At 25.2% G+C, this 144179-nt stretch overlaps 6 protein-coding genes across 8 annotated transcripts; 2 read left to right on the top strand and 4 right to left on the bottom strand.

The window, feature by feature from the left end:
* The first annotated feature begins 12850 nt into the window (after window positions 1-12850).
* On the top strand, window positions 12851-21162 carry LOC145834506 (2-iminobutanoate/2-iminopropanoate deaminase-like). 2 transcript variants are annotated; one of them, XM_082941952.1, is made up of 6 exons: window positions 12851-12937; window positions 13241-13346; window positions 13883-13937; window positions 14679-14747; window positions 14903-15045; window positions 20730-21162. In XM_082941952.1, exons 1-5 carry the CDS (start codon window positions 12873-12875, stop codon window positions 15013-15015), a joined length of 408 nt encoding a protein of 135 aa, XP_082798078.1. In that variant the 5' UTR covers window positions 12851-12872; the 3' UTR covers window positions 15016-15045; window positions 20730-21162. The 2 variants fall into 2 exon arrangements, with proteins under 2 accessions (XP_082798078.1, XP_082798077.1); XM_082941951.1 differs by lacking the exon at window positions 20730-21162 and having other exon boundaries at window positions 14903-15121.
* A 5675-nt stretch (window positions 21163-26837) lies between these two features.
* On the top strand, window positions 26838-29602 carry LOC145834488 (2-iminobutanoate/2-iminopropanoate deaminase-like). The gene is made up of 5 exons (XM_082941926.1): window positions 26838-26924; window positions 27216-27321; window positions 27858-27912; window positions 28654-28722; window positions 28878-29602. Exons 1-5 carry the CDS (start codon window positions 26860-26862, stop codon window positions 28988-28990), a joined length of 408 nt encoding a protein of 135 aa, XP_082798052.1. The 5' UTR covers window positions 26838-26859; the 3' UTR covers window positions 28991-29602.
* Window positions 29603-54988: 25386 nt separating this feature from the next.
* LOC145834400 (uncharacterized) lies at window positions 54989-68905 on the bottom strand. 2 transcript variants are annotated; one of them, XR_014369785.1, is made up of 8 exons: window positions 68613-68905; window positions 67067-67225; window positions 66631-66840; window positions 65668-65829; window positions 64900-65097; window positions 60205-60366; window positions 59486-59661; window positions 58290-58420 (listed from the first exon to the last, which is right to left on the bottom strand). XR_014369785.1 is itself a non-coding variant. In XM_082941821.1 (7 exons), exons 2-7 carry the CDS (start codon window positions 58383-58385, stop codon window positions 55750-55752), a joined length of 1164 nt encoding a protein of 387 aa, XP_082797947.1. In that variant the 5' UTR covers window positions 58386-58420; window positions 59486-59624; the 3' UTR covers window positions 54989-55749. The 2 variants fall into 2 exon arrangements, 1 of the variants encoding a protein (XP_082797947.1); XM_082941821.1 differs by lacking the exons at window positions 60205-60366; window positions 64900-65097; window positions 65668-65829; ... (1 more) ...; window positions 67067-67225; window positions 68613-68905 and adding exons at window positions 54989-55990; window positions 56364-56478; window positions 56897-57088; window positions 57272-57496; window positions 57617-57843 and having other exon boundaries at window positions 58222-58420; window positions 59486-59624.
* Window positions 68906-75147: 6242 nt separating this feature from the next.
* LOC145834825 (cilia- and flagella-associated protein 53-like) lies at window positions 75148-89900 on the bottom strand. Its single transcript, XM_082942335.1, has 12 exons — window positions 89764-89900; window positions 86040-86162; window positions 83538-83647; window positions 83026-83199; window positions 82596-82695; window positions 81924-82033; window positions 80924-81094; window positions 79875-80067; window positions 79346-79511; window positions 76999-77101; window positions 75985-76135; window positions 75148-75487 (listed from the first exon to the last, which is right to left on the bottom strand). Exons 1-12 carry the CDS (start codon window positions 89848-89850, stop codon window positions 75371-75373), a joined length of 1605 nt encoding a protein of 534 aa, XP_082798461.1. The 5' UTR covers window positions 89851-89900; the 3' UTR covers window positions 75148-75370.
* An 8815-nt stretch (window positions 89901-98715) lies between these two features.
* Window positions 98716-117214, bottom strand: LOC145834533 (centromere/kinetochore protein zw10 homolog). The gene is made up of 17 exons (XM_082941978.1): window positions 117102-117214; window positions 114523-114657; window positions 113799-113978; window positions 111890-112037; window positions 111411-111542; window positions 110727-110899; window positions 110283-110489; window positions 109125-109191; window positions 108407-108522; window positions 106234-106358; window positions 105450-105533; window positions 104520-104588; window positions 103426-103586; window positions 100055-100185; window positions 99601-99768; window positions 99262-99416; window positions 98716-99066 (listed from the first exon to the last, which is right to left on the bottom strand). Exons 1-17 carry the CDS (start codon window positions 117186-117188, stop codon window positions 98943-98945), a joined length of 2262 nt encoding a protein of 753 aa, XP_082798104.1. The 5' UTR covers window positions 117189-117214; the 3' UTR covers window positions 98716-98942.
* Window positions 117215-119296: 2082 nt separating this feature from the next.
* On the bottom strand, window positions 119297-127495 carry LOC145833475 (uncharacterized). The gene is made up of 3 exons (XM_082940651.1): window positions 127343-127495; window positions 121478-122570; window positions 119297-119991 (listed from the first exon to the last, which is right to left on the bottom strand). Exons 1-3 carry the CDS (start codon window positions 127493-127495, stop codon window positions 119297-119299), a joined length of 1941 nt encoding a protein of 646 aa, XP_082796777.1.
* Between the last annotated feature and the right edge of the window lie 16684 nt (window positions 127496-144179).

The following is a 144179-nucleotide window of genomic DNA, read 5'->3' as shown; positions in this document are numbered from 1 at the left end:
ATACTTGAAATTAATGAGATATTATTTTGAAATATTGTTATAATTTGGTTATAACTAAATTTAATCATTCAATTAATTAAAAAGTCCGTAGTTAAAAATCAATAGCAGAAAAGAGTGCAAACTGTTATCTCAACTTGGAATATTTTACTAAAACGTAAAGTTAAGCACTTTAACTTAAAATAATTGTCAATGTCTAAATGAAAAAAAAAGTTAACTTTTATAAAATCAACTCACTGCACATCTACGTTGGACAGCAGTTTTTTACACGTCCATTTTTTATGAAGGTGAATATAGTAGGTTGTGTCATCAAGTAAGTTGTTACAGCATAAAAATGTTTATGGTGTAATTTGAGAAAGGATTGTTTTAACTGACTTAAACCAAAACATCATACCATAACAAAATGGTGTTTTTTCACCACAAAAATAAAAAGCCATTTTTAAAACCATTATCAGGGTCAAAGTTTACAGTTTTGTTTTGTGAAAACAATTCAAAAGAGGTTTTGCAAAAATTCTGTAATTATTACATTGGCTTTTCAGATTTCATATAAATTTTTAAAATGCCTAGCGGGCCGGATCACCTACTCGCGGGCCGGATTAATTTTGTCCGCGGGCCGGATTCCATTTAAACTTAAAAATGGTTTGGGGGCCGGTCGTTTTCACTCCGCGGGCCGGATCCGGCCCGCGGGCCGTACGTTGCCCACCCCTAACTTAGACTGTCTGAATTTGAATTGTTATGTAACCCTTTTCAAGGTAGTAAATAAGCATAATTTACACCAACAGTTTTATAAATTTTTAATTGATTGGATTCAGATCTTAAAATAAAATAAAAATCCGGCTTCAATATTTTCATCTAGTAGATCAATAATTTTTAGCTAAACTTATAATTGTAAAAATGTAAATTTGTTTAAAAGTTTTAGTACAAAAGTTGAAAAAAAAATTACTCACGTTTTCCTTGGTGTCGATGAAAAACAGTTGCTGAATAAGCTGATACTCCTTTAAAAAAACCCAAAGTAAAGAAAGCAAAAATAAATATATTTTTAAGCTTCATAGTTGTGTAGTTATCTGTAAAAATATAAGTTTGACTTCGAAAGAATTAAATAGTATTAAAAGATAAAATTATAAATTAATAACTTTTTTTACTTGACTTATAGTATAACTAATTTGTTTTTGTAATAAATTGCTAATCTCGATCTAAAATGTGTTTATTAGTGTAAAATTAATCAATTATAAATACACAAAAAATTTTAATACTAGAATATGGTTAATAATATTTAAATACTTTACATAGACTTTAGGCAATTTATTTTCACCGTTAGAAAAATGACTGTTACTAAAAGCTCATATAGTAAAGATCATCACCTTCAATATACTTTTTATTTAGCTATTAGCTTTATAAGCTTCTAGGATTTTATGTGTTTATAAAATCTATAAAAATTATAGCCATAAAAAACTTGTCTTGTTTTTAGTTTACGCAAGTTACTTATCAAAACAAATACCTATGATCAGAAAGTGTAAAAAAAAGATATTTAAAACATGCAATTAGACATTAAAAACTTGTTGACATTCATTAAAAACGGTATTTATCATATTGATTTTAAAAATAAATACAGTAAACTTTATGTAAGCACAGGTAAAATATAGGTTAGCAACAAAAAGAGCGTGCTCAACAATAAGATTAATGTAAAAGTATCGTCATATAAAAGTTTAAACTTTAAATATACATAATAATCTTATATAAAAACTTAGTTAAATGCAGTAAAGTGTGTTTTTAAAAGAGTTGTTCTAGATCATACAAAATGTTTATTGTATTTTTAATGCACATTAAGATATTTTGTAAAAAATTGTATTCTGTAAAACATTTTTTTTTGTTTTTTGTTTAGTATATAACACGCTTAAATCACTTTAAAACTATTGAAATGTTTAATTTTAATTATTTATGATATAATACAGTCTACATTTTTATTTTAGATACATTTAAATTACTCTTTAATGCTATAGATTTCAGTTTATAGAAAAAAGGTTTTTGGAAACCTTAAAAGGTAATATAAACTTGCATACTTTTCTTTAAAAATTTTCATTTTCTTGTATAGTTACGAACAGGCTTATAGCTAAAACAATTATACATTTTACTGTCTTTTATTCAGGGTTGCTACTCGTCTTTTTCAAAAAAATTTCCAGGTATTTAAAATTTCTTCTAAGTTTTTAAAAGTACACATTTTTGTGTCTATTTTTAGTTTAAAGTTTACCTATTAGGTAAAAAACTGTATTAAATAGTATAAAAACATTGAAAAAATACTGTAAAGCTACTTAAAATATGTTTTTTAATAAAAAAAGATTTTGGTTAATGACAAATTTTTTTCTATATGATTGATTTTTTAAGTTAAATTGAAATTTTACTACTAAATATGTGAAAATACTTAAAACTACAGGTTTTTCGAGGTTTTTTTGCCTAAATTGTCAAATTCCAGGTTTTTCCAGGATTCCAGGTAAAGTGGCAACCCTGTTATTTATTAGAGTTTTCTTAACTTTTTAAAGCTAGTTTGCAGTTTATGCTTGCTATGTTAATAACCAAAAGTATTTTTATGACGTTTTATGTTGCGAATAGTGTATAAAATATCAATACAGAAAACTATAGATAAACATAATTTTTTAAGTAAAAATAAGATATTTTAAAAGTATAGAATAAACTTTTATTAGTCTAATAAAAGTGTAATTATAAAAAAAAAAAAAAAAACAATAGAGAATTAGATAAACAAATTTTAGAAAATCTTAACTTTATGTCCGGGCTCAGCAGCTTTGTATGATTAATGGGCCAGATTTACTGAAACAAGCTCTTAGGTGGGGTCATTAGAATTTGAAACTCTTTTCAAGAAATAGGACTTGAATAAGAATTAAACATATATACAAAAAAGCCACTTTGTAGTTCAATAAATAGAAAGCAGGCACTGTTTACTCGGAAGCCAAAAAAAACATTAAAATAAACCTTACGGTTTTTATTGCATTAGTTGTAGTTTAGCTAATAAATGTTGCTTGGTAAGCCAAGTATTTTCCTCAGGCTGCAGTTTGCCGACCCCTGCTCTAAATCAAGATAATAATATAACAAAAAGCTCAACTACTAAAACTTTAGACTTAGCTTAAAACAATGGTTCATTTACACTAAATAAACTTAAACCTTACATTTTATAATACTTTTGATTAATTTAAACAACTTAAAAAAAACTAAGAATTTCTTTCAGACATTACTACTACTACTTTAAAGATTATACCTGAAATAATAACTAGTTTTTTTTTACTGAGTTTTTAAAGTTTTTCTGGATAAATTAACATTTTAATTTGCCCTAAAAAAACCTTGAATAAAAGTAAAGTATTTTTAAACACATACATAAAAAACTTTAAAACTATAATTTGTTTGAGATAATTTTATTTTCAAAAAGTTTAAACTTGTACTATAAAAATTTTCATACGTTGAAATAACAGTAAAAAATCCTGCTGAATTTTCCACCAAGGTGTTGCTACTTTGTTTGAAAATTGTTGCACTCAAGAGCACAAAACTTATAATTATCTAAACTTATCACGATAGCAGGGATTTTTTTCTTTAATAAAAGATAATTAGAAAAAAAAGATAAATAAATTTAAATATTTTTATTTTTATAGGATTTAATTTTTCGGAAACGAATAAAAAAATCTCAACTTCTAGAGGTTAATAAACAATATATAATACACAATGAACTTCGCCGCACGACCAACAACAACAGCATCCGAGACAACCTAAGACCGGTTTTGTCCTTTTTAGGACTCATCAGGCAGGCTTAGTCGCAAGAAACCGCTGTTGTGATCTTAATCAAGTGGGCTTAATTGCAAATTCACTGAAGTGACCGTTTGTGGGTAAAATCCGAAAAAGCCTGCCTCGTCAGTCCTAAAAAGGGCGAAACCGGTCGAAGGTTGTCTCAGATGCTGTTGTTGTTGGTCGTGCGGTGAAGTTCATTGTTTGTTATCGATTGCATAAAACATCTCAACTTCGTTGACGATGGCCTTTAAGTCTAAAATAATTGAAGCAGACTAAAATACACAGTCAAAAAAATATCAAATCATAATATAAACTATGTACTTACATTAATTGGAAGGAAGTACTAATAATTATTTAATGGTTACTAATCATCAAAAAATTTATCTAATATAAATAATTATATCACAATATTAATGAACATTAGGGCTAGCTAGTAATTTTATACTTCAAAGTTAGATAATTTTTTCTTTATGTTTGGAAAAAGTAGTTAAGCACTTTAATTTAAATAGTGTTATGTAATCTGTTGTGAATAAAAAGTAAAACAACTAACATTAATTATTGAATTAATAAATTGAACAACAGTAAAGGCAATAAAAGCCACAGGAGCTTGGTATAACATATAAATTATTTATTGAACGTTTATATTGATTAAATTTAAATTATAACAAAATTAGAGTTATAAATATATTATTCTATTAATTTTTTTTTAACTTACTTATTAAAGTGAGTTTATTATTAAGGATTTTTTTTTATAAGATATGACATTTTTCCATTAAATTTTTTGTTTCCAAAATGTTCAAATTTATCATGGCTTAACTGCAAATATATATAATTAAAAAAAAAGTATATATGCTCATTTAACTAAGTTTTACTATAAGGAAATATGAATTTTTCCCAATTTTTTAATTTTTTATTATATGACCTATGCAAGTTTTACATAAAAAATTCATAACATTAACAAAAAGTCCCTCAAAAAATGTAAACTATGCTATGAATTTATTTAAAACTTGCATAGGTCATATAATAAAAAAAAAATAATTAATTTAAAACTTAGTTTAATAAGTATATTGAATTTTTTTTTTAAATAATATATATTTGCATTAAAGCCATGATAAATTTAAACTTTTTTGGAAACAAGAAATTGAAAGTAATAAAAAATTCTTAGTAATAAACCTAGTTTAATAAGTAAGTTGAAAAAAATGAAAATTTTATTATATTTTTTAAAAAAAGCTAAAATAAGTAATAAATTTAAAAAAAATGGGGCCACTCAAATATTCAAACTGATGGTTTTTTTTTAATGAAAGGCAAAATAACGTTCTTTAGAATAAAAAGAGTTCCAAGTTAGCTTTAAAAATAAGGAAAATAGTTGGATCTAGAGTTTTTTTTTTTTAAGTTACAAAAAAAAGCTATTTGAGCCAAAGTAACCCTTGTCAAAATTGTTATCTTGATAGGATACTTATGATGATTTTAAAAAGTGTGAAATATAACTTTTTAGATCTATTATATATTAATGGTGTCACAACAAAAGTTGTATATAAGTTATTTAAACAAAAACCTTAAAGTTTTTTTTTTGTCAAAGTTACTGCCTGTATAGCAAAAAAAATTGAATAATATTGATGACCAAAATAATAACATGTTTCAATTTCAAAACATTCAATACAACACATTAGTTCAAAACTGCTTTCTAATAAGAATATATATTTTTTTGTAGAAATTATATTTAAAATAAGTACAAAACATAACTCTTTGTAAAATAAAAAAATCTACACAATGATTTATTTAATTTTACTGCCATTAAAGTTAAGAATGATCCACTTAACCTGAGATTTTAGCAATAAAATAAAAATCAAACCAATTTAATTCTGCTTATATCTAGTCAATGAGACTACCTAATATTAGCCTTAGTAAAAAAAATACAATCATTCTTAATCATGAGTTTAGTTTAAGAAATAGATCAAAAAATAACTTGACATTTATATGATGATTAGTTGAATTAAAAAAAAGATTGAAATTCTTGACAGTAGTTCGGTTTTTTTTTAGTTTCTATGCATTTTCTTTCATATTTTACAACCAGAAAAAGATAAGGACTAAAGACCTTAAGGAATATTTACTCTTGAGAACAACATTTATTTCTTAAATTGTATTAACTAGTTGTCTACTTTATAGGGCACAATGTATATAAATTAGTCTTAAAGTACTTGTGTCCAGATACTATTTTAGTTTAAATCAGTAGTATTCACAGTGTGTACATTAGTAAGCATAGAAATTAATATATGCACACAAAATTTAGTAAAACAGGAGTTATTTTTCAAATGACTTTTGTTTTGCCTTTAACAATTAGAAAAGTTCTTATAGTAAAAAATTATAGTTCTTAACAAACTTTTTTATATATTACAGGGTTGCCACTTTACCTGGAAACCTGGAAAAACCTGGAATTTGACAATTTAGACTAAAATAACTTGAAAAACCTGGAATTTGAGAAATTTTGAAAAAAAACCTGGAATTTTAATAATTTTAACATTTTCTGTTTTATAATTTTGATTTGACACAAAAAATCTATCATATAATTAAGATTTTTTGTCATCATCAAAAATTTTTTATATCAAAAAACACATTATAATAACTTTACAGTATCTTTTCAATATTTTTATACTATTTAACAAATTTTCTTAAATTGAAATTAACTTAAAACTAAAAATAGACCCAAAAATGTGTACTTTTAAAAACCTGGAAGAAATTTGGAAAACCTAGAAAAAAATTTTAAAAAATGAGTGGCAACCCTGATATTAAGACAATCTATAATTATTTGTTATAACTAAAAAGGATTGCTCAATTTACTATATTAAGACACTCAAGTTATAAAAAATAGTGTTTTCAAATAATTTATTAATTCTTTAAATTTAGTATCCACAGAATTTTTTTTCGAGTAATATCTATGCACAGCTTCTTTAAAGGTTAAAGAACACTGGTTTAAACAAGAACTTGTTAGAATATTAAATCTAAGGATTAAAAAGTGTTCCATTCAGCTTAGCGTGTTGTGTTATGAAAATGTAAATAATTATAAGTATTTAGTAATTTAATTGTACTTAAATGTAAACACATCTTTCTTTTTTAATTGTTTCCAGTTGTATTTTAAAATATAACAGTTTATCAACCTTAATTTATTCATTATAGAAGTTTATATACACATAATCAGAATCATCATGTTTAAAACTTTCAAAACAATCAAATAAAACAAAACAAAAAAATCTCATTATTCTCATTTCCAATTGCTTCGATTCTAATTTTGTAATATTATTTAGTTTATTTCCCTACTCATCCCCACTAACAGAATATTAAATTAATTTTATTAATTTTGTACAAATGCTTTTGTAAGTCTTGACTCAAGACTCTTGAGTTATCAATCAAATAAGTTTATATTTATTAATGTTTTTTAAAAATTTAACTGTGTTTGATGTTTGTTTATGTTTATTTTTTGTTGAATATAAATATTTTTATTTTTATTTTTCTTATTGTGTGTCCTGTTTAAGTGGCTCAGCTTTTGATGCCTGAGTTCAACATTGCACAATAAACAATATAATAAGAATAATAAAACATATGAAAATCACAATATATAATTATTCTCACATCTACAGTTTTGATTTTTGAAACAGAGTTGTTTTTTACAATTAATTGACACTTATTTTCTAAAACCTTAGATAATTTTTTGAGGCTTTTTTTTTTTTTAAGTTTTATGAAAGTAAAAAAGTTTATTTCATGGGCGTGTATAGTAGACTTTTTTCATTGGGGTTGCACAAACAATTTTATCTTCAGTATTAAAGTATTTTGTTTAATAAAATACTTTAAAGAACATCTTAGTTTTCTACTTTGTAATTTTCTAAAATATTCAAGTACATATAAATGTTTAAACTTTAAACAGTTTTTAAATACTATTAAAACAGAAATCTTAATATTTAATTCAGTTCTTCAACTTTTTATGAAAAAATATATTGGCCTAATTCCTGTTTTTATTGACAATTTGAAAATATTGCCTTACATTGTTAAGGGCATAGGGGGGGGGGGGGGGTAAACACCCTTTTTTGGTTTTTGAACTTATTTTATATAGTCTTTACTAAGCTACATAATGCTTTTTACAGATTTAAAAAATTCAAAATATTTTTTGAGATATAGCCGGTCAAAGTCGGAGGCAACAATAGATTCCTTATGGGAGGCTCAAACTAAAACGGCAAAAATAGACTATTACACTAAAAATATATCTTCTCCTACGTTTTTTGAGATAACTACCTCAAATTTTTAGAAAATGTTCCTTGATATGTTTAGAAAATTCTGTCGCAAAAAAAATTAAAAAAGTTAAAAGATAAATATTTTTTATAAAAAATAAACAAAAAAACAGTTTTTTTTAAGTTTTTTGTTATAAAATATTTTGTTATAGTTTTATTTTTTAATTTTTTTATAATTCCTTCCGACAGAATTTTCTAAATATATCAAGTAATATTTCCTGAAAAATAAGGTAGTTATCTCAAAAAATGTAGGAGAAGATAGATTTTTAGTGATTTCTAGTTATTTGCCGTTTTAGTTTGCGCCTCCAATAAGGATCCTATTGTTGCCTCCGACTTTGACCAGCTATATCTCAAAAATTATTTTGAATTTTTAAATTTTTTAAAAAGCATTATGTAGCTTAGTAAAGACTATATAAAATAAGATCAAAAACCAAAAAAGGGTGTTTACCCCCCTATGCCCTTAAGCTAACATGAGTAGCCAAGTATTTTATATATAATAAACTAAAAACGAATTACAAATAAAAGTTAGTAATCAACTTGTCTTAATCATCAAGGTTGCCACAAAGCCTGGAATTCTTAAAAAATCTGGAATTTAACAATTTTGGCTAATAAAAAACCTGGAATTTAAAATTAGAAAAAAACTTGAAATTAAAAAAAAAAATCTTTAAAAAACCTAGAATTTTAAGCAATTTTTACAAGATAAGTAATAAAATTTTGATTTGACACAGAAATTTATCAGAAAGATATTTTTATTAAAAAACACTATTAAAGTAGCTTTAGAGTATCTTTTCGATGTTGTTTTAACACAGTTTTAAACCTTAAACTCAACTTTAAACTAAAAGTAGACCCAAAAACCTGTGCTTTCAAAAACCTGGAAAAAGTTCAGAAAACCTGGAAGAAATTTAATAAAAACCAGTGGCAATCCTAAAGAATAAATTTACATGCTCAATGGAATGTAAATTGATTACATAATCAAGCGATTCAAATTAAAATAATTTAGCTAAAAATTAAGTTTGAATCAAAAACAATTGTTATTTTTGAAAACATATTATTAGCAGATATTAACAAATAATATTACAGTCTGATTTAAAAAATACTGTATAACTATGGTTTTCCTAATGTTTTAAAAATTAAAACAATATGTGATTTCGTCAAAATTTTCTTAAGTTAAAAATGAAATCCTCCGAGTTGTAAAATCAAACACAAATATTTTTTTAAACACTTTTGATAGGCTAATTTTTTAATAAAAACTTTCATTTTTCAAATTGAGCATTTTTTGTAAAATAATTTTTTATTTTACCAATACATTTTCTACAAAAAACCTTATAAAACTATGTCATTGTTTTTGAAGTAGTTATTTAAAGTGTATGAACTAAAAATTTCTTGACATCAGAAATAAAACATATAAATATGAACTTTTAGCAAAATTTTAATAAAACCATGTTCAATAGGTTTTTATTATTATTTTAAAAATCTTTTTGAAGTGTTGCACATTGAATAGGAAATCAGTTAAAGCACGCAACTGATTTATACGGTTAAAAACTTAATATGATAATTTTTATTCCCAAATAAACTTATTATCAATTTTGCAGCTAAATGATATGAATTATATTTTAAGCAACAGTGCTTATATTGCTGAACATCAACAAGAAAAAACTATGCTGCCTCTCTAGCACTTAAAAATAAAAAAAATTTAGATAAGGAAGGTAAAAAAGAAATTTGTCTACTGTCAATAAAATATATTTTTAATCTATTATAATTTTGTTTAAGTTTTATATAAAATTTCAAGATTAATCTAACATTAAGTGCTTTATCCAGAGTTGCCACGCACTCAAGATAACTCACGCTAGTTTGAAATTCTTGAAAACTAATACTAGTTTTAACCTTTTTTGAAAAACTCTGACAAGGTTGGACATTTTTTCTGTAAATTTTTTTTTTACTTAAAATTTTTTTTAATATATAACTATTCAGTTGTTCAGTTGTTATTTGATTTTTCAAATATTAAAACTAGAATAAAATTATTTATTGCTCATAATATTTTTCTCTTTAAATTTGCTAAAACCTAGTCTAATTCAGGCTAGTTTGATGTAACCTAGACTAGTTTTTAGTCATTAAAACTGGATTATTTTTTAAATGGTAAAACCCTTTTAATTGTATTAAACTGCATAAAAACAACAAAAAAATTTATTTATCAAATGCTATAAAATGATAGATATATATAATAGTAAAAAATATAAACATAAATATAGAATTTTTATTGACAACTGTTTCATGAAATGAGAGTACTGGTTGATATTTAAATAAACAAACGTTCTTTTAAGTTACTTTCAGTAAAATGTATTTTGAACAACTTAATTTAAGTGCAACCCTACTTTAATTTTTATAGTGTCATGTGTATATTAAACAAGCTTATTTTTTATTTAACAAAAGTATTTTAAGCATGGTAGCCGTTTAACCTGCATTTGAAAATTTGTGCAAAGACAACGTGGAAAACCTGTTACTAAAATAAAAATTAACAAGAAAACCTTAAATTTTTACATATTTACATGTAAAGTAAAGCAATGCATTTAGATTATATTAAAAAAACAAGAAATTTAGTTAAAAGTTTTGTTTTTAATCACATTTGAATACCATTATAAAAAATTTTCAGGAATATGAATACATTTTTACCTTAAGTTTAAATAAAACAAACAAACTGTTATCTTTAAAGAGCTATAATAAAATCAAAAAACCTAAAGGAATGTTTTAAAAAACCTGTGTTTGTATTAATTATAGTCTTACATTGTTAGATTGTATCAAAGTGTATACAATTACATAGTTTTATATATTTTTTTAAAATTAAAAGTAGACACATTTTTGTTTTTTTATTTTTTCAAAAACATTTTAATTTTATTCAAAGACCATAAATAACTACTAATTACTTTAAAGTTGTATAAAAAAAAGTTTGTTTAAAAATTTTTGGATAAAAGTATGAAAAATTTAGTTAAAGGAGTAGGATATTTTTAGGTAAAGTAGGATAGTGATAAAGATATAGTTAGAGTTAGTAAGCTAGAATGAAAATTTAATGTAATTAATTTGCCTTAATTAATAAATATAAAGCAAAAAGTCTTAAATTTCTTACAAAAACTATAACAATTTTTTTTGATTATATTATAAATGTAATATTTAATTAAAATTTACTTCAGGATTAGGCCATAGAATTGTTGAAATTACTAAGAAAATTCCTGTGGAAAAAATTAAAAATATGTAACAAGTATAGAAAGAAATGCTTAAAATCAAATATCTATCATAAAACCTTAACTGTTTTACCAAACACCTTATATTATGCTTGTAATTTTTTGCATGTTATATTATAATTATTTTGGCAGTTTATGACTTAGTCATCTGTTAACTAGCAACTTTTATGAAATTTTAGAACTAGTACAAGAAAATAAATTGCTTTTAAAGTTTACAAATAAGATATTTAGTCATCTTTTTCTGTAAGACTTAGGTATGTCTGTTTTTTGTTTATATTTTAAACAAAATGAGTACAGATTTAATTTAATTGCAATTAGCAAATAGAATTTGCATTTTGTACATAATTAAAAAAAAATTGTTTTATAAATGTTTTTTAAAAGGTTGACTTATTTTTAGATTTAATTATATAAGGTTGCCATATATTCAGGCTATCTCAAGATAATTTATTTTTGAACGTTTTATCTTATTTAAAGTCAAACATGCCAACTCAGGCTAGTTTGACTTTATAAGAAAAACCCAGACTTACTAAGGCCAATTAGGTGTTTTTGTATAACTCTGGTTACTTTTTTTTTCTAGATTATGAAATAGTTAAAGTTAAAAATATTTTTTTATTAGTTGTTATCTTATAATAAACTGTATTGTTTTTCTGAACTTCTTCTTAGTGATTTTTCTGCCACACATTGAAAACTTTTTTTAAATTTTCTTAGTGATTTAAAATAAATTTTAAGTAGACACCATTTTAAAAATAATGCAAAATCATATAATCAAAAAAATTACACATTAAATCATGATAAAACTTTTGTACACGGTAGATAATTTAATTTGAATATATGTGATTTTGTTACTTGTAAAGATGCATCCATATGAAAGTTATAAGTTACTATAAGTAGTTCAAAAAAAACTTATTATGTGTGTATTTAAAAAAAATTTTAACATCAAAGGTTATTTTAAGTATCTTAAATATATTATATACATACCGGGTTAAAGATACCGACATACGCTTTACAAAGTGTAAAAGTTTTTTGAGGCTTTTGAATAAACTCAAGCTAGTTTTATTTTTGTCTTTGTATAAAGTTTAAATTTACAGAAAATATTGAATTATAAAATCTTTGTACTAACTCTTGAGTTTTTTTTAATACATAACAAAAAACTCTTTTTTTTTTCGTTGATAAGTTTATGGGAAACTAACAAGTAAAAAACAATTTTTTAATTGAAGTTTTTTATAGATTGAAAAACTTTTAAAAATCTTAAAGTTCTAGTTGTAAAAGGCAAAATACTTAAGCTGTAAAATATCAAAGTCATTAAATCTATTGAAAATTTCAAAGTATATTTATTTGTTAAGTCTGTTGCATCCTATGAAAATTCCTAAATTTTCAGTTTGTTTTATAATAAATATTATAACTTTATTCAAAAGATTTATAAATAAAGCTCGAGAAATAGCATCTTTATCAAATATTTTTCATCTTTCTTATTTGGACAATATAATATTTAAGGTTTTTAGGCAATTAAGTATATCTTATTTTAAAGTATTTATTTTCATCTAAGGTTGTTAATAGTATACATTTTAAAATGAGTGGAGTAACAAGAAAAATAATCAAAACTACTTTAGCTCCTGGAGCAATTGCTACTTACAGGTTAAAACTAGTTTTAAAATTATTAAATGTAAAATTGAATGGTTTTAGTCAATGAAAAAAATAACATAGGTGTTACAAAATTAAAAAATACTTTTAACTGTTTTTAACGTCGACCAAAGTTTACATTAATCACTTTATATAAACTAGCAACATTTTGTACTATTTAAGTTTTTTAATTTATGATAGCTTTTAAAGTTTAAAATTTAATATATATATATATATATATATGTTAAAATAAGTTTAATATTTTAAAACTCAAACTGATGTACTTGTACCTAAACTATATCATATTTCTTTTTACAGTCAAGCAGTCAAAGTTGACAAAACAATGTATATATCTGGACAGTTGGGACTAGACGCAAAAACCATGGAGTTTGCTGGAGATGATGTAAAAACTCAAGCTCATATGGTAAATTAGAATTCGTTATATTTATAGTTTTACCTAACTTTTATGAAAATTTTAAGTTTTATAACTAGTTTAATTTGATGAAATATATGTTTTGTAAGCATAGAAGTGCATATAGAATTTTTAACTCTTTCATTTACCTGTATAAGTCAAGTAAATAAGTTATTTTAACGTTCAGTTCAAAATAAACAGCTTTTGCATGCTTAGTTGCAGTTACTATGTAATTGCTAGCTAGCTATCATAATGTATTTCTCGTTTATAGTAAAAGTTATTTGTTTTGAACTATGTATAGTTTAGCAGCTTCAGTTTTTAAATGATAATTTAAAAAATATCAAAAGTAAATTAAAAATCTCTTCAAATATTTTTAAGAATTTAAAACCTTTATCAATACATTTTACAGACTCTTAAGATTACTTTTTAAGTCTTCTAAACCATTAATTTTTCGCTGAATCAATACATTAGAAAACTTGTCTATGTGCTATTTTAATATGATAGTATATCAATTTATTACTTTATAATAATGATAAAAAACAATTAAGGCTCTTACTAATATTGGGCACATATTGAAGGAAGCTGGCATGGAATACAACAATGGTGAGCTTTTGTTTTACTTGTAATACGTAAATGCTTACAGAAAAGTAATGAGTAATTTTTTATCTAATTATTTATATACTGTAGAAATTCAAAATGTAGTATTTATAAGTATTTTATCCTAATTAAAACCTCAAAGAAACTTATCAAATAGATACCCAACTAGGATTTTTAAATGAACGTTTCGAGTATAATTACATTTAATAAAATAAAACTGTTGTGATTAATGTTATAAATTTGAATAAAAATCTATTTTTCAAGTAAATAAGCAGTTGTAAAAAATATTTTTCTATGAGAATTAACTATTTGTGTTTAGTTTTTTTTTTCAAAAGAATGAGTAGATTTAAGTTTGTATAAGTTTTTAATCTGTTTATTTAGGTATTTTATATTTCACTCATCACTTATTTTGCGCCAGATATGCTTTAAATAGTTAAATTCTTTTGATATCTTTGGTTACGATAAAATCGTAGGTTTGTAATATCTTTGAAGCATTACTTTAATTACAACTCACCATGTGTTTCAAAAAGTTATTTGTTTTTTATTTAGGTTATTTAAGCTAGTTTTAACTAACATTTAATTTAAGCTTAAATCTGATTATTTTATATCAACTTCAGAAAATAATTTGAATTTTTGATGATAGTAAAATTATAATTTTTGTATTAAAAAGATTATAAAGCGTTAATATACAAAAAATCACACTAAACATATTTGAAATTAACTGGATAATTTATTTATTATTTCTAGTTGTGAAAACCACTGTGCTGCTTGCTGACATCAATGATTTCGCTGCAGTCAACGAAGTCTACAAAACTTGTTAGTTTCTTTAAATAATTTTATCTAGTTTAACATCTAAACGATTTGAAACATTGAAATGTGTATGCATTTAATTAAAAAGCTGATAGTTGAAATATTAAGTTTAATCCAAACAAAAATGACATTAAAAATTTAAGCTGATATGTTTTATGCAGTTTTTAAAGAGCCTTACCCAGCTCGCGCTGCCTATGCCGTGGCTGCGCTGCCAAAACTTGCCCGAGTTGAAATCGAAGCGATTGCTGTCGAAAGTCCCATAACTGATGCCTAGTAATTTTCAATAGTGGCTCATCATTCATTAGTTTGTCTTTTATTTATGCTTACTAAATTGTGTTAGGTTTGTCTTTGTGCATTTGAACCAATAAAAATCGAAATCATCTAAAGCAGTAATGCTGACTTTTATTTAAAGTATTAAAACTTACTAATTCTTTCTTATAGTTTCAAAAATAAAACTAACAATGCAGTAGTTTGATGTAAAATACATTTTAACCTACAATTTATATAATTTGTCATTTATCTTTCTTTATTCTATGCTCGGATTTTTTAATTGTTTGTCTTTTCAAAGCATTTGGAAAAGGAAGCCTGTTTAATAACCTGTAACATGGTCTCAAGCTTATTGGTTTTTATATAGTTTAAAATAGCTTTTACTATATAATATGTTTTGGTTTTAAGAAAACAAATAGATTCTATTTGAATAAGATTTATTTAAGCACTGAAGAGGTCTTTGACCGAAACTTAGTTTGTAAAATAAATTTTTGAAAGAATAAATATAAAGCTTTTATTATTGTAAAAGCGTGACTAATACTTCATATCTTGGTTTCTCCGCTAAAGTTAAAAAATATGAAGTAACAAACCACTATGCCTACAATTCACATAGATAATTTAATTAGTGTTTTAAAAGCACATTCGTTATTTTACAACTACTTGTACACTTAACGTAGTACAAAAAGTCTAGTTTCCTGTATGAGAAATAAATCATATTAGGTTTAAGTTTAATTTGATGCATACAAAACGACATTTTAACTTTAAATTTATTTTTAACTCCACCAAGTTGCTGATTCTTACGAATCAAACAATATTAAATTAACTGTAGTTATACAGTTAATATTTTATTAAACAACACTAATCTTTCTGTAATAAAAAGTATCACGATTTGCGAGTATCACGTTTTATGAGTATGTTAAGAGTTTTTTTAATATTAAGAATTAAATTTTTTTCACTTGACAAATTAAAAATAATAGTTCAATTTTTATCAATCGTTTAATATGATATTAACGCATAAAATAGTCCTCTAATTTAAACCCAAGCTAAGGAATTCGTGCAAATCATGAATACTGATAAAGTTAATAAAGTCGCTTTTACTTTTCTAAATGTGCTATGACACTTACAGTTTTAGATTAAAAAAACACAATCAAGAACTCTTTATGTGTTTAAGATATGAAATATACTTTATTTGAAATAGTACATACATTCACAAGAGGTTTATGATAAAAAATTTAAATCTTGTTGACGATGGATATTTTCTTTGCTGTCTTTAATATTATAGACGTTATAAGAAGTATTATTGTCGGCATGGAAAAAACTGCTCCCATAACTGCCACTGTTTCTTTTTCAATTGTTTCTACTACGTTGTCAGGTTCTTGGTCTTAAAAATATTTGGTGGTGTTGTTTTGATATTTAAGATTCTTAAATTTACATTGTTATTAATCTTAAAGTTTTTTAATTTAAGCTATTTATTAAACTCTGGTTTAATGCTAAAAGCAAGCATTCTTTTTAGTAGCATCCTTGATACTAAACAAAAAACTTGTTATTAAAGTTGTAAATGAATGTTAGAAGTCGGCAAACTGCGGCCTTTTTCTACTCCTTAAGTTTGATTTTAGATCAAAAACGACATATAAAAGGCAAACAAGTTTAATTTAATGGTCAAATTTACCGGCTAAAGATTTTAACAAAAATATTTCATCAGGATGATTCATGTAAAGCATCAATTTTATTGGAGTAAAAAATAAAAACATAAATATGTATCAGCTTCAACTCTTTTGAAATAAATGCTGAAAGTTTTGATTTATTCTAATTTTTAACAACACTAATTGAAGAGATTCGTTTTGATTTTCGTTTATACTATCTTATATACTAAAAAAATTAAAATGTTTACCTTTGTTTACAACTTTCAGTGGTTTTGACGAGTAAGTTGCAAGTTTATTGCCATCCACTGACCTTTTTGACCTCTTTGAACTTATGCAAACCTTTAAAGCGTTAATAAGTTATGAATGAACTTGTTTTAATGGTTCCTTAGATAAACTTAGATTTATATTGTATTGAAATACATTAATATATCACTAGTTGAGATCTTATTATTTGTTTTCTTAAAACCAAAACATATAATACACTAATATAATAAAAATCATGCAATTTGAAACTTTTCAATATAATATCTTGATTAGAGTTGCCTTAACTTAAGCTTTTGTAAAGACTATGTGATCTTAAATTTAGATCGTCATGTAACAGATTTGACTAAGTGCAAAATAGTTTGGAACCGCTAGGTCTCAAGAATCCTAATTTTAGACCATTAGAAAAAAATATTGTTGAAAACAAATTAAATTTAGCTACAAAATTAGGGTCGAATAGATAAAAATGATTACCTTAAAAGTATAAAAAATTAAATACAAGTAAACCAAACATTATGCTTTGGAAAAATTTTGTTGTTTTTTATATATTTCTGAAATGCTCCTTGAAATGTTATTTAAAAAATTGTGTTACAAAGTCGCTTAACAATTTTTAAAAAAACCTCTCTTCGCGCATTAAAGTTTATTTCCCGGACAAGACGTTGAAAGGTATCCAAGTGGTGTGCGACTCGATAACCGAAAGGTTTTTTCGTGCACCAGGTCTTAGAATTAAACATTTTGAGCGCTTTTATTTGTCGAAACCTCTTGCATAAAAATATGACATTTCTAATTTACATTTAGAACTAGTTTACACAGCTAGAAAGCGAATTTTAGCTTGTTTGTTTTAATAGATAAAAATAATAAACTGTAAAAACTTGTTCATTTAAAAAACTTAGCCGGAAATTAAAGTACCAATAGATATGGGTGGGTGTCAGAACGCACAGCGACAAAATGACACGGTGCGTCACTTCGACACGGAGGGTCACTTTGGCACGGCGACAAAATGACACGGTGCGTCACTTTGGCACAGCGACAAAATGACACGGTGCGTCACCTTGGAACGGTGCGTCACTTTGGCACGGAGGGTTACTTTGGCACGGAGACAAAATGACACGGTGCGTCAGAATAGCATCGCGACAAAATGACACGGTGCGTCACTTTGGCACAGCGACAAAACGACACGGTGCGTCACTTTGGCACGGAGGGTCATTTTGGCACAGCGACAAAATGACATCGTGCGTCACTTAGGCACGGTGCGTCATTTTGGCATAGCGACAAAATGACACGGTGCTTCACCTTGGCACGGTGCGTCACTTTGGCACAGAGGGTCACTTTAGCACGGCGACAAAATGACACGGTGCGTCACTTTGGCACAGAGGGTCCCTTTGGCACGGCGACAAAATGACACGGTGCGTCACTTTGGCACAGAGGGTAACTTTGGCACAGCGACAAAACGACACGGTGCGTCACTTTGGCACCGAGGGTCACTTTGGCACGGCGACAAAATGACACGGTGCGTCACTTTGACACAGAGGGTCACTTTGGCACGGCGACAAAATGACACGGTGCGTCACTTTGGCACAGAGGGTCCCTTTGGCACGGCGACAAAATGACACGGTGCGTCACTTTGGCACAGAGGGTCACTTTGGCACAGCGACAAAACGACACGGTGCGTCACTTGGGAGCGGGTCAGAATGACACAGCGACAAAATGACACGGTCGTCAAATAGACACGGTGCGTCACTTTGGCACAGCGACAAAATGACACGATGCGTCACCTTGGCACGGTGCGTCAGTTTGGCACGGAAGGTCACTTTGACACGGCGACAAAATGACACAGTGCGTCACTTTGGCACAGCGACAAAATTAAAATATATTATAATAAAAAAAAAAATTAATTTAAGACTTAGTTTAATAAGTATATTGAATTTTTTTTTTTTAATAATATATATTTGCATTAAAGCCATGATAAATTTAAACTTTTTTGGAAACAAGAAATTGAAAGTAATAAAAAATTCTTAATAATAAACCTATTTTCGGAATAAGTAAGTTGAAAAAAATGAAAATATTATTATACTTTTAAAAAAAAGCTAAAATAAGTAATAAATTTTTAAAAAATGGGGCCACTCAAAAATTCAAACTGATGGTTTTTTTTTTTAATGAAAGGCAAAATAATGTTCTTTAGAATAAAAAGAGTTCCAAGTTAGCTTTAAAAATAAGGAAAATAGTCGGATCTAGAGTTTATTTTTTTTTAAGTTACAAAAAAAGCTATTTGAGCCAAAGTAACCCTTGTCAAAATTGTTATCTTGATAGGATACGTATGATGATTTTAAAAAGTGTGAAATATAACTTTTTAGTTAATCTATTATATATTAATGGTGTCACAACAAAAGTTGTATATAAGTTATTTAAACAAAAACCTTAAAGTTTTTTTTTGTCAAAGTTACTGCCTGTATAGCAAAAAAAAATTGAATAATATTGATGACCAAAATAATAACATGTTTCAATTTCAAAACATTCAATACAACACATTAGTTCAAAACTGCTTTCTAATAAGAATATATATTTTTTTTGTAGAAATTATATTTAAAATAAGTACAAAACATAACTCTAAGTAAAATAAAAAAATCTACACAATGATTTATTTAATTTTACTGCCATTAAAGTTAAGAATGATCCACTTAACCTCAGATTTTAGCAATAAAATAAAAATCAAACCAATTTAATTCTGCTTATATCTAGTCAATGAGACTACCTAATATTAGCCTTAGTAAAAAAAATACAATCATTCTTAATCATGAGTTTAGTTTAAGAAATAGATCAAAAAATAACTTGACATTTATATGATGATTAGTTGAATTAAAAAAAAGATTGAAATTCTTGACAGTAGTTCGGTTTTTTTTTAGTTTCTATGCATTTTCTTTCATATTTCACAACAAGAAGAAGATAAGGACTAAAGACCTTAAGGAATATTTACTCTTGAGAACAACATTTATTTCTTAAATTGTATTAACTAGTTGTCTACTTTATAGGGCACAATGTATATAAATTAGTCTTAAAGTACTTGTGTCCAGATACTATTTTAGTTTAAATCAGTAGTATTCACAGTGTGTACATTAGTAAGCATAGAAATTAATATATGCACACAAAATTTAGTAAAATAGGAGTTATTTTTCAAATGACTTTTGTTTTGCCTTTAACAATTAGAAAAGTTCTTATAGTAAAAAATTATAGTTCTTAACAAACGTTTTTATATATTACAGGGTTGCCACTTTACCTGGAAACCTGGAAAAACCTGGAATTTGACAATTTAGACTAAAATAACTTGAAAAACCTGGAATTTGAGAAATTTTGAAAAAAAACCTGGAATTTTAATAATTTTAACATTTTCAGTTTTATAATTTTGATTTGACACAAAAAATCTATCATATAATTAAGATTTTTTGTCATCATCAAAAATTTTTTATATAAAAAAACACATTATAATAACTTTACAGTATCTTTTCAATATTTTTATACTATTTAACAAATTTTCTTAAATTGAAATTAACTTAAAACTAAAAATAGACCCAAAAATGTGTACTTTTAAAAACCTGGAAGAAATTTGGAAAACCTAGAAAAAATTTTTTTTAAATGAGTGGCAACCCTGATATTAAGACAATCTATAATTATTTGTTATAACTAAAAAGGATTGCTCAATTTACTATATTAAGACACTCAAATTATAAAAAATAGTGTTTTCAAATAATTTATTAATTCTTTAAATTTAGTATCCACAGAATTTTTTTTCGAGTAATATCTATGCACAGCTTCTTTAAAGGTTAAAGAACACTGGTTTAAACAAGAACTTGTAGAAACTGGTGTAAACAAGAAATCTAAGGATTAAAAAGTGTTCCATTCAGCTTAGCGTGTTGTGTTATGAAAATGTAAATAATTATAAGTATTTAGTAATTTAATTGTACTTAAATGTAAACACATCTTTCTTTTTTAATTGTTTCCAGTTGTATTTTAAAATATAACAGTTTATCAACCTTAATTTATTCATTATAGAAGTTTATATACACATAATCAGAATCATCATGTTTAAAACTTTCAAAACAATCAAATAAAACAAAACAAAAAAATCTCATTATTCTCATTTCCAATTGCTTCGATTCTAATTTTGTAATATTATTTAGTTTATTTCCCTACTCATCCCCACTAACAGAATATTAAATTAATTTTATTAATTTTGTACAAATGCTTTTGTAAGTCTTGAGTTATCAATCAAATAAGTTTATATTTATTAATGTTTTTTTAAAAATTTAACTGTGTTTGGTGTTTGTTTATGTTTTTTTTTTGTTGAATATAAATATTTTTATTTTTATTTTTCTTATTGTGTGTCCTGTTTAAGTGGCTCAGCTTTTGATGCCTGAGTTCAACATTGCACAATAAACAATATAATAAGAATAATAAAACATATGAAAATCACAATATATAATTATTCTCACATCTACAGTTTTGATTTTTGAAACAGAGTTGTTTTTTACAATTAATTGACACTTATTTTCTAAAACCTTAGATAATTTTTTGAGGCTTTTTTTTTTTGTAAGTTTTATGAAAGTAAAAAAGTTTATTTCATGGGCGTGTATAGTAGACTTTTTTTATTGGGGTTGCACAATTTTTTCTTCAGTATTAAAGTATTTTGTTAAATAAAACACTTTAAAGAACATCTTAGTTTTCTACTTTGTAATTTTCTAAAATATTCAAGTACATATAAATGTTTAAATTTTAAAATTATTTAAATACTATTAAAACAGAAATCTTAATATTTAATTCAGTTCTTCAACTTTTTATGAAAAAATATATTGGCCTAATTCCTGTTTTTATTGACAATTTGAAAATATTGCCTTACATTGTTAAGGGCATAGGGGGGGGGGGGGGGGAGCGGGTAAACACCCTTTTTTGGTTTTTGATCTTATTTTATATAGTTTTTACTAAGCTACAAAATGCTTTTTACAGATTTAAAAAATTCAAAATAATTTTTGAGATATAGCCGGTCAAAGTCGGAGGCAACAATAGATTCCTTATGGGAGGCTCAAACTAAAACGGCAAAAATAGACTATTACACTAAAAATATATCTTCTCCTACGTTTTTTGAGATAACTACCTCAAATTTTTAGGAAATGTTCCTTGATATGTTTAGAAAATCCTGTCGGAAAAAAAAATAAAAAAATTAAAAGATAAATATTTTATATAAAAAATAAACAAAAAAAACAGTTTTTTTTAAGTTTTTTGTTATAAAATATTTTGTTATAGTTTTATTTTTTAATTTTTTTATAATTCCTTCCGACAGAATTTTCTAAATATATCAAGTAATATTTCCTGAAAATTTAAGGTAGTTATCTCAAAAAATGTAGGAGAAGATAGATTTTTAGTGATTTCTAGTTATTTGCCGTTTTAGTTTGCGCCTTCAATAAGGATCCTATTGTTGCCTCCGACTTTGACCAGCTATATCTCAAAAATTATTTTGAATTTTAAATTTTTTAAAAAGCATTATGTAGCTTAGTAAAGACTATATAAAATAAGATCAAAAACCAAAAAAGGGTGTTTACCCCCCTATGCCCTTAAGCTAACATGAGTAGCCAAGTATTTTATATATAATAAACTAAAAACGAATTACAAATAAAAGTTAGTAATCAACTTGTCTTAATCATCAAGGTTGCCACAAAGCCTGGAATTCTTAAAAAACCTGGAATTTAACAATTTTGGCTAATAAAAAACCTGGAATTTTAAAATTAGAAAAAAACTTGAAATTAAAAAAAAAAATCTTTAAAAAACCTAGAATTTTAAGCAATTTTTACAAGATAAGTAGTAAAATTTTGATTTGACACAGAAATTTATCAGAAAGATATTTTTATTAAAAAACACTGTTAAAGTAGCTTTAGAGTATCTTTTCGATGTTGTTTTAACACAGTTTTAAACCTTAAACTCAACTTTAAACTAAAAGTAGACCCAAAAACCTGTGCTTTCAAAAACCTGGAAAAAGTTCAGAAAACCTGGAAGAAATTTAACAAAAACCAGTGGCAATCCTAAAGAATAAATTTACATGCTCAATGGAATGTAAATTGATTACATAATCAAGCAGTTCGAATTAAAATAATTTAGCTAAAAATTAAGTTTGAATCAAAAACAATTGTTATTTTTGAAAACATATTATTAGCAGATATTAACAAATAATATTACAGTCTGATTTAAAAAATACTGTATAACTATGGTTATCTTAATGTTTAAAAAATTAAAACAATATGTGATTTCGTCAAAATTGTCTTAAGTTAAAAATGAAATCCTTCGAGTTGTAAAATCAAACACAAATATTTTTTAAACTTTTTTGATAGGCTAATTTTTTTATAAAAACTTTCATTTTTCAAATTGTGCATTTTTTGTAAAATAATTTTTTATTTTACCAATACATTTTCTACAAAAAACCTTATAAAACTATGTCATTGTTTTTGAAGTAGTTATTTAAAGTGTATGAACTAAAATTTTCTTGACATCAGAAATAAAACATAAAAATATGAACTTTTAGCAAAATTTTAATAAAACCATGTTCAATAGGTTTTTATTATTATTTTAAAAATGTTTTTGAAGTTTTGCACATTGAATAGGAAATCAGTTAAAGCACGCAACTGATTTATACGGTTAAAAACTTAATATGATAATGTTTATTCCCAAATAAACTTATTATCAATTTTGCAGCTAAATGATATGAATTATATTTTAAGCAACAGTGCTTATTTTGCTGAACATCAACAAGAAAAAACTTTGCTGCCTCTCTAGTACTAAAAAATAAAAAAATTTAGATAAGGAAGGTAAAAAAGAAATTCGTCTACTGTCAATAAAATATATTTTTAATCTATTATAATTTTGTTTAAGTTTTATATAAAATTTCAAGATTAATCTAACATTAAGTGCTTTATCCAGAGTTGCCACGCACTCAAGATAACTCACGCTAGTTTGAAATTCTTGAAAACTAATACTAGTTTTAACCTTTTTTGAAAAACTCTGACAAGGTTGGACATTTTTTCTGTAAAATTTTTTTTTACTTAAAACTTTTTTTAATGTATAACTATTCAGTTGTTCAGTTGTTATTTGATTTTTCAAATATTAAAACTAGAATAAAATTATTTATTGCTCATAATATTTTTCTCTTTAAATTTGCTAAAACTTAGTCTAATTCAGGCTAGTTTGATGTAACCTAGACTAGTTTTTAGTCATCAAAACTGGATTATTTTTTAAATGGTAAAACCCTTTTAATTGTATTAAACTGCATAAAAACAACAAAAAAATTTATTTTTCAAATGCTATAAAATGATAGATATATATAATAGTAAAAAATATAAACATAAATATAGAATTTTTATTGACAACTGTTTCATGAAATGAGAGTACTGGTTGATATTTAAATAAACAAACGTTCTTTTTTGTTACTTTCAGTAAAATGTATTTTGAACAACTTAATTTAAGTGCAACCCTACTTTAATTTTTATAGTGTCATGTGTATATTAAACAAGCTTATTTTTTATTTAACAAAAGTATTTTAAGCATGGTAGCCGTACCTGCATTTGAAAATTTGTGCAAAGACAACGTGGAAAACCTGTTACTAAAATAAAAATTAACAAGAAAACCTTAAATTTTTTACATATTTACATGTAAAGTAAAGCAATGCATTTAGATTATATTAAAAAAACAAGAAATTTAGTTAAAAGTTTTGTTTTTAATCACATTTGAAGTACCATTATAAAAATTTTTCAGGAATATGAATACATTTTTATCTTAAGTTTAAATAAAACAAACAAACTGTTATCTTTAAAGAGCTATAATAAAATCAAAAAACCTAAAAGAATGTTTTAAAAAACCTGTGTTTGTATTAATTATAGTCTTACATTGTTAGATTGTATCAAAGTGTATACAATTACATAGTTTTATATATTTTTTTAAAATTAAAAGTAGACACATTTTTGTTTTTTTATTTTTTCAAAAACATTTTAATTTTATTCAAAGACCATAACTAACTACTAATTACTTTAAAGTTGTATAAAAAAAAGTTTGTTTAAAAATTTTTGGATAAAATTATGAAAAATTTAGTTAAAGGAGTAGGATATTTTTAGGTAAAGTAGGATAGTGATAAAGATATAGTTAGAGTTAGTAAGCTAGAATAAAAATTTAATGTAATTAATTTGCCTTAATTAATAAATATAAAGCAAAAAGTCTTAAATTTCTTACAAAAACTATAACAATTTTTTTTGATTATATTATAAATGTAATATTTAATTAAAATTTACTTCAGGATTAGGCCATAGAATTGTTGAAATTACTAAGAAAATTCCTGTGGAAAAAATTAAAAATATGTAACAAGTATAGAAAGAAATGCTTAAAATCAAATATCTATCATAAAACCTTAACTGTTTTACCAAACACCTTATATTATGCTTGTAATTTTTTGCATGTTATATTATAATTATTTTGGCAGTTTATGACTTAGTCATCTGTTAACTAGCAACTTTTATGAAATTTTAGAATTAGTACAAGAAAATAAATTGCTTTTAAAGTTTACAAATAAGATATTTAGTCATCTTTTTCTGTAAGACTTAGGTATGTCTGTTTTTTGTTTATATTTTAAACAAAATGAGTACAGATTTAATTTAATTGGTATTAGCAAATAGAATTTGCATTTTGTACATAATTAAAAAAAAATTATTTTATAAATGTTTTTAATAAGGTTGACTTATTTTTAGATTTAATTATATAAGGTTGCCATACATTCAGGCTATCTCAAGATAATTTATTTTTGAACGTTTTATTTTATTTAAAGTCAAACATGCCAACTCAGGCTAGTTTGACTTTATAAGAAAAACCCAGACTTACTAAGGCCAATTAGGTGTTTTTGTATAACTCTTGTTACTTTTTTTTTCTAGATTATGAAATAGTTAAAGTTAAAAATATTTTTTTATTAGTTGTTATCTTATAATAAACTGTATTGTTTTTCTGAACTTCTTCTTATTGATTTTTCTGCCACACATTGAATACTTTTTTTAAATTTTCTTAGTGATTTAAAATAAATTTTAAGTATACACCATTTTAAAAATAATGCAAAATCATATAATCAAAAAAATTACACATTAAATCATGATAAAACTTTTGTACACGGTAGATAATTTAATTTGAATATATATGATTTTGTTACTTGTAAAGATGCATCCATATGAAAGTTATAAGTTACTATAAGTAGTTCAAAAAAAACTTATTATGTGTGTATTTAAAAAAAATTTTAATATCAAAGGTTATTTTAAGTATCTTAAATATATTATATACATACCAGGTTAAAGATACCGACATACGCTTTACAAAGTGTAAAAGTTTTTTGAGGCTTTTGAATAAACTCAAGCTAGTTTTATTTTTGTCTTTGTATAAAGTTTAAATTTACAGAAAATATTGAATTATAAAATCTTTGTACTAACTCTTGAGTTTTTTTTAATACATAACAAAAAACTCTTTTTTTTTCGTTTATAAGTTTATGGGAAACTAATAAGTAAAAAACAATTTTTTAATTGAAGTTTTTTATAGATTAAAAAACTTTTAAAAATCTTAAAGTTCTAGTTGTAAAAGGCAAAATACTTAAGCTGTAAAATATCAAAGTCATTAAATCTATTGAAAATTTCAAAGTATATTTATTTGTTAAGTCTGTTGCATCCTATGAAAATTCCTAAAATTTTCAGTTTGTTTTATAATAAATTTTATAACTTTATTCAAAAGATTTATAAATAAAGCTCGTGAAATAGCATCTTTATCAAATATTTTTAATCTTTCTTATTTGGACAATATAATATTTAAGGTTTTTAGGCAATTAAGTATATCTTATTTTAAAGTATTTATTTTCATCTAAGGTTGTTAATAGTAAACATTTTAAAATGAGTGGAGTAACAAGAAAAATAATCAAAACTACTTTAGCTCCTGGAGCAATTGCTACTTACAGGTTAAAACTAGTTTTAAAATTATTAAATGTAAAATTGAATGGTTTTAGTCAATGAAAAAAATAACATAGGTGTTACAAAATTAAAAAATACTTTTAACTGTTTTTAACGTCGACCAAAGTTTACATTAATCACTTTATATAAACTAGCAACATTTTGTACTATTTAAGTTTTTTAATTTATGTTAGCTTTTAAAGTTTAAAATTTAATATATATATGTTAAAATAAGTTTAATATTTTAAAACTCAAACTGATGTACTTGTACCTAAACTATATCATATTTCTTTTTACAGTCAAGCAGTCAAAGTTGACAAAACAATGTATATATCTGGACAGTTGGGACTAGACGCAAAAACCATGGAGTTTGCTGGAGATGATGTAAAAACTCAAGCTCATATGGTAAATTAGAATTCGTTATATTTATAGTTTTACCTAACTTTTATGAAAATTTTAAGTTTTATAACTAGTTTAATTTGATGAAATATATGTTTTGTAAGCATAGAAGTGCATATAAAATTTTTAACTCTTTCATTTACCTGTATAAGTCAAGTAAATAAGTTATTTTAACGTTCAGTTCAAAATAAACAGCTTTTTCATGCTTAGTTGCAGTTACTATGTAATTGCTAGCTAGCTATCATAATGTATTTCTCGTTTATAGTAAAAGTTATTTGTTTTGAACTATGTATAGTTTAGCAGCTTCAGTTTTTAAATGATCATTTAAAAAATATCAAAAGTAAATTAAAAATCTCTTCAAATATTTTTAAGAATTTAAAACCTTTATCAATACATTTTACAGACTCTTAAGATTACTTTTTAAGTCTTCTAAACCATTAATTTTTCGCTGAATCAATACATTAGAAAACTTGTCTATGTGCTATTTTAATATGATAGTATATCAATTTATTACTTTATAATAATGATAAAAAACAATTAAGGCTCTTACTAATATTGGGCACATATTGAAGGAAGCTGGCATGGAATACAACAATGGTGAGCTTTTGTTTTACTTGTAATACGTAAATGCTTACAGAAAAGTAATGAGTAATTTTTTATCTAATTAATTACATACTGTAGAAATTTAAAATGTAGTATTTATAAGTATTTTATCCTAATTAAAACCTCAAAGAAACTTATCAAATAAATACCCAACTAGGATTTTTAAATGAACGTTTCAAGTATAATTACATTTAATAAAATAAAACTGTTGTGATTAATGTTATAAATTTTAATAAAAATCTATTTTTCAAGTAAATAAGCAGTTGTAAAAAATATTTTTCTATGAGAATTAACTATTTGTGTTTAGTTTTTTTTTTCAAACAAATGAGTAGATTTAAGTTTGTATAAGTTTTTAATCTGTTTATTTAGGTATTTTTTATTTCACTAATCACTTATTTTGCGCCAGATATGCTTTAAATAGTTAAATTCTTTTGATATCTTTGGTTACGATAAAATCGTAGGTTTGTAATATCTTTGAAGCATTACTTTAATTACAACTCACCATGTGTTTCAAAAAGTTATTTGTTTTTTATTTAGGTTATTTAAGCTAGTTTGAACTAACATTTAATTTAAGATTAAATCTGATTATTTTATATCAACTTCAGAAAATAATTTGAATTTTTGATGATAGTAAAATTATAATTTTTGTATTAAAAAGATTATAAAGCGTTAATATACAAAAAATCACACTAAACATATTTGAAATTAACTGGATAATTTATTTATTATTTCTAGTTGTGAAAACCACTGTGCTGCTTGCTGACATCAATGATTTTGCTGCAGTCAACGAAGTCTACAAAACTTGTTAGTTTCTTTAAATAATTTTATCTAGTTCAACATCTAAACGATTTGAAACATTGAAATGTGTATGCATTTAATTAAAAAGCTGATAGTTGAAATATTAAGTTGAATCCAAACAAAAATAACATTAAAAATTTAAGCTGATATGTTTTATGCAGTTTTTAAAGAGCCTTACCCAGCCCGCGCTGCCTATGCCGTTGCTGCGCTGCCGAAACTTGCCCGAGTTGAAATCGAAGCGATTGCTGTCGAAAGCCCCATAACTGATGCCTAGTAATTTTCAATAGTGGCTCATCATTCATTAGTTTGTCTTTTGTTTATGCTTACTAAATTGTGTTAGGTTTGTCTTTGTGCATTTGAACCAATAAAAATCGAAATCATCTAAATCAGTAATGCTGACTTTTATTTAAAGTATTAAAACTTACAAATTCTTTCTTATAGTTTCTAAAATAAAACTAACAATGCAGTAGTTTAATGTAAAATACATTTTAACCTACAATTTATATAATTTGTCATTTATCTTTCTTTATTCTATGCTCGGATTTTTAAATTGTTTGTCTTTTCAAAGCATTTGGAAAAGGAAGCCTGTTTAATAACCTGTAGCATGGTCTCAAGCTTATTGGTTTTTATATAGTTTAAAATAGATTTTACTATTGTAAAAGCGTGACTAATACTGCATATCTTGGTTTCTCAGCTAAAGTTAAAAACTTTGAAGTAACAAACCACTAGGCCTACAATTCACATAGATAATTTAATTATTGTTTTGAAAGCACATTCGTTATTTTACAACTACTTGTACACTCAACGTAGTACAAAAAGTCTAGTTTCCTGTATGAGAAATAAATCATATTAGGTTTAAGTTTAATTTGATGCATACAAAAAGACATTTTAACTTTAAATTTTTTTTAACTTCACCAAGTCGCTGATTCTTACGAATCAAACAATATTAAATTAACTGTAGTTATATAAGATATATTTTGTTAAACTATACTAATCTTTCTGTAATAAAAAGTATCACGATTTGCGAATATCACGTTTTATTAGTATTTAACGAGTGTCTTTTTTAATATTAACAATTAAGTTTTATTCACTTGACAAATTATAAATAATAGTTCAATTTTTATCAATCGTTTAATATGATATTAACGCATAAAATAGTCCTCTAATTTAAACCCAAGCTAAGGAATTCGTGCAAATCATGAATACTGATAAAGTTAATAAAGTCGCTTTTACTTTTCTAAATGTGCTATGACACTTACGGTTTTAGATTAAGAAAAAACATAATCAAAAACTCTTGGTAAGTTTAAGATATGAAATATACTTTATTTGAAATTGTATATACATTCACAAAAAGTTTATGATAAAAAATTTAAATGTTGTTGACGATGGATGTTTTCTTTGCTGTCTTTAATATTATAGACGTTATAAGAAGTGTTATTGTCGGCATGGAAAAAACTGCTCCCATAACTGCCACTGTTTCTTTTTCAATTGTTTCTACTACGTTATCAGGTTCTTGGTCTTAAAAATATTTGGTGGTGTTGTTTTGATATTTAAGATTCATAAATTTACATTGTTATTAATCTTAAAGTTTTTAATTTTAAGCTGTTTATTAAACTCTGGTTTAATGCTATAAGCAAGCATTCTTTTTTAGTAGCATCCTTTATATTAAATAAAAAACTTGTTATTAAAGTTGTAAATGAATGTTAGAAGTCGGCAAACTGCGGCCTTTTTTCTACTCCTTAAGTTTAATTTTAGATCAAAAACGACATATAAAAGGCAAACAAGTTTAAGATATTAAAAAATATTTATTCTTAATTGTAACCTTAATTAAATAGTGAGTTGATAGTAGTGCTTATTTAAGAGGATTTCAATAAAGATCGGCGTCTTAAGAATTATTATTATTATTTAAATCTTAATTTAAAAATTAAGGTTGCCTGCAATGAATGTTTTTAAAATTCCTGCACGTGAAACTTTCTAAGTAAATTTTGTTGGTCAAATTTACCGGCTAAAAATTTTAACAAAAATTTTTCATCAGGATGATCCATGTAAAGCATCAATTTTATTGGAGTAAAAAATAAAATCATAAATATGTTTCAGCTTCAACTCTTTTGAAATAAATGCTTTATTTAAGAAGTTTAGATTTATTCTAATTTAAAACAACACTATTTGAAGAGATTCGTTTTGATTTTCGTTTATACTATCTTATATACTAAAAAAATAAAACATTTACCTTTGTTTACAACTTTCAGTGGTTTTGACGAGTAAGTTGCAAGTTTATTGCCATCCACTGACCTTTTTGACCTCTTTGAACTTATGCAAACCTTTAAAGCGTTAATAAGTTATGAATGAACTTGTTTTAATGGTTCCTTAGATAAACTTAGATTTATATTGTATTGAAATACATTAATATATCACTAGTTGAGATCTTATTATTTGTTTTCTTAAAACCAAAACATATAATACACTAATATAAGAAAAATCATGCAATTTGAAACTTTTCAATATAATATCTTGATTTGAGTTGCCTTAACTTAAGCTTTTGTAAAGACTATGTGATCTTAAATTTAGATCGTCATGTAACAGATTTGACTAAGTGCAAAATAGTTTGGAACCGCTAGGTCTCAAGAATCCTAATTTTAGACCATTAGAAAAAAATATTGTTGAAAACAAATTAAATTTAGCTACAAAATTAGGGTCGAATAGATAAAAATGATGACCTTAAAAGTATAAAAAATTAAATACAAGTAAATCAAACATTATGCTTTGAGAAAATTTTGTTGTTTTTTAATATTTTTATAAAATGCTCCTTGAAATGTTATTTAAAAAATTGTGTTACAAAGTCGCTTAACAATTTATAAAAAAACCTCTCTTCACGCATTAAAGTTTATTTCCCGGACAAGACGTTGAAAGGTATCCAAGTGGTGTGCGACTCGATAACCGAAAGGTTTTTTCGTGCACCAGGTCTTAGAATTAAACATTTTGAGCGCTTTTATTTGTCGAAACCTCTTGCATAAAAATATGACATTTCTAGTTTACATTTAGAACTAGTTTACACAGCTAGAAAGCGAATTTTAGCTTGTTTGTTTTAATAGCTAAAAATAATAAACTGTAAAAACTTGTTCATTTAAAAAACTTAGCCGGAAATTAAAGTACCAATAGATATAGTTAAGGTGTTATAGAAACATTTACTTGAGAAATTTCAATGATGGTATTATTAAGAACTGTTCGTTACTTGGATTCTTTTTTAACTTCTAATACGTTATCACTACGCAAACAAACTTAACAATAAGTTATCAACGGTTTTGTACTGTTTTTTAATATGTTTAAAAAAATAGAAATTAGTTGTTTTACTGAAAAATGTTTTGCAAGTTTGTAATGGGAACTTATTAAAAAATGGTGAGTTTCGATATTTACGTTGAAAATTTTCGTAAATTGTATTGCCTATGTTTTCACTCGACAATAGCAATATAGTTTACTACTTAAACATCGACACATTTGCAGACTTTAGTTTAGTTCACTGCTAAAGTAGTTACTTTTAAAATTGTATCCGTGGAGTACAACTCGATACCTGAAAGAATTTTTTGGTCTCTAATACCTTAGATCACACTTTTAAAGAGCATTTAATTTTGACGTTATATAAACAAAATGTTCTGAGCAAAAGAGCGGAATCACTTACAACGCATTTGTTTTAATGTATGTTTAAGTTAACTAAAACTTAAAAAATGTTTGCGTTTGTAAACTAGTGCTACTAACATACTAACAATGTTATTTTACAGAATTAGTTTAGTTATGTCTCAAACAAATAAATCGATTTCTTAAAGTTTCTGGTGGGAAACTTTTAAATAGGTTTTTGTTGCGAATAAGTCTCACCTTATCTTTGAATAAACTTACTAGAGGACATACTAAGTAAAAGTTATGATAGAGTTTATTTACGTATCAAAATAGTAGGTGAAAGGCAAGTGCTACAGCTTCAATTTACCTAGGTTAACAAAGTTTTTAAACCTAAAACTAGTTACAACAAACTAGTGAAAAGAATAATTTATCTCTTTTCTGAATAACAATTTAATAAACACGATTAAATAAAGTAATAAATTTCAAAAAAAAAAAGATATAGATAAATATGTTTATCTTAATTTTTAAAAGACTTCCTAAAATTTAAATATATCTTCTATTTTTAGTAAAGTAATTTTGAATTAGAAAAAAGTACAACATATTGTTGAACTTTGTTGAATGACAGTGTAACTTGCTAGTTACAAAATAGGACAAATTAAAAAAGCAAATGACATTTTAAAGTAATTTTAACTGTATATGTTTTGTTGAAAAGTTTTTTTTAACTTTTGCTTAATACATAACTTTAGTTTTTTTTTATAAAACAACCACCTTTGCACAGCGTGGAAAAAAAATTGAGTATAGCAAATTTTGAAACATATACAGTTATTACAAAGGAATCTCAACCGTTTTTAAAACCAACATCTAATAAAACAAACTAAAAGCTTCAACTGTTTTTTTTTATCTTTGAATACAAATGAAGGTCACACGAATTATTTTTTTTTTGTGTACATTATAAAATATAAAATTGTTAAACTGTTAACAAAATGATGATAAAAACGAAAAATAATTCTCATAAAAGAATTTTCAGACAATAAGTGAACTGTTTATAAAAAAAGTAAACATTAGCAACGATCCTTAAAGTACTTAAATTAGCTTTAAAGTTGAACTTTAAATATGCAATAATGTTTTAGTGTTTGAACACAATGTAGCATTAAATTTTTTCAAACTTAAAAACAACATGACAGCGACTCACATTTTGAGGTTGGTTGCAATTAGATGTAGCGCTGTCACAAACACAAACTTCAGCGTGACCATAAATTAAATTTGAGTTTGGGTCTGTCCAAAAAAAAGTTTTAAACCCACCTTTCACCTGTTGATTCTGAAATTGAATATTTATTTTAGCGATTTTCTTTGTAACCAAAATAGTAGTAAAATTAAAACATTTTTATAGACTGGTCGTTTTTAAAAGTTAGGTGTCGTTTGTCAAAATGAACTTAAATAGGTATAGGTATATAATTATATTTATAAAGAAAAGCATAAGATACCAACTTCCAGCTGAATTTATTCATAAAGTAACAGTTAAATTTACCACCTACAAAATATTTAGTTTTTTAATTAAATATAAAAGTTTTGAATATGATGAATAATCTAACCGTTTCAGAAAGTGTTAGTTGTTCTCCTAGCACATCAACAGATTGTTGTTGCCTTGAAATATATTGATCACATAAAGATGTATTTCTTAATAATAACTATTAGATTAATAAAGTATCTAAATTTTTACTGCTTTATTGATTAATTTATCTTCAATATAAAAATAAAGTTGCACATACTTATAGATTATTCGTTTTTACTTTTGGTATACAGATAAATATTTTTACAAAGTTCTTATGAAGTGTACATAAATTAAAATGAATACTCATATTAAGCTTTTGGTTAAGTTGGATCACATGGTCATCTTTAATATTCCATTAAAAACTTTTTATATATTTTAATAAAAAAATACTAAATAATTTTTTTGTAAATATAAAAAAACTTAGCTTTAATTGTTTGTGATTCTGTTTAAAAGTTATAGTGTTAAAATATAAAACTTCTTTTTAGATAAATAAAAATTAACTTTTAAAGTTCTCAAATATATGTGTTTTCTTAAATTTATAATTATGAAATTGTACGTATTAAATTATTTTAAATCTAACCAGTTCTTTACGATATAGACTTTGGCCCCAGAATCATCTATAGCACTCGAAGGAGACAGCCAGAAATTTTTTGTCTAAATTTATTTACGTTATTACCTTTAATTATTATTTTTTAACATATATATCTTTAAATGTCAATAGTATTGTTATTATCAATTGCAAGTGCGTACAAGCCTATATGTGTTTACTAATTTTGAAATAAACTTTTAACAAATGTTTCTTCAAAAACAACGACTTTGTTGAGCCTTTAAACAAAAGTTGTTTTATTACTAGAACTAGAGCAAACATGCTTAGATAAAAAAAAAGGTCATACTTTGTCAAGGGTGTGTTTGGTGTTTTGAATTTGTAGAGATGTTTATCTTATATCAGTTTTTCTTTTTTTTTACAAAACACAAGTTAAATAGTTTTTAGACATATATAATATTTTAATGCACTTTAAATTGCTAGTGCTTTGCTATCAGCTTATCAAAAATAGTTCAATAATGTTCTTTTATTTGTAACATGTTAAGTTTAAAAAAGTTATGGAAATATTAATAATTATAAATAGTTGCTTTGTTAATTTGACTTTAACAAATTGCTAAAGTTAAGTAAACTGGTAAAACATATTTTCTTTTTTATTTTACATTATTTATTAAAATAAAACGTTTTAAGATATAATAAACAGTATATTAACGAGCTAAATTAGACTTCGTATAGGTAGTGTTTCATATATCTTTACGATATTGCTTTCCCTTTTTTATTTTCTGTTGAAGATAACTTGAAACCACAATAGCGATTATCAGAATTAAAGATTTGATCATAAATATTCTTAATAATGCTACTAAAGTAAAAAAAATAAAAACTAATATTGTTGTTAGTTATATAAAAACATACTTAGTTTAATATTGACACTGGCTAACAAAAAAAAAAGTGTAATCTTAGATAGGACTAAATACTAAATTTTAGTTGGTTTTGTATAACAAGCAAATGTAGATGCTGCTTTATACTTAATCACTAAATTAAATATGATTTTTTATGTATACCTATACTAAATATATTGATAAAACAATCTAGTGATCTTAGATTTCATTATAAGAATCAAATATTCTAATAAAGTTTATAAATACTTAAAATACAACTATATGCCCATTTTTTATGTGAAACTTTATTAAAAATATAGCTTTTAAATAAAACTTGAAATATTTCGATAGGTTAAACTTTAACAAAAAAAAAAAAAATCACAGGAGAAAATTGATAACCTTAATAAGATTATAAACTTCAACTTAAAAAAACTAATACACTCTATTCCTAATGAACAAAGACTGAATAAACATAATTTTATAAAAAGTAGTTGATGGTAATTAAAAGTTTAGGAACAGTGAATCTTCTAGACTAGACTAAGATTCTAACATTTTAGTTAATAAGAAATAAAACGTTGTGTCTTTATTGTATGAGATATTTTTAAGCACAAAATTTTTGTGAACAACTTTCATGGAGTCTCAAATAATGCGAATTCTACATTTAAAAGTCTAGTCTGCTTACGTCGAAATACTTCAAAACTTTTTGATGTTGCTAACAATGAAAAATGGTTGGCTATTCTAAACTCTTAACTTAAACAACTTAAGCCAAAATAAGTGCTAGGTAAAATTATTAAGCTGTAACTTAAGTACATAAAAGATAAAATTAATAAGCGTTAAAAACAGATTAATACTTTTAAATACACAAATGTGGTGTTTTAGAGTTGTAGACGGACTAAAAAACTGTTGTAAAACTTAGTACTTAGCTACTTCAAAAAGTAAATTTTACAGGAAAGCTTTCATAGTTTCTTTGTCGTTACTCCATTTAAACAATTATATTATCTTCTACCTATAATTTTTTTAGATAAACCGTCAAAAGCTCCCGCAATTGATTTTTAGGAACATGCAAGAAAACTGAATCGAGGTGAGTAAGATAATTAGGTCAATTTTTTATCATACATTAAGTAGTGTAATTTTGTTTAATAAGTATGTGTATTGAATATTGATTACCTCTTATGTATTATATGTTTGTTTTTACTGTGTCTTTAGCACTTGGATTCTGAATCTAACTTTTTTTAGTGCACCTGTTGACTTTAAGTCGTTATGTTTTTAAACGAATTTTTATTAAAATACTTTTTTTAAAGCGACCAAGTTGTACCACAGCTTTTACGTTTTACTGGCTACGTTGTTCTCACTTATTTTTAATATCAGATTAATAGTAAGTTGTAGTATCTTAAACCAGTAGTTTTTTATACAAAAAAATTACTTGTTAAAATTTAGATATAAAAAACATTAAACCCTAAGTGTATTTACTTTCTCAATATAATAAAAAATATTATTTTTCTAGCAGTTATATTTATCAATATTCTATACTAACAATACTACAATTAAATTTTTAAGTCCTAAAATTAGTATGAGTTGTTTTTTATGTTATAGTACGACTTAATATGAAAATATTTTAGTTTAGATTAGGGTTGGGTAATAAAAGCCGGTGGTTTGGAGTTGACCAATAACTAGTGATGTACCGGACCCACAATTTCGGGTCCGGCCGGACCCGGATCCGGACTTTTTTTTCAAACTAGAATCCGGCCGGAACCGGATCCGGACTTTTTTTTCAAATTAGAATCCGGCCGGAACCGGACCCGGACTTTTTTTTCAAATAAGAGTCCGGCCGGAACCGGATCCGGACTTTTTTTTCAAATTAGAGTCCGGCCGGATCCGGATATCAGACAAAAATGGCAATATCCGGCCGGAACCGGACCCGGATAGTGAGTCTGGTACATCACTAGAATAAACTAGCCTGAGTCAGAATGAGGTTTTTAAAAACTGAAAAAAAGAACTTTAATATAATAATAAGTAGAACAGCTAGCCACAAGGTTTACAAATTTAGATGTTATTTACAATTTAATATCTGAAATCAAGTTCTTGAACAATATACACTAGAAAATTACAAAATATTGAAAACTGGATCAGCTCAAACTCATTCAAAATATAAAAGAAAACTAGCCTGAGTTTTTATAAAAAACTAAACTAGCCTGAGGCAGTCCAAGATTTTCTAAAATTCCCAAAAAATTTCAAACTAGCAGGGTTGCCACTGTTAAAGTCAATAAAACTAACTAGAGTGAGTATAAACAAGCCTGAGTCAGAATGAGGTTTTTAAAAACTGAAAAATTACTTTAATCTAATAATCAATAGAACAGCTAGCAAAGGTTGACAATTTGGTAGTAAAGTTGTGGACTGATTGTGGTACACTTAACTTATTAGTACTACCCAACATAATTAAATCCTACCTTATTTAATTAATATCTAACAAATACTAAATTCTAACTGAGACGATTTTCTATAATCAGACACGACAGTTTTGAGTGATGAATCTTTTATATAAAACACAACAAGAAATACTAGCATATACAAAATTATTAACTACTTTGTAACACTTTAAAAACTGGAAGCTATTTAAATCTATATCAAAAGACTTAAAACAAAAAACGAAAAATTAAATAAAACTTTTAGTAAACAAAAAACTGTAAAATTTTCAATAAACTATTAAACTATAAACCTTGATTAAATATTTAAACAATTAAACACCTGTTGAAATATTCACTTTTAAGACAAAACACTACTTACAATAAGCATTCACAAAAACGTTCAAGACATTTTGTTGCTTCAAGCTACACACCAAACTAACTAACTGCTTACATATAAACTGTCTGTCATGTTCTGATGTTTTGTTGCATCAGTATTTAGTTTGAAACATTTCGTCATATGATTCTCATTGGCTCTACATTCAACCGTATTAATTCTAAATGTTCTCTGAGCTCAACTTTAAACAATAAATAATGCAAGTATTCATTCCTAAGTTTTCATTTTACAACATATGTAAAGAGTTTCATTTCATCAAATGTTTATTTATAGTTTAAATGTAAACAAATGTAAATTAGTCACGTGTACAAAATGAGCCAATCACGGTAGGTGTTTAATTTTAACTGACGTAAATGACTCTTATTAATTTTCACAGGGTTTGTTTTTGAAAAAAAAACACTTTTCAGTATGCTCTTTTTTACTAACAGAGATCCGGCCGGACCCGGATCCGGACTTTTTTTTCAAATTAGAATCCGGCCGGAACCGGACCCGGACTTTTTTTTCAAATTAGAATCCGGCCGGAACCGGATCCGGACTTTTTTTTCAAATTAGAGTCCGGCCGGATCCGGATATCAGACAAAAATGGCAATATCCGGCCGGACCCGGACCCGGATAGTGAGTCCGGTACATCACTACCAATAACAAATCTTACGGCTTATTTTTTTAACTTAAAAAAATATTGTGATTAAGCATAATTTGACCTTGTTTATGACAAATATTATGAAAAAATAACATTTTTTTTAACGTTTTGACCCGCAAATAACTTCTTTGTTAAAATAGACCGCCCTACTAAAAACGTTATCAAACGTTACTATCTTAACAAATAGTTTACACAGTAATCGCTTTTATGAGCACTATGGCCGATGCAAATGAATTTTTTTTTCAATTGCTTTATTTTGTGTTAAACAAGAATAGTGCTTGAAATTAGTGAAATAGTATTTTGATTTTTATGTTATTTTTTCTTAATATTCTTAAACATATAATTCTACCCAAATGTATAACAGCTAACAAACTTTAGTAGAAATTAAAATTAAAACTACTAAATTGGGTCATTTGTCAGCAAAAAAATATCTATAGTTATAAAGGATAAATTTCATTAATTTACTAATACTTTAAAAACCTTTCTTTATAAAAGGTGATTTTAAAACTTAGATATTAGATTTAGATAATTAATAGTATTGAACTATGATCTTAACTTTTAATTACTTCTTATTTTACATCAAAACAAAATTACTTTTAGTGTGTACGAGGACGGAACTTTGTTTAAATTGAATTCTATAGATCTTTGGTCAACTAAGTTTGATTCTAACTCGCTGCCAAAATCGTCACGGCCATCGATCGTTGAATCGATCTCAAACTGACCACTTTGACTATCTACTTCTACGTTTTGAAGTCTATTGTGGGTTATTGTGTCGTTTTAAAAACTTAAAATTTCAAGTTTATTTCTAAGTTAATAACACTGCTCGCATGTTCAAGCTAGTTATAGTGGAAATAAAAAACAAAGATACTACTTTATGTAGAAGTTTTCATACACTATAAAAATCTTTGTCAAAGTTATAGTTTGTTATGGCTTAAAGTTAAGATTCTAAGTACATTTTTTTTAAATTAATTAATCACAAAAACTAGTTAAATGCTTTTCCAGTTTTAAAAACTAGGTATTATGCACTTAATAAGAAGGTTACTTGAGATATTGTGCTGAAGGTACTCAGGGAAAAATAATATAAATATATAACCCTTTTGAAGGTTTTACGAAGCCAGTTGAATTGTAATCCTCATTAAATTCACAGTTAACTTGAAAAACCACAGAGGGATCTTGGTTGTAAAGAATTCCTTGTGAAGCATACGATACTATATAAACTAAGAACGTTGCCCCGAAAAAATCATCTGAGAAAGACTGAAAGTGTTAAAACTCATAATTAAAAAAATAACTAGCTTGTTAAAACAAAAGTGTAATGTATCAAATTTTAAATAAATAAATATATCTATTACACTTTAAATGTTTATGCAGTAGCAGTAAAAAAAAAGTTTAAAAAAGTCGATTTCTATAAAAAAGACTATAATATCTTCTCAGTGAATAAGTTTCTAATTTTTAAAGCAGACGAAAACTTACTAAGTCAGACATACAAGCGTGTCCCGCTGAAGTTGTAAGGTCAAGTTCAATTTTATACGGAGGACTTTCCGGGTCACTTGTTGTACTTTGCAAATGACAATTGTCAGCAATTACACTATTTACACCGCTGTAGTCCTTAATTAAATGAGCTCCAATAGTTCTTTTATGTCCAATTGCATCTTCACTAACATCGTCCGCGTTTATCCTTTATTTTAAACATGGGTTATTTAGAACGATAATATCAAAGTAATTTGCTTACCCAGTGTTTAATACATCATTTAATTCTTTTAGCGTTTTCATTTAGTTGTACTTAAGTATGTAATTTCTAATTTAAGTTGCTTTTTTGTTTAACTAAACAACAAAAGTTTCCTTTAATGTTTTTATTCCTCTACAAATTTTACAAAAACAATATAGTTTACTAAAAAGCTGAAAGTACTCTCTAAATTAAAGTTCTGCTTGTTAAAGTAGCCTGTATCAAAAAAAAAACTGTTTTCAATCCTGAAGTAACTTTTTTCAAATTTGAAATGAAAGTCGAAAGACAGTAAATTCTACTAAATGTTTTTTCTTTGAACTCTTTCAAATTAAGCTTTTTGAATTTTTTATATTTATACTTTTATGAAGCTTAAGCTATCATAAAAATCAAACCTTAAAATTTAATAACTTATTTAAACATAGAATTAAACAGTCAGTATATAATTGTTTTTAAGTAATAACTTCACTTTCAGTTTGTTTTAACGATTTTTCAAATTGTTCAGTGATAATAAAAAAGCTTTAGTATTATATATATAAAAACATTATACCTGTTAGAAACTAAAGATATCTGCTTATAAAGCTAAATATTTTCTATTCAAAGTTAATAAGTTTTATTCTCTAAAGTTGCTAGTTAGATTTATTATTTAATCTAAAAGCTATCTACTAACAACTTAAAATTTTTAACTAACTGAATAGATAAAGCCGTTGGATCACATGATATTTGACTTGGGTCTAGAGGCAGAATAGTTGTATATTCTAAAAAAAATTGAAACTTAGTCAATATTAAAATATTTTTAATTATTTTTTGAAATATCAATCAAATGTCTGAATTTATCGTATAAAAAATGTTTTTCCTACATATTGGCTTCAAAAAATTAATATTTTTGCACTCTTAATAATAAACCTATTAAATGTATAAACCACAAAAATAATGAATTTAATGCTATTTATTGTCAAAAAACCAAGTAGTGTAGATCAAAGTGTATTTTTAATTTTGAACTAGTAAAACTATTAGTGAAAATTATAAGTTAACGTGATTATAGTGACACCAAAGTTCACATCTTTTCTTACATGAGCGGAACTTGTGAAAAACTAGATTTATTACAAAAAAAATTTTTTAGAACAAAAATTAACTTAAACCGATTTAAATAAAGTTAAAGTAACTTTACACTACATAAGTACACTACAAACGTTTTAACAATTGATCAAACATAATTGTCACTTCGAAAATAAGTTCACGTTCTATGGTAGACTAATTTAATAATACATACTATACTTATTTTCATCTAGATGAAATAAACTGTTGAGAGAAAAGTATTATACTTAGTAGCTATGCTTTCTAATAAATTTAAAAAAAATAACTAATTTTTTCTATGACTAGTTTTGTCTACTTTAGCGTTATAATTATTTTTTTTTTAAACTGGAAGCATTAAAAACTTCGTTAGGTTTTCATTATTATATTTATCACTTTCTCTGTGAATACAACTTTAATTAGATAACTATATATAAAAGTATAAGTAATGTATGTAATTTAGTTTACTAAATTGCTAACTTTTGAACAAATTTTAAAATGTTGGTTTTGATATTATAAACAGATTTCTCTTTCTTAGCTTACCAAGAAAAAGCGATAAAAAGAAACATGTTTTTAATTAAATAATCTTAAAAACTTTAATTTTCTTTAATAAACTAGTTAGTGAAAGAAATATTTAGATCCTATTATGCTTATTTCTAATTATTAAACTAGATTTTTTACTGAAAATAATATATATAAACTGAAAGTTGTACGCATAGTTAGAGTATGTCCCTTTCAATTTGTATTTAATTATACTTTTCAAGAACTTATCACTGCTTTTAATAAAATTGAAGATTTAATAATACTTTTTCAAACTTAAAATAAATCTTCAGTTTTAAAAGTTGAGTAAATAGCTAATTAATATGATACAGTACTATATTGTCCATTGAACGACAACTGAAAAACGTTCAAAAAGATTGGTCTAAGAACCTGAAGTATGAAAAAACCTTTCGGTTATCGAGTAAAAGCATTGTATTAAAAAATAATCTAATACAATGTTCTTAAACAACTCATATTTTCTTCAGCGTATATAAAGTTGTCTCAGTTAATAACATATCAAGAGTACTTTAATAATTTTTTTTGCTGTAAAAATTTCTTGTAAAAAACTTAAGCAAAACAAATACACAAGTTGTTTGTGGTGTAAATAATCTAACTAAAATAAATTTACAAATAAACTCAACACATCAATCAAATGTATAGTTTAGTAAACTTTTGTAATGAATATTTTTTTGAGTAAAAAATATTTTTTTCTAATATTGTTTCTAATTATTGTGTTTATAAGCATTAATTTTTTCATGGTATTTCCTTCTCCTTTTTAAATTGTTTAGTCTAAAACTGTTAAAAAAATTATCGAACACGCATTGTTATAATTTTTTTATGTTATTTAATGATATCTTTAACCTTAACAGTTTTCAAAAATAAAATTTAATAACAGAATCTCATTTTGTTTATAATTATAGTGACTAAATTGTACTAAACGTCAAAAACTTACCTCCAAAGCTAAATCTAAACAAAAGTAGAATATGAAAACAATATTTCATTTTTTACAAACAGTCTGGTTTTTGTAAACAAGTTTAAAATTTATGACTAAAAAATTGAAATTTTTTTATAATAAAAGCTATGTTTTATCTTAATAAGTCTTAAAATCAAAAATTTTTAAAGATTTTAAACAAATAAAACTTGCCATTTGAATTTTTTTAGTTTGAAATTTAACCGGAAGAAAACTGTTTACCGGATACACATAAATCATTTTCTATACACAAAACATAAGTAAATAAGTAAAACTATTTATAAAATGCACAATTATAGAGATCTAATTAGTTAGTAAAGCCTTATGGTTAAATAAAAAAAAAAATTATATCAATAGTTCTGAAAGAATTGAATAATCTTATTGAAGCAAAATAAGCTAGTACAAACAATAAAATATTTTATATAAGGTACTTTGTTTCAAAAAATTCCGTTATAAAACAAGGTTTCATTATTTTATAGATTTTTAGTTATAAATAAATTTAAATAAAAAAACAGACATCAAGGCTTAACTTAAACTTACAAACTTTATTTATAAATAATAACCACTAATAAAAAACTTAAAACTAGTTTAAAAAAGCTGCTTGGGAAAAAGATGAATAGAATAAGTAGAAAAAATACTTAGAAGAAAAATTTATCAAAGATTTACAAATTAAGTATGAAAAGATTGTAAAAGATTGATGAAAATATTAGCTATTGACTTGAAAATATTCCTTTTTAGTAAGTATACTTTAAACTAAATTGTAGTCTGTTATTTTGTATAAAAAAAAAGAGTTTTAACTTTTCACATAGCTATAAGCTATTTAGGTTAAAACTTAATAACAATAAAGCTTTGTAAATTTGAAAAACTTTAAAGCTATTTTAACAAATTTTAACAAACAGTTTTACAAATTAAGATAGACACGTATTTACAATCGGTGAAATAATTTAGTTATAACATTTAAACAAGTTTAATAATGAAGTTTCCTATAGTTAGGGTAAAACCAATATACATCATATTTTTTTTTTCAATGTAGAGATGATGCAATATTTACTTTTCACATTTTGCAGATTTTTGGGATATTTTTCTCCCTGATGTGGTGTAAAATCCTTTAATTGTTATGATTACTAGATTTTTTAATTTCCATACGTATTTGGATAGTTCAGTGCCGTTTTCACGGCGTCATCGTGACTACTGTACTATCTAGTTTTAAAAGTACCTTCTGTGCTGTAATTTTTTTGTTACTTTTGTTTTGTAGACTAAATTTTAATGAAGTATTTCTTCAAAAAGACATAAGCTTTGGAACGGCAATGACACATTAACTCTTTAGTTTTCGCTTTCTGTTTTTTTTGTGTTTTTTTTTTGAATTCCTTAAAAGGAAGCCTTTTGAGAAAATTTAAGAAACCCTGAATTAAACTGTATCCATGGAGTATGACTCGATAACCTAACCAGTTTATATTTTCGTACACCAGAAATTTATACCAAACTTTTTGAGCGCATTTTGTGTGGTTGAAAAAACAACAAAGATACTACATCATGCAAATTCTTACTAAGAAATAAGAATAAATTTAATTTACTGTCTTTTAGAATATTTAAGTAGTGCTAAAATTCTCATTTATTCATTATTTTTAACTTGAATACTTTTTATCATTTCTACTTTAAAACTGCTTTGTTTTTTGTTGTATATAACTTTTCAACGAGAATTTTTTTCATAGTAATCAACATTTATAGTAGTTAACCTTTATTATAGATTTATTGAATGAGAAAGAAAGATGCTCAAAGTATTCGGTTCTAGGACCAGTACACAAAGGACGTTTTGGTTATCTTTTAATACATTTATGATATTTATGTTCTAATTACTACAATATACACAACTAATTGTTTAAATTAACTTCTTTTGAATATATGTATTATTTAGAACTTTTTATTTGAAATGCAATTAAGTTCGCTTTTGCTACCCGTTAGTATGTTTTGTTAGCTAAAATAATTTTTACGCTAAAATGAACACAATGAATACTGCTAAGTATAATTTCTATCATATGGTTTCCTTAGTAGTGCAAAAATAGTAGCACATATTGTTATATTACTTTTTTAATCTAAGTAATTAATTTTCGGTATTCTTTATTTTCTTCGTAAACTATTCAAATTGAAAACAAAGTATTTCTATAAAAGTTTTGCATCTATCAGCGAAATATTAAACTTAAACTAAGTGAACAGTTTTAAATAAAGACCATTTAAGCATTAATTGGTAAACACTTAAACTCTAAAAAGCTGACATGATATGTTTAGTAAAAAAGAAATGTATAGACGCTAATTTATTATTTTTTGCTATATGTAATTAAAATTGTATCAGTTATATAGTACACTACTTTATTTTTTTATTTGTATAAAGCTTAAAAAAAGGTATGTATACACTTTTAAAAATTTAAATAAATTTTAAAATGATACAACTGTTTAAGTTTTTTAATGAACAATAAAATATAGTGGAGTCTAATTGTGACGATAGTTTTAAAATTTATTTTTCAATTCTTAGTTTATAATTTAAATGTTTAATATACTACTCTCTAGGTAGAAAAGGATTGAAAATCAGTAAGTTATTTAGTTTAGTTCAACTTTAAGGTATAAAACCTAATATAAATAAATCAACTTTAGTTTTGAATAAGATTAACACCTACTTTACAATAGCATATAATCGTGAATAACGACAAAATATAAAAATTAAATAGGTAATCTTTTTGTAAATACTTAAAATTTTAGAGCTTAATAACTTTTGCCGAAAACAAAAATAAAACGAGTTCGATGGAAAATAATAACAGTATTATGATAAGTATTTATGTAATATTTTCATCTTTTTCATACAAAATCTAAGAACTGTGCTACTTTTAGCAACATTCGTTTTTTTATTAAATGAAGTTAAACTGTTTTGTGATCGCTTTATGCTTACATTGTAATGCTTTTGTATTATCAAAATGTTAGACATGGATATAAACTATGCAAAACTGCGAATATTGCCTTTAAACTTAACAAAATATATTTTCTATACTTCTAATAACTTTTTAAAAGATTTTTTAAGTTAAGTGAGTTTTTATTTTTAAGTATAAAACTAAGCTTTAGTTTGTTTTAAGCAGCTATCTGTTTAAATAAAATTTAAAAACTTTCTTTATATAACTTTTTTTTGCTTACTTACTTTTAGTTTTTAACGTTTTTAAAAACTTATTACAATTTAATATTTCGGAGTTTATATTTTTGAGCAGGTGATAATCTACCACTTAGATTTTCTTTTTTGTAAAGTATTATATTAAGTTAAGCATCGTAATTTTGAATATTTTTTCGTTGCTTTTAAATTGTTTGTTTCTACTTTTAATTGCTTTTAAACAAGTGCACAGAAATAAACTAGTTGAAAGTAAAATAGTTTCTATTCACTGTAAAATTTATAAATTAATTTTAATTTAGAAAAAATTGTTTAATATTTTACAAATAAAAAAGACACCTCAAAGTATGCAAGACTGTTTAAATTTGGACAATTAAGAAAACTTCAACAAAAAAATTTATATATGTTTAAAAAAAAAATTGAATACTTTTTTAGATATAACTTATACCTACAAACCATTTTTTTTGAAATAAATTAAATACTGTTTAAGTTATGGCTTAAATTAGTTATAAAATATACTAGTTTTATAAAGTTTTTAAAATTGTCTTTTTGTAAATATACTTTCATTTTTATTATTATAATCAACGTTTAAAAGTTTTAATACTATTCTTTGAAAGTATTCATGAAGTACGAGAAAAGCTTAAAAATCATTAAATTTTTTTATTCAAACAAAACATGCTTGTGGGAAATGAGTAGTCAACAAAATTTTGAAAATAAAAATAAAAAAATCGGTAACGGAAATGTGTTTTCTGTCTATTTAGTTTGCACCAGTTATAAGATATATTCTTAATTCTTTAAGTTATATCACTAAAATTTATATCTTAATCACTAGAATGTAATAATGTATGTAAGAATGTAAGATGTTAAAATTAGAAAATTTTAAACTTAAAAGACCTCTTCTACTGTATAGATGTTATGTTACTACTAGCCTTTTATGAGTTCATACTTTGGTTTAACGAATATGTACCATCATTTTTTAAAATATAAATAACACGTTACAGTTTACACAATAAATAATTGAAAACAGATAGGTTAAGTGTACACTTTCCATTGGTATGGAAAACTATCTCTTATCTAACTTAAAAGATAGTGTAAAATATGCTAATCTTAAAACTCGTTTACAAACTTCATCTGATTCATGATAAATTTGATATTGTTCCAAACTTGACTCTTAGTAAGCTGAAATCAGACTCATCTGAGAACTTGATTACACAAATATTAAGTCAAACAATGATGAAAATCGAAATGATCTCGAGTACAAAACTCCTGAATATTTCTTTGGACATAAGAAAAAACAACAAAGGCTCAGATGTTTGGAGAGCAGGAATTTGTGTCTTTTACATTTGTTTCCTAAAGTTTCCTTGGAAAAAAGCTTCAATAAGAGACAAACAATATTCGACTTGGGTTTATCAAATATAAATTGTTTCGCAACGACAATAATGTTTATTCAGAACCATTAAAAAGCATGCTGTGTATAGATTTTAAAATGAGGTTTGAAATTAAAGAAATTATACGAGTCTCACTTAAACTTGAACCCAATCTCAGGGTAATAAGTGAGTTACAATTCGTATTAGGTTTAGAACTTATTTTTTTAACTAAAATTTGAAACTTATAAAATGACTACAATTTACAATTTCTAAAAGTTCATTAATACAAAATTTATCAGTAAATTACTGCTACTAAAATTTAAGTTACTAAACTTTATATAGGATCTAATACATTGAATATAAAAGATTTCTACATACAAAGAATAGATGATTTCTTAATGAATCTTAATAAAGTCTTGTCAGTTAGATTAACGTTATTAATGTAACTTAACCAACCTCTATGTTCTCGATTTTGTGTAAATAAATTAAAATTACTTATTGCTTAAGTTAAAATTAAAACAGACTTTAAATGTAATGGTATTTGATGTAAAACTAATAGCGTTTTTACTTCAAATGCTTTCTTTTGAAATAAAATCGAAGTTAAAAGAAAATACCTTAATTTTGAAGCGTACAAGCAAAATGCAGGTTAATCCTAGAAATGGTAAGTTTCTTGTTCAAGTATGTCACTTTTTTAATTAGCTAGCCTACAGTATACCATTAACCCAACTTAACAATATTGTTATCTCTACATATTTAAGTTTATAGAGAGAACTAAAATAAATTAAACATCTAAAATGTTAAAGTATTAGTACTATGATAAATTTTAACCGTCTTAGTTATACATTCAAGCTTACACTTTAAAAGATAGTCAATAATGTGTTGTTTCTTGTAAATCTGTTTAAAAACCTACAACTTAAATATCATATTCGCACTTTTAAAAGTTAAGTACTAAAAAGTTTTCATAATAACTAAGAACCAAATAACTATACTTTAAAATAAAAAACTAAAATGTTATTAGTTATTAACTTATATTAAAGTTAACTGCTTAGTATAAGGTGTTTATAGTAATGATTAACTTAAGGCTATTAGTATAATTGAAACATTAAAAAATTATACGACTTAAATTTTCTGTACATCAAAAAACTATGAAAAATTTTAAACTTAAAAAGATTAATGGAAAGACTAAAGTTATGCAATTGTTGTTCTAAATTTTTTGTTTTTTTTTTCTAGTTCAGGTCCAAAGCATGTCGTCAAAAAGTAACAAAGGCAGAATGTATTTCATACAATCCGACATCGATAAAATTCAATTTAATCCCGAAGATTTGAGATTTGTGCGAGGTCAAGTTATATTCAATCCTTTATTAGTTAATCAAAAACAATTCAGGCTGCCTGCTTACCTTAACTGTAGGTTTGTAAACAATAAAGATCTAATTACTGTTAAAGATAAAAAAATATGACAAAGTCGATGGGTACAAGTCAAAAAGCAAACATTTCCAAATGCTTTCTTTTTAAACAACTAAAACAACAAGAGAAAGATTGGGTGTTGAATATCATCATTATTGCTCAAAATTGGAAATGCACTCCGTGGTTGAACAGAACATTGCCACAAAGTGTCAAAAGAAGCAGAATATATCTGGCAGCAACAAAAAATTAGAATAAAATACATACGCTTCAATCGAAATTAATTATAAAGATTAGTATATTTCAGTGCAGGAGACTGGAAGCCAGGTTGGATACATACCACAGAGGTTTGTTGCTTCAGGAACTATTGCCTTCCCTCCAATAGACGATAAAAAGATTGGGACGGTAGGTTTTGTGCAGGCAATAGTCAATGACTCAGAAAGATTTAGAATAATTCAAAAATATCGCAACAGAAAAACAGACAACGTTAGCAGCCGTTTTGTGTTTAGTTATTGTTTATTCTTAAATTTATAATTAAAATAAACTTGACTTTTGTTGAAATACTTAATAATAAAGTCTTTCTACTGATAGGCTTTTTGAATAACAAATATTTTTTAATAAGAAGACAACTTGCTTAAGATCGTAAAACTTTGTAGACAATGTGTAGGGTCTCTGCAAAACAAATAAAGTTTGTTATATTTGTGATTCAGAAAGCCAGTCTTATCCGTGGTACTCTGACAAAAGAATTGTAGCATTAGAAGAAAAAACTGATCGGTACAACGTTTTACATGTTTCAGTAAGTAATATATTTATATTTAAAACAAATAAGACTTTATCAACCTTTTTACAAAACTAGCATATACTGCTAATGCTGTGAAAACAATTAAACTAATATTTTTTTATATAGAAATAAATAATAAATTTACAATTGTTTAAAGATACCTTTTAATAATAGTTTACTTTAGGAACGAAACTTATGACTTAAAAAAATAAATGCAGTTTAGATATAAAATAAAACCTTTAGATTGTATTAAAACAGCTGTAACTTGTAACTTTTGAATTTTGAATTAAGTTGTCTAAGCTTATTTTAATTTCTTGCTCAACGTGTTTTTTTAAATTAAATATATTTGTTTAAATACCTTACTTCTAAACGATGCTTAAACTTTTTGTAACTGATACTAAAATGAATTAACCATAAATTATGCCAGAGTTTTTCAATGTTTTCTAATAAAATCTTGAATTGGTGAACTATTTTATATAAATAACTAAAAAACTTTAAGTTTACATTCAATTTATCAGAACACAAAAAGAAAGTGTACTGTGTTTATACTTCGCTCACAAACCATCTTATAAAAACAGATGAATGAATTGATAAATAAATTAAATGACGCTAAGGACGATTTCGTTAGACTTGACAGAAAAGTCAATTCAAAAAAAATTTGAACAGATGCTTGTGGCAATTGAAGAAAACTCCGGATGCATGGCTAAACTAGCTCCTGTTCATTGGAGTTTTAACTTAAAAATGGAGAGGGATCCCTTTAAACATATACACAGTCAGATTAATTTAGATGACCTAAAAATCGAGTGCTTCTTCGATGAAAGTAAGTAAAGTGTTTAAACTATATAACATATTTAAAGTGAAAGCTTTTTATTTAATTCTTTTTGTATAAAACAAAACGGAGCTTTTAATTATCAATAATTCATAGGAGTTTTGCTTCCGAGATGCCCAGTTTACTCTATAACTGATTATTTAAGCATGAGAAGCCGTCCTGGCAAGACTTCAGAAATTTATACGGCTTTGCGAGGTCCTTCAGCTAACGAAGCTCAGGTTACCATGAGGATAAATTCTAAAGGAGAAAGAACTAACATATGCAGGTACAAATGATTAGGTGATGAACCATTGTTTTTATACGCTGGAAGGCGCTATTGCGTTGAACAAGCCGGTAATTCAAGCAGTTTTGTGCCAGCAAAGAGAAAATTAGTTTGTTTACTGAAAAACAAAAAGCTAGTCAGCCTTAGTTGACTAGCGTGGATAAGTACTTAGAGAAGCAGTTAATGTTTTTGTGTAGCACAACAAGGTATAGTAAGGCGATTCCGATTGAAAAACTTAATAATGAAAGTATCTCTTTTTAATAGTTTTGCTTAGTTAAACGAAATCAAAGCAAATTTTTAAATCATGTTTAACTTTTATAAAGATTACACAGCTTCAATCTTACTTGTTAAAAAACACTTTCAGTTTGTTTTTAAAAACTAAATCAAGAATTTAAATCTCTTTTAGTATACTCTTATTAGAAACTTTTATTAAACTCATTATATGTACAATAAAGGTAAAGCATTATTTAAGTCTTTTTAAAACAGTGCTTTCTTAATATACAGTTGTAATAAATATATTTTTTATTGTTCAAAAAAATAGTTTAAAACAGATAATTTTTATAATTTACTTAAAAACTTTTGAATGAAAGTTTTGTTTTCCACAATAAATAGAATTTGAAAACTTTTTTATACTAGTGCTGTGCACGCTTGATTACTAAAATAATCATTAAAATTTTTATTTTTTACATTAACTAAAACAAATACAACTTCTATCTAAACAAAAATTGCTGTTACTTATGAACTTTTAAAACTTAACTGAAAATAATTAATAAGAAAAAAAAAAAGTTTTTTGTGTTCTTTTTTCAGCATTTATTTAGCTATTGTAACTAAATTGAGTTTTTTTATTGAACTAAAATTTCAATAAACTTTAATAATAAAAAGCGCTTCATAATAATTCAAAGAGCTTCACTAAACTTAGGAGACTCAACTTTATAAAAAAAAAACCTATTTATTTAAATTTAGTTTTTAACCATTTTTTTCACGCAAAGCTTGTAATTTTTAGTTTAATTAAAACTAACTTAATTATTTAAATTTAGTCTTAAATATATATTATGTTTTTTAGATATGTAAAAGATGTGTTTTTTAGATATGTAAATTTTATTTAACTTAAAATGTGCAAACTTGTCAAACATTTCTACAAATTAGTTATAATAAAAAAGAAATTAACTAAAAAATTATTTATTAAAAACGCAAGAAATTCGATAACTGAAAGCAATGGACGTTTAAGGAGGATATCAAATTGTTTAAGTGTAAATATAATAAGTTTTAAATACTGGTCAGTTTTTTTTTTTTTTGCGAAAATTATAATATAATTTTTAAGTTCAAGTGAGTAAAAAATACTAGTTTTAAACATTTGGTAATAGTTTTAATTTGAGTTTTTAGTAAAATAAGTTTTCTATTGTATTAATATATTAAAGGGATAAGATTGTTGCCTAAAGTTTGCCCCTGAGTACTACAATAGGTTCTGGGAAACACTAGATAGGTATTCTATCCTAGTGTGATTTTATCTAGTAAAGCGTGATTTTTTTTATGAAAACTTGTTTGTTTAAATGACAAACAGTACTAAGAAACTATTACACTGATATTGATTAAATTCTTATCATAAACCAATTTTATCCAGAATTAAAAGCCCAAGCCAGTACCTCTAACCTAGCTTACACAAACATATGAAAAATAGTAATATTGGCGAGTTTAAGCTTAAAATAAACAGAAGTTAAGTTTTTTATAAAATCCTTAACAAAACTATTACATCGAACATGTTATTTATTAAAAATTTACTACTGTTTTCATTTAATAAATAGGCTTTCAATGCAAAATTTTAAAAGTTCTAAGGTTTTTTTTTCATAACAACAACAAATTTATAGTAAATTCAACATGTGTAGTTGTGTTATTAAAAAATGTATGGTCAATAACTTTTAAAGATAATATATGTTCAAAAAACTTTTATAAACTACTTATTAGAGATATTTATCTATAGACTAGATAATAAAACTTAAAAAAAACTTAAGAGAAAGTTGTGCATACAAAGTTCTTCAGTAGATAAAATTTTTTATGTGAAAGATCAAATTTTTTGTGCTTTTACAGCTATATCATTTTTTTGTGTTGCAACTGACTAACTAAAAACAATAAATATTAAAAACTATAGTTTTTTTAAATTTTCAAATAAGTTTTTTTTTTCATTTTTGTTTCACAACTTTTGCTATTTGTTTATACGATAAACTATTTTATTCAATATCATTTTATTTTTAATTTTATACATACACGATGTGAAAAATCATCACTTTTCAATTTTTGTTGACAACATTTATGTAAACTAGTTCATTTTGAAGAGAAAAATAATATAGTATTTTTTTTTGACTTTTGTAACTTTGTTTAAAACGGGGTAGAGAATTTATTAAAATGTTTTAGCAAAAAAGTCTAGTATGAATCAAAGTCTATAGACATAAGTTATACATAAACTATGAACAAGCGTTGCGGGGTTTTAGTTTTAGAAGACATTAACAAGCTCAGAGGCAGTCAATAAGTTTATTCAGTTCTTTTTAATGTTAAACTTTATTAATTTGTAGAAAAATTTGTGCTTACTTTCATTGGTTCAGTACATTCTGCAAAATAAAGTTTTGTTGCAACTGTCAAATTAAAATATAGCTTATACCAGGGCAGTGTCTTGATTTTTTTTAGTGGGAATGCAGAATTTTTGTATAATTATAGAATATTTTGTGTAGAAGCTCATAACAATACACTTTAAAAAATTACATAACTGTGTACTACATAGCTTTCTAAAACTTCTCACGTACATAAAAATGTTTAAACTTTAAATAATTTGCAAATACCAGTAGATCAGAATGCAAAATCTAAATAAGTAACCAGTTCTTTAATTTTTAGCAATATAATCTAATAATAGACGTATGTACTGTTTTTATTGACAATGTGAAAATTTTGCATAATATTTTAAAGCTAAAATGGATAAAGAAACATTTTATACATGAGAAATCAAAAACTATTCAAACTTAGTAATTAACTTGTCTTAATAATAAAAAAACGTGTTCAATGATATGTAAACAAACTATTTAGTCAAAAATTTCCAATTAAAAACATACTTAAATATAAGTCATGTTTTTGAATTACTCTACAATTATTTTACAACTTCATTAAAATAAATCATATTGTAAAACTACGGTTTTTTCAACATTGTAGAAATTAAAACAATATGTGTTTTAGTCAAAAGTTTCCAAAGTTAAAAATAAAATTGTTCGATTTGTAAAATCATTCAAAAACAGTTCTTAAAAACACTTTGAAATGGCTGATTTTGAATGAAAAATTTCCTTGATCAAGTCGTGCAACTTTTGTAGTTATAAGATTTCTATATAGTATACATTTTTTCTACAGAAAAATATACAACTGAACTTCACTTTATATTAAAGTTTTATCATTCAGGTACAAATTTTAAGTAAAATATTTAAAAATAAAATCATATGCCATCGCTTTTTTATTTTATTTATTCCAGTTTTTTCAGAGATCACAAATGAAACAGGAAACCAGTCAAAACACGGCTCTGGTTAAGCCATAAAAAGGTTCTCTTTAAAGCTAAAGTATTTTTCCTTGTAGTTTTTTTTATTTCTGTCTCTTAGAAACTAAAAATAAAAAAAAAGCTAAGTATTTTTTAGTTTTCCATTTATAAATACTTTTATGACAGCGTACGTGTAAAAAAAAAAACATTCTTTTTTTTTATATTTAGGTCTACTGATATGTATCTTTTTACATTTTAAAAGTACCCACTATACAAGGTTTAAACTCAATTGTCCGCTCGGAGGGCCTGGTAGCATCGGCGGAACAGGTACTGCCTCACTTGAGAACCATTAATTCGCAAGGCTCTGGCTAGTACCTTTCTCTTTATTACGTGTACTTATGCGTCTCTCACTCATATCAAATAAAAAATAATAATAACAATTATAAATAACAATATTATCAATATGAATATCAATTCGAAAACCAATATGAAAATCAAAAAGAAAGTCAATAACAGTAACATATATTAATAGTAATTTGAGTATGGATATAAAAATAATTTATTAATCTTAAATAATAATATGTAAATACAGAAAACTTAAACTATCACTAAAATACTAATAAATATCACTAACAAATTAAAAACAACTATTGAATTAATAAATTTTATTACTAAAAAATTATAAATGTAAAGTTGAAAATGAGAAAAATCAAGAGAGAATAAACAGTATTAACAATTTGTTTTCAAAAACAGTTCATCTTTTTTAGGTTACACTCAGGTATTCTCCAGACATAAACTTGTCTTCAAAAACAACAAAACCTATTTATTGTTACGTCTTATGTTTTGAAATTTGCGTGCTTAGGTTTATTCACTATTTTATACTTTTATGAATTTGAATTCTAATACAGCGTTACAGAATGTTAAAAAATACATTATTTAAAGAACATATGCTTTGATTGTGTTGCAATATTTAATTTAGATGAAAATATCTTATGAATACTAGGATGTAATGTAAGTCTTTCCGATATCCTAAAACTGAGTTTCGGAATTGGAAATATATAACTATTAGCTTGACATGAAATGTTTACGAAACAGTATGCTTTTTGTAACATAAACAGTATATGATTAGTTTTACTAAAATAAGAGTTTTCGATGGCTAATAAAATTGTTTAAAAATTTACACAAAGTTAGTCTTGAATGTAGTTAATATTGTTTTAGTTATATTAGAAGCCACTTATAGTAAGGTCCAAATAGTGGTTTTATAGCAACTGTAGTAAGTACTGTTTCAAACATTGATTGATTTTACTTAAGAAAGTTTTATTACTGCACTTAAGTCACAAAAATACATATTAAAATAAAAACTAAAAGTATAATTTTCAGCATCAAAAATTTTAAGGTGGTAAATAACTGTTTACTGCTGGATACACAAAGGCTGCAAAACTACTTCAGATGAAAATAAACCATAGTTTCCATAGTTTATACCTAGATCATATATAAGTCCCAATGTAAGCCCTTCATTTAAGGTCAAAGTTTTATCAGTTTTTAAATGAACATTTGCCGCTTCTCCATGAGAAGTTGTCCACTCACCGTTTTTGTAAACATATCCCGTTCTAAGCACTCCTTGAGTCAGTTTTAATTTTTTGCAAAGCTGCCTGTTAAAATTTAGCTTTATGTGAAGATTTTTTTTCATAATATAAGTGTATAAACGTTTGTGTTATAGTAAACTACTTCTTGTTTTAATAACTTTAATACATGCTAGTGGCGACGCGTTGTGTTTTTGTTAGGTAGTGCAAAAAATTAGAACATATTTGAAAAACCCCTTATTAAAAAAAAATTGCTTAGTAAGTATTAAAGCTACAAATGACCGTCTGTAAACAAAAGTTTCGTTGAAAAATAATAACTATAACAGTTTTATAAAATAGTTTTTAAAAAATAGTTTATGTTAACAGTAAAAGTATAAAATACTTAATTTTTCTTAAGAAAACTACTACTTTTAGCTTTAAAACAACATATATGAAATCTTACTGCCTATCACTTTTTAAAAGTAAATGTTTTGTAATTAAAACACCATCATGTTCCTTACAATAGGCAACTCCTGCATCAAAGCTTATTTGTTGAGGTCCATAATGAATAGCAACATCTATGAAATTTTCAAAACTTTGTTTAATATTGACCTTATTGATTAAAGTAAAGTACACTAAACTTTATTATTATTTTTTTTAATCAAAACAAAATATTTTTTTAATCAACTTTTTAAACAAAGTATATAGTTTAAGAATTTTTTATAACTTGTTTTTTAATAGTTTTGAAAGCATGATAAAGCTTTTTCCGCTTTTTGTCTCTTAAACTTATAACTTGTACTTTCAATATTGATTCAATCAAAATTTGGTTTTTTCTTTAAGTAAGTAATAGTTTAAATGAAAAAAAATATCGGTTAGATTAATAAAAAGCATACATAAGTAAAACGTTTTAATGATTTAATGCCATTCTTGATAGCATTCAAACCGTTTAAGATATTTTTTAGTAAATTTAAGTAAACACATTAAAAAGTAACAAACCGCAACTAAGTGGATCAGCGTGAAAAGATGGTTTAATTCTTCCATTTTTGCATTGTCTTATATTAAATTCTCCTGAAAACTTGTACCCCTTTTCACAAAAGTATTCGACAAAGTCTCCGTCTCGAAGCAAAGCAGTAGAGTTGTGTGTACTATGCTCAATATCCTCAACATCACAGCTTGTTTGGTAGTCAACTGTTAAAACAAAATACTTTGGTTTTAAACGGTTGTTAAAAATTAGACTTTATAAAGTTTAAACCTGCAAAAATAATGTTATATATAGTGTAAAAACAATTTAAATGTAAATCTAATGTTTTAGCTTTATAAACGTGAAAAAACTCATTTTTACACTTTTAATTTATGACGAAAAAACAATACTTTCGAGTTTATCAACGTCATCATTAAGGTCTTCTATTACTTCACCACTCTTCTGGTAAAGCTCTAAGCAATATTTTTTTGATTCTAAAAGTGTTTCATTGTTTTGGATTTCCATTTCCTGTATTATGTTGTCTAGCCTGATTGTGTTTGCAGCAGTGCTTGAATTAATTTTACCAATCTTTTCAAAAAACATTTCCTTGAGCATTTTGTTTTTTTCTTCAGTGTCTAGTAGAAAAGTTCGAACGTAAAAAAAAAACGAACTAAAGGTAAATATTTTTAAAACGATTGTTAAAGTGTTAGCATTGAGCTAAAATATATAGATATAGAGTAAGATTAAGTAAGCACTTTCTATCGTAAACTCCATTAAGCTAGTTCTCATCCGCGGAAATTTGGATTCTTTAAGCAACCTTAATTCAATTTCTATATTGTCAAATCTCATCGTGCTGTTTTCATCTCTAATCATCCAGTGGTCGTCAATTTCAGTCACAATATTTTTGAGCTCGTTCATTTTATATTGTAAATCGGATCTAAACTTCGAAGTATGTTCACTTAAGTTTTCATATTTTTCATATCTGTTTACAAATAGATTAGAATAACAGCGCAGTGATTACAATTTAGTAGCGTTTTAAGCTTTGGCTGACACTACAAAATTTTACAGTCATAGCTGTCTTATGATTTCTGGAAATATATAATCTAATAAAATTAACCAAGGTATTTTATAAAAGTAAAATATATTTATGAATTTCTTGAAATTACCTTAAACTTACAGTGGAAAAACTAAAAGAACTTTTTTGTTAATTTTTTACATGCGTATCGACTTTTTAAGCTATTTTATCAAATATAAAAATATTGTGTAATTTAATGAAACTTTTTAATTAATATAATTTAATGTCTAAAAGTTGACCTCAGAACTCCATATTTTAACTTGAATGGTTACAAGTAAGACTAACAAATCATTTGTTATAGCATCATTATAAGACATTCTGCCTTCATATTTTTCGTACTCGGAAGTTACATTTGTATAAAACTCCTTTATTTGGCTTTCGACTAAAGCCGCAAGTTCGAGTAAGTTTCTTTGACTTTTTTCACTCAGTTGGTTAATTTTTTCTATCATATTTGAAGCGTTGTTTTGGTTTTGGTTACTTTCGTCTAAGTTTATGAAAAACTAAGTAATTATAGAATATAAAACTGACTTTGGTAACAATGAAACTCAATATTTGTATTAATACATTGTAATTATTAATTTAAATAAAAAATTAAAAATATATAAAGATGAAATATTTATATTATGCAACAACAATTTATTACAAAATATATGAAAATTTAAGATTTTTTTTTTTTGCAGATTTTGTAAAATAAAAACCAGGGTGCATGTTTTAAAGTATAAAAATTTGCTCTTTTCAGCAAGATACTTTTTATTAATCTAAACGCAGAATTTGTATGTAACTATTTTAAATAAAAGAAAATACATTACTATAATATTTCGGTTATAAACAAACTGGGTATAACTTAAAAATTTTTTAACTTTCACAACAAATATTAATTTTTAGATTTTTATTTATGTGCTATTATTAACTTCCTTTAATTTATAGCTATTTTGCTTTTTTTTTTGGCCTCAATTTTTTTTGATGTTAAATAAAACTTTATTTACTGAAATAGTTAAGCTAGAGCCTTTTTAATAATTGTTTTTAATGTTTTATACAACATTTTTATAAGTTGTATAGTAAATTAGTTTGTTTAATTTTTTTTTGTAAAATAATTGTTTTTAAATAAATTATTTTTATTTTGTTAAGGACAAGTAATACTTTTGACTTATCTTCCGCTTGATTTAAAATTGTTTAACATATTAAGGTATCTAGACTGTTTAAATATTAAAAACAAAACAATAAGATACTTTTAAATGTTATACTTTATTAAGTTGATATTAAAGTATGCAAGCTTAGTTTAAATTTGTTTAAATATCATTGTGCAAAAAAAAAAGTTCTACTATTATGATATATATATATAAGATAACATTACTTAATATTAATTTTATCAAACAATGTAAGTTTTTGTTAAAAAATCGTTAAAAAACAGCTGAATACAGTAAAAAATAAAAGTTATTGTTATAAAAAAAGCAAACAATTTGAAGAACTCATTAAGGGTAAGTCTTTAAAAAAATTTAGTATAAATATAAAACACAGTGTCTAAAGAAAGATTATATAAATTACTAACTTTCTAATTTTTCAAATATGTAGTCCCTTGTTTGATTTTCTTGTAACAAAATAGTTTGTATGTCTTCACTTATTTTAATGCTGTCTACTTGTTTTGCAAATTTGTTATATTTTCTTTAATAATATTTATTTTTTCATTTAATACTTTTTCGGTACTTTTTTGATACTGTTGAATTTCTAAAATGTTGTAATTAATTTTTTAAGTGCAATTAAGTAAAAAAAATTGTAGCTATACATTAATATAAAACTTTTTTTTTTATCATTTAACAAAAGTTATTTGAATGATTGAAAATCCAAGAATTTTATAAATTATTTACAGTTAAAATAATCACTTGTAATAATTTTGCTGTTTTTTTTTAATAAATTATGTACAATTCATTAAAGAATGCAAAAATAATGTGTATATACATACAATTAAACAAAAAAAACCTAATATATAACTCTAGCATAAACAACAATGAATAAAATAGACGAAATAAAGTCTGTAAGCCATTTTAAATATATGTTTAAAGCATATAAACTGTTGTTTAAACATCTAAATAATATTTTTAAATTCAAAAACTAGTAGTTTATTTACGAAATTCGTCATAAAGATAAAAAAAAGTTTTGTAGATGTTGTAACAAACTATTCCAAACTTTACTTTAGAAATTTCTTACAAAAACTTTATTTATAAGTAAAGTTAAACTACTGAAAGATAAAAAAAATTTAGTTTTTGTTACTTTTCAAATTTTCCTCTAGAAAGTTGACTGTTTCATTCTTTATGGTATCTTTGTCTATTGTAGAAAAAGCAATGTAGTTTTCTAAGTTTGTCATACTTTCCTTTAGAAGAAATACTGTTGCGTTGATGTTTTTGACAAAATATTTAGTTATGTTTTCATTTTCTGTTTGTTTTGAAACAATATTAATCAAAATAATTATTTGGAAGTAAATAATTAAAATAATTCAAACTATTGTTAGTTTTTTAATGTGGAATAGTATTTTGTACTTGTAAAAGTAATAGTTATTATGAGTATTTTTGTTATCGTTTGCCTATTAAACAGCTCTATAGAAATTCAGTAAGTTAAAAAGAAAAATTAAAGGTAATTAAAGTTTTTGGCAAACTAAAGTACTCTGATCGCGTTGAAAAAAGAACAGAACTAAATAATTTATTTAGGCAAAAAAAAATGTTATTGCAAACTAAAAAAAAACAACTTTATAAATTTTCAAAAATAGTATAAACTTTAGACATTTTTGATTGATTTTTTTTCATTGAATATTAAGTTTTGTTGGTGCTTTTAAGTAGTTAGTTTAAATGTCGCTAAATTACGAACTTAAAATTTCAAATTTTTAATCGGCAACATCTTATTTTTGTCTTATTGAATAATTTTGAAATACATATTACTACCATTGTCAAAGTGTTAATTACTATTTAGTCATTATTTGAAAAGGTCGGTATTTAGCCCACAGAAACCGGTAATAAAATAAATGATTAAAATAACTTTTTTTATAGGTAAATCAAATTTAAAAAAGTTTCTACAACAAAATATTTTCAGAGACTTTTTTTTTAAAACATATTTGTTTAAAACATCTGAATTGTTTTTCTTTGAAAAACTTTGAAAAATTTATTTAAGTACAGTGTATAGGTTAAAAAGATTAGGTATTTTTGTTTTAAAATTTTTTCAATGTTTAGGTCTATAATTATTTATTCAACCAAATATTACAGTAATCTGCCAACTAGGTACGCCTTTTGAACACAGAGCAAAAATGCGTACCCAACCGGTAGTGCGTACCTAGGAATTTTGTTCTTTAATTACCTACATTAAGACTAGTACAAAAATCTTAAAATTCACTAAAGTTTATAAACGACCAATTAAGCAAATCCTGAAAAACAAAAAACTTCAACTTTTAAAGCAAAACATACTTAATGAAAGTATATTAGAAGTCTAGAGTGTTTATCTTATTTACAGTAACCTCTCGCATCTTTACGTACTCGTGACGTTACGCACTCTCGTTTAGTTACGCATTTTAGAGTTCTAAAAAATTCAAAAAATAAAAATAAAAATTTTAATTTTTTTTAATATTGCAAAAATTAGGTTTATTGTATATTTTTAATTCAAAATATGTTTTTGAATGCCAACTAACCTCTCTATTTCTTTAGACTTTGTAAACTTATGTTCCTTGACCAATTGGTAAACATTTAGTTATACCTTAGTATATCAGAAATCTTTTTAACAATAAGAAATTAATTTTTATATTTATGTGCAAAAGAAGAAATCCATTACAATAATTACAATAAAACCATTACAATAAAATGCATATTTTTGTAAAAGCCAATAGAAAAAAATTTTAATATAGACACCACACCATTTGTTAATGGTAAATAAATGCTTAATTATAATTTTAATTTGCTAAGTAGAATAGTTTATAAATGTTTAGTATCAAATAAGTCACATATAAATAAAGATAAAGATAAAATCTACTTATCATTAAAATTAGTAAAATTTTTCTACAAGTAATATTGTTTTATATAAATTTAAATCCTTTTTTTAATATATGTATAGTTTTATCTTTTTTTTTTCATGTTTATAAATATGTAAAGTAAACAAATTTTTAAAAGTAGGAAAGTCTCCAGTCTGCTTTTAACTAGAAGCAATATCAAAAAACAGCCATTATAGTAAGTATATTTGGTACCTCTCGTATCTTTACAATCTCTCGTATCTTTACGCATTTTTTCTGTGGACACAATGTGCGAAAATAAGCGAGAGATTACTGTATGTATTTATATGTAAGTATTTATGCATATACATTAACATTCAGTCCACAATTTTTTTAATTTGTTTCGTACTTCTTTGTGTTTTACGTACACATAATCAAAAACATACTATAATTAAACAAATTGTGTGATTAAACTTTTTTAAGGATAAGTTATTAGGTGTTTGTACAAATACCTAAAGTTTATAGGCTAAATATTCTCGATAACATTTACACAAAGTATGTCATTCTAGAACACCGAATCTTATTCTGGGGTAAATTTACATAAGTTACTTTGATTTAGGGGTAATTTTTCTTCCAAATAAAATAATGCGCAAATAAAAATTTATTAACCAATACAAAATTATCATATATAGTTATAAACTTATTATACATTGTATAAAAGCTCATATATTATACTAAATAGAAATAGTTTACCATTAATTAATATTAAATAACATTAAATCTTGTTTTTTTTTTTTGCGTTTATTAATAAATAAACACTACCTTGTATATTGGGGTTAAAGGTTAAAAACCACTGTTTTAAAAGGAGATCTTTCTTCAGCAGAAACGCAAGTAGCTGCTTGTTGCAATTATTGATAGCCACAATCACTATTTTAAACTTTCAAAAAATTTTGAAAAGAATTGGCGATCAACGAAAAAGTCTGCTGAACTAAAACGACAAGCTACACTAACAGACATGTTTTCGAAAGCACCTATTTCTACATAAATCTCAATTGCAATGTTCCTCATTTTCATTAATATCGCTTTTGAATTTTAAATAAAAATCATAAGGCATGTAAATATCAATTGATATGTTTTTACTATTTCTCTATTTTTTTTTACATTTATGTTGCAATCATAGGGTATGTAAATGTCTATTGCACTGTTTAAAGTTTTTATTTGTCTCCAATTTGTTTAAGAGTTTTTTTAAGCTTTTCAAATTTATATTTCAATCTTTGGGTATGCGAATATTAACTCTACTGCTCATTATTTTTGTTTGTCTAGTTTTTTTTTTTTGATTTTTTAAGTATTTTTTATTCGAATGTTTTAATCATTCAGTTTGCAAATTAAAATTGCACTACTCCTTATTTTATTTAAAGAAGTAAACTTTAATGTGTATATTTTAAGTATTAAATTGATATACAATTTCAAGTTGATAACTTCTTTTTTTTTTGGTTTAATTTGTCTAAATTTAATACAGTATAATTTTAATAGAAGTATAAAACTTTTGTATTTGAGCTTTGTTTTTTAACTTTAAAGTGAAAAATAAATTGCGTATTGAACACGGCGTTTTTCGGCTAAAAAGTGCGTGTCATACCGGCAGTTCGTACCTAGGAAGTGCGTACCTAGTTGGCAGCTTACTGTAATTAACATACAATTAAAATTAAAAGTTCATCAATCAAACTATACTCCTTGTTAATGGTTGGTTGGAGCGAGTAAGAGTATAGATAACATTTATTGTTATAATAATGGAATAGTTTATTAAGTTTAGTTAAATTTGTAAAAAAGTGTGTATATTGTATAAACTAAAAGCCTTTTATTTAGTTAGATAAACGAACAAATTTGCAATGATTGTGTAAAACTTAAGAAATCGACCGGACGGGAAACTCCAAATTCTACTTAACCATTACAGATAGACTAAAAAGTAAAAATGAAATAATTAATCTGAAAACCGCTAAATTGGTTATCAAAGTGTTGTTATTTTAGGATTGAATGTTTTTTTTTTTTACTTATATATTAGTTGTTTTAAAATTTTTTTAAAAAAAGATATTGAACGCTTATGTTCTGTCTTTTGAGCATTTTAAAAGTAAGTGATTCACCTAATCCGCAAAATTAGGATCTGGCCGGTTTCGGATCTTTTTTTAAAATTTGTATGTAAAGCGTTTCTTTAAATCTAATTAACCCTGTAAATATATTAGGTCGCAATACTTGTAAAGTTTTATATAAGTTCTTAGTCACATTAATTTATCATTGTGTTTTAAGATAGTTTGATGGTAAAACATTTAACTTAGAAAACATGTAAAACAGTGTTTGTTTTTATTATTAATATGATTCGTTGGTTTTTTACTTAAGCATCGATCAATAAAAACCAAATTTAAACAATTTACCACAAAAACGAGAGTAAAAAGAGGCTAAGCAAGAAACAATAATCTATACTATAGTGTTGCACAAAATAAAAACGAAAACGAGAGTTTTGAAAAATTTAAGTACTTAATTGCTTTACAAGTTAACATATTTGGAGAATATATTTAAATTAAAATCAATGTTATAAGATAAAACATATCAGGTAATTGATACTTCTATATAAAAATAAAAAGTTTTTTTTTTTTAATGAACTGTGAGTAGAATAGATAATAAGTAAACTTTCTCAAACTTTGAAAAATATATCGAAACTAAAAAGTTAGATAACTTAGACTAGTTTAAATTTAGTATAATAAACGGGTGCACGGCTTTTAAAATTCATGCAAAACAAATTAAATATATATATATATATATATATATATATATATATAGTAGTTTTCTCGCTAAAATATTGTATTTTTTTTTACCATCGTATTCTTATTAATTAAACTTACATGAGCAATTAACGTATTTTTTAAAATTTAGTTTGTATTTGCAGATGCGACCCCTAATAGTTTTAATAAGAATTAAATTTTAACAAAATCATAAAAAAAAGTTACCTTTTAATTTATAGTTTAAGGTGCTGTTCATCAATTCTAAATTGTGTTCATTTGCTCTCATTTCTAGCAACAAGTTTTTGTTTTTAGATGACTCAATTGCTAACTGTTTTTCCAGATCAACTAACTTATGTTTCATAGAAACACTACTTTCATTCAGCATCTTTTCTATCCCCATAATAGTTTCATTTGTTGTCTTGTCTATGAAAAGCATTTAAAAAATTCTATGAAACTACCTAAATATTTTTTTTGTTATTCAAAAGTTATAGTTTATCTTGTACGCACTTAAAGTTCGCGTAAAAATGTTTTAAAATACGCTAAGTACTTTAAACAAATAAATCAACTATGTTTTAGTTATATATTCTATCTCTGTCACTATCTTGAGAATTATAAAAGTTTGGCTAATAAAAAAGTTTTTGTTTTTTAGTTAATGAAATAAAATATATTGCGTAATAACATTTCAGGCACTATTTAGTAACATACGTAGAGTATAAAAATGTACAACGACCAACTTGAACTTTTATGCTGATGTATCTAAGTAATAAATAAAATTTAGTAGTTTTAGTTCTTATTTTAAAAATCTTTACGTTTTAGTTTAGAAATAATGTTCTAAATAACTTAGATAAACACGCATTAAACTAATTTTTTAATTCAAATTAAACTTAGTTTCATAGTTAGCTAATCTTTTTTAGCTGTATCAAATAGTTTTGTATCGTAAAACACTTTTTGTTAAACCAATCAATATAAAACAAACTGAAATTTATTTTTTACCTTCTATGTAGTCAATTCTAGTCGTAATGCTAGCAAGGTGTTTTTTTGTTTCGTTTGCCTCTTTGTTGACATCTTGTATTTTAGAATTAAAATCAGAGTTTATTTTTTCAATTTCACTTATTTTTTTATGTAGGTACGCTGTTTCATCAATTTTATTGTTTTCTAGTAACGTTTATTTACACTCTAGTTTTCAACAACTTATTAAAAATTCATCGTTATAGTTTAAACATTATTGTGAAATCATTAATTGGAATAACGTAGAAATTAATAAAAAAAATTACTTGTAAAATTAATCTACTTTGTCCTATGTGAATTTCTGAGCTTTTCTATCTAAACGATTATAGCACTACTAAATACAACAATGTCCCAACAAAAAGGTTGGTACTTAACGAGTTATTTTATATATTTTGTTAGTGTTATCATTATTATGCATTTGTACGATTAAATTTATTTGTGTAGTACACTTTTTGTTTGTTGATAAAAATTAGGTTACAATTAAAAAAAAAAAAAAGACTTGTCGAAAATAGTCTAAAAGTTTGATGAAAATAGTCTAAAAGCTTGTCGAGAAAGGATGTTTAACAATTTCAATGTAATGACCATATTAAAAACATAAATATATATTTATTTTAGCAAGCCTAGCAAAAATATAAATTTATCTTTTATAGTTACTATAAGTATCTTTACGTTCTTACTTAATAAAAAAAGAATTCTCAAGCGTTAAAAATTTAGTTATTTATTTACTAAGAAATTTAAAAAACTGATAAAACAAAAAAAATTGTGTATTTTTAAAATATCCTAAACATTATACTTTTACGGCTAATGGGTATCAAAGAAAATTATTTATGAAACTGTACATTGTTTGATTTATTATTTAATATTGTAATAACTGTAATTTGCATTTTATTCATCTAAGAGAAAACAACATTTGATAAAAAACCTAAAGAAAAACTTGTGTAAACTTACCTTTCGTGAAGTTTAAACTAGTAGTAATATTTTCAAATTCTACTGTATTTTTACTATTATCTTCTTTAAAACTGTAAACTTTTTCATTAATTTTAGTAGTAACAGCTTTTATTTCGTCGATTTCATTTTTCAAACTTAATTGTTCACTTGCGATTTTATTTGAGACATTTTTAATGTTGTCATTTATCGCAAGGAACTTTTCTTCTATTTCTAGTTTGTATATTGTCATTTATGTTTTAAACATATCAAAAGTCTAATCATAAAAGCTATTATTTATCCATTAAAAAACTATCTAAAAAAAAGATTAAGTACATTAAGTTTAAAAAAAATCCTTTAAACTAAAATGGTGTATACAAGTCACCGTTGACTTTGATTTAGATACAGTTTAAGAATAAAATAGTTGCTTTTAATAATTATGATTGATAAAATTAGTTACCTTTCGTTGGTTTGCTGTTAGGTAAGTACTTCACCTCAGTAATTTTATTTTGCATCAAAATGTTTTGATCAACTTGTAGTTTGTAAACCTTTTTTTTTAGGTCCTTGAATTGACGAGATGAGGATTTACTAAGCTTTTTAATCTTCTGATTTATTATTGCTGATTAAAAAAAAAGTGTTAAAATGAAGGCTAAAAATGCAAACATTGCTGTATTACAAGTTTGCTTTCCTTAAATTATATTTTTTGATGGTATTTTTTCCGATAATCTTTGAGAAACTATATTTTATCTCTTAACATGTTTGTTATTTGAACATATCGAAAGGAATGATCTATTGAATCTGAGTGCATTTTTTAATTAAGATCAGGGGGTATTGAGAAATTGTTTTAAAGTTAAAATCGGGTCCTATCCAGATGAGATTAATTTTTTTTTTATCTACCTTTGCTAAATTACACTCTGAGTTTAATTTTGTTATAACTTATAGTTATAATCTGATTAAAATTTAAATAAGTTTAAATAAAATAATCTGGTTTATTTTTGTTAAACTTTAAGTCAACTTTTATTTTAAACAGAGGTGGGCAAATTACGAATTGCGGACCAAATTCATCCAACTAAGCAGAAACCTCCGCCAGCAAAGTATTCTCTAGCTTAAAATAACATTTTTTTTATAAAATTTTTGATACTAATGTAAAATTATTTAAAATGTGTTTTAAGTTTGATTTTCATTATGCAAAAGTTAAAATTCTAAAATTATATTTTTTAAATTTAGCCTTTGAAATTTTTGTATTAATACTTTAATACATTTTTTTGAACAACGGTGATATGCGAAGACTTTTAAAACAAATCTGTTCTATGAAAGATTTTGTATCAGACGGTTATAATATGAAAGCTGTTGTATACTGCTATTTAAGATTGAATATATTATTCGAAGGTTAATTAGATTATTAATGTTTTTTATTTTTTTTGTTCCGCTACAATTTAAAAGGAAAGGAAACAGCTATAATTCAATTAACATGTTTTTATAGACCTAATTGAAAATGAATGCGTATACCAAGAACAAACTTAAAATTTGCATTTTGGTTACTTAAAAATTAGTTTAAGTACCTTTTTTTATAGATTTTGTAGACCTATAGGTATAAAAGATTTTTTTATAAGTTAAGAGTTTTGAATCTATAAGCGATTTGTCTTTACTGTAAAACAACTTGAAATATGCTTTATTCAGCTACTTTAATCTAGGTACGTCAAGATTTTTTTTTAGATTGAGATCCATACGGACTTGGACTTGTTAGATCACTAATTTTAGGTAAATCTTATTAAAAGCTTTTCATACTTTGTAAATTAAAAAAAATCTTTTTTTGGAAAAACTTTTTTTTAATTTGAAATATAACTTACTTTTTACAACAAGTAAAAAAGAGAGTATTCGACACACAATACAGAAATTTCAAACATTGTAACAACTTTTGTATGCATGTTGTTCATTTTTTTGATAAAATCTTGTTTAAACAAAAGTAATCTACTTAGTTTTTATCAAATAACCAATTAAGTTACTTTTGAAGTCATCCTTAACTTCATGAATTTGCAGTTTCAGCATTAAGTTTGAAACTTCTAACGGGTGAAGTTTTGCTTTTATCTCTTTTAACTCATCTTGGACTTGTTTTAGCACATCGTTAAAACTTTCAATCTTTTCCTCGTCTACTAACACGTTTTTAGCATCAGAAAAATTACTAAAAACTACCAGCATGACAAACATGGTAGAAATTAATCTACCTTTCCACAAGCGTATCATCTTGAAGCTACCAATTAAGGTAAAACTAAACTTGATTTATTTTATTGAAGAAATGTTTGCTGTTAATAAATTTTAATCTAAAAGATAGCTTTAACAGTTTAAAGTTGTGTATTTAGTAACTTTTAAAGTAAGTACAACCCTAATTTTTAATATTTTTTTAAATTTGTAACAAAAAAATTCAATTTTAAGTAAAGATCTCTTAAAGTGTGAAACATTATTTATACCGGAATTCTTAAAAAAACAGTCTGAATTTATCCTCTTGAGCAGCTTTTGAAAGCTTTAACTGTTACACTAAAAAACTAGAAGTATTCAATCAAAACAAAAACATTTTTTAAGTTTTATTTAAAACGTTTACGGATTATTACAAGCTTACAAAAAATGAATTTATTATGTTAGAACCAAGTCTTCAATGATGGTCTAACAAAAGGGAACGTTAAACATAAATACTTGTCATTAAAGAAATTTAACATGTACATCATAATATTAAGAAATTGTAGCTTTTAAACAAAATATACTTAAACAACATGCTTGTTAACAATTGAAAAAAAGCTGTTTCTTTGCTTAATACTGGTATTAGTTAGTGATTACATAAAAAAAAAAAAAAAATAGGTATAAATTTTACAACAAAATCTTTATTTTTTCGAAGTACAGTTTGTTTTGATAATATTACTTTTTGTATTTATTATTAACTATAGTTGTGTCTAGAACTATTTACAATGGTATTATGTTTATTTTTAGTTTCTATTATTTGTTAGAAAGTTCAAATTAGACTTACAAAAATATATAAATATAACATACTAATATTATGTGTCGTAGCAAAAATGTACACTTCTATTATGTAGAACTACCTCGATAAACAATGTGTTTGAATAAGCAATTACTTTTATGATTTATAACTTTTGACAACCAAATTGACATTTTTATTTTCATTTTTTGATGGTTGTAAAGCATAGTAACACAATATTAAAAATTAAAAAAGTAAAACAAATTACTGAAAAGAATTTGTTAGGGTATTTAACTTCTCACAAACTTCTTTTAATTAATAACACATATAAAGTTAAATATATTGAAAACAGTTTGAAAGCTTTTGAAAATTATCTTTTCAATATTGAGACTGATACATCTAAGCATCCTAAAACTATTTTGTTTTACTCAAATAACATAATTAGTTTCTGTTTGTTATATGTTTCCAATATCTAAAAACTAAAACTATTAAAATTCTTCAAAATCAAAGCATTAAACCTTACATCATGAATACTGGAACTAAAAGGATTTTTGTCTACACCCAAAATATTTGTTGGTTTTAAATTTTCGATACGCATACGAGTGTTGACTTTTTACTTTTATTAAATCTAATATAAGAAATAAAAAAGTTTGATAAAAAAGTATGATATATTTATTAGTTTATAAAGACAAACAAAGTTTGGTATACACAATTTAATAATCTATATATAAATTTTATTACACTAAGCAAACTAAAGACCTGTTCTGCTTACATAACAGTGAAACAATTGTATTTGAAAACTTAATATTTTATTAATATATATAATTTAATGAGAAAATTTGAGTTTAAAAATATCAAAACATCTGCTTAATAAAAACAATAAAAAAATTTCAATCAAAAGCTTACAGTTTGAAATTACTGAAACGTGTAAAAATATTAAATGTGTAGTAAAATTATATCCAAAGCTAATCTTGAACAACATTTAAAAAAATATTTTCCATTTACTACGTATTTCATAGTAAACAGTTTTTAATCGTAAATATGTTATAAAATGTTTTAAATAATAATATGAAAGTAAAGTGAACTGATTTTCATAAGAAATTTTGCCTTAGACCTAGAGAATAAACATCATTAAAAATAAAAAACAATAAGTGTCGATAATGTATAGTAGAATTACTTCATATATATGTATACATAATAAGTGAGTTTTTTTTGATTGACTGTTCTGACTATTCTCTATGCAGTTTTTGTTGCGAGCTAAATGTTAAATAAAAAAACAAGTATTTTTTCCGATACTGCTGAAAACTGTTTTAGCGCAATAAGCACTAGTTATCAAAGCAAAACCATTTAATTTAATTTAATCAATGAAAAATGTTATATAGCGCTTTAAAATTTTTAATTTAACTGCCAATAGTCTACTATGAAGTACAAGAAAACTGAAATATTTTCATTTCGTAAAGAGAACTTTATAAACTGTACATATTAGGTCATTTTTGTAATTTATGTTTAGAAAAAATAATTATACATAAGCTAAAAACAATTAAAAACTAATTTATCGTTTACTTTCTCTAAAAAACATTGATAAAATAAACAAAGAACCAAGTTTTATGTTAAAGTTACAACTTTTTTTAATGAGTCTGAAACCAGTACGATGTACAAAAAAAAAGCATCATCAATTGTTTTACGTTTGCTTTAAAAATTTTCTTACAAAAACCTTAAAAAATATTCTTGTGTCTAAAGTTTAAAGTTTTTGAAAATAATTTTGTAGATTTTCTAACCTACGTACTCTAGCCTAGGAAGGAAAATAGTAGAGGTCTCTTCTAGTTCAAGTTGTTTGAGTTTCATTTAAAGTTTGTACAGAAGTGCAAAGTTAAACAATGTATAAACGCACGGATGAATTTAATACAAACACAGTTATGTTTATGGGGTAAGGTATACTGTTCTTTTATTTAATGTCTTTTCCTGGACATGTCTTTAAATTGTATTCTGGTGTATGACTCGATAACCAAAAGGTTTTTTCGTACACCAGGTCCTTGGACCAAATATTTGAGCGCTTTTATTTTCGTTCAATAAACAATAATTATAATGTGGAATTGTGGAATGTAAACACTTTACTTATCTGCATGCTTTACTTACGAGTAGCTTACAATACTTAACTAACGAGTAATTTGTGTCTAGCTTAAAGTAACTTATATTTCTATGTTGGAAACACTTATCGTTGTCAAGAAGTTTTTTAACAACCTAAAAGTTATTAAAACGAACAATTCAAAGAAACTGTATTAGATCACTACACAGGTAAGATCTGTTTAGTTTATTAACAATAGTAAAGATAGAGTAAATGACTAACAGTACGACGATTTAATTTTTAAGAAGGAACTCACGGGGTTTGCCTCTAACAGTCGATATTCTTAGACAGAATCTAAATGGTCTAGTCGCTTGAAAACGAACAAGTTCTTTTTTCGATTTGGCAAAATTGATATATTCTTGTTAACTACACGTCGTAATTTGTTTCACTAAACGATGTAAAAATTTGTTTTTGCTAGACTTGAGGTCGCAACGAAACCGGACATTAACGTACACCACAGCGAGTTTTAATAACTAACGCACATTTGAAGAAAAACGCCGATACATAAGCATTTAAAAGAGTGATAACTCCTAACAACAAAAAGTTTTGCGGACTTATTTTTATCGGAAACTCGTGTTGAAAATCGTCATAGAATGTTTTTTATACTAGTTCTTTTCTTTTTTGATTATAACACAAAGTATGCCACCGGCACGACTGGTCTAAGTTTGAAATGCTTTGTTCGATGAAAGAGTTTTATAAACAAAACGTAATAATTTTTTGAACCAGTTCGTACGAAAAACTTATAAATAACACATGTATGCGAAATTTAGAGTTATTAACATTTTAGCCAATATAAAAAATTAAAAATTTTATTATTGTTACTAATATTATATTGCTTATTGTGCGATTTTGGACTTCGGCATTAAAAACTGAACCACAAAAATAGGACACACAATAACAAAAGAAAAAAATTAATTAAACTCATTTTCAATAATATAAAAAAAAAGATACATAAACAAATTTATATTTATAAACAACTAACTAAAAAACTTTTAACTATTTTGTTTAAAAAAATCGATTATTTTGTATTTAATCGTTTTTTTTTGTGTATCTGGAATTGTACACAAAAAAACTAAAACTTTCATTTTATAGTAAATACATATTTATAAAAAAGTATAAAAGTACAACTAAACGACTGATTTTCTAAAAGAGTTATTTTTAAGGTATAACACATTTGTAGAATGTTGATATTCTAAAGGAAGGAGGCGTAGGGCAATAGAAATAGAAAAAAAAAAGAATCAGTAGTTATTTAGTAAAACAAATTGAAAATATTTTTTTGTTAAATTGAAAATTATAAAAAATTATTAATATTTATTGTATTTGAATTAAATGTTTTAGTTTTAAACGAAAATGTTCCACCCTCCCACATCCTGTTGTAATTTGTTCTGCGTATTCTTTACTATGTGAAAAAATTAACCTTGATACTGACTGTATAAATTAATCAAACATATTGAATCTACTTGTTTTTTGTATCGAAGGTTTATCATGAATGATAAATCATTTTGTACAATGTTTTTACGTCTATAAAATTTACTTTATAACTTAAAATTTATAAGTTTACTGGCATATTTTAATTTTGACTTAAACAAGCTTTAAAAATTTTTCAACTTTCAAAGTAAAAAGTTATAAACGACTAACATAACAATAAAGTTTTTTTCAGTAATTATGAAAATTAGTTGTTTTGATCAAGAATTTTAGCTACCCAACCCGGAATTTAAAAAACTAAGATTTTTCCGAATCTTGATTTTTTTTTTGCAAACTAAGATCCGGATTTTTTCAAGTTGAGATCTGGATCTAAAAAAGCAATACCTAGCCTCATCCTAGGTCTGGTGGATCATTAATTGTTACGAATTATTAACACATTTTTATAGAAAATAAATATTTGGTTAAACTATATGTACAAAAAAATTTCAAGTATTTCACTCTTTGCACTAAAATAAACTATTATTAAATTAAAAAATAAAACATGTTTGAATACATTAAATTAGATTTTAGTTATAACTTAAGAAATGTAACAAACTTGCAATTAAGTTTGATTATGGTACACCAATTTATTCTTTTACGTTTGTTCTTTCTTACGTAGATCCTACAAATATTTATGTAGATGATCAATTTTATCAATTATAAAACCTGAGAGTTTCGGAAAGATTTTTTTGTATGACTTTCCCATAAAAATTTCTACATTAATTATCAAAATTTAAGCTTTTCTGTTTGATAAAAAAAAACTACGCAGTACATATTCTTTATTTAACTGACATATGTTGTTTCTGTGTGTTAAACGAATTAACACATATCAACGGAGCTCTCTTAAAAAAAAAATACTGCAAGAAAAGAAGCTAAAGTTGTTGAATATGTGTTTTACTTAAGATAAGCATAGTTACTATAGATTACGAGATAATAATAGATATCATACATGAACTACAATCCGACTGTTTGTAGTACAATGTATTAGGTTTAACTGTCTGTAGGTTTAGAAAAAAGATGTAAATCAATAAGTATTAATCAATACATTTATTAAGTTAATCAATAAATTTAAATACTACAAAATGCTGTATACTTATCATTTTAACGTGTTTTAAGGTGTTTAAAGCTATAATAATTAAGAGTATTACATAACTATATGATGTCAACAATGATTAAATCTAATTAACAAAAAAAAAAATTGTATTTTTTGCTTTTTTTTTTTCAATACTGTTTAGGCCAATCTGTTCAAACTTGAAAAATTCTAATTCAAAAATAACTTTACTATAAAGACTTTGGAAAAGCAGACCACTGCAGTAACGGAATAGCCTTTAATGTGAACTGATCAATTAAAGCAGTAATGGAATCATTATTCAAAATTATCATTTTATGGTTTCTAGACCTATGGTTGCCGCTTTTTGGAAGCAAAAAACCCGGCCTAAGTGACCATTAGCTATCTGGGTTTGGTATAAATTGAAAAAAAGTAGTAATAACTAAAAACTTAAAATCTTCACTGTTAAATAAGCTTGAACACTTTGAAAATCAAAAAATAGCAAATAAACTATATATTTCTTATAAAGAGAAAACATAGGTTTTATAAAAATATTTAGGTTGTTTTCGGCTATTTTAAAATTGATTACTTACAAATAAACAACTTTATAATTTAAATAAAATACGTTTTAATGAAACAGCTCAACTACTTGAACTAAATTTTCAAAATTAAATTTTTTGAAATTTAACAACAACGCTTAAAACTTGTACTAGTTAAACTAATTTTAAGTATACTTTAAATTTTTTTTCATATAAGGTATACTGATAATTGAAGAAGTGGTATAAAACTTTACAAGCTTTATTTTATCTTCAAATTGATACAGTTTTTATTTAGCACGAAAATGATAAAACAGAGAAAATAAGTGATTATTATTATCAATATTAAACAACAACTGACAAAAATAAATAAAAGCAATGTAATTTTACACAGTATGACGACTAAACTTTCACAGTCAAAAAATTCGATTTAATAAGCTAGACTTCAAAATATATTTAAAATGCTAACAAAAACGGATTAATTTTAAAATCCTTACCTAAATAATTAGCGTGTTTAAAAGGCTTAAAACGGTTGAGTACCAACAAAATAAAATTTTAAAACAAAACTTAAATACTAAGTGCAAAAATATAGTTTTGTTTCGTTGATATCAAATATATTGCGTTTAAATCTTTTTTACATCAAATATAGGGGGATACCCTCCTAAGTAACCATTTGAACTCCGCATATTCCTCCTCATTGGGTGCTGGTTGTAGTTGTTTATTCCCACTCCCTCCAAAACCTTGTGTTTGAAATATTAATTAGTTAGTTTAAAATTTTTAATTTGATGTTCTGTAAGTCTTGACGAGCTTTCGGAAGTGAAAATATTCTTGAGAATTAAATCGGTATTTAAATTATCAAATATTTCAGAAGAAAAACTTTAGTAAAGAGTGCTTTTATTAAGGGCATAGGGTAGGTCCAACATTGTTTTTTACAAAAAATAACTTTGGCTTTTATATGAAATATTTGTTTAAGCATTTGTTTAAGTATTTCTTTGAAACATATTTAATGATAAAATAAAGCAAATCATAACACTAAAAAAAAACACATAGATATGAACTTTATGCTTTTAGAACAAAATGAAAAAAAATTTTGTAAGAAAATTTTAAAACTTTATAATCTACTTTCACACGGTTTAACAACATGTTGCTCAATTTTTATCTGTTTGTTGCTAAAGCTAACAACATTCAACTGAAAACGACATTGTGAGCTTTACTTCTAAGTACAACTCAAAAAAACCTTTTGCATGGATTCTTTGTATTGCTGTTCAGCTCTCAGCCCTTCCTCTATCTCGCGTTGACGCTCAATTTCCTGCTGGTACTTCAGATCGCGCTCGTACCTCATTTGTTCGAGCAAATCGGACGCGTGCTGGTAATTCTTCATTGCTGTGCTGTTGTGTAAAGTTCATGTTTGGGTACTTAAATATTTTAAAGTTTTAAAGGTTTCTTAATAATATTGTTTAAAACTTGCACTGGTGTTTTCTAAACTCATGGGCGACAGGCAAGCGTTGTTTATTTTAAAAATGTACCCATAACAAACAGTCAAGAAATAGTACTAAAGTTCAGTTTATAGCAAATATAAAAACTTTTAGAAATTCCAGAACTACAATTTGCAAAGTACTTGACTTATTAAAACTGGTATACGTTTCTCTATGTTAACCTAATGACAAAGTTCCACGGAATACCCTTCTTGCACATGCAGTAATAACTTTCACAACTCCCACACTATTTTTACTAGTGACATTTTTAAAGTTCGCGACTCATTGTTATACTATTTGTTATTTTTAGCTTTAAAAAAGTCTTAATAACTTACTTCAAAATAACTTATTGTTGCAAAAAATTTGCAACTATTTAATAACAAGTATTTCCCAGCCAAACAATTAACCTTTACTAATATAAAACAATTATCACATAGCCTTTAACTGTTCAAAATTTAGGTTTAATTGTTTGCTAACAAAAGATCCTAGTGAAGTAACTTCACTGGAATAAAAATAAAAACAAATTATACAGTAATCTTCCTTTATTCTACCATAGCCTTTATACATTTTGTTTTTACTTCTAAAACCAATAAAACTAGCTTAAGTTTAACACCTCCACTAAAATAACTTCTAAATGTTTGTTTTATACTCCTAGTAAAATGACAAACCTAAAAAACTAAACAAATGAGTCAAGCATTAATGGCCACAAAGTGCTATACACGACTAGTTAGTTGAAATATAAAAATTATTATTATATATTTTGAAATCCAACTTACATTCTTGTTTCGTCAGCCTTATCCTGCTGATATTCTGCCACCATTTTGTCCATCATTTTTTTATCTTCAACTTTATGCGCTTTTTCGTTTTCAATTTCATCCACTTTAGAAATAAACTGAGGTTTATGTAGGGAAATGATAATTAAAATTACACAGACTAAAAAAGATGTTGTCACACCCAAGCTGATTGTTCTATTAAACCAGTGCTTCTGAAATGGGGTTCCGCGGAACCCTAGGGTTCCGCGACGCCTCTCAGGGGTTCCGCGAAGCCTTACGAAATTTAAAAATTAAAATTTGAAAGAAAAAAAAAACATAAATCATAAAACTTCAAAAAAATGGAAAACATATATAATTAGAGCATTCATTGATCTGCTTAGTTTGTATTTAGCGGTAGGACTTTTAATGGGTATTCATTTTTAATAGGTGTCCTGGTTGCGCAAAGTTTTTGAATTTCTACTTTTAGTGAAGTCATGAAAATACTGGTATTATCACTAAAGCAAACAATGTAGGAGCAATCAAAACAAATTCTAAATGTTTACGCAATAAAACTAAATAAAAAATCTTTATCAGAAACTTATTTCTGGTATATTATATTGTTTCAAATATTGTAAAAATGTTGAAAAAGATGTCTATTAGCTTGATTTAAAATTTAATATGTATAAAAGCTTATTTTTTACTTAAAAAATGCTACTATAATTTAAAAAAAAATCTGGCCAGGCCTATAAAATTTTAACAGAAATTGAATTTGAACTAGTTTTTTAGACTTACATGATATAAAAATGATACTTTAATTTTTAAAAGTTGTGGCCAGGTCTTTAAAACTTTTACAGAAATTGAGTTTGAAATAATTTTTAAATTTACATGATAAAAATGTTTAAATTTCTATGTGTTAGCCAAGTTTTAAAGTTTGATATTTAAATATTGAATGCTTTTTCTGTTATAATTATTATAACTCAATGAGATTTTTTTTGATATTCATTTATAAAAAAAAACAACTAAAGAAAGTGAAAAAAAAACTTATAATATTCAAAAAATAATGTTATTTTTAAATTGATGATTTTAAAACAAAAAACATATAATAATGATTTGCTTAATCAAGGTTTTTTTTTATGTAATTTTATTTGCAACTTTTTTGTTTGTTAAAACATGTTTTAGCAATGGTAATTTTGCAATGTTTCATCGGTTTGATGAGGCCCATGAAAAACGCATAGAATTTAACTTCTCTGACGAAATATACAACCACCTTGATCTTTTGTCTATAAAGTTTCAACATTATTTTCCTAAAGATGTTCGCATCGGAAATTTATGGATTTTGAATCCTTTTATGTGTGATATTGCTTCAGAAGAAGTAAATCTTCCTACAGATACAGAAAACGAATTGCTGCAACTACCTGAAGATAGCAATTTAAAATTGAGTTTCAAAGGGAAGGAGCTTTTAGATTTTTTGATATGTGCAATTTCAGAGTACCCCGTCTTAGCAAAGCGTGCAGTTAAATTTCTTTTACTATTCACCACCACTTATCTTTGCGAGTCCGGCTTTTCGCATGTAACAAACATTAAAACGAAGCAAAGGAACTGTATGCTGACTCCAACCTTATCTGCCTGTATACGTCTCAGTCTATTCAAAATCCAGCCGCGCATTGACATGCTTGTTGCTAAGAGACAAGTTCAAGCTTCGTACTAAATGTTTTTTATTTATTTTTCGTTAGGCATCTTACCCGTTTATTACAGTGATCTGTGAATTCGATTAGGTTCATGTTCATTTCGTTATTGTTTGTAGCTCTCATTTTGTTTTTATTATGCAAAGAAAGATTTTTATGACGTTGCAATTAATCATGTTTATTTTAGTTTATTAATTATAGAATCATAAAATACCTATTGCCTCTGGCGCACTTTGAGTTTGACTCGACTTAATACTATTACAATTGGTATGATTTGTAACAAAGATATAGTTTTTCTAAAAAACTCGTTTTTTACTGAAACTCTTTTGTATTTTGCAGGAAATATTATAGTAAACATTTTATGTAAAATTAAATTAGGGGTTCCGCGGAAAAGTTGAACTTTGGAAAAGGGTTCCGCAACTAGAAAAAGGTTCAGAAGCACTGTATTAAACAACAAGTACATCTATAAAAAACGATGTCTTGCTGTATCAGGTGTAAAAAGATTAATTAAGAAATGAATTACTTGTTCAAAATCAAATTATTCTTAAATATCTTACATACAAATTTAATTTTACAACATATATAACACTAAACTACATTTGCACTAAAAAAACTAAAAGCTTATTTTCAGCTTAACAACCTGTCTACCAGTTAAACAAGATTTAATTATCAAACAAAAAACATACTTTTGCGCTGAATTTGGTCCCTGCGCACGTCAATGACCTCCTTCAGCAGCTTGTCCCTGCTCGCCTTCTCTCTCTTGTACTCTTCGATCCTCTTCTTCCACAGCAGCTTCATTTCCTCCTCCATCATTTCCTCCAGCTCGGCCTCCCGTTGCGCCTCAAAGCGAACCTTAAAAAAATATTTGGTGTTGACAATTTTAAAGATATGTGATAACAACTTTAGTGCAGGGCTTACTAAACTCACTTTAATAAAAGTGAAAATAACCACCCTTTATTAAATATCGCCTATTTACTAGTTAATTATCTCATTTACACTTAACTAGTTCATAGCTTACAAAACTTATTTTAAAATAGCCTACTTGAGTGAAAATAAAAAAAACAGTAGCCCCCTACTTTTATTAATCACTGCCCCTTTACTAGTCAATCACTCACTACTCTTCACTAGTTGTAGCCCTCTGACAGGCGAAATCGCTCCCAAGGAAACTTAACTGAAAATCTACAAATACTTTCGAGCGGAATACAAACATGCAACCTGTTCCCTGAGGTAGTCAAGGTACTGGAGAGTTTCCTTCTTGAGTCGCTGCCTGTCATCCTGTCTTCCCAGCTCCTCAACTCTCAGATCTTCCAGACATTTTTCGAGGATCTTCATGTCGAGAGCAAGCTCTTCCTGATGAGCGATGGCCGACTTCTTTATCTTGTAACGGATCATGTTGTCCAATTGTGTTCTGTAATTTTTTAATAAAAAAGTGTCGGTAATAAAAAATGTTTCAACTTATTAAAGCAGTTGGTTTAAATTTCAGGGTTAAAGAATTTCTTAATTAGCTACAACTTTATTTAAAAAAGAATCTTTTGTTAAAACTTTGCTATGTAATTTATCACAGCAGTTCACTAAAACTACTTTAGTATACTTATATATTGTTTTGGTCATTAATATAAAAAGTAAAACAACATTACATAAAGATAAAAGGTAAATTTGAACAAAATTTTTATATTTTATTGAAACCTTTAAACTTTATTCAAAAGATAGACGTTAAAAATTCTAAAATATTGCTACAATTGAAGAAAAACTAAGCTAAAAACAGTATTTACTAATCTTTTACGCCTATCTAATCAAAAAATAAATAAAAACTATAAAATGATAAATTAATTTTTAAGTAAAAGTAATAAATAAAACTTTCCTCAAATATCAACAGTTTTTATGATTTTTTTTAAATTAGGCGTACTATAACTTCGTTAGTATTTAAAAGAAATCATCAAATACTTTATGAATATAGTACTTAAAGTAAAAACAATTTGCATAATTAATAATTAAGCAATTGAAGTTAAAGTTAAAAACTATTTTTAAGTAAACTTTAAGTAATTCTAAAATGTGTAATGTTTAAACAAGTTTAAAGAACTCTAAAATTTATACAAAGCTTTAAATATTAAAAACAAAAACAAAACTCTCGATCTAATAATATTGACAACTTATTTTATGGTAGACTTTGTATCATAGGATAAAAATTCTAAAACAGTATAGTGTAATGAAACTTCCTATAAATTTTTTACCCAATACCATTTATGCAACTTGTAACAACTCACTTAGTTTTGTTTTGCATTTTCTTTTTGTCTACCCAAGCTTTTTCATCTTCCATTTTAATCATTTTTCTTTCTTCGTCGACCATTTTCAACTCATCTAATTTCTCTCTCAATGCTTCATCAGATCTGGATGCTTTCGCAGCCATTTGAATGTTCAATCCTCTGACTTGCTCGCTAAAATACCATAAAATTAAAAGTTCAATATATATTTTAGCTGAAGCTTGTTTGAAGCTGCTAAATATACATCTAAAAGTTGCATCAAAGACATAAAAAATTGTCGGAAATAATAAAAAAAATATCAAAATATTTGATTTTCTCCAATAATTTTTAGTTTTCATAAATATTTTTATAAACTAAAAATTTTTGAACAATGTGGAAGAAAAATAACATACTAATTAAAGAAAAACTTTTTCAATCCAACACTTTAGAATTAATTTATAACTAAAAACTAAGAAGACAATTTAAAAATTGTAAAAAACACTAATTATCAAAAGTAGCTTTTGTTTTGCTTCTTAAATTTTTCAGTCCACAAGAAACGCAAACTTTTATAGTTTTCAAATAAATTCAAATTTTTAAAAATACTTTAAAGATGTTTTAACAATTATAAATGTGGTATCATCCTAAGTTAAATCAAGTATATAGCAACAAAACTAAAGTTAAAATGGCTATCATTATGCAACAGTTTTATAGCTATTCACAACATAAAAACTACACATTACATCATTTAAAATGCTTTTAATTTTAACGTTAAAATTTTTTGTCATTTACCAACCTTTTCATAATGATAACTTTTGGATATAATAAAAAGCCTTTAAAATGTTTCACAAAAATAAATGACCCAAACTTGTTGATTATAACAAATTACTAAAAACATTTCTAATATTTTTTTAAACAACTCTACAAGTTTAGAAACTGCTTTGGCTACTTAATATATAAAAATAAATTCATTAGAAATAAAATACAAACAATTGTGATGAGAACAGAAAGGAAACAAAAAACTCACGCATCTCTCTCAACTCTCATCACTTCCTCCCTTTCCTCCCTTGCAGCTTTGGCCAGTCTGTCTTTTTCCCACAGCTCAGCATACATGGCCTCCTCTTCCAATCTACGCTTCTGTTAAAACAACTGGTTAAACAAAGTTCAGCTTGTTAAAACTTTATTGTAAAGAGTTTTTTTTTAACTGAATGCATAAATTGTAGTAAAACAAAGTATACATGTAATTACGTATAATTGTATACAAAAAGTATTACTGAAAAAATATACTTTTTTCATTTAAATAATTTTTAATCAAAACAGTGTAGCCATAAGATTTACCGGGTCAAACTTATTTTAAAAAACAAGTAGAAGAACTTTTAACTGCATACAGTTATTATGCTGCTGTTTACTTTGTAGAATAGTGTTACTTACTTGTTTTTAAAAAAGTGCTGATAAGCAATACTGAATTGAAGTTTTAAAAATTGATAATACTAAATGACTATTATTTTTCTTTTTTGTTTTTGATAAATTTAATACCTGCTAAAAAAATTCTTTTTTATTTCTTAATTCACATCAAATCGTTTTTTCTAATCGACCATGAAGTAATAAAAAATTAAATAAATTTTCTAGTCGGATAAAAATATTTTTTACTGTACAAATTAGCTTTAATAGGTGATTTGATTTAAATAAAATAACTTACTTGCAAAACTGCTTTCATTTCAACTTGTTTACATCTGTCTTGGAAAACTTCAACTGTTTGCTTTTTTGATATGATTGGCCGTATTTCTTCACATCTAGCTCTGAAGTTTAATAAAAACTTTTTAATGTTGAACTATTGAATAACTTATGTTAGTAACTTACTTACATAGTAATAACAAAACAAATCAGAATACTAGTTTAAATTAGTGATCTAACAAAACTGGATGGATCTTGATTTTAAACTAGTATCAGGATCCTAATTTATTAAGAAACAATTATTTTTATTTTACTAACATTTAAAAATATTCATTTTAACAATCTTAAACTAATAAACTAAATAACACTAAGAAAGTCAAAATACAGAACTAAATTTAGCTAAAGAATTCGATAAAAAACATACAATGCTAAAAATTTCATTTCTTTAAACTTACAAAAATTGAAGCTCTCTTTTCTCTCGTACAACTTTCATTCTTTCTTCCTCTCGCTGCTTCTTCAACATTTCAGCTCTTTGCTTCAACTTTTCAAACCTCTGATCCTCATTGAGGTGAAGAGCTGCCGCATCTTCCAAACATTTGTCTTCTTCGTGAAGTAGCAAACTTTTCAACCTGTTGTTTGATTTGTTACGCGTTTTAGCATACAAAACACTTACTTTTGATTATAGAACATAAAAAAAGAAAACAATTTCATAGAAAAACTTTACATTCTAGCTAATTATTATTATTTTATTTAATAAAAATAACTAAGTTATTTATGACGAAAAGGCTTTTCTTAATTATTGTACTACCTTTTAAATCGTAAAACATATTCTATACCATAACTTATGTAAATGACACAAAAGTTTTTTTTTAATATTAATTTTCTTTATGTATCTTATATGATATACATTAATTATACTAATAAATAACTTTTATAGTATTAAAAAAAAATTGAAACCTGCTACAACCTTTGTCTCTTTTTGTTAAGTTCCAGTTCTTCATTATCTAAAGCCTCATTAAGCCTGTCTTTAACATAATTCCTTTCAAATCTTTTGTCAGTTGTTTTAACCCAGTCTGACTGTAATATTGAAATAGAGCATGATAAAAAAAAATAACTAGTTTATTAAAAACACAATTTAATAAAAAATAAAGCAGAGATCTTTTATATTACGTTTTTTTTTTTGGCTTTAAAAAATTATAAACTACAATTAAAAAAAACAATATCTTATACTTAATTTGAACTAACGTACTAAAAGGTATAGTAGTCGGTTTTATGAAATTGATAAAATTGTTGAAAAATACACTTGAAAAAGGTTAGATTATCAAAAAGTAAGAACAATTTAATTTTAAACATCCTTGATAATAAATTTTTAAACGCTTAGGTGAAAATATATTTGGAATTTTCAACAAGCTTATTAGTACAGCAAGTTTTTTTTAAACATTTTGAAAAGTTTTTAAATTCATAATTTCTGATGTCATGCAGTCATAAAGTATTCCATTACATATTAAAAAAATTAAAACGACAAAACAAAACACTCAGATTCACTTATAAACTTGTACGTAAATGATTATGCTGTCTAATTTTTAGAAAAAATCATGTTTGATAAAAACATCAATATAAAAGTTTTTTAAATATATGTTTTAAAAACAATTAAACCCAGCAAGCTTTACATATAACAAATTTAGATAAACAAATTACTATACTAAGATTTACTTTCAAAATTATATATAAAATGTAAACATTTGGCAACAAGTAATAGTTGTACTGATCAAATAAGCTAATACATGTAAAGTTTTACATTATAAACATGTTCTTAAAACTAAGTCCATAGGTGATAAGATTTATTTACGAAAATTAAGGGCATAGGAAGGTAAACACTTTTTTTTAGTTTTTTTATAAGTTCTAGTTAGTTATCACACTTCATAGAATTCGAAGTAACTTTTAAAATATTAGCTATCAAAGTAGTAATATAAAATAAGTCCTTTATGAGAGGTGTAAACTAAATAGTGAATAATACACTATTTTAATAAAAATCTATCTCCTCGTAACGTTTTCAAGCAGCCATTTTTAAACTTTACTTATACAATATTAAGAAAGTTATGAACAACTTTTAACCAAAGTTTTTTTTTTCTATCAAAATACAAAATATATATTTAGTTTGTAGGGTAAAAATTTTTTTTTCAACCTTGATCATAAATTATAATTTTTTAATCACTTCCTACAAGTTTTTTGATATGTTGAAAATAACATTTCCTGATATTTCGAAAAGTTGCTTAAAAAACATTAGAGTAAAATTTTTAGTGAGTTTTATTTGTTTATGGTTTTAGTTTTAAACTTTTATAAGGAATCTATTTTACTCACTGACTATAACAGGCTATTTCTTAAATATTAGTTTCACTTTAAAAAAAAAGCTCTAAAAAGCTTAGTTAAAACTCTACAAATTAAAATTTAATTGCAAAAAAGTTGATTACCACTGCCCCTTCTATGCCCTAAACATTGGTTGTTATTTATAAGCTTAAACAAACTTATTCAAAAACTAAAATATTGAAAATTAAACTTTAATTGTCATCTTTCAATTAATTTTTTTAAGTTTACTGAAATTCTATCTTCTGGTTAATTTTTTTCAAAAACTATTACAACAATAAGTGATTTTTATATGTACATCACAATTATTTTTGAAGTTATGGTAATTCGATTGTTTATCATTAATTGAAAATTAAATTGAAAAAGTACGAGAAAATTTGATTAAAAACTGAAGGACAAGATAGTGTTTTAAAGAAATAATGATTTTTCAATTTTTTATTTGATCTTTTGATTGTAAAGTGAACTTATTTAAATCTATGTGAATTTTTACCACTATAACTAAAAATCTATTTTGTATTTGTGTTTTAAACAACAGTATAAAGAAATTGATAGCTAGATTGTAGATCTTTAAAAAAAGATCAACTTGTTTAAAAGTTTCATACTCCAATATGGCCTTTTGGACTATTAACTTTTTGACAATTGTGATGAGAAACTAAAAACTTAACTTTAAAACTAATATTATAGAAATTTGTGAACAACTTTTTTGGACAACTTATTTCATATAGAGTTTCAATAGTGACTGTAAAGATCTACAAAGATTAAGTAAAGCTACATCAAAACTTACAGCATGATAATGACTTGTTAGCAAATTTTAATAATATAAATTCGTTAAAAGCTAGTTTATAATTATACTCTTTCTTCAGCAACTAAAGCTAGATACTTACTGTGTGGAGATTTAATAAAAATTATGATGCTGTTATTTAAACTTTTTATTAAAAAATAACTTTTTTATACTTAAACAATCAAACTGGGAAATTTTTTTAAATGTTTAAAAAACATAGCATAACTAAGCCTAAACTAGGGCATAAATAGTAGTTAGTAATTACCATTTAGTTTACCTCTTAGTTTAATAAAATATCTTTACAAAAAATATCAGTTGAAACACCTTGAAACGAATTCTGTTATCTATATTCATTTGTTTTAGAGTTTCATACAAACTTTCTTCCCTACGCCTTCTTTCTAATATTTTTGCTTCATTTGATTTTTTCTTTGAAGGTTGCTTGGCTATCTGTTAATTAAACAAAAGTATAAATACTACTATTAATTATATTGTTAGTTAATTTTAAAGCTGTTAAAATATTTGCAAGTAATTAAAACATTAAGAACAACAAAATACTTATAAAACTTACTTTAAGATACTCTTCACATACATAAAACTGCTTACTATTTGTTAAGATATGTTCTTTTTTTTCAATGTTCAATACTAATGTATAGAAAAAAATTAAACAATTTAGTAGGAATTTTGAAAAACTACTTGAAAAATCCTTTCTATCAACCAATATCCCAAATATTCAGGAAATTTACTTTTTAACACTTTAAATAAATGTCAGAAAAAACCATTTTATAAATTTAAGTAAAAGATTTATGACCTATTAAGTAAAAAAAAACCTCTTTTTTTGCTTTTTGTGATATAAAAATATGTTTTTAATTAATTATTTTATAATAAAGATTGTTATAATATTCTTAAAGATTATAATGGAAAGTTGTTGAACAATTGCTTAAAACTTGTAGAATAAGAACATTTTTTAGTAAATTTTTCTTTTTTAGACTCTATAGTTTGTGTTATCCTTCAAGAATTTATTTTACTTTGAGTGCTTATATCTCAAAAGGTACTGTGAATTTTAGAAAACAACAAAAAGCAACCAATAATTAAAGCTTATTTTTTAGTTTAACAATATTATTTAAAAAAAAAAGTTATTTACTCCTCTATGGCCTTAATGGGTCTATATAATAGAATTCAATAAAAAAATTTATAGTACTTAAGTGCAAAACTTTTAAATAAACTTGCTTTAAAAAGTTACAAACGTGATCTTTTGAAATAAAAAACTATTTAAACACAATCACCTCTTACAAATCTATGCACATTGTGTTCACAGAAAAAGGACGAAATAAACAAGAGGTAGCAAATATACCTTCTATATTTGATTTTTTTTTATAACACATTTGATAAAATACAGTTTGGAGACTTTCCCATTTCATTTGTTTACAAAAAAAGTTTTTATTTAAGATGAAAATAAATGTGAAAAGCTTTTTAATAAAAACTGTTTATGTGTATAAAAAAGTTTTTTTTTTCTCTGTTCCTTGCCCTACTAAAATTAAACTTTCTTGCATGATGTTAGAAAAAGATCTTTTTCTAATAACATGCAAGATAAGTTCAGTTTTAGTGGGCAAGGAACGAATAAGCTGAAAATAAAAAATAAGATTATTGAGTTGAAATGAAACTATATGCCATAAATAATGTGAGTAATTGAACATTGTACCTCGTTTGAGTTAAAGGTATAAAGGGGGATAAGACACCTATAAAAAGCAAAGTCGTAGATTTCAATTAGTTCCTTATAGAAGGCACTAACTAAAAATGCAAAATGTTTTCATAATATTTACTTTAAATGTTTCTTTTCATTATTGTTGCCAAAAAAACATAGAATCTTGTAGAAACCTAAAAAGAATTTCAAATTATTATTTTTTGTACTTTTTGAGAATTCTAAAATGGGTAGCTTAAAAAAAAGTGCGTAGATTTGCGAGAGTATATAGGCTATTGTTAATATGAAAAGGTGCTACAGTACTAAATTTAAATTATCTGCATTGAATTAAAAACTTTCAAATTCATTTTTACTTTATATATAAAATAGCTAGAAATCCTGAGGTAGAATAGCACCAATTAATTACTAAATTTATGAAGACATTTATAAAACTATTTATAAGAAACTTTGCACAACTAGCAAATTTATTATCAAATCAGAAATACTTTTGTTAATGCAAAAAAAAAATTAACAAAAATATCCTAAACAAAAGATTTTAAAAGGTTAACAAAAAAGTTCTTAGTAAATAAAAGTAATATTTAATTGAAAAGTTTAACTAAATTTTAACAATTTTGATGATAATTTAACAAGCATTCCAAATTTAAAAAAAAAACCTTCTTACTTCCAAAAAGCTTAATCATCTTCAGAAATCTATCAATTCAGTATGATCTTTAAAACAAATTTCAACACTTACATTTAGTCCGCGTATAAAAGTTTAATATTTTAGCAAAATAAATTATGCAAATCCCAATAATTAAAAATAACTGTCTAATGCTAATTTACAAACCCTATAAAGAAACATAAATGTGAATCACTGTTTTTCATAGATGACCTTCTATTTTTTAATCAATTACTAAGTATCAGTTGTTTTAAACTATCTTTTTAATTTAATGTAACGTTTAAGAAATACGCAATCAAAGTTGGAGAGTTCAATAGATCGAAGTCATAAACAAAAAAAAATTAAAAAACTAAAAATATATCTACTAATATAGCTTTTAAGCAACCACTTTTAAACTTATTCAGCCTAATCTTTAATAAAATATGAACAACTTTTCACCAGCAAATTTATAACTTCTAACTATTTTTTTAAGAATCAAAAAAAAAAATATTCCTCATTTTCTTTTTCCTTTTTTATGTTTTTTTTAAAACATTTAAAAGAAAATTTAAATCCAAATGCTATAAAATTCTAGAAAGCAACCAAAATTTAGTAATTTTTTCAATGTTTTGAGACAATTGTCTGAAAAAAGGGTTTTCAAGGTTTTTGTAATTTCTTCCAGGTTTTTAAAAACAGGATTTTTGGTCCACTTGTAATTAAACTTAATTTTTAAAAACTTTCTTCAATACTATAACAACATTGAAAAAAATACTGTAAAAGGACTTTAAATGTGTTTTTTAATGAAAAAACTTTTTTCAATACAAAAAATTTTTATCTTTATGATATATTTTTTGAATCTAATCAAAATTTTGTTACTTAACATGTGAAAATAGTTTAAAATTCAAGGTTTTTGGCAACCCTGAAAAAATCATTCTTAAATACATTTGTAGTGAAACCTTTTTTACGAAACTGATTTTATTTTAAAATATTATTCAAAAGTATCTTATTGTATGTTTAAGCTTACAAGTAAAGCATAATGTTATTTTTTGCAAAAAAAAAATTGGACCCTTTTTATGGCCAACTAGTTTGTAAAGATCATAACACTTTTTAAATTCTAATAAGTTGTATGATAGTTGGTGTACACATGAGTAAGTTATATATTATGAGTAAATAGCTTTGTGACTAAATTTTATTTTCCAAAAAAATATTGAATGCTTTGGCTGTAAAGCTAAACTAGTCCTTTATACAAAACAAATATTTTTTTTCTTATTAGAGTTAAGAATATTATTTTGAACAAATACTTTTTCTTTGTAAAATTTAAATCTAAAACCTACAATTTAAAAATGTTGTGAAAAGTTTAAAGATAGCGACAATAACATTAAAAGTATATAAAGATTTTATATAATTAAAAATAAATAAGTTACTAGCTAAACTTTTATTTAAAATCTTATCTTTATACAAAAATATAGTTAAATAAGTATTAGTAAATTTATTCTTGCAAACTATTTTTAAATTAACAGTTACAATGTTTTTTTATCAAAACTTTTTTTTATTATGAAAGTATATAAACTTAAACCTTCAATTAAAAAAAATCTTCACTTAAGTAATCAATAGGATTTAATAGACCTTTATATATATTTAATATATTATTCAAATAGCATACATAAACTATATAAAAGTATAAGTATAATTAAATGTAAGAAGAATGAACTTACTATTCCAGTTGAGTAAGGTGCTGGGCCTTGAACTTCTCGATTTTTTAAATAAGATTTTGGAGGTCTATCTCCATGAAAAACAAGCATACTATTTTGTTAAATTTTAATATGCTTTGAAATTTATTATTTGTATGTTTTAAAATTCTGTAAGCATTTTAAAAACTACAATTTTTATGTTGTGCAAAATGCTATGACAACTTAATGTATTCACTATTTTATTGTTAGTGGTAGAAGCAAGTAGCATTACCAGATTTAATAAAACTTAAAAACTTCTTCGATTTCTAATGAAAAAGTTTCGATTAATTACTAGAATGGCGGTAGACATCGGTATAACCAATAAAAAGAAATTATTGCCTATAACGTTTTACTTAAACTTAAAAATACTCATTATATTTCGAGCAACTCTCATCAATAGAGTACAAAGCTAACAAATAATAAGATTTTACAAACTTACATAGTAACCAAGTAATCAAGTAATCATAAAGTAGTCAAAACATTAATAAAAAACAAAAGCAATTAGTAATAGTTAAAATCAAATAAGTTCGCTTACGTTATAATTGGTCTACAGTAAAACTAAGAACTAATAAAATGAAAACAGTCCTTATAAAGTATTACAAAAATAAAGAAACAGTATAGTCAATTTTTTTTGCTTACATAAAACAAGTTTCCTTAATAGAATACAAATGGCCTCTAATTTAATCAAATCGAAAACATTACTACAAGTTTTAATAATTTTAAATCTACTTGTATTATAACTATTTGCACAAGTTGAATTATTAACTAAATGTTCTGCATTAGATAAACGTTTAGATGCGTTTATAACCTTGACCGGTATATCATCTTTCTTATATGAAAAGAAAAAAAATCTTTACACTTTTTGGTATATGCTCTTTTATTCTTTTCTTTAGATGTCTGGTTGTTAATCCAATATAACTTGCTGTACAGCAGCATCTGTATTGGCAGATTAGCATACTTTTATTTAAGTTTAATACTTACCACCTGGTTTTAATAGTGGCTTAGAAGTGAAAGCAATTCTAGAATTTGCTGCATAAAAAGTATCTTTTGACTATACTGTAGCTTTATTTTCGTGATACTTTATAAGGATTTTTTTCATTTATTGGTGTTTAGTTTTCCTGTAGATCAATTATAACTGTTACTAATTGCTTTTGTCTTTTATTAATCTTTTAATTACTTTATGATTACTTGATTATTTGGTTACTATCTAAGTTTGTAGAATTTTATTATTTGTTAGCTTTGTACTCTACTGATGAGAATAGCTCGAAATACACTTAGTGTTTTAAAAATTGTTTGTCTTTTGTAACTTGTTGTAGAGTTACTGGTCATGTTCACTTATGTTAAAATACTTAAATTAAAACAAATTTTGCAAAGCAAGTAAAACCAAGCTTTTTACCAAATTTTTTTTGATATGTTTTTCATTTCACTTTCATTCAACAACTGTGCTTATTTAATATTTACTTTGTTATAATTTAGTTATGAAGATTTTTTATATATTTATTTTATAACTTTTAAATTTACTGTGCTGGCAAAGAAACTTGTTTAAGTTTCCTGAAGAAGTCTTTTTGGTAAACTATGCCAACAAATATGCCTACCGACTAGTTGCCGAACAGTTGTCTTCTCCTGTAGTAAATTTATGTTTTTGTTTTTTTAATATTTTAACAGTAGAAAAACACCATTAAATTCTTTTAGTTAAATCAATTTGAAATAAAAAAGTTTTTTCCACAATTAGTAAAAATGTAAACTAGTTGCAAAAGATCCATTATAAGTGAACAGTAGTGTGCAAAATGCATAAAAACTATCTAACTGTGAAAGAAATTTGGAGTATTAGGAAAATAGTTTCCAAAACAGTTGTTTAGTACAGTGCTTCTGAACCTTTTTCTAGTTGCGGAACCCTTTTCCAAAGTTCAACTTTTCCGCGGAACCCCTAATTTAATTTTACATAAAATGTTTACTATAATATTTCCTGCAAAATACAAAAGAGTTTCAGTAAAAAACGAGTTTTTTAGAAAAACTATATCTTTGTTACAAATCATACCAATTGTAATAGTATTAAGTCGAGTCAAACTCAAAGTGAGCCAGAGGCAATAGGTATTTTATGATTCTATAATTAATAAACTAAAACAAACATGATTAATTGCAACGTCATAAAAATCTTTCTTTGCATAATAAAAACAAAATGAGAGCTACAAACAATAACGAAATGAACATGAACCTAATCGAATTCACAGATCACTGTAATAAACGGGTAAGATGCCTAACGAAAAATAAATAAAAAACATTTAGTACGAAGCTTGAACTTGTCTCTTAGCAACAAGCATGTCAATGCGCGGCTGGATTTTGAATAGACTGAGACGTATACAGGCAGATAAGGTTGGAGTCAGCATACAGTTCCTTTGCTTCGTTTTAATGTTTGTTACATGCGAAAAGCCGGACTCGCAAAGATAAGTGGTGGTGAATAGTAAAAGAAATTTAACTGCACGCTTTGCTAAGACGGGGTACTCTGAAATTGCACATATCAAAAAATCTAAAAGCTCCTTCCCTTTGAAACTCAATTTTAAATTGCTATCTTCAGGTAGTTGCAGCAATTCGTTTTCTGTATCTGTAGGAAGATTTACTTCTTCTGAAGCAATATCACACATAAAAGGATTCAAAATCCATAAATTTCCGATGCGAACATCTTTAGGAAAATAATGTTGAAACTTTATAGACAAAAGATCAAGGTGGTTGTATATTTCGTCAGAGAAGTTAAATTCTATGCGTTTTTCATGGGCCTCATCAAACCGATGAAACATTGCAAAATTACCATTGCTAAAACATGTTTTAACAAACAAAAAAGTTGCAAATAAAATTATATAAAAAAAAACCTTGATTAAGCAAATCATTATTATATGTTTTTTGTTTTAAAATCATCAATTTAAAAATAACATTATTTTTTGAATATTATAAGTTTTTTTTTCACTTTCTTTAGTTGTTTTTTTTTTATAAATGAATATCAAAAAAAATCTCATTGAGTTATAATAATTATAACAGAAAAAGCATTTAATATTTAAATATCAAACTTTAAAACTTGGCTAACACATAGAAATTTAAACATTTTTATCATGTAAATTTAAAAATTATTTCAAACTCAATTTCTGTAAAAGTTTTAAAGACCTGGCCACAACTTTTAAAAATTAAAGTATCATTTTTATATCATGTAAGTCTAAAAAACTAGTTCAAATTCAATTTCTGTTAAAATTTTATAGGCCTGGCCAGATTTTTTTTTAAATTATAGTAGCATTTTTTAAGTAAAAAATAAGCTTTTATACATATTAAATTTTAAATCAAGCTAATAGACATCTTTTTCAACATTTTTACAATATTTGAAACAATATAATATACCAGAAATAAGTTTCTGATAAAGATTTTTTATTTAGTTTTATTGCGTAAACATTTAGAATTTGTTTTGATTGCTCCTACATTGTTTGCTTTAGTGATAATACCAGTATTTTCATGACTTCACTAAAAGTAGAAATTCAAAAACTTTGCGCAACCAGGACACCTATTAAAAATGAATACCCATTAAAAGTCCTACCGCTAAATACAAACTAAGCAGATCAATGAATGCTCTAATTATATATGTTTTCCATTTTTTTGAAGTTTTATGATTTATGTTTTTTTTTTCTTTCAAATTTTAATTTTTAAATTTCGTAAGGCTTCGCGGAACCCTAGGGTTCCGCGGAACCCCATTTCAGAAGCACTGGTTTAGTATACTTTAATTAATATTTAAAATGTAGATTTTAATATTTCCTAACTAATTTTTTACACAATTTTGAATTATATAAGCAATAATCATTCACAAGAAAGTATAAGTCTGGATAATGAGTTGTTTTAAGGTCAAATCAGGACACATAATGTTACATAGACTGTTATTGATGGTCTTGTGATTAAAATAATACCTGTTTTTATTTTGAAACGCAAAACTACTTGCATACATTTATTATTAATTGGTATTATTTGACTTTTGTTAATTGATACAAAAAAAATTTACAAAATTTATAGAAAAAAAAACAAAACTTTGAAAATAGCTATTTTTACTATGGTTTTAAATTATATTTTACATACTTTTACAAAAATTTATAAATTTTCTTAGTAAATTTAGTTTATGTAATTTTAACGATTTTTTTTTAATTTAAAGTGTATAATCGCAAGCAAAACGTTGCCTTAAAATTATTCTAATACAATTTTATTTAAAGTATTTTTACAAAGAAAAGTAGTCTAGTAAAGTGTATATAATATTATACTTTATAATTATATGAACTGTTTGATTTTAAAAAAACATTCACAGCTTAATATTATTTTTTACTTTTTGTCTAAGCCACATAAAAACTTTGAGATCGATATTTTAGTGTTATACATAAAAACATTGTATTATACGAAATAGAATTTCTTAGTAAGTAACTATATCAGACATTCAAAATCATTTAGTAAGTTTGCACATTAGATCATTAATTAATATGGACACAGTAAAAATAAAATAAAATACTTAATTTTTACAAAGACATATATAATAGATAATAACTAAATGTTAAGGGTTTTTGACATTTTTTTGACATTTTAAACTTATAATGCACATATAATTTAAATGAGATATGTAGTTTAATAAAATTTTAATAACTTTAAAAAGAACATAAATTCTGATATTTTAGTTATAAGGTTATACAAAGTTTATATGTTGTGAATTTATATTTATGTTTGTGTTTTCATTTAAATTATGTTTATATATATATATATATATATAATTTATCTTAAAGTGTTGAATATAAGTTTGTTTTCTTTTTCTCTTTTTGTGTGTCTTGTTTAAGTGGCTCAGGTTTTGATGCCTGAGTCGAACATTGCACAATAAACAATATAATAATAATATTTAGTATTGTTTATTAGACAACAACAAAAAATTTCTCAAATTGTTTAATTTGGTCTTGGGACCTCGTGCACAAAAAAAACTTTCGCTTAACGAGTAGCACACCACTTGAATACCTTTAAACGTTTTGTCCAGAACAGAACTAATTTAAATTAACGTAAGAAAATATAACATTTTTAGTAACAAAAAATATTAAAAAACTTTTTTTTTTGCTAAAAATGATACTTTGGTTATTATAGTATAGCACTTTTTTAATAAAATTTAAACACATTACTTTAGTAAACATTTTTAATTTTATTTCTATCAATTGTAATTAAATCTTTCAAATGTAATATAAATAATGTTTTATAATAAAACTGAAGAACTATATAGTCGTTATTTTTCTAAAGCTTTAAAAGAATGAAGTAGTTGAATTATTTGTTGAAATTAATGACAAACTTTAATTTTATAAAATTTAAGATCATAGTCTGACTTTTAACTAAAAAGTTGAGTATACATTTTTTATGTCTTTATTGTGAGATAACATTGCTTATTTTATTATAAATCAACAGTCAAAATATTAGTTTTTAATAAACACTTTATTTCTACTATACTTTTTACTTTTTTTGTTTAGATATTTGTTTACGTAACCGAAAGGTTTTTCGTAAACAAGGTCATGGACTACATACTTTTGAGCACTTTATTTTTGTCGTTTAATGAACTAATACTTTTTGTTGACAGTCGAAGTTGTCTAAACTTTGATAGTTTACGAAAATAAATTAGCTTATGTATAACTTTAAATAGTATTTTTTTTCTATCTATCAAAAATTCAAACAAGTCTACTATGGTGATGTTCTATTTTTAGGCAGGTTTTGTTAACTTTTTTTTAATTTTATTTATGTAAAGTTATAAGAGTATTCATTATTTTTATTGTAGATAAGATTGCTGATAAAAATTAACGCTAAAACTATTTTATCCTATTTTTAAGTTAATAAACGTTTAATGTGCCTTTTAGGTCTTTCATCAATGTTTTTTTTTTATTATAAAGTTATTATAATTCTTATATATCCATTTACAGTTGTAAAATTTACAGTATTGAAAAAAAAAATGTTGTCAATTATTACTTTAAACTATCTAATATTAATTTTGCTTTAAAACATAGTTTTCTACCTTTTCAGTCTGTTTTATAGCTTTTTTTTTTTAATTTTAAAAGTCAGCAAACTCAGTTTCTGTTTCTAGTTTAGTTTTAATATTGTATGTAATGTTTTACTCATGTAAACTTGTTAAAACATTAATTTTCGAACTTAGTTTTTTTTTCAGTGTTTGTTGTGAGTGTTTATTTATTCATAGTTTAAACATTTTCTGTTAAAAAATATTCTTTAGCACGTTTTAGTTAACATGAGCATTTGGTGTATGACTTGGTTACCGAGAGGTCTTTTTGTACACCAGCTCCTTGTTTACGTGATCAATAAACTTATAATTATAGTTTTGTAAAAACTTTAAAAAAAGGTCTAAACTTATGTTACATTTTTTATAAAGCTTTTAAATTAGAAATAAAAGTTTTAAATATTGTTTGAAAATGTAATTGTATTCTAGCATTGAAAAATCTCTTAGAAAATCAACTAGGTTTAAGTTTCTTGTACATTAAATTTAGATAATAAAACAATTCAAATTATATTTTTATTTTTAAACCATTTAAATAAAAATGAAATTTGTATTTGAATCAATATACAGAATAAAATCATTTTTCTACTTTTCTCTATTATATGTTAACACTTTACTTTTACTATTCAATTCTCCTCATTTCCTATTTGTACTAATTTTATAGGACTATTAAATAAGCGGTAAAATTTTTAAAAATATTCTCAACTTTTTAAAATCAAAAAGATTATTTAACTTTTAAAGAGTATTCAAAATAAATTATATTACATAAAACAAGTGTAAATAACATAGAACTGTCTACTAACACATCATTTAACACCTCAATGAAATAATATTCTAAACAAAAGGTAAAATGTTGGTAGTAACTTATTTAGCTCTCATGCACCGAGTTTTGTTATTACCATTAGAGAGTTTCAACAAAAACACCGACTTAGTTTTAATTTAACCCTATAGCAGTACATATTTTGACAGAAGTTAAAAAAGAATTACTTCATGGTTAAAGTATTATTGTTTTTATTTGAACAAACATGTTGTATTAACTTTGTTTCATTGAAAAACATTTTCTCACCAGTTTGAATCAACCACCATAAAAAAGTATTAAACAAATTAGTATTAAGTTAAAGATCTTTACGGCATGAAAATAAGTTATCCCGTTATTCTTTTATTAATTTACTTTCCTCATTGCTAATTATAACTGTTTTTTTTTGACATAAAATAACTTAAAATTTAATATTTTTTATAAAATTTATGATGATAAAAAAACAACAAACTGAAAATGTTAGTTTCCAAAAAAGTTTTTATAAAAATATAGAGACTTTTTTATTTTTTAAAGTAATGTATTTCCATTTTTAAATAAAAGTTATAAGTTTAAAAAGTACTTAATAATGCTTTAATTTGTTAAAAATCAATTACTTCTGTTTTATATCCCATTAAATATGTAAGTTTTGTAATAATATTTCTTCAGCTATAATCGTTAAAGTTTAATGTAAATTTTTATCGGCTTTTGTTTTTTAAAATTCTTAAGGGAGCCGTTTTTTTTTCCTGTCTTAGTCCATACTACCCGATTAGTCCACATTTAATTTTAGCTCATTTGATAAATACCTATTTAATATCATTCCGTTAGCTGTAATCCAAATCAAGTCTAAACTTTTTAGTTTTTATCGAGTACATTCCCCCAGATTTATATTAATTGTTTTGAGGCATGGTTAAAAAAGTTTTAAAATTAAATTTTTATTTTAGAACTTGGATTGTCATGTCACTTTTTAGTCCTAATAAAACTGAATCAGTAGTCATTTTTAAAATAGTTGAGAATAAAATAAAAGTAAAGCTAAAAATTAAGCACTGTTAATAAACTTAAATAAAGTTTTTATTAATGTTTAATCCCTGTAATAATTTTCAAATTACTTGAAAATGCTTACTAAGTAAATTGTAGGTCAATACATGTAAAATAACTCTTAAGCGTGTTTTACACTTTTTTATACCCAAGTTTACATTCATCAAAGTCATTTTAACTTTCAATAAAATAATAATAGACGTATTAACCTAAATCAGTCATGAAATCATAATAATATTATGAATTAGTTTGTTTCAATTCAATACAAATCTTTAAAATGTTTTTTTAGCATTAACTTTTAATATTTAGGTAAGAGTTAAACGGATATAATTTTATAATGTATTTGAACTGGTTTAAGAATTAAGAAATAATATATATATTACTACTCTAAGTAATAGTTAACAAATTTTTCAAAAAAGAAAGTGAAATGCAAACAGTATTTTTCGTAAAGAGGCACATAAGTCTTTAGATCTGAGTTATAAAAGCATCATAAGAGGTGAAAATCGTAATTATGAAAAACTTAGTAGTAGAATGATAGTTGATATTACTATTCTTTATCAATTTTTCTGCTTTAGATATTTTATACTTAGTTATTATAAGATATTACAAATTTATTTTTATTTTTTTCAAAAATTGAGCAATAAATTTTGTAATAATTTCTAATGAAAAGTTTACAAGTGCACACATAAACGAATTTTATACATTCACGTTCTTAGTAAGCTATTTATTACTTAACTTGAGTTAACAGTTTTTTATCATTTCTTTTTAATAAAATCTCAAAAAGTAATAGCGAAATATTAACTTCTAAATAAACAAGGTATTAAAAAACTTTTAACATTCTAACTTAAGAAATTTTTCAACTTCCAATTTTTTAAGTACATTTAAAACTTTGTAATATAAAACTATTTGTAAACATTTGATGTTCTATAAATTTTTTTCGTAAAATAATTAAGAATGTTTAATTACAACTAACCTTTGAAAAAAATCCTAGTTGTCATTTTATTAAGAACTGAAAAAAGTATTTTAATAAAATAATTCAAACAAAAAACAAACAATCATAATTTACAAAACTTTAAAACTGTCCAGAGAAACAAGTATTTTAAAAAATAAAGCAGTACAAGAGCTCATAAATTTTAAAAGATATCAATAGATACATCAAACTTAGACCAATTCAATACCAGAAACAAACAAAAACTCAATAAATTGCAAAAATAATCAAATATTGAGATTCAAATTTTATCCCTTTACCAACTTATTGTAACAAACAATGTTTTCAAAAGCAACTGATTATTTTCTTATTTTAGAAATGGCATTCGCTCTATACTCAGTGTTTTGATACAGAGCTCTGATTAAGTTTTTGACTTCAACAATAGTGAAATTTTCTGCGAGAGGCCCTTTGCCTTCAGACCATCTGTACAATTTTTTAAATAATATTTTCAAATTTGATAAACAAGCAATTTTATCTATAAACCCTTTACAAATAAAAAGTAATTAAAGTATTAAACTTCAAATTTTGATGTGAAAAGTAAAATGAACTTAAATTTAAAAACAAACTAGAAACATAAAACAACTAAATTAGATAAAACAAACAAAAAAACGCGGTAACCTATCAACAATGTCTAGCAAACTGGAGCACATTAAAACTTTGAGCTCTTCGACTCGACCCCATTTTGTCAGCAGTTTTCTCCACTGGAGGTCATCCTTTTCGTCGCCTGGCAACCTCAAAGCAAGCGGGAGTTTTTGTTGTAACAACGAGCAGGCCTGGAATCAAGTTGGTGATTTATATAATTTTTTATGTTCATTGTACGGTTGTCTTAACTGTCAGTTCAAATTTCAGCATTTCCAGGATTCTAATTTTTTTCGCAGCCTTGTTAAGAGCTTAAAATTTTAGTTTAACAGAAAATACTAAAAATATAACTGTCATAGGTTGTTCAAAACTTCATACCATCTGCAGCTGATCGCTCGCACTCGACACGAGATCTTCAACCGCGCAAATGGCGTCAACGAACTTTCCGATTGCCGCGTCAGCGAGAATCGACAAGCTCCTTCTCAGCGCCTCGTTCGGCAAAACTCCGAACCACACTTTTCTCAGGTGATGAATTTGCAGTAAAATCTGGGTTTGTTTACACACAACTTTAAATCTTTCAAATATTTTTTTTATGTCAAAGAAAACTTAGGATAAGTTTATAGACTGATGCAAAACTGATTAATAGTTTACTAGGTTTAAATATTTAAACTAAAATTAACCAGTTTTAAAGTATAAATATGAATGCTTGTTTTAAAATGCGCTGAGAATTTAAAAACATGTATGACATTTTAAAAGGAAGGTCTTAATACTGAAGTTCATTAATCAACAACGTCCCAAAATAAATTCAACACATAAATTAATTTCAGAAAACCTGCTTAATGCATCTTTCAGCTGCGGGATACTTTTCTTGTTCTGGGTCTCTAACAACCGCTTCCAACGGTTCGACACACTCGAACAAGTTGTTCCGCTGTTTTCGTAGTAGGGATAAAAACCACTCTAAACCTATGTGATGTCGTAAGTTTACTTGTGATCAGCGTACGGAAGTTTTAAACTTAAACTTTCAATTATTTTAATTTAAATTTTCAATGTTGTGACTTGAAATATAATACATAAGTAACCTTTCATGGTTGCCACAGATCAAGCTAAGAAAAGTTTCCTGACTTTTCCTGACTTTTAACTAAAACTTTCCTGACTTTAATAAATCTTAACTTTTAAGTTAAGCTTATTCTAAAATACATAATCAAACACTTGAAACTATAAAAATTTTCAAATCTTATTTTTATACAGGTTAAAACAACAGTTTTTTGATGAATTTGACAATCATCTAACTGCCATTACATCACTTGAACCATATGTGTATGATTGATGTATTTGCAATAAACAGCTCCATCAGCAAAATACTTGTGTTTTCTAACTTAATACAGTTCTAGTTTGTATGCATGCATATAATCTTTAACTCTTTTCTGGATGTAATAGTTTCTCATTTCATATGTTTTCAAGCAGAGCTTTGTTAATACTTTTCTACCTCAGCCTGGTCATTGTGCAACACAAAAAATGGTTGCAACAATTTTCCGAGAGAAGATTTGACAGGAAATTTTAATGTTTTAAATTAGAACTGGTCCAAACAATCTTCCTTTAGCTTGAAGCTCTAGAACTTTAATGCATTTATTGGACAACTTATCAAAGTTCTAAATTGTTCAATGCTAGTATCACCTTCAGAGTTGGAGCACATTTTTTACTTTGTTAAGGAGTGCACAATGTTGGCAAAACGCTCAACAACAAATGTGACTCCTAGTTTTTCATGCGGATTTAGGCATGACATATTTTTTACAAATGTACTTCCAATAGCCATTCTGTTTCGGATACTTTCAACCGCTTTTATAAGAAATAATCTAAATTTTTTGTTAAAATTTAAGACCTTTTGTTCCTCAACTAGGTCTTTTTTCCTCAAATTTGCAAGCAAATTCGTTGCAGCACAACCAAGATCAAGGGCAGGTTTTAGGGAAGCTTGATCATTTAATTCAACCTTGAATAACTGGTTAAGCTTAGGCATGGTTGCCACTCTTCAAGCTGAGAAAAATTTCCTGATTTTTCCTGACTTTTTTCTGGCTTTTTACTAAAGTTTTCCTGACTTTTCTTAATCAAACTCTTAAATTAAAGTTATTCTAAAATACATAATCTAACACTTGAAACTATATAAAGCTTTCAATCTAATCTTAATACAGGTTAAAAACAACAGTTTTTTGCTGAATTCTATCATCAAACTTCTAGTACATCACTTAAACCATCTGTGTATGACTGATGTTTGTAATAAACAGCTCTATCAGCAAAATACTTGTATTATTACCTTATAAACACAGCTTGTCTGAAAAAAGACAAAAAATTTTAGCATTTCCGAGCATAAATGTATCTAGATAAACAAACGACATTTAAGGAACTTTTACAATTAAAACCTTGAATTAATAACGAACTTTCATAACTAAAATCTTAAAACAATAACAAATTTTTACAGTTGAAACCTTAAAACAATAAAGAACTTAATCAAATACTGTTTTTTTAAATGTATGTACTAAAATTTATTTTCTCCGTTTTTTTATTTGAACTTCAACCTCTTCATCTAATGAAGATATGGTTTCCTTCATCTGAACTGCATTCGGCTTCATTTTCTTGGCAGTTAAAATCATTTGCCTCATTTTATTTAAATAGCTCTCATCTGCTGCCCATAAACTTGTTGAAGAGAATCTTTTCTCTAAATCAAGCCACAACTTGTGGGCTTCATTTCTTTTCTTTTGGCACTTATTTATTTTTACTATCATTTAGTATAAAATTTGTAACAAATAAATATACTCTTATTTACTTTAAAAACTTAAGTTACTCTACAAAAAATACAAATAATAAGTAAACTTAATCTTGGCATATACCTCTTTTAAAACTTATTTTATAAAGTTAAACAAAATTGAAAAAATTATAAAGAGGTAAAGTATACACATTAACTTGTTACATAAAACACTAAACTAAGTGCTTAGTTATAAAGAACTCAATTGTTTACTTTAACACAAAACATTTTGATTCTAAAATTATGCTAGATAAACTCTTGTGTATATATCACAGTTATATTGTCCTTGCTACAGATCATCAATACTAAAAAGCTTACAAAATCTGCTTGTTCAAGTGGGGTATTTTTTCAATATGTTAATAGAACATTTTTACAGTTTTGTAAAGGATATTGTACTAATTTATACCAAATGAAGGCATCGGAAATAAAATTAAATATTTCGTAAACTTCTAGGAAAATTTTGGAATTTTTTACTGATTTTAAAGGACTTTTAATTAATTTTTACCATTTGAAGGCTTTGGAAAACAAGGAATTTTGTAAATTTAAACTGAAAAAATCTGACTTTTTTTTTAGTTTTATCAAATTTCCTGACTTTTCCTGACTTTTTTTCAAAACCCCCCATTTTTTCCTGACTTTTCCCGACTTTTGTAATTTTTAAAAATTTTTCCTGACTTTTCCTGATTTCCTGACTTTTCCTGACCGAGTGGCAACCCTGCTTAGGTTTGTAAATATCATGTTTTTCATAATGATCCACAGCAATTTAATTACCAACCACGAAATGTTCTTATGCATAAAGGTAACAACAGGCTGGGTACTATGGTACAATGTCAAAAAGGCTGCATAAGAGATATCACATAACTAAAGAAATGCAAGAAAAATTTTTGTTTATATATAACAGTTTCACTATGGAAGTGTCCTTGCCACAGATCATCAATACTAACGAGCATGAAAAAACTGCTTGTTTAAGTAGGGTAGTTGTTCAATATGATAATAGAAAAATTTTGCAGTTTTACAAAGAATATTTTATTAATTTAACCAGATGAAGGCATTGGAAATTAAATAATTTTGTAAATTTCTAGGAAAAATTTGAAATTTTAGTCTGACTTTAAAGGAATTTTAATTAAATTTTTACTACTCGAAGGCTTTGGAAAATAAAAAAAATTGTAAATTAATCTGACTAAACCTGACCTTTTTTTTTATTTTGTCAAAATTCCTGACTATTCCTGACTTTTTTCAAAAACCCCCATTTTTCCTGACTTTTCTTGACCGTGTGGCAACTCTGCCTTATGCAAAAAGTTTACATAAAATATTTTAAAGCACGCTATAAAATTTTAACAAAACTGTGTTGATAACTGTTTAAATTTTTTTGAAAGTTTCGTAATTATTAATGCATTAAAACAACAAACTTAATTCTCTGATCTGTGTTATCTGGTCGACGTAGGTAATTTTCAAACCATCGCTGGATTCTGACGTCATAGTGTTACCGAACTTTAAAAGTTGATGACACAAGTACCAGCAGTTGTTATGCATAATAGCTGCTGCTTGAGGCAGGTCGCCCAGGTCTTTTCTAGAAAAAGAAGGTTTTTGAAACGTCTCAAACATGGTTACATTTTTGTTTGAAAGTAATGGTCATTCAAACTATTATAAAACTTTCTAATTCTAGAACTATTTTTTTAACATTAAGTTGATCTACATTGACATATTTTGTGTTTTAATTTTAATACAATTTTTACAAAACTCTACATTTGTAGTAAAACTTAACATTGCAAAGAAAGAAATAGTAACTTAAATAAAAAATTGACTAGCATAATATTTAGAAAAATAACCAAGTCTTATTACTTTTCCTGTAAGCTTAAACTTATTAGTTTTAAACTAAATAATTAATAAAAATATTTCAACTGTAAGTTAGTTTTGCGTGTTCATTTTATATTTAAAAAAAAATATTATCACGACTAAAAGTATGTTTATAATAGCTTCTAAGAAATTAAAACGAAGAAACCTCTATTTAGTTCAGTTTCGTAAAAATAATTTGTTAATACTTATAGTCTGTAAAGAACTCAGTACATAATAAAAAAATGATAAAACTATAATTTTAAAGTAATTTTTTAAAACTAGTTCTCAACTTAATTTTAAACACTCACTTTATTTTCGGTCTAAAAAATAAAATGAAAAAGCAAGTGTAGTAAAAACTTTCAAAGTAAACTATTATATAGAAAAAAACTTATTATTTATGAAATAAATCATAATAATTTTTTTTGAATGTTGCCACTGTTTATATTGATTTTTAGAAATTAAAAAACTTATATTCACAACTGTAAAAGCTGAATATGCACAACAAAAAGTAAGAATATCAAAAACATTTAATAACTCTAAACAAAAAATTTAACAACTAATTATTTTTTTAAGTTTCGTAATTAAAATTTACAAGAAACATTTTTCTAATTGCCTAAATTAAAAATAACTTGATTAAACTTTACTTAAAACAAAAAAAACAACTAACTCGAGTAATGGTGCAGTTGCAATATATACTTCGACAATATTTTGAGTTGTGTGAAACAAACGAAGAGAACTATAAAAGTTAGAATATATGTAGTAAACAAAATTACAATATAACTATAACTAGCCTTACTTAATCACCAGTTTAATTTCATTGTGCTTACAATTATTGGAAGCCATGATATATAAAAAATGTAAAAAAAACTATTTTAAAAATTTCTAATTTGTTGAAAAAATAATAATTTTTAATAATGTTTGTTATAGACTTTCAAAAGATACAAGATCGTTGGAATACAATAAATTTTTATATTACTTTTGTTAAGTAAATACAAAGTAAATTAGTGCTCCACAAAAATCATAGTATATATTTAATAAGCTGAATGAAGACCTGGGTAACTTTTAAAAGTTAGTAAAAGTACTGTTTTAACTCAAAACAAATAGTTTTGCTTTAATTTTTTTAATCTAATTTGAAGTTTTCCGTACAATAAAAATCAATAAAAGTACCTTTATTTGAAATTTTTTTGAACTATTTGTGTTCGTATTTTTATCAAACTGCTATTTTATTTATAACATTAGACTTAACTTTTTAATTGCTCTTTAATAAACAAAAATCTTGCTGTATAAGGCAGATAGTCACATAAATAGAAAGAAGTTTGTATTTTGTATATAAATTTACATATAAAAAGTTTAGATATAAAAAAACACTTTATCATATATAACTCTTTCACTGGTTATAACAGTAAGTCTGATCTTCATTCAGTTTATTAACCATTTAGTGGCACCTAAAGTTATTGTAGAGTCTTTCTATTTTGTAATTATTAAATAAAAAGAAGTAAAAAAAAATTCTCTCGATATTAAGCTTTACTTTTAAGTTATAGGGAAACTATCAGATTATACAATTTAAATTATTTTTTCAAGTAGACATCAGACTCACCAATCAGGCTCAGATAATCTTGCTTCTTCTAAAGTTTCTCTGATCAAATCAACAAGTTCTTTCATATTGGCACTTATCTTAAACCTAAAAAAATTAAAAAAAATCATCTCAAAAACTAGATAGACTTCTAAACTACCCTTTTTTTACTATTATTAACGTAAAGAAAAATGAGTCCATTAATATTTTAAAACTTTGTCATAAATATAAAAATTATTATAAGTAAAACTTGTGACAGTTTTTTTTTTTTTTTTTGAACAGAATTTAACTAGTTCTGATCTATAAAGAAAATCCTTGACTAGAATTACTTACCTTTAAACACATAAAATTTAAATTCATTGACACTTGTTATATTAATCATTAGGACAAAATAGGAGGACAAATGGTGTATACAATATAAATCTTAAGAAGTGGACAAACATCAATAACATCATAAATCAAAACGGTTAGAATTACTTTAACAATTCAAAATACAGTACTAAAATAAATAATAAATTACAAACTAATCTTATAAAACTTTTAATAAAAATTTGAAAACTAATTTTTGTAAAAATTAGTTATTAATTTTAAAAAAATAGTTTCAGTAAAGTTGTTCTATTCAAAATAATGTTCAAATGCAATAGCTTAAAAACAGCACTTGATTCTATAGAGTCGACTTTTAAGAAACTATTAAATATCTTTTTTTATAAGTCTTGTAATTGATGGTATTAAGTAATTTACTTCTCTCCAGATGTAGACATATTGATAAAAATTACGTCATAAAATTTATATTATCTAAATGACAAACTTGGGCAAGTCAACTGGTGATTCCTGATTGGATGGGGAATTTATCACGTGATCGTTAGAAGAAGTCAGCTGGGCGAGTTGTTTGCTGAGCTGCTGATCGATCGCTGAACACGAAGAATCTTCGTTCTGAAACATATTTGTAAAAAATATCCATGTAAACACTTAACATTGTGTAATTAAAATAGTTTAGTGTTTAGTTGTGTTTTAATAAATATCTCAAAGAAAAAAATACTAATTACTTTTTATAACAACAAATTATCTAATAGGTAAAATTTTTAATAAATGTATTCAATACTCATTTGTTTTAATTTTTTATTACACATCAGCAATAAAAATAGAGACATTCATTAGGAAAAAATTAAAGTTTTTTTATTTTAACGTTTTTGTTTATAAGTTCTATTTAAAAATACTTTTTTCAGAAGGTATAACAAGTATTAAAACGTGTATGTATGCGCTTAACTGAGTCTCATTTTTAGTAAAAGCTAAAAAATATATAACTATTCAACATATAAATTCAAGTGTTTGATAAAAAAAGATCCTAGTGAAACAAGTTCACTGGAATATAATAAAAACTAATTTTACAGTAAACTTCCTTTATTGTACCAACATATGTTTCTGTGTGTTTCCATTCATAACCCAGTTGAAGTGTGTTAATCCGTTAACACACAGAAACATATGTTGGTACAATAAGGAAGATAACTGTATAATTTGTTTTTTTTAATTTATATAAATTTATAAACAATTAAAAGTATAAATTACTAAACACTAAAAAAGTAGCTAACTGTCAAATGCAGGGGTCCCAAACTGATTTTTAGACAAAAACAAACTTTTTTAAAACATTGAAAAAAATACTTTGTGGTGAATACTTATAATTGCACTTTTGATTTAATATTTACTCTCTACTATTGCTCTAACATTGCTTAATTATCACACTATGGTTTAAATTATATTACTATTTTTATATCAATTACTACAGTTTTTTTTATTAAACGCGGTCCGCGAATAACTTTTTTCTATACAGTGCGACCCTCAGGTAAATTTAAAAAAAATTGTCTGCAACTTATTAAAATCTACCGATCCCTGACCTATCAAAATAACAAAAGTGAGAAAAGTAAAGTTTAATAATAAAAAAGCTATTCAAGTTTACAAAACAGTACTATTTTGGTTTCAATGTAAACTTGTTACCACCCTTAAAAAAGACTTCTTTTCTGGCAAATGCTTAAACAAGATGCTTTGCCAGATAAACCATCTATTAAGCAATTTAAGCATGCTTATTATTGACAAGCGAATGCAGTTTAGATTATACTTCTAGAAGGGCAACTGAGTAAACAGTGTAGTAAAAATTACCGTGAGCTAATATATTTTATGTTAAAACTTATCTTTAAAAACATTTGACTTAAGTCTTACGTATCTACGCTAAAAAAACAGTCCTAAAAGATCACAAATATTGGGAGCCCGCGAACATTGTCACTGACGAGTTTTACAGAAAGTGCATCTCCTCTGGGGCTCTATTTTGTTTATGTTAGTAAGTGATAAGGTAGCCTCTCCGTCGCATGGTGAAAAATGCTTCGTGCGAAGTTATTAAACGAGAGTAGGCCAAGTTAAACCACCAAATGTAAAAAATTATTTGCCGATTTTGTTGATTGTAAAAAATTATGTGCAACTTTTATAACTTTAATTCACCTTTTTTATGTTAATTAATGATTATATAGCTTAACATATAGTCTGTAAACTATACAAGTTAATGAGCAAGACTTTTACTTTACATCTACTAAATTTTTGTAAAGTTTTTTTTTTAATTTGTAAAAGGAACCTAACAACTACTTAATTGTTTTTCTAAGCTTTAAAACTGTATAAATTAAGTTTATTTAATAAAAAAATAAAATATATTTTTCAATAATTATATTACCGGCATTAATTACTAAAAAAATATGAAATTAAAGTTAAAAGTACATAATATATAACAAGTAATGATTTCAAATCATTTTTAAAGAATACTAAATATTGTTTTAACTAATAATACACAACCAAAGCTAGATTAACTAACATAAAAACATTATTTAACTTAAGTATCAAGCAAAATACAATTAAGAAACTTTACGAAAAATTTATATTAATATAAAGTATTTGTGCGGTAAAAATATTTAAATTTAATTTTCTAACAAAATACTTACTTCTATCGCGTTGAGCATATCTTTATCAATGATGTTTCTAGACTTTTTCATTATTATTGTACTTCTTCTAATGGCAAAATGTGAGTGGATATTTGTTACAAAGTTCATGAGACTTTCTAAAATATAAGCATGCTTTATTAATAACAATGAAATAAATGTTTTGGTCATAGTAATAAATAAAAGATAAACACTCCTTGAATAGTAACTATTACTTAGTAAAAATGACGGGGAAAACGATTTATTGCAAAAAAAATACTTTTACTTTCACATGCTGTAAACATACCAAAATCAGCATTTACTAGTAGTTCTGAGGAATAAATTGCAATAAAAAATAACTTAAATTCTATATCAATATATACTTAATTGTTAGCAAGAGCAAAAAAGCAATTCTGAACACTGACATTAATAAAAACTTATTTTGAGTATCACTAAGCAGATATTAAATAAATTAAAAACTTTAATGATATTTACTTAAACATATTACATAACTAACAAAACTATAACTATACCTCGTCAGCTTTAAAAAACATATAAATATCTCTAAAAGATTTAATTTTAGAAAATTAATTTAAATTATTTAATTATAAATAAAATATTTGAAAAAATAGATATTTAAGTCAAACAGCTTTAAATTGAACTAACAAAGTTAGATTTCAATGTCAAATAAAATAATGAATCATCTTTATTATCATTAACAAAAAGAAATAAATTTACTAACGATTTTCATTATTGAAGAATCTAAGATCAACAAGTTCTTTTTCAAATGACTTGATCAACTCAACAACCTGTTTAAAAAGTTAAAAAAATTATAACATTTGTATTTTCAACTTAATTGTGAATAAAACTAAACTTATCAATTTACTTTTCATCGTGGTAGTTTTTAAAACTTATCATATAATAAAAGGTGAATACATAGACAATAGATACCCCGCGTTTTTTGATGAATATAAAATTTATATAGATGCATACTAATTGCATTATATGAAAAAGTTTTTTTTTCTACTTTAACCTTATTCTTTACAAAATTTTGCAAATCTAATAGTAAAGGTACTACTTTCATACATGTTATTAGCAACTGAAATAGCTTTGATATCATTTTAAACGGCGTGGCTGTTTTAACTGCTTTACAAAGTTACGCAATTTTCTTAGTAAATTCTAATATCTAAAACTTTTTGATCACTTCAAATCATGTATTTTCACTTGCTTAGTATGTCAAAATACTTGTACTTCTAATTTATATGTTAAACTAAAAAAAATAGACCTAATACTACTTAAATCTAAAATAGTGAAATTGTATACTGTTTCTGTAGCTTCGCATTAAAAGTCTCTTTATTAATTATTCAGGGTTGCCACTTGTTATTTCTAAAATTTTTCCATGTTTTCTAAATTTTTTCCAGGTTTTTAAAAGTACACATTTTTGGGTCTATTTTTAGTTTAAAGTTAAGTTTAAGGTAAGAAACTGTGTTAAATAGTATAAAAACATTTAAAAGATACTGTAAAACTACTTCAAATATGTTTTTTAATAAAATAAAATTTTGATGATGACAGAGACTTTTTATTTATATAATAGATTTTTTGAGTCAAATCGAAATTTTACTACTGAACATGTGAAAATTGCTAAAATTCCAGGTTTTTCCAGTTTTTTTTTTTGCTTAAATTGTCAAGTTCCAGTTTTTTTTCAGGTTTCCAGGTAAAGTGGCAACCCTGATTATTAAAACAAACTCATCAATCGATTTAAAGTTATAACTAACCAATCAAAAACGTTACGATAAGTTAAGTCTTCAAAGCAAAACAAAAAAAGGGTTCATCAATTAATAATAAAATCTTATTCTAATAGAACTCAAATCTAAATTTAACTTATAAACAAAATACCCACTTGATCGTACTGCAAAAGTTGATCTCTGTTGTCAGGCACGCTGTCTTCCAACAACTTGTCTATGACCAACTTGCATATTGTGTGGTCGATTGTGCGAGCAAAGTTGGCCATTAGAGGTCGCTCGTCAGCAGTAACATGCAACAAATTTTTATTCAAAAATTTTAAAATTGCCACAACTTTGTCTAACGCTTCCTTCATGACTGAAATCTAAGAAAATTTAAAAAAAAGTTATAATATGAATCGCAATAAGTGATAAATGCAAATTGATCTTTTATAACTAGTAATAAGAACTTTGCGAAGTCTTTTATAATAAAGTGCTGAAAATAAAATTAAGATTTGTATAGTTTCACATTATTATATTTACAAGTTTCAGTAGTAAGGAAATTGCTACTGAAATAATATTTAAAACATAATCATTGTAATTTTACATATCTTTCAACGAACTTTATTTTCCCAATTTTCTTCTTCACTTCCCTTAATTGCTTGCACCAGTGTGTCCTTGGATCTTTTATTCAGGAACTCCAATGAGCTTCCTTCAGGACATTGTGAGGTAATAACTTCAAAATTGCAAGGATCCGTAATTACAGGAGAAATAAATCGTTCAAAACATTGTTCAGCTGTCAAAAAAATATCAAGTACTAACTAAATATAACAGATATTTAAAAATACTTCATGTATTAATTATTTATTTGAGTTACGGAGAAGATACTCAGGTAAATACATATTTATGTTTACAAATAACACTAGTTTGAAAAAAAAAAAAAAATTACGCTATGTTAAAAATCTATTAGTTAATACAAAAAACAATATTTTTTACCAAATTGTTAAATGACATGAAACTAACTTTATAATTTTAAACAGAAAAGCAATTGTATACTATAAATGATTTATAAGTTAAAATTCTTTGTAATTGCACAAATATATACTTTTCACTCTAAAAAACCACTTTTGAGTTGAAACTTCTTAAAGTAATACTACTTCGACAAGGAATATTTTAAACGAAACGTTTCAAGTCTTCCCTTTTGCTTAAGTTTAACTGTTTAAAACAATATGGAGAAAATTAGCATAAAAATATAACCAAAACAAAACAAAAAACCAAACATGTATATAAACACATACAAATCTAACCCAGCAAGCTCAGTTTATTAGCGAGGACACCGGACACATGCATGCATTTGACCAAGGTAACCAGTTTTTCCTCGCTCGATTTTTCGTTTTCAGCTTCCATTCTCACGATTGTCAGCTTGTCATTTTCGTACTCTGTTGTTGCAGGGTTGTAAGCTGCACAGTTAAGAAAAAAAAAAACAGAAAAAAAAGAATGATTTTATTTTGAGGAAATTGTTAGAATACAAGTCTATTTAAATAAGATTTTACTATTAACTGATGATCTTTTTTTTCGAGTGAAACTTGTTTTGAAATTAAACTCTTAAACATCTGAAGTTATATTATTCTCCTTATCAATAATTTTAGATTTTCATCGGTATCTTTAAAGACAAAAGTTTTACATATATACTACTTCAAATATATATTCTATATTTTAAAGGTTAAGTTTTGTAACTATTTTTTAAGCAGAAATGCTTTTAATATCAATATATTTTTTAACACACCAGTGGACCAGCTGATCAAACCCTGCCACTTTTTGATTATTTCGTACAACAATGTTTCTTTTCTTATGATTAGCTCGCCTTTTATGGCGCAATAAACCTTTGACTCAAGAAATCCTTGGTCGGAAAATGAGTCAAGAACCTTCATAATCTGCAGTTGATAAAGATTTGTAAGACAAGTAAACATGAAAGGTAAGTTTTAAAGTTACGATAAAATTGTTTCATTAAATGTTCATCCAAAATAAGTAAATCATAATTTTTTTGTGCATTTTACAGTGAACTACTTTAACTAATGTTTTTTGATGAAATTGATTTAGAGAATATTAGGATTATAAAAAAAAAAATTATAGTACTGTTTAGGCTTAATATTTATTAAGTCTTCATGTAATTTATAAAAAACTAAATTTTTTCTAAATGGATTAAATTTAAGATTAGTGTGAGACTGTACGCTAGACAGCACTGAATAGAAGCGCAAAACTTTTACTTTTTAAGTTTGAATATTTTACTTGGTTACACAAATTTGAAAAATAAAAATAAATTTTGTGTATAATAATTGTTTCTTACTAAAGCCAAGGAGATTAGATCACTTCTCTTTAAATTAAGTTTTAGTTTCTATATTAATACAGGTTTGTCAGTCTTTGCAGCAAAAAAAGAACAGCTTGAAAAATATCAAGTCAGAAAAGATTTACTTTTTAACTGGCCTGAAAAAACAAAAAGATTAATATACTTTCCAAGAAATTTAATAAACTCTAAGGAGCAGAGTTGATTTAATAGTCATATGAACAAGCAATAAATTTAAGAACAAAAAAAGGCCTGAATTAAAAAAAAATCAAACAAGCTTTATACGGCTACATTTTCTAACAACATGAAAAAACTTGAAGCATGTCTGAGATGGCAAGTTTTCCAAAATCTTAACCTGAGTGTGAGGAAAAATTATTGATAATAAAGCGACCAATTGAGTTTCATAAATTTATAAAATTAAAAGTAATTTTTGAAACATTAACAATCAAAATGGGGGGACCAATAAGTTCCTTATGAAAGTTGACAACTAAAATGGAGAAAAATACTATTTCGTCAAAAATGTATCTTATCCTATGGATTTTGAGCAGTCGTTTTTTAACTTAATTAATTGAATTTTTAGAAATACATGAAAAAGAATTATTAAATCTAACTAAATGTTTTAAGAAAAAATTGATAACATTTTTTTAAACTTCATAAAAACCCTGTTCATACAATTTTCTAAAAATTTTGCAAGGAGCGTAGTTTGGAAACTTAAGGTTATTTGTATTAAAAACGTAAGTATAGATAGATTTTTTAGTATATTTTTTTAAGAAAAAATTGACCATGAAAAACTTACTTTCATACATTTGTATAAGAAAATCTACAGTGAATTAATTAGCAAGCGGTAATTGACTTTAAATGACTTGAAAATTGACCTTAGAGTTATACATTGTTTAATAGCATTGGTTTTCCTCTTTTCAAAAAAAAAATATTTATTTTCCACTTTAAGTATTTCAAAAGATATGTAACTTTAAATGCAGCAAATTTTCATTAACGTTTGGTTCAAAACTTAGCCGAAATATTTCTTAATTTTCAAAGTTTTTTTTTCATTAAAATGTGATAGAATTAATAAAAAAATATTTCAGGTATTTTTCTGCAAGCCAATTTTTGGCGAAAATTATGAAGAATTCACAGTAGTTTTTGATCAGAAAAAATCAAAAACTGGTTTGATTTAAACTTACATAATTTCTGAAATACTTAAGGTAGAAAATAAATTATTTTTCTAAAAAAATAATTCTATAAAAAAAGTATATATCTAATTACATATAGGTGTTTATTCATTACACTACTGAAGCAAACAACTTTATTGCTGATAACCCTGAGAAAACATCAAATGTGTAATAAAACCAACATCGTTGATTCGTTTGCATGCGTCCATAAATTCCGATTTTTCTAGAGACACTTCGTTGCTTTCCAAATAGAAATGAATTTTGTACAGCTTGTGAAGCGACTTGACAAGCTCCACAACTTTTGCGTGCTTAGTGGTGAGCATGTTCAGTTCATCGCTCGACTCGTCCAGTTTCTGCTTGTCCTGTGATTTCAACTTTGCAAAACAAGTGTTTTGTGTTATTTTTGTTTAAGTTTACAATATAACAAGAAAGTATAACAAAAATTAAATGTAATATATCATTAAAAGCATTTTATTAAATCGTTAAATGTTTGATTTTTTGTACACTATAAAAGCATTAAAATTATAAAATAACATTAAAATGCAAGATAATTATGCAGTTTTAAATCTCATATTTTAAAAACACTGAGATTGCTTAAACAGTCTTAAAACTAAATGGTTTTAAAACAACCGCAACACCTTTGTGATTACAACATATGCTTTACAAAAATCATTAAATAGAAGGATTATAATAAAGAGAAGTAAGATACTGCTAAAAAGTTAACTTTTTGAATATTTTAGAATAAACAAAATATACTAGTTTTTGATGATAAAAAAATTAACAACTAAATGTTTAACTTTTTATATTAGAAGTTTCTACACAACAAAAAATTTCAAATAGTCATTTTATTTTTACTGAAACATAACATCAACAACGTAATAAGATATAAATACGTCAGCCACTAACAATGACGTCAATAGAAGTGGAGAGATGGTTGGCATCTTTTTGCACGCTATCCATCTTCTTCTTGATGTCTTGCAGATCAGACATCATTGGCATGAAGTCTACGCAAGACTGAACTATCTCCTCAGATATTTCTTTCTGTGCAATTGTAAGATTTATTAAAAACACAATACTAATATTTGTATTTACATAGTGCAAAATATAAACATTTTTTAAGGTGCATTTTAATGTACAAACTGAACATCATTAGTCTGTTGTTGAAAATTGGAATTTTTAGTTGTGTAAAAACCATAAAAACACTAGAATAAAATATTAAAGAAATATAGATAGTATACTTAAAGGTCAGTATGATTTTCATATTTGTTGAGACAGCAAAAAAAGCATTTTTTTATGTTATTTTTAATTTTAAATATTTAATTTTTATTTTTAGATTAATTTTTAATTTTTTTGGGTAAGGTCGGTTAGGGATAAGGGAATAAATAAAAAAAACATTAACTAAAGGCTTTTTTTAAATTGCTGACTCAGCAAATATTATGCAAATTAGTCTGATCTTTAAGAATACTTTCCAAAAAATACAAACCTGGAAATTTACAGTACTGCATCAACAATTTTTACAGGATTGTCATAGGATTTTTTTTATTTCCAGGTTTTCTAAATATTTTCAGGTTTTTGAAATAACAAGTTTTTTTTGTTGATTTTCAGTACAAAATTAATTTTAAGGTAAAAAACTGTAATAAGAAATATAAAAATATTTTAAAAATACTGTAATGCTATTTTAAATGTTATTTTGAATGAATAAATATATTGTAAAAAGTTATATGACAAAATTTTTGTATCTAATCTAAACTCCATTATTTTACATGTAAAAATTGTCTAAAATTCCAGATTGTTTAGAGATTTAATGTCTCAAATTTTAGTTTTTTACAATTTTTTCTTAAATTCCTGACTTTTCAAGTTTATTTTTGGCTTAATTTCAAACTCCAGATTTTGTGGCAACGCTCTTATTAACAAAACTTTATTAATCAAATTTACTTTTTCAAATCCAAAAAACCTTAAACACTTCAGTCAGAAATTCCAGATTTATTTAAAAAAAAAAACATTTTAAGAAGCGATTCAATTTGTATGGATCACTTTAAGTTTAGAATAAAATTATAAATTTGTCAGTAAACCAATATTATACTAACTAACTGATTTTGTTAAATTTAGTTAGATTCTAGAAAAAAAGGATTGCTTTTAACCTACAACTTAACGAAAGAGTTAGCTAATTTTAAACAAGCTCAATTTAATCTTTGAACTTGTAAAATATTTGTAAAAGCAATAGTAATGTTTATTGAAGGAAAAAAGCGCTCAAATATTTGGTCCTAGGACCTAGTGTACGAAAAAACCTTTCGGTTATCGAGTCATACACCAGGATACAATTTAAAGTCATGTCCAGGACAAGGTCAATAACTTCATATAAAAACAAGAGTTTATTTTACTTGTAATTTGATTTTTAATATAACTTTTGAAAACAAAATTGATGGCAAATAAAATAGCTTAAACTAACTGTCAATTAATTATCGAATATTTTTGACTTTTTAAGAAAATTTTACAATTGAATTTCGAGTATAAGGGGTTTTCTACATTTTATAATAATTATTGCTATAATTTTAAGTTACTAACGCGAATTTGTTATTTTTAGCAAATGACATCACTAATCGTTTCAGATTCATCATATAGTATCTAAATAATAAATTATCTTTAATTTTATTTTTTGAACTGTTTTTGTAAAAAACGGCTTCATGTTGTTTAAAATGTTGTAAAAACACTGTTTGGCTACGTTAAATTTTTTTGCAACAAATAATATTGTAAAAAAATTTGATCGTGATGAAATTTTTTTACCTAATCAAATTATACTTATCTCGTTTTTTTTTCAAGATTTCTCAAATTCCAGAATTTATTTGGATAAACTGTCAAACTTCAGTTTTATGGAAAACCTGCGTTTTAAAAAAGGCAGAAGATTAAATGTTTTACAAAGCAGTAAAATTAATTATATAATAATTTATATTTAATAATCAAAATAGTCAACTTTAGATCTTTATCAACATAAAACTTTATAATATCACTATACGTAGAACTCTATTTAAAATACTTAAACTTCTTCATCAATATCATGAAAGAATAAACAAAATATGATTAAATTTAAAATCGATTGGGTTGGTTTAATTTCCTAAAGTGGGTAATACCGCCCCTTTAGGACTTTAATTAGTAAGGTGGGCCTTTAGTTAGTAGTAAAGTTTAATGGGTAATTATTAATAAATGAGCGATATCTAACAAATGGAGCGTTTTTTTATATTTAATCCCAAATTGGCGTTTTTAAAAATTAGTTTTGGAAAATCTGGTATAGAAGTAAGGTTGTCGTTTATCAACTACATATGTTTACTGAAACTTATACAACTAAATCTATAGATTATTTTTATACTTTACTTTTAAAATTAACAAACAAAAGATCTTTGTTAACTAAAAATAAATACTTATTTAATCAATAATTTAAAAAGCAATACTTATTTAATGGCATATTTTAGGTGATATTTCAAACATACTTTCAGATCGTGAATTTTATTAGAAAGTGTGGAAATTCTTTGGTTCCAATCATTGCCAGAGGATGACAACAAACTGGCAACATCCATGGTTGTGATAAATAAAAATCAACTCTGTGAAATATACCAATTAATTTTGTTATTAACTATTTATAAAACTAGTAACGCAGTACTTGAATGCTTTTTACAATCTTTACTGCATATAACTATAAATCATCTGATGATATTGAAACTTTAAATTACCAAATTCACGTTATTGTTTTTTAAAATTTGTCAACTTATGCAAGTTATTCATGAAACAAGATTCATTGGTAATTATTATTAAATTCAGTCTGCATGTAAATTTGATCTTAAATTATTCGCATTTAGTTATAAAACTCTAACTTCAAAATTATTTTTGAATAGTTTGGTTTTGGTACTGGTTTTAACTAAAAAATTTAAACATAACTCACTCATTTTCGAAAAAAGTTTATTAATTTCGTTTAGCGCATCCTCAGAATAATATTGCTAAAACAAAAACATTTAAAGTAGTAGAAATTTTTACCTGAAACTAAATTAAATAAAAAGCATATTACAAAATACGACAAAAACGACAACAGTAATACTACTAAACACGCTATTTATAAAGTTTTAAATTGAAAATCTTTTTGTTTGCAAATTTTTGGCTCGCGAGTTCCAATAAACAAAGATTCTAGAAGTCCATCCATCCTACCATCTTTCAGTTCTAGAATCTTTGTTTATTAGAACTCGCGAGCCAAAAAAATTGCAAACAAAGAGATTTTTACAATTTAAAACTTTATAAATAGCGTGTCGTATTTTGTAATATGCTTTTTATTTAATTTAGTTTCAGGTAAAAATTTCTACTATTTTAAATGTTTTTGTTTTAGCAATTTTGTCTTATAAATTACTTCAAATTAGCTTAGTACAACTCAATTCTATTTTTCAAACTTTTTTTAAACAGACTTTTATACTTTATGACGTAACTATTTTTAGCTAGACTTTTCAAATTCATTGTATATAACTAAAATTACACTATAATATTAATAGTTTTTAGCAATATTATTCTGAGGATGCACTAAACGAAATTAATTAATAAACTTTTTTCGAAAATGAGTGAGTTATGTTTAAATTTTTTAGTTAAAAATTATTATGTATTACGTAAAAATATCACTGTTCTTTACAAATAAAAAACAAAATCAAAAGTATATACTTAGACTATTAAGAAGTAGTAAATCTAGTAACCTAAAACCTATTTATTATTTAATAAACATTCAACAAAAAAAAGCAATTATTGAAAAACATCAAATAGTTAAACGTTAATCATATACTTTAAAATACAATTAAAACCAAAACAAATATTATAACCTTGTGATTTTATACATCTTAAAAATAAGTTTTAAAACTGTAAACGCTAACATTATTTACAAAATTTTCTAATTCATTTTTCTAATTATCTAAAAACTATTGACTAGACAAAAACCCTAAACTATTGTAAAAAAACGAAAAGCTTTAAAAGTGAATTAGAGCTATAAATTACTTAAATAGTGTGCATAAATTATAAATAACCTCATATATACACAATTAAAAATGTAAACAAATTAAGTTCAAAAACAATTAGACACTTAAAATAATTATTCGGAAGCCGTTTATAAGTAACCACCGATTTTCCTTGAAAAATATTGTTGTGGGCTGCATTTATTTTAAACGATTGTACTTATAAAAATATTAAATAAAATCATAATCTAATATGTGATAAAATAAGCAATAACATGGCACTAATAAATTAAAATGATTAAATTAAGAGCTTAGTTGTAAGAATTTGAGCAAAAATTTTTATTTCTATTGGTTTCAAAAAGCATGTTTTAAACTAGAAAAAACATTGTGGACAGCAGATTTTGCTTTGTTTACCATCCCCTATATTATAAAATCATAAAAATTTATAGTTTATAACTTATTTAGGTTACACAATTTTTTTAATTTTTTTTATTCAACATTTAATAAATAATTTCAGTTAGAAATAAAGTTTTTTTTAAATTATATAAACTCTTGAAGCACATGTTGACAGATTAAAGCAGTTACTTTTAAATTCAAAAAAAAATATCTAGTGGTAATTCGTTTTTATATTTTTCTCATTAAGTGCTGACCTTTAAAAGTAATCAAAAAATGTTCAATTCAACTTTGTCTCTTACAATTTTGATCTATAAATCATCATTTGTTTTATCTACATTGCAAACGGAATGACAGGATAACATAATGTGTCTTGGTTTTTTCATATAATATAAACTTTTAACTGGAATGGCCATAACTTCAGGTTTAATGGAAGTTTCTGTAAAAATTTCATCTACATATTTCTGTACTAAGCAGTCAACATAAGTAGCTTTGGCGTTTCTAGCTACATAAAAAAGTTTTATTTGAGATTTAAAATCATGTCCAACATCAAACTTCATAGTTTTGAAAAGTTTACATAACGCTTCTTTAAACACAACTTTATCTTCATTTTCTTCATAGTCTGAAGCAAACTGTTTAAAGAGTACTTTCATATTATCTTCAGCTACAGTATTTGTAACAACCTGCCATTCTACTTTTGCCATTCTAGGCAAAGCTTCAACTTCGATAAAAACAATGTTTTTTTCATCTAAGTCATCCACATTTTCAGCTAAAACATTTTTTGCGGTGCTCACATATCTGATATCAGTCACATAACAAACACAGCTTTTCATTTTGTTCAAGTTAGACTTCATCGCTTGCAAAACACTTTCAACATGTTGCAGTGACAGTCTAGCTTCTTGCTCTACACTACCACCCTCTATCATTTGCATAGTATGAGGGACAAGTGCAATCTGTCCTGCTACGTACAATGTGTTATCATACTGTACACACTGACTGTATGGACCTGCAAAAAACATTTTGTCAATTTTCTTATTTTGTTTTTAATTGTAAGTCTTTTGTTATATCAGCAAATGTTTAGATACAAATCGTATAAATTAGCACATGTATTGTAATTACAAATAAGAAAACTATAAGAAAGCAAAATCTATACCTTGTTAGTTATTTGTATCAAATGAATTTGAATATCATAGTAACGAACATTTTCGGAAATATAGAGTTAAAAAAGCTGATTACTATGTTATTTGTCTTAATTCACTTTTACTATTTTTTTAATTAAAATAAAATTAAAACTAGTGTTTAAAATTGCGTGGTTTGTGACTTTAAAATTATACCTTTACAGAAATTGTCTTAGAAAAATGTAAATAAACAAATGGAGGCACACAATTAACTTTATTGAATTTTTGTCTAATTAAAGTCTATTTTCAATTTAAGGGCCTATGGGCAGTAGTAAAATTTTTTTACAAAAACTGTCAGTGAATTTACAAAAAAGCTTCAAGATTAAATTATATTGACGAAAATGAGAGAAATAATAGAAAACAAAAATTTTATCTAACCTATCATATATGATCAACTTGTGAAATTTTTTAGATAGAAACATACAGTCTATAATTGTTTTTATTGCAAAATTTTTATTTGTTGGAAATTTAAATATTAATAAACAAATGTCCTACTTTTTTGACCTAGAAACCTCTAATTTTAGGATTTATCTATTAAATACTTTAAAAAATTTCCAGTTAATTAAAATATTTTAGATAAAAAAAGACAACTCAAGCTAGGTGTTCAGAATGGGATTTTTTTGTATTTTTTCACAGTCTAATTGTTTGTATATTATTATTTTAACTTTAATAAAATTGATTAAGAGATAGATTTTTATTTAAACAGTATTTTTATATTTTGGGTCGCGCCTTCATTAAGAAACCTATTGAGCTCAACCACTTTGTCTCTTTATATCTAATAAGTTAATTTAGGTTTTGTTAAGCTGTAATTAACGTCTGAGAGCTAAGATAAAACTTCACAAGAACAATTTGTCCAAGGTAGAATACCCAATATGCCCTTAAATTATACAAAAAAATTCTTTTTAGTTGTGGTTGATTTTGCATCAAAAAAAATTATTAAGAAACCTGATTGCCTTTTTATATTATAAACTTCAATTTTGAGAAATTTTATATACTACTTTTTTTTTAGTTTTATAAACTAATTTTTTTATAATTTTTAATCTAGGTTTATTAATTTTATTTATAACTTTTTGTTTAAAAAATTATTGAGACTTAAAATAAACATAAAAAAATATTAAGTTCACCAAAAAATATCTTTAAACATTTGTTTAGATATAATAAATTATGTACAAGTGTTGTCCCTAAAAGTATTAAAATTGTTTTACGAAGTAAGATTCATTTAGTATGAAGAATTTTGTTACTAAATATATGGAAAAAAATGATACTAACAGTGTAAAAAACTTTAAAAAAGCAATTTATTAAGGCATAACAAACCTATCATACAAGGAGCCCAGTAAGAGATACTCTCTACATGCATTACTTTCCTCCTATTTTCATTTTTGTAAACAAAAGAGTTCATTTTAAAAACAACAGAAGCATCATTAAAATTGCAAGCAACACAAACTCTTGATGGGGGATTATTTGCTTTGAAAAACTTTTTATATGCCGTATTAATTTCATTGTAATGCTTCATGTCAGCAACATATATATGTACACAAACAATTTCATCCAATTGATAAGTTTTAAGTTTTTTCTTAATCATTTCAAAGGTTCTACATGTTGTTTCTATTATACTCTCATTAAGATTAACGTCAGAAGTTTTAGCAGTAGCTGAAATCATGATAAAACTGTTGTGATTAAAAACATTAACACAGTCAACTGGATTACTAACATCATCATATTTCTCAAACACCCAATCAAAATCAATATGAGCCTTATCACCAAGACTATTTTGAAAATTATCATTACTTTTCACAGCATCTATCTTATTACAAACTTGCATTTCTTCTTTTTTATCCACTAATTGCATTTCTTGAAAGTTTAAGTACTTTACTAAATCATCATTCTCGTGGGAAACAATTCTGCTTTTTGTCACTTCAATTTTCTTTTTAAACAAAGGACAATCAAGTGTAAAGGTTTCATACTCTCCACCCTCACCACAAATATTACTACCGTATTTGCCACATAACATCTCCAAATGACTTTGCATGTTCTCAAGGGATTTTCCAAGGTGAGCTGGTTTCAGCCCTAAAGCAGCAACTTTTACAAGAATTGAGTTTACCTGGTTGCTTATCATTTCTTGCATCAGTTCTTTTTGGTCTCGCCTCCACAAATAAGCCAGTGACTTCAAATTGAGCCTCCTGCAGACATTTTCCACTCTGACTCTCTGGTAGTCTGACAAAATTGCTCCACTTGACACTGCATTAAAATCAATTTTTTTCTTTATATCTCTCAGCAAATCAAAAAGATCTTCAACCTCATCCCCTTCTTCGGGATTGTAATTACAGCTTGTATTTTTTGATGTGCCGCTGATGGTTTTCACAAACAAAGGTAGATCCATTGCTCCTGCATACAAATTGATTCCTTCCTGCAGAAAATTTGTTTAAGTTCTTATAATATGTTTTGACTATTCAGACTGTTTTCAGCTTCCAAATGTTTAGCACAAAATTGTTATAAAGTTTAGTACTAAACAATACAAAGAAGAAATTTTTTGCGACTAAGCTGTTTTTCTAGTTTTTAATATACAAAAACTGTTTTGAAATGTACAATGAAAAAATAAAATAATATTACAAACATATGCAAAATTTGGAGATAAGCATTAACATTAAGTTATTTTATCTTGAAAAAGATTTAGAATTTAAAAATAATAATGTTTAAAAATTTTATTTTACATAAGCTTGAATAGGTTTTTAACTTTATACTATACAAAAAATTATTAGTCTGTCTTAATTACTATTCTTTCAATAGCTTACTACTAAATAAAAACATACTTAAAATCATATTATAATCATATTAGTCGTTTATTAGTCATAGATATATAAATTACTTGTTTGCATATATACTTTCCTAAAACTTTTCAAATCTTTACTGAGAAGTAAAGGGTGTACTATAAATTATGCATAACAAAAACCTAGCTAAATAAAAAATCAAATATTTAGTTCTTATTTTATTTTTAAAACTTACCTGTGCTAACTAGAAATGCAACCCTATAAGTTGTAAACTTATTTTATAACAAAGAAAGGTTAAACTAAAGTAGAGTTTTAAAACAGGAAAATTAGGGTTGGTACGAAAAACTTGGCAATTTTAAACTGACAGACATTGATTTAGACTAGGGGTGGGCAACGTACGGCCAGCAGGCCGGATCCGGCCCGCGGAGTGAAAATGACCGGCCCCCAAACGTTTTTTAAATTCTAATGGAATCCGGCCCGCAAGTGGATGGTCTGGCCGCTAAGCACTTTCAAAGTTTATATGAAATCCGACCAGCCAATATATATATTACAAAATTTATACAAAACCTCTTTTGAAATATTTTTACAAAACAAATCTGTACGACTTTGCCCCTAAAAACGTTTTTAAAAATGACTTTTAATTTTTGTGGTTTTAAAAACACCATTTTGTAATAGTATCTTTTTCTGCTTCAATAATTGAAAAAGTTCTTTTTCAAATTATCCAAAAACAATTGTTTGCTTAAACAACTTTGATGACTTTACCTACCATAATGTCTTTCATAAAAAATAATCACTTGTGTGAAAAATCGTTGTCTATCCCAGATGTGTAGTGAGTTGTTTTTATAAATATTAAGAAAATTATTTTTTTAACATTACAGTTAACTAATGTAACTTCATCAGAGCAAGAGGACTTAATCACAGGCAATTTAAAACGCTTCTTGAAAATTCCAACTCTGACCACAATGATATTCCATATCATACAGCTGTATGCTAGTTAAGTTTAGGTAAAGTTATGAACCGCGTTTAAGAATTAAAACCGCAAATACTACAATTTTTAGAGATAAAAGGTAAGCAAAACGATTTTCCTCACTTCGAACATCCAGAATGGCTTTCAGATTTTGCATACATAGTTGACTTATTTGAGCATATGAACAAGCTGGATACCAAACTGCTGGGGAAAGATACTTTTGCCTATGAACTGTACTTTGTAGTAAATGCATTTAGACAAAAGTTAAAAAAAAAATCTTTTTATCTAGAAGAGAACAACTCTAGCATTTTGCAAAACTTGAGACTACAGAACTATCAGCGATGACAATGAAAAAGTATAACAATGTCATAGTCTCACTTGATAAGGAGTTTGACCGTTGTTTTACAGACTTTCAACGTGGACAAAAGTCAAGAATTGTTTCATCAATGTTGACGTTTGACACCAAAAATACACCTGGTAATATACACTTAGAACTAATTGAACTACAATGTGATAGTACAGTAAAAGAAAAGTTCAAAACTGAACGAGTTGACAGATTTTATGCCTTACTTAACAAGTCAAAATTTGTTAATTTAAAAAAGATGACAATGAAGTTACTTGTTCTGTTTGGGTCTACATATATTTGTGAACAAACATTCTCATTTATGTATATAAAGAAAAGTAAGCAGAGATCAAATCTTACTGATACCAATCTGCAGTCATTTCTGAGAATATCTATTTCAAATATTCTTCCAGATTTTAAACAACTTGTTAAAAACTTTGATGGTCCACAAATGTCTCATTGACTTCTTTTTTGTGTAACTATTCTTGCTAAACTTTTAAACTTTACATTTAAAATATTATGTGACAGTTGTATGTGTTAGTTTTTCGTTTAGTTATATTTTCATTAGTGAAATTGATCTTAGTCTAAAAGTCTATTAAACTAATATGTTTATTATGTTAAAAATATTAATTAACCTCTTTTTTCATTTTTAATAACATTATTTTTAAGGTACAGAATTTAGTTAAATTACATAAGTTGCTCATAACTGTCTGATGTTTTGAAAGTAAAAGAATTAAAATTTTAAGCCAAAGTAAATTGTTATCTAAGTTTAACTGCTTTAAATCATACAAATAGTTTTTATTATTTAGTAGATTTTCAGATATACTTATCTATTATTGAACAAGCCAAAGTTTGTCAATTTCAAAAGATGACCATGAAACTAGTTGCTTTGTTGGAGACTTCATACATCTGCAAACAACAATTTCCAACCATAAACATCAACAATGATAAGCTAATTTCAAACCTATTCAGTATTCTAGTGCACTTGCAGATTTTCCTAAACCGTCATGCATCTAGATTTAAAAAACTCTAATATATTATCAACCTTAAGTGTTTTATTGGCATCGTTTAATTTTGTTTTTTGCTTTTTATGGTAAATAAGTTTATTATATCAGTAATATTTGTTGTTTTGTTTCTTTTATACGTGCAAAAATATGTAATTAATCTTTATAAGTTTATTTAAATTAAAAGGTAGTAGTTTAATATTTGTTAGTTAAGTTCTGAATAATATTTATTAATGTAAACTCTAGCCAAGGATTGCCAAAATTAGATAATTTCATATAGTTAACAATTTTCTAATGTTTCAGCTTGAAATTTTAGGCTGAGTAGCTTTTAATAAGTAAACTATTGTTTTTATAAGACTAGCTAGTATTAACTCGGTCCAGAATTATAATAAATATAGAATAATGAACAGGTAATAAAAATTAACTGAAAATGTTATACTTGAGAACCTTGGTATTAATAAATTGATTTAAAATTCTGAAATACCCTGTCAATTAGCGTCCAGCGGGATCCAAATTTATTGAAATTAGTTTCCATTTGGATCTGGAACCTTGTCTCAAATTAGTATTTAGCCAAATCCGGATAATATTTTTAAATAAGGATCCGGATCTAAAAAAGGATCAAGCTTAATCCGGTAGATCACTTACTCAAAATGCTCCAGCCCGCTGAGGACATATTATTTTTTGATCCGGCCCGTCAATTATTTACATTGCCCACCCCTAATTTAGACTGTCATTTCTTAAACCTTTAAACTATTAGTAGGGCTTATTTAAGATTTTAATCAAATGAATCTAGGCAGTCATTTAGTTTGGTTGAAATAATAGCGGAGCCTAATAATAATAGTCATTTTTTTTTAAACTTTTTTTTCAATTTCAAGTTTTTATATTAGGTATGGCCCCAGTAAAATATCATAAAAGTTTTATACCAGAATGTTAGCTTACACAAACTAAAATTTTTGAAATAACTTAAACTACAGCAGCTTTTTATGTCCAAAATAAATGTTTTTATTAATTTAAAAAAAGAATGCAGCAAAAACATGTTAGAAGCCTAACACCTTAAGTTTGATAAATTTTGTTCCAGTAAGATTATTTTTTATCAAAATATAATAGATTATCCTCAAATTTCTTTTCAAATCACTGAAACTTTCAATCATTTGTGTACTGACAAATCTTTAAATTTTGCCAACATAGCCTTAAGGGCATAGGGGGGTAAACACTCTTTTTTGGTTTTTGATCTTATTTTATATAATTTTTACTAAGCTACAAGATGCTTTTTACAGATTTTAAAAAATCAAAATAATTTTTGAGATATAGCTGGTCAAAGTCGGAAGCAACAATAGGATCCTTATGAGAGGCGCAAACTAAAACAGCAAAAATAGACTATTTCACTAAAAATCTATCTTCTCCTACATTTTTTGAGATAACTACCTCAAATTTTCAGGAAATGTTCCTTGATATATTCAGAAAATTCTGTCAGAAGGAATTTTTAAAAAATTTAAAAGTAAAAATTTTATGCAAAAAATAAACAAAAAAAAAAATTTTTTTTAGTTTTTTTGTTATAAAATTTTTATTTTTTTATTTTTTAAAATTCTGTTCTGACAGAATTTTCTAAATATATCAAGGAACATTTCCTAAAAATTTGAGGTAGTTATCTCAAAAAACGTAGGAGGAGATAGATTTTTAGTGATTTCTAGTTATTTGCCGTTTTAGTTTGCGCCTCCCATAAGGATCCTATTGTTGCCTCCGATTTTGACCGGCTATATCTCAAAAGTTATTTTGATTTTTTAGAATCTGTAAAAAGCATCTTGTAGCTTAGTAAAAATTATATTAAATAAGATCAAAAACCAAAAAAAGGTGTTTACCCCCCCCCCCCCATGCCCTTAATTATACTAAAAATATTTTTAATAAAAAAATATTTTTTTATTTAGTATAATGAAATTAACAATTTGATATTTTACTCAAAAATAAAACTTTTAAGTATAAATATTTAAAGTACAATCAATGTACAGATCCTAAAAATGTAACAAAAACTATTTTTTTCTAAAAACTATAATACTCATACAAAATCTTAATAATTAAAAGTATTGTAATAAAACTTACTTGGGCAACACTTTGATACATCCAACTATCAATCTCACCTTCAATATTTGGTTTCAGATTGGCTAATGCAACTATTTCATGGCCATTCCTAACACATTCTATCATATTGTAACAACTATCTTTGCCTCCACTTATCAAAGCAACAACTTTCATTTTTAGTAAATTTTCTAAAGCTTTAAGTTTTATAGCTTTTAATTTAAGCAACTGAAATTTATATATCTCACTTGCCACTCACTTAATCATGTTACTAGTATTCATAATTAAAACCAAACAGAAAATAAATACAAGTAGCTAGTTATTAAAAGTTATCCAATTGTATTACCTGATGTGATAGTCACAATTTGTATTAGCTATAACAAAATAAAACTTTATCTAAAAGCTTTATTTAAAAAACATTTTTTTTTTCTATTTGTAGTTTTATATTTTTTTAAGTATGCACCATACAGATAAAAATTTTAAACTAGCCTGAGTTAGCCAGAGTATTCTCAGATTTTAAAGTAGCTTAAGTTTAACAAAATGACCTGAATTTGTAGCAGTCTAATAGTTAATAGTTAATAGATAAAAATTGTTAAGGTGTTTTACTTATTTGAACTAAGACACTTTTCAATAAACATACTTAACATTGTTTAACATTTATTATATAAACTACTTAATCTTTTACATTACAAAACTAATTCCACAGCAGTGATACACTAATGCATTCAAACATTTACTTGATGTTAAACTTGCCCATATTTTAAAACTTAATGTGCAAAAACATTTAACAATGAATGAAATATATACAGGTTGGTATTGGTTTTCTGACTTTTATCCTGTTTTTTAAATTTCAAGTTTTAATGTTCTTTTTTAGTAAAAAAAACTTTCGTGAACAAAATGTTTTAAATAGTTTAAAATTACTGGAAAAATATTGTAATGCTACTTAAATTTTTATATAATACAAAACTTAATAGTGACTATAACAATATTTTTTTATACTAAAAAAACTGAATTAAAGGCACATTAAAACAGCTTTAAAAATTAAATATTTCACAGAAAATTGTTTAAAAGTTAATTTTGTTAGGGTTCCACTGTTAAAAGCAAAATAAATAGCCCAAGTGACCAAAAATTAGCCTTATTTTTATAATCTAGCATTAGTTTATTAAAATTTTATTGAAAGTTTTGCACCTTTAGAAACACTTACTTTTCTTTTAAACTTTTTAGTTGTTACATTTAATTTTAAAATCACTATGAGTATGACTGAAAACATATTCTTGCAAACTAGATGTTTACAATAACACTAACAGGGCAAACTAACAGGGTGTTTACAATAACACTAACTAGGCTAAGAAACAGTTTTAGAAAAGAATGTTGTGTCTTTTCAGGAAACCTTTTGTTAGACTGAATTTTTAACTGTAAATTTTTTTAAATGCATAAACTTAAGTGAACTCAGTAACAACATTAGTGTTCAATTAAGTTTATTGGGTATAACTAAGTTTCACTGCTAATTGCGGATCATCAGATAGATTAATAGTTGGTAAATAAGTAACAATATGCATATATTTGTGTTATAGGTAATAAGCACTTAAGTTAGAGGTATGTGTTATATAAAAATATTAACAACTTTTTGTAACTAAATTTTTTTATATTATCACCAATTTATTTTTTTTTAGGTAATTTTTTTATTTAATAAAAGTAAAAACATAATTTAAACATCTATTTCCTAAAAGTTGTTCAAAATTAATTAAAGGTCACTCTAAAAAGTTAAAAAAATGCTCAAAAACAGAAGGAGGGGATAGATTTAAAGCAAAATAGTCTATTTTTGTCTTTTAAGTTTGTGCCTTCTATAAAGAACCTATTGAATTCTCTAATTGAGTTAAAAAATAAAGTAAAATACAACAATTTTAAATACAAATTATTTTTCACATAAAAAATAAGCTACCAGTTGTATTTTATTTTGTTTTTTAATTCAAAGTAACTTTTGAGTTATGAACAATCCATATTAGAGACTTCAAAAGGTTCTTTATAGATGAAATTTCAAAATAAGTGATCTACTCCATTTCCTATACTCTTAACTTGATTTTTGGATTATAACTTTAAAGAACACATTACTTATTTTATAGTAACTATGAAATAAATATTATCAATATTATATATACAAACATTCATAACTATATGTGCAGTAACTTTAGAAATAGTTGGGTATTTGTTTGGACAAAAGAAACTTTTGTTTTAAGTTTTAATATCATATTTACCAAGTGTGTAATTGAAAATTAAGTTATGTAAAATTAAAAGAATTTAATTTTGTGTATATATATTTTTTTTATGGTAGAAAAAGATCATAACACTTTCTTCCCTTTAAAACAATAAATACTTTTTGAAGGTCAAGCAAGCAAATTGTCATCACCTCTCATTCTACCTGCCTCTTTAAAATTTACTTTAAACTAAGCAAAATAATTAAATAAAAAATATCTATTTAACTAAAAAAAATCCCTTAGTGACATGTCACTTGGCAAACACTAACAGGGTTGAAATCTCAACGTTAAAAACCACCTATATGAAATTCATAGTTCGGAATCTATTTCTCATCATAAGTACATAAGATGCAAGGTTGCCACTCTTTGAGCCAAAAAATCTTCCCTGAGTGACCAAAAATTTCCTTGAGTAACCTTAAATTTCCCTGAGTTTCCCTGAGTATAAAATTTTCTCTTCTAACACAAATTATTAATACCTCATTCTCATTTTTCTTCTTTAATAATAAAAGGAAGGTTGTATGTGTATGCTTCTGCATTAAATTTATGAAAAAAACTGTTTTCAAAAACTCAATCTTAAAAGATTTAAACCAATTAAAAATTAAAAACTAAATTTTTGCACAACTTTGTGTAAACTTGTTAGTTAACTTTCTACATAAAAGAATAAAGTTTAATTTGTTTGACATTTTAATTGACAAAATTTAATTATACTATAATAATAATTTCACATGAAGAACTCACTTAAATGCATACATAATAACTTCATTATGACTTGTATGTCTTTCCTAGAAACTGTTCTGAATGCAGTAAATAAAACTTAAAAGCTTAACATTATTGTAAAAAAACCTGCAAAAAGAAAGTATAAAGAAATAGCTAAAGAAATATCTCATATCAAAGTACAACTTAATACCTAACAACTGATACAAAATAATCTAAAATTAAATTTTTTTTTATGTCTTTTAGATGTTCATACACAATCTATTTTAAATAACTGAAAACATAATTTTGATTTTAAAACAATTTCACATTACCTAATAAAAAAATCTTAATACTGTTTTTTTAAGTATGCAATTTCTAAATCAATAGTTTTAATTTTATTTTCAAGTTTATTTGCGTTGTCCTTAGCAGCTATTCCTCTTGCTAATAATTCTTTCATTGCTTCTAAATCAGACTGTTTGTTGGCATCTGCAGTATATTTGTCATAGTCTTCATTCAAACATTTGAGTTGCTTTGTAAGTTTACCTTTTGATTTTAACTTAATTTAAACTGTTTGATTTTACTTAAGTAAATATAAATTTAAAACTTAAAAAAACTACAATGTTAATACTAAGAATATTGAAGAACTAGCCGCAAGGCTAAAAAAATTCTAAATAACCACTTAAATAATTAGAATTACAACTTTTGAACAAAATATTGAAACTGGATTAATTAAACCTCATTCTAGATCTAGAAAAAAATTTCCCTGAGATTTTCAAAAACTTCCCTGAAATTTAGAGAAAAAATTAAAACTTCCCTGAGTTTCCCTGAGTTAAAAGAAAAATGCCAAAATTCCCTGAGTTTCCTAAGATTTTCTACAGTTTGAAAATTCCCTGAGATTCCCTGAGTTCCCTGAGTGTGTGGCAACCCTGAAGATGAAACTAGGATAATTTTAAATTTAAGAAAATTTTAGAACAAATTTAAATATCATTCTAGTTGAGGTCAAGGTTTGAATAAAACCAAGAGCCTAAAATTACATGTAAATGAGAACTTTAAATTTTCAATAGATTTATTTTTATCAGGGTTGCATTTAGTTTTTTCAAAAAATTTTCCAGGTTTTTAAAATTTCCTCCAAGTTTTTAAAAGTACTTATTTTTTGGGTCTATTTTTAATTTAAAGTTAATTTTAAGGTAAAAAACTGTGTCAAAGAGTATTAAATTATTGAAAAGATACTGTAAAGCTACTTCAAAAAAAAAATTGATAACAACAAAAACTTTTATCTATATGGTAAATTTTTTGTGTCAAATCAAAACTTTACTATTTAACATGTAAAAATTGTTTAAATTTCCAGGTTTTTCCTAGTTTTTTTGCCTAAATTGTCAAACTCCAGGTTTCCAAGTAAAGTGGCAACCATGTTTGTATATACCAAAACTAAACATAGGGCTTAAACTGTGGGGAAATCTAATTTAAATAAACAAGCATAGTAAGTTTCAAACTAGTATGCATACATATAGATTGACCCATAAACAAAACAAAAAAGTTATATTTTCCTAAAGCAATTACATAAGTTATTTTACTATAAAAAGAAGTAAACAGTTATTACTGTTTAGTTGTGTTTCTAAGTAAATAACAACTATAAAATAATAGCTTTGAAATATTTTTTATCTTATGAAAATTATTGTTCATAGTAAATTAATTTCCAAGAACAATAATGTGCAAATTTTGAGATAAACTTTCTGGGAATTGATACTATACAATGCATTAGCAGCGCCAAATCATCAGTAAACATGTTTTGAAATAAGGGGACTGCCCAAAATCATACTTTTTTAGTTTCAAAAGCGTCGGCTTCTAGGGACGCTTCTGGTTAGCTAATATTTTACTTATTTTTATTTAAAGTCTTAAGTGGTAATTTTTTTTTTTGGTTTATTTTTTACATATTTGAGTAAGGTTGGTGAGGGATAAAGGTCAGATTAAATGTTCTTAATATTTTGCTGTATTATCAGTTTACCTCAGTTGCATAAATTTGCATATTGTTGTGAATAAAAACATTTACAAAAACTTACAACTGCAGCTGACCCGTTTTAAATGCAACAAAAGTCAGACTGTGAATAAGATTTTTTTGAATAGGATTTAACGAGGTCTTACAAATTTTAATAGCAATAGTTTTAAACAACTTAAAAGTTACAATATACTCACTTAAATATCGAAGATTTATAAAGAAATATAAAACTTTAGTTTAACTTCAGTTTCAGTATTAATTTCAAAAACATTTTTTATAGTAACTAGTAGTTACTAATTACTGCCTACTGCCTTGCTTCCGTTTGTTAGGAAACTTAAAATCTTATTTTTATTTTGTAACTACGTTTAATCAAGTTCCAATCAAAAATTTACGAGCTCAAAAGCATAACCGCTATTTAAGCTATCAATAAAACGCCAAAATTACTCAAACACGACATTTTATGACGAGCATAAAGTAAATTTTATAGGCAAATTTATAAATTTTTCAAAAAACATAAAAATTTTGTGTCAATTATTTTCCTTATCTTAAAAGCTATCTAAAAAATTTTTTATTTTATTTTAGAGAACGCACATTTGTCTTGAATTAAAAAAAAAAAATTTTGGTTTGGGGTTAGAATTATTTCATGGGGTCCCTCAAAAATTAAATTAATTACAACAAACTTAATTAAACTAAAGTAATTTAATTAAATTTGTTGTAATGCACATTCTTATTAATTTGTTTTTTCCTTTTATCAATTTTTTATCTAGGAAATGGCCAAGGCAAATGATGGTGTAATATACATCATTTTGATTTGGGGCCAAATTGTAAAAGATATTAACATTATTCATAATGAAACATTTAAGATTTTAAATAACATGCAAAAAAAGGGAAAATAAAAAAAAAATTAAAAAAAAAATATTTATTTTTGGTTCTAAACAATAATAATGAAAAAAACCAAAAAAAAACTTTATTTTTGGAGGGACCCCATGAAATAATTCCATCCCCAAACCAAAATTTTTTTTTAATAAAAGACAAAGGTGCGTTCTCTAAAATAAAATAAAATTTTTAGATAGCTTTTAAGATAAGGAAAATAATTGACACTAAATTTTTATGTTTTTTGAAAAATTAATAAATTTGCCTATAAAATTAACTTTATGCTCGTCATTTTATGTTATGACTAAGAAACATTTATTCAGTATTCAGAGCTCTTTATTTCGGGTATTCTGAGAACCGTGCTTGACAGAAGATTGTGAATTTATTTTTAAACAGAATCATAGTATATAAAGGTTACAAAAAAAACGGTTATTCTTTAAACGAAGTTAAACAAAATTAAATGCCTAATAAAATAATTTTTAAATCAAAAAGGAGCATTTATGACCACGACACTAAGTTTCTAAAAAGTTAACTAAGTAAAAGTTTTTAAATAAAAAAATTAAACTAATTTAAATTTTAAATAACTGAATCAAATAGTTTAAAACTAATGTTGAACCCTTTTTTACTATTACAAACTATATGTAACATATATCGCTAGAAATAACTTAAATATTAATACATTGACTTTTTAACTACTAGCAAAAGCTAGAATTGAAAAAACAAAGAAAAGAACAGACAAACTTAAAAAAATTTGAAATACTTTAATTATGCGACAATAAAAAGCTTTCAGTCAAAATTTGAAAGTCAACAACCTTTTGATTTTTTACTAAAAGTTTAAGCAGTATCTATAAGATAAACGTTTCAAACAATCAAATTTAGACAAAATATTTAATGTTTTCAAACAGTAACCTAAGTAACGATAAATCCTGATTATTGTTTTTTTTTTAGTCAGTCTAAAAAATTCGTAGGTAAGGTATATTTAAAAGAGTTTTAATGTTTTCTTCTACAGTTCAATAACTTTGAAACTAAAGTTTAGAAATTCTGAAAAATTAACTAGTGCTAAATTTAAACCTCTTCACTTCATTTGTGGTTAAATTTTAAATTAAAAAAAATTAAGTTGATGGCTATCATTTAAAAGTATAGAACCTTTTAATTAAAGCTTTAAAACATACAAATGTTGTACATAAATGTTTCAAATGTCAAAGTAGTTTGATATAGTAAAGCAGAGGCATGTTGTTTACTAAATTCTCAAATATAAAATGTTTATTTTTAAAGATTTAAATTTTAAGAAAATGATAACACTTTTTTGTGCATAGCTAGCTGTCTGCTAAAAAGTTAAAGTTTAATTGTGATGTCATAATAAAATTCAAACTGTAAAAGAGCCGTAAAATCAAACTGTAAATTTAAATAAAACTTTTTATTAATTTTATATAGGTTTTAGTATCTAGTTCTAGTTTGTACACATTATATAAATACTTATTGTAGTACATTCTATCCATGAAAAGTACTCGTAAACCTGTCTCACTAATTTCTATCGCGATGTTCAAGACAGTTTAATTCGTTCATTAAAAATATTAAGTGTTATATTTTTGGTAGTTTAATAATATTTAAAAAAATCTTGAAAACTAATTAAATGCTTATACATAATAATTTTTAGTTATTGTTTAATATACTTTTTAGTTGGTAAAATTTCTTAAATTAAAATGTCCTATTTGCTTTAGTACTTACTTAAATGATATGTTGTATTAATATTGTTTCTATATGTTTTAAAAGGTATTTTAGTTTTATTTATAGTCATGTTTAATATTAAACGTTGAAATTTTTTATCTTGTAACGTGCCTAAATCTAACTAGATATACATAAACATATTGTTATAAATTAAAGGAAAAATTAGTTTAGAGAAGAAAAGTTTCATATCGTTTATCCATGCGAACAAGCTTATGTATAATGATAATAATAAGAAGGACATCTCTAAAAATGTAGATTATATATGCAATTCTAACAATGTCATAGACTTAACTAATCATCAAAAATTTTCATTCACAAAAGTTCTTTAAAACTATCACTTATGTGCATAGAACGTTGTTTCCGAACCATGTCTACTATTAACAACTTTAAGGAATTAGGTTAATTATGTTAAAAAGTAACTTTCAAGTGACGAATTGAATACTGATTAAGAGCTTGAAGTATTTTCTGCAGAAATTTCCTGGGTAAGTAACCATTTAAAAGAACGAAGCAACCATTCGAAAGATCTTTTACGAAAGATTCGTCTTATTTATTCTCAGAGCATGCTTTTAAGAAAAAGGTAAACGAAAGCAGTTGTTTTAATAATTAATATGTTGATTATGTTAATTAAACTTTATAAAATTATTTTAAGTTGAAGTCAAACTAGCTTAGTTCTAAAACTAGACACTGTAAACAAAATAACTTTAGTTTAATTGTTTGTAAGTTCTGGATACAAATACACAAAAGTAAACTAAGGGTGTGTACAGTATTGAAGTAAATACTATGAAGACTACAAGCTAACATTTATTTTATACTAGAAGTCAAACTTACGCATTAAGTCAGTATTTCAACATTATCTGTCTGTTGATAAGTTTTTAACTTGTTTGATAAACAACGAATAAATGAGAAAAACTAGCAGAAATGTACAAAATCGAACAAACTTGTGTACATGCTCTTTTATAAACAACATTTAAGTCATGTTAGGAAAGTTAAAAATGCAACAAACTCCAGCAATTTTATTAAATTTAATTTATATAAAAGATTATAGCTGGATGGAAATTAATGGTATGCGTGAAGAAATGTTATGGGCAGCTTAAACAGTATAAGAAAGCAGAGTTGTTGTTTGTGGTAGAGAAAATAACAATGAAAAACCAAACACTGTTGAGATATATGATCATGTAGCTATACGTTGACATACTTGCTCAATATGATTGTAAAAATAAGTTTTCGCAAAACAGCTGCTTTCAAAAATAAAGTGTTTATAATCGTAAGCTTTCGAATAACTTCTTGTAAGGTTTTTGATTCTACTTACTACAGTTTGTTTCATTAAAACTACCAAAAGTAACTTTTCTAAATCATTTACATTTTCAAGCCGGTTATTTTCTAATTAGAAGCAAAATTTTCATACTTAGAGACGAAAGAGAAATTGTTTTAATTTATGATATAGAGATAACAAAAAATTTTGAGGGACTTTGTTGTGCTAAATTTCCCCAGTTTTATGTATGTTCTTTAACAGTTAGAAAAAATTTTTTTAGTTAAAGCACATTTTTATTTAAAAGTATCAGTTTCATTTTAAATAGTTATTGTTATTAGTTTTTTATCCTAAATTTGAAATATGTTTAATACCAACTTAGTTTGTAGAAATATAAACGAAAACTAATATTAACGTATAGTTGTTTTGTATTTTGTAGTTTATCTCAATTTTTTTTTTACAAAGTGGTGTTTCCTTGATATAGTTAATATAGTTTGACTAAAATCTGTTCTATTTTTTAAACTTACTTTTAATTAATTACTGCAACAAAAAAATAAATCTATTTTTGTATTTGTACAGCTTTGTGAAAAATTTGCTCAAAGTCTTTTTATACAATGACTTATGTCTTTTAATACAAATCATGTTTATAACATAATTTATTTCTTGGTCCTAGGATCTGGTGAACTAAGAACCTTACAATTTTCAAGTCGCACATCACGGATACTTTTAATGTCTTGTCTAGGACTATAATAAATGTAAAATTTAGAAGATTAAAGTTTAAAAAAGTTTTATTATTGCTTGTGAATAGCTAGCTGTCAGCTAAAAAGATTAAATCGTGATGTCTCAAGTTCGAAAAGATTCAATCGTGATGTCATAATAAATTCAAACTTTATAAGAGCCGTTTTTCAAGTGGAGACTTTTACTAAGCTGCTTAAAGTTTTTAATAAAAATTCTTAAATAAGTAGCAACTGATGGTGGGGTATAGTTTTTGAAGTAGAATGTTTAACTTCATTTCAAAAATATTCACTGTCAATTAATAAAGTTTAACTACACTTAGTTGCTTGTAGATAATAAATTTATGTGAAACAAATTCTTGTTAATCCTAATTATACAGCAATTGAAAGTTGGATATTTTAAAGCAGATTACCCAAGTCTTTTAAACAAAAATTCATAAGAACATAAAAAATTAACATCAAATTATTCAAGTTTTAACTTTTTTACTTCACTAAATACTGACCATGTTGATAACACAGTGACATTTTCTTTAAAATTTTATTTATTTTAAAAAAATGTTTTTTTATAATTTATTTCTATTTCGATAGTTTTAAACTTAAATCATTATATTTTTATAATAACTTTTCACCTCTTATAAATTAGATAGACTGTCTAAAACAAGTTGTCCAATTAACAAAAGATATTTACATGTAAAGGAGTTAAAATTATAGTTTTAAAAAACAATATTAAAGGTAACACTAATAATCTATAATTATTGTAAATAGCTTACATTTAATTTATAAATAGTTGTTACAGTTTTCTGTATGATTTATTAAAAAAATGGTTAATCCTTCACAAAGTAAGTTAGTTGCCATAGTGTCTGTATCGGTTGAAGAAATCAAAAGTTTTTCCAAACCATCTTTTTGAAAAATAAGTAGTACAAAATTTTTAAATAACTTTTATTAACTTAATACTAATTTTATAATAAATAATTTTAATTATTACCAATTTCCATTAAATAATAATAGTCACTTTTTTAAATTTCTGAAGTGCTTATTTAAATTTAGTTAAGGAAAAAGCTTATTTATTAACAGGAAAAAATGTGCTACCCCTTGTTGAAAAAGCCTAAACCAACCCCTGGTGTTAAGTTTAAAAAAGGCTATGCAGGTTCTTATTATAAACACATTTTTTAATTTATAAACTAAGCTTAAAACGGTTTACTATGATTTTACTATCTTTTATAATTTGCCATCGTTTCAAAATGGATTATTTCAAACTTGACGGTTTCTAACTTTTTATCGTAATAAGAACTTAATCAGCAAAAGAAACAAGTTCACTCGAAAATATTACGGCTTGTTTTATTTTAATGTAGTTAGAAATAAACACACCACATCCTGTGGTAACTTGTTCCACATAGTTTTTGCTCTGAGAAAAAAGTAACCTTGCCACTGACTATTGTTAAAATTATGTTTACATTCTGTTTTTCTATCATTTCCTCTTAACTGATATTTATTATGGGAAATAACTAAAAAAGAGCTAAAAAAACTTACATTTGCCATTAACAGTTTTATAAAGCGTAAATAAATCAAATTCTCATCTTCTTTATCAGGGTTTCCGAACCAGGGGTGTGAGATGGCTTTTTATTTTTGGTTGATAAATAAGGAGATTTTTAAACTTAGGCGAATGTAAGCCTTAAGTTGTTTTACTTAACAAAACATAACTATCGATTTTTAAAGCTAACAAGCTGTTTAAATCATATAACAAAAAATTAGTATTTAATCATTACGTCAAACGCTAGTCCTAGTGAAGTAGTTCAATGTTTTTTTAAATAGGGTAACCAAATTTGGGTATTGTATTCAAGCTTAGAACGAACGTATATTTTAAATAGTTTTGTCAGAATAGCAGCTGAATTAGTTTTAAAATTTTTTGATATCTGATAGGATGAAACTTGTGCAACACTATATAAATAAGTTATGTGTTCATTCCATTTTAAATTTTTAGAAATATATACTCCTAAATTCTTAAAGACTTTAAATAGTAGTATCTTAGTGTTATTGAGTAATAAGTCAATCGGGTCAAACGGTTTGTGTTTCTTAATTTTTAAAACTTTACATTTGTTAGGATTTAAATTAGAGGTGGGCAACGTAAATAGTTAAAGGGCCGGATCCAAAAAAAATTAGACCTATGCGGGCCGGAGCACTTCGAGTTAGTGATCTACCGGATTCAGCTGGATCGTTTTTAAGATCCGGATCCTAATTTCAAAATATTAACCTGATCCGGCTAAATACTAATTTTAGACAAAGATCCGGATCCGAATGGAAGCTAATTTGAAAAAGATTTAGATCCTGCTGGATGCTCATTGATCGGGTATTTCAGAACTTTGAATCAATTTATTAATTACCAAGGTTTTTCAGTATGTAAGTTATATTGATTTTTTTTAAGTATTCATAATTCTATATTTTTTATAACTCTGGACCAAATTAATACTAGTTTGTCGTATAAAAACAATAATTTACTTAATAAAAGTTACTCGCGCATTATATTTAAAGCTAAAACATCAAATAATTGTTAACTATTCGAAAATATTTAACTTTGGCAACCCTTGGCTGGAGTTTTCATTAATAATATTATTCAGAAGTTAATTAACATTACAATATTAAACTACTACCTTTTAATTAAAAAAAAATAATAAAGATTCATTACATAATTTAGCACGTATAAAAGAAACAAAACAACAAATAATTCTGATGTAATAAATAATTTACCATAAAAGCGAAAAAAAAATTAAAACATCTCGATGAAACACTTAAGGTTAATCATATATTACAGTCGTTTAAATCTATTTACATGACGGTTTGGGAAAATCTGCAAGTTCACTGGAATATTGATTAGGTTTGAAATTAGCTTATCCTTGTTGATGTTTATAGTCGGAAATGTTTGTTTTCAAATCTATGAATTCTCGAACAAAACAACTAGTTTCATGGTCATATTTTGAAGTTGAGAAACTTTGGCTCGTTCAATCATACATAAAATCTATCTAAAAATCTACTAAAATCAACGAAAGTTATATGTAAGATTTAAATTTTCATTTCAACATAAATAAAAAATAGTTAAACCTAGATAAGAAATTAATTTGGCTAAATATTTTAATATTTCTATTTTCAAAATATCAAACAGTAATGATCAACTTATGAAACTTAACTAAGTTATGTACTTTAAATACTATATTATCAAACAATTCATTTAAAATACTTTTATAAAAGTACAAACGAAAAATAACGAAATACTAAAATAAAACAAAGATTAGTTTATATTTAAACATGATACCATATTAATTTAATAAACTCTTAGATTAAGGTCAATTTCACTAATAAGAATATTACTAAACGAAAAAACGACTTACAAACTGTCATATTTTATTTTAAATATAAAGATTAAAGAGTTTAGCATGAATAATTACACTAAAAATAAGTCAATAAGACATTTGTTGATTATCAAAGTTTTTAACAAATTGTTTGAAATCTCGAAGAATATTTGAAGTAGATATTCTCAGTAATGACTGCAGATTGGTATCAGTAAGGTTTGAACGCAGTTTACTTTTCTTTATATACATGGTTGAGAATGTTTGTTCGCAAACATATGTAGACCCAAAAGGAACAAGTAACTTCAATGCCATCTTTTTTAAATGACTTGTTAACTAGGGCATAAAATCTGTCAAATTTTTAAATTTAGAACTTTTCTTTTAGTGTACTGTCACATTAAAGTTTAACAGTTCTAACTGTATATTACTAAGTGCATTTTAGGTGTCAAACGTCAACTATGATGATAAAATATCAAATTCTTCTATTAGTTGTTTAAAGTCTGCAAAACGACGACCAAACCGATTATCAAGTGAAACTATTGTCATCAATTGGTTACTACTAAACTTAACCATATAATTAATCAAAAAGAAATTAATACAGAAATCAATAGCAGAAAAGAGTGCAAATTGTAGTCTTAACTTGAAAGACTTTACTAAAATTTAATGTTGAGCAGTTTGAATTAAAATAATTGTTAATGTTTAAAAAGATTATTTTCTACTTTTCTAAACAAGTATAAAAACAAGTATCTACATACCTGGGAAAGAGAGCAATTTTTAACACGTCCATTTTTTATGAAAGTCATTATGGTAAGTAAGATCATCAAAATTAATTCAGCAAACAACTGTTTTTGGATAATTTGAGAAAGGATTACTTCAACTGATTCAAAACAGAAAAAGATACTTTAACAAAAGAGTTTTTTATCACTACAAAAATAAAAACCCAATTTCACAAACTCTTTCAGGGTCAAAGTCTTACATTTTAGTTTTATGAAAATAATTCTAAAAAGGTTTTGTACAAGTTTTGTAATATTTACATTGGCTGGCCGGATTTCATACAAATTTTGAAAAATGCTTAGCGGGCCGGATCATCTACTCGGGGGCCGGATTCCATTTAAATTTGAAAAAGGTTTAGGGGCCGGTCATTTTCACTCTGCGGGCCGGATCCGGCCCGCGGGCCGTACGTTGCCCACCCCTATTTTAAACGTTGCACGGCAAATGACAATGCTGACGTCACTGATCATTGCTAGCAAATGGTTGATTCATGTGAAAGCATTATAAACCGTTTGTAAATTGACGACTACAAGTTTTTCGGTTGTGACTGACTGATGAGTCCTAATAAGGACGAAACCGGTCTCAGTTTACCGAAACTTGTGGTCTGATGATCGAATTGGCGTGATCAACCCTATTATACAAAAGAGTCTTTCTATTTTTGCACGATTGACTTTAAGTCTAACGTCACCATGAATAATATTGGAGTCAATAAAACTACCTAGCAACTGACAAAAACAAGTTGCAGTAATAATAAAACTAACTAAGCTTAACAAAATCTTATTTTACTTTTTGAACAGTTAAAATTCAAGAAACCTTACAATATACATACTTTGAAATTCAATTAACATAGGTGTTAATATAAATCAAAACATCGAGTTTTAAAGATTATGTTAACCTCACTACTGAATCGGTATAAATCAAGTATAAATATTTTATTATTTTTATCATTATTTTTTTAAAGAAAAGCTCTGGATTCAGTTTTTTTTTTAATTTTGACTCTTTATATTAATATTAATTCAATCCTTTTATTTTTAAAAACTAGTACCAATTTTACCTAAATATACTCTGATATGCTTGAATTTTCGAATATGCAACATTTTTGTTTTTATTCTTCACGCATGAATAAGTTTTTAAACAACAGTATAACTAACATTGTTATATGCAGTTTCATATTTTATTTTTGCTTGAAAAGGTCGCAATCTCTTGCCACCGAAACCGGTCGCGAATAAAATATAAAATTTGCATAAATCTATTTATATAAGCTCTTTATATCCCAGTAAATTGAGCATTCTTTTTTTAGTTAAGGCAAATAACTATACAACAAGGCTCCCAATAAAGGTTGAGCCACCTTCAATTGACTAAAAGAACAATGGCAGTGTATGAAAAATTAAAATTTGACTATTCCACAAAGAATATACCCATAAGCAATAAAACTGAATATAAACTTAAACTCCTGGAAAAAATTAGAAATTTTTGTAGAAGGATAAGAATTAAAATTTACTTTTGTACTGATGAAGAATATAATACAAACATATTTGAAAAGAAAGAAACATATGGTTTTAAATCCAAATTCATGCCAAAATTAACAGACGAACTTAAAGAACTTGAAAATGAAATGTTTAATTTAGTTAAACAAGTAAAATTTAGAAAAATTAATGACACTTTCCAAAACAAACTAACAAATGATTTAAAAATGATAAATAAAACCAAAAATGTAATAGTACCTGCAGATAGAACCATAAATTTTTACAAAATACCTAAAAATGAATACAACAGTCTATTATTAAAATCCATCAGAAAAGAATACAAAAAAAGTGACAAAAATATAGTAAATAACCTAAACAAAGAAGCAAAAGAAATTGTAAGTAATCTTAAAACTTGAAAAGAAAATAATAAACCACTTACCAAACAAACAATGCTACATAACTTTGAAAGACCACAAAGTAGACTTTAACAATAACCCAAAAACCAGACTAATAAATCCATGTTATTCTGACATAGGACAAATAAGTAAAATTATCATAGACAAAATCAACAACAACTTAAGAAAAACAAACCAATACAACCAATGGAAAAGTACACAAGAAGTAATCAAATGGTACAAAAACCTAGAAATGCACAAATACAAATTAATGAAATTTGATATAGAAAACTTTTACCCATCAATAACAGAAAAATTATTAAAAGATGCTCTTAATTTTGCTAACAAAACCACACAAATTACAACACAAGAAAAAAAGATAATCTTTAATGCAACAAAATCTGTCTTATATAACCAAGAAGAAACATGGATAAAAAGAAAAAATAACAAAGATGAAAACAAACTTTTTGACATCACAATGGGTGGAAAGCACGGGGCAGAAATTTGTGAACTAATTGAGCTATACATTTTGCAGGGATTAAAAGATATCTTACCAAACTTAATAATCGGATTATATAGAGTTGATGGACTTATAGCTGTAGAAAAAAAATTAAGCAATGTAGAAATAGAAAAAATTACACAAATTCAGTAAAAGCATAGGCATAAATATAATTATAGAAAACCCCTCTTGGAAGATTGACTACCTAGACCTAAATTTCAACCTACTGAACCATACATTCTACCCATATAGCTCAACAGAATAACAAAACAAGTTACATAAATTCAAAATCAAACCATACTCAAACAAATCCCAAAAATGGTAGAGACCAGACTTTATAATAATTCAAGTAACAAAAACCTATTCAACAACATAAAAAAAGACTATAATGATGCTTTAAAGGTAAACGGATACAATTATGAAATTAACTATACTGAAGAATTTAAAGATAAAAAAAGAAACAGGAAAAGGAAAATTATATGGTTCAATCCCCCATATTGCAAATCAGTAAAAACAAACATAGGTAAAAAGTTTTTTAAAATAGTAAACAAGCACTTTAGAGAAAATAGTAAGTTAAAAAAAATATTTAAACAAAAACAATATAAAATTAAGCTACAGCTGCATGTAAAACATTGAAACAATAATAAAAAACCACAACAAAAAAGTAATAAACATGAATAAAGTAAATAAAGATGAATCATGCAAATTCAGAAAGAAAGAAACTTGCCCCCTTGAAGGAGGAGAATGTAGAGCAGAAAATGTAATCTACCAAGCAACAATAGAAACAGATAATTTAACAAAAATATACATTGGACTAAGTGGTAATCAACTAAAAAAACGCATATCTAAACACAACAC

Source organism: Thalia democratica, chromosome 4 (assembly GCF_965202585.1).
Source record: "Thalia democratica chromosome 4, ktThaDemo2.hap1.1, whole genome shotgun sequence".
Lineage (NCBI taxonomy): Eukaryota > Metazoa > Chordata > Thaliacea > Salpida > Salpidae > Thalia > Thalia democratica.
The sequence above is the reverse complement of the archived record's forward strand: the minus strand, read 5'-3'. Positions and strand labels throughout refer to the sequence as shown.

Excerpts from the sequence above, each read along its gene's own strand:
- LOC145834825 (XM_082942335.1), bottom strand. The coding sequence starts at position 89,850 with ATGCTTGTTTTTCATGGAGATAGACCTCCAAAATCTTATTTAAAAAAT. Across the intron at positions 86,163-89,763 it reads CACCTTACTCAACTGGAATA|ATAGCCAAGCAACCTTCAAA; the intron begins GTAAGTTCATTC and ends TTTAATTAACAG. Across the intron at positions 83,200-83,537 it reads CTTAACAAAAAGAGACAAAG|GTTGAAAAGTTTGCTACTTC; the intron begins GTTGTAGCAGGT and ends ATCAAACAACAG.
- LOC145833475 (XM_082940651.1), bottom strand. The coding sequence starts at position 127,495 with ATGAAAGTTGTTGCTTTGATAAGTGGAGGCAAAGATAGTTGTTACAAT. Across the intron at positions 122,571-127,342 it reads TGTATCAAAGTGTTGCCCAA|GAAGGAATCAATTTGTATGC; the intron begins GTAAGTTTTATT and ends AATTTTCTGCAG. Across the intron at positions 119,992-121,477 it reads CTGGGCTCCTTGTATGATAG|GTCCATACAGTCAGTGTGTA; the intron begins GTTTGTTATGCC and ends TGTTTTTTGCAG.
- LOC145834488 (XM_082941926.1), top strand. The coding sequence starts at position 26,860 with ATGAGTGGAGTAACAAGAAAAATAATCAAAACTACTTTAGCTCCTGGA. Across the intron at positions 27,322-27,857 it reads TAAAAACTCAAGCTCATATG|GCTCTTACTAATATTGGGCA; the intron begins GTAAATTAGAAT and ends AAAACAATTAAG. Across the intron at positions 28,723-28,877 it reads CAACGAAGTCTACAAAACTT|TTTTTAAAGAGCCTTACCCA; the intron begins GTTAGTTTCTTT and ends TGTTTTATGCAG.
- LOC145834506 (XM_082941952.1), top strand. The coding sequence starts at position 12,873 with ATGAGTGGAGTAACAAGAAAAATAATCAAAACTACTTTAGCTCCTGGA. Across the intron at positions 13,938-14,678 it reads TGGCATGGAATACAACAATG|TTGTGAAAACCACTGTGCTG; the intron begins GTGAGCTTTTGT and ends TATTATTTCTAG. Across the intron at positions 14,748-14,902 it reads CAACGAAGTCTACAAAACTT|TTTTTAAAGAGCCTTACCCA; the intron begins GTTAGTTTCTTT and ends TGTTTTATGCAG.
- LOC145834533 (XM_082941978.1), bottom strand. The coding sequence starts at position 117,188 with ATGGATGTTGCCAGTTTGTTGTCATCCTCTGGCAATGATTGGAACCAA. Across the intron at positions 109,192-110,282 it reads AACTTTTGCAGTACGATCAA|GTTGTTGAGTTGATCAAGTC; the intron begins GTGGGTATTTTG and ends CTTTTTAAACAG. Across the intron at positions 108,523-109,124 it reads ATTCTTCAATAATGAAAATC|AAAGTCTCATGAACTTTGTA; the intron begins GTTAGTAAATTT and ends CTTATATTTTAG.
- LOC145834400 (XM_082941821.1), bottom strand. The coding sequence starts at position 58,385 with ATGATAGAAAAAATTAACCAACTGAGTGAAAAAAGTCAAAGAAACTTA. Across the intron at positions 57,497-57,616 it reads AATGGAGTTTACGATAGAAA|ACACTGAAGAAAAAAACAAA; the intron begins GTGCTTACTTAA and ends CTTTTCTACTAG. Across the intron at positions 57,089-57,271 it reads TGACGTTGATAAACTCGAAA|TTGACTACCAAACAAGCTGT; the intron begins GTATTGTTTTTT and ends TTGTTTTAACAG.